Below are 109464 nucleotides of genomic sequence, written 5' to 3' on the forward strand. Positions count from 1 at the left end.
ATAAAAATAATAAAAAAATATATCTTTGTTCAATTGCCATTTAAAATACTACCACGCAAAGCTATTACAAAAATCGAGTCATAGAATGTACAACATTTCAACAATAATCCATTTTGCTTATCGTTTGTGGATTGACCTTGACAACAATGCATAAAATTTGCAAATTTTTGTGAGACTTTTGAACATGCCTTCGTTCGTGCGTTATTAATTTCCATTATTAATTTGGCGAACTATTTAATAGTCTTATCGATGCTGTTGTAAAAATGGGGTAACCTTTTTAAAAGCTTGATGTCTTCAGATGAGTGATCCACATCAGACCACTGTCATCTGTCAATCTTTAAGCTAGGCAATTGAAGTGCTAATACTGTTCGCAACAATACTGTTGATTCATTAGTTTCCTTCGTACGGTCTGTGGTAACGTGTTGTTGTAAATGTTCGGCTTGATAGGTATTTTTCAACCATGTATATTTCGATACATTGCTACAAAATAACCATGCAGAGTATAACGTAAATGTAATGTGACTAAATGTTGCCATAAGATGTAAAAACTGTAAAGTGATAATTTTGTTATTTTTAATCACAGTCTATTGTGCGCTCACCACTTCACTGATAGCATTATTTTTTTTATCTCTAAATGTGGTGAATCATTATAATTTTAGGTTTTATTTCCTCAAAATCACTTCATGATGAGAGCAATATCACCGATTAAATATATGTGGCATTGAAATTTGGATGTAATAGCTATGATTACCATCCACCCAATGATGTAATTTCATAAATACGTATACATATATATATATATGCTAATGTTGTTAGCAATGCGCAAAGCATTTTTTTAACTTACAGTTCATAAAATTGTGGATTTAAGAGGAATCTGATATAACTCTGTTACTAAGTGCGGAAAATTACGTCTGTTAAATTAGTGTGTCGTTCAAATAATAGCAATAGAATTGCTAACCGAAAAGTTTAGGCAAAACCTCCCAACAACAATCAACCAGAGATGAAACAACCAACTAGCGGCGATAGTGATCGCAACTCTATGGCTGGCAAAGCTAACAGGCACAGCGTACTTTTAAGTAATGAAGAAAATGATCAACTATTTCGTCTGCTTGGGCGCCGTTGTCAGGTATGGCATATATTCTTTTTTTATGACAGTATTCCTTTTTTTAACAGTAACTCTAATTCCCTTTTTGAGTAATATATTGTATTGCAAATGAACGAAACAATATTATTTTACATGTAGCAATGGATATTAGTAAGCCTGGTTCCCTGCTGGTTGGAACTGATAACGAATCCGTTGCAAAGAGTTATCTTTTGCGATACATTATCTTTATACTAGCGTAGTAAGAGTATTAATTTTGAAGCTTACCTTGCAAAAAGATTGTTGATTGCTGCACAATCATATTCAGCAATCTTACTGTTGCCGAGAAAGAACATTCCTTATATAATTCTCCTTTTTTGTTAAATGTATAAATATATTTATTAAGTTAAAGTTGATTCTAAGCAGGCTCTTTCTTTTTCACTGCAACTGTGCTTACAATTTTAGACACTAAACACAGCAGTTGTCCAACTTTACACGACGCAATCGCCAGCACATGCATCCTGGGTAAAACGATGTACTGGGGCATTATGTTTTATAAAAGATAATCTACGAAAATCCTACTATTTTCGGCTTTACTGTCTTAAATCAAATCACATGGTCTGGGAACAGGAGCTCTATGAAAAAATCGAAGTAACGCAACCTAAACCATACCTCATTACCTTCGAGGGCCAGGTAAGAAGGCGTGCCGCGTTTTTGAATCATACTACATAGTTTGGGTTACATTTTACTTTTGACTCAGGATGGTATTGTGGCGTTTAATTTTGCAAGTGACGATGAAGCGGCTGGGGTCATGAACACTACCATTACCACGATTAATAATCGAAATAGACGACGAGATGGTAAGTTACCAGCATACAATTTTTTGTATTAATTTTGTGATATTTTGCAACGCAAATTCGTTTTTAAATTGACTCGTTTGGATGCTAAACGACGAAGTTCACGTCAACCAGTTGAATATATGAGAGTAATGTTTGAACATATCTTAGAAACACAAGTTTCTTAGACTGTTCGCCATGGACGCCATGTGCTTGGACAATAGGGCCTAGCAATTCTTAAAGGTTACTGTCTGAATTTTGTAAACATTTGATACCTTACTTCCCCATTCCAATTTAAAGTCCGATTGTGTGTCAATTCACACCCCTTCAGATAAGAATGTCTACCCAAAAGCACGTATATATTTCCAACATCGCTCTCATTAAGTTCAACCCCCTACACTGTATGCAAAGATACAGGACAGCACTACATACAAAATCGAGCTAACGCAACATCCCACGTACTATTGTTTAAATATATGATTTTTTATTTATTTTGGAGTAGGAAAGCAGCTTTTCCACACTCATTTGAAGCTTTAACTTGGTCAACTTGACAATATAAGTCTTTACATAATCTCATGCGACAGTGGTGTCAAACCTATTTCCTTTCTAATACTTAAATCGATATAAAAAAGCATGAAAGTAAGTTTCATTTAGCACATAATGATCGTATCTATATAGGACGTGTTTAACTTTCAGCAAATGGGTAAATAATCCTTGCTATTGGAAAATATGCTCCTTTTTACTTTTTTATAAACATACCTTTCCATGAATTTTGCAATTCAGTGACAGACATCCCTGTATGTCGGGTCAATGATCGATCGATTTATTATGCTACCATGTGCTACGATTTTGGATCGATGCTATTTTATAATCTTTGCTAGTTAGTTTAGTGACACCACCAATTCATCAACACACAGCCTGCCATAGCCCGCAATGAATTGCTTATGTTGCTGGCATTACAATCCTCGTCATTGGCGAATTCGATCAGTGTCAAGTGAATGCAAACCGGTTACATCTATTTCAGTCTATTAATATTAGTTCGTGTATTTTGCGAATTTTTTATTCTTTATTTTTGTGACTCTCTATCCAGAACGTATCAAGCGAAACAACACCCGTAAGGATCCGCCTCCAGCGAGACCTCCTCCGTTGCAAGCAGCTGGCGGATTTGCATCGAATAACAATTTTACCGATTCAGATATGGGTGTAACCTTACGCACAAAACAATCTTGTAAGTCACGAAACAAGACTCATCCCTGAGACAGCAAACCCTAACATTCGTTAATCATCTTACCTCGGTTGGCTAGTTACAAGCCCATTTTCAGGACCACCTGGAACGCCTGCATTCCACCAATATCCAGGTCAACCTCAAGCGGCTAATGTTGGCAACAATCTACACCAGAAACCTCGTAAGGTGAAGGGCATGGGAAAACTGCAAAAGTCAGATATTGGATCTCCATCGAACTTCAAGCATGTGACCCACGTCGGCTGGGATCCGCATAGCGGCTTCGACCTAATCGGTGGACAAGAATCGCTGAAGCCTTTTCTTGAAAAGGCTGGCGTCAGAGATCAGCATGTAAGCATCACGTAGACATGTAATCCTTCCCCAAAAACTATACTAATATCCTTCTTCTCATTTATACTTTTGAATATTCCTGGGGCGCATAGTTAAAAGATCGCGATACTTGTGCATTTATCTACGACTTTATCCAAACGAACAACGTGCTGGATACAGTGAAATCAGAGCAGAGCAGTGGCAAAAAGCAAAAACCTCCAGCGCCCCCTCCAGTACCGGTTCGTAATCAAACAGACGCACAGTCCGACATGTTCCCACCTCAACAGCAATCACAACATCAACACAATCAACAGCACCCACCAGGCACAGGTGTGCAACATCAACAGCAGCAGCAGCAACAGAACGGACAGAGAAATCCTCCACCGCCGCCGCCACATCGTGTGCTGCCTCCGTTGCCTCCAACGACGCCACCAAAGGTGCCCAGTGCTGGTGGCCCTGCTATAAATCGTCCTCCACCGATGCAACCACCACAACCGGTGCCGATTCCTTCTGCTGCTCCGGCACCGCCTCCCCCGCCACCGCCACCTGTGATGGCTGGGCCCGTGCCGCCCCCTCCTCCACCAATGATGCCCTCGCTCAAACCACCGGCTCCCGCCATTCCTAGTACCGGTTCCAGCGGTGGAGATGATGGAGATGCTCGCTCGGCGCTACTCGACAGTATTCGCAAGGGAACCACCCTCAAGGTAGATGAGGCACCTAATCTCAGCTAGGTTCGGGCTTGAGGAATCACACCGCGGAGTGTTTTTTTTATTTGCAGAAAGTGGAACAAAATCCCCACAACACTAGCGGAGACATGCGGAACGACCTTATGACCGAGATACAGCAAGGATTCCAGCTGCGCCCGGTCGCCAACCGGGAGTTGAATGCTCCGGGCGATCGCAATAGCACCGGCGGAGGCAGTGGTAGTAGCGGAGACGGCGGAACCGACGCCCTTGCTGATGCGTTGCGTCGTGCCCTTGCAGAGCGTGGCCGTGTTATTCGCCCTTCCGACGAGGACGATAGCGATTCTAATTCGAACAACACCGATTGGGAGGATTAAAGCTGGAGCGTTATGGTTTTGTTGCGTTTGGTGATGTATTTGATGTTTTAGTCTCGTGTATAGAAGACTTCGTTGCATTGTTTAATTGTGAACATTTTTAACTACCTTGCGAACATACGTACGGTTTTATATTACTTCTATTTCGTAGCACCACACACACGTTGTGTGGCCTTGTTTACTTTATACTGGTTAACACGCATCAGATAGATGTAATTTTTGTATTACTTTTCTTTTGAGTAAAATACATGCTCTATAAAATAATCTGTAGTTTATTTAAGACTAAAATTCCGTGGAAAACATATAGTATTCTCAACTCAGACAGCATGAAATTCTGGTATCCTTTATTACACTTTCGACTCATATCACGCGACCGACAGGCAATAGTTTTATAGTAGTGTACACACCAAAACGGTTGATTTATTTATCATCATCAAAAGTACATTTACTTCCATCGTATCAACATTTAGTTCTAATGTATTCAAGCCACTAACAATTCGGCACTTTTTTACATCTATAACTGTAATCCTTGCTGCACCGTAACTTGTGATAATAAGGATTGGTAACCTTATCGATAAATAAACGAATAAATATCGAATGTAAAAATAAATGGGTTCGTTATTGATTGACGAAATTAACAGAACATATTTTTGAGTCATTCTAGCATCACCAACAATGCTGAACATAATCAAGGTGTTAAGCTTTTAGCATACTTGTTTAATATTGTGTGATTAGCATGATTTGGATTATCTCGATCCTTCAATGATTTATTCCTACTCTTGTACTGAATAATGTAACACACATACCGCTTTGAATACATCTATCCTACTTCCCATATTCAACCATATTTTTCAATTATTTATGTCATACTATAGAAGCAGCAAATACTGTTTTCGATAAGATCTGGATGTGTTTAAAAGCAAACATCCGTATCCTGGCAATTTCCCACATAAACACAAGTATATGTATATCTTGTTCCAAATAGTCGTTACATTATGTTTCATAACTAATAATTTTATTTATTGATTTATTATTATTATTATTGATAAGCTCAACTACCTAACGTTGCATATGAGGAAGATCGTAATTCAACTCTTTTTCTTGATGATCAAAAATATATGTTTAACCGCAACAGAGGTAAATTGTAACAAAACTGGATGTAGTTATTTGTGGACAGTTGTTTGACAATAAAAAGGACTAGATGTTGTTTTCTGAGCCTATTTTAAGGACAACAGATTTGAGATTGTCATGCTTCTAATGAAATTTGAAATAACAAAACAAATAGGCATAAAACAGTTAACTTTATCTTAAACAATATGACTGATTTCAACATCTTTTAACATACTAGTGAGAGCGTTTTGAAACATAACAACTAAAACAAAATAAATATTTTGCCATTCACAGGCAACGTTCAACGTTTAACTGCAACTTGCAATATATCCCTGTTTTATCAATTGATAATTAAGTACATAATATTTGCTCCAGTGTTTACAGGATCCATGTCAGACTTTTTGCCTATGTTATTCCACAAAACCCAGATGTTTTAGCAAAACTATCAAAATACTTCACATTCCACCTTATTACATACTAAATTCAACACATCCGCTCCAATAAGCTGCGCGTATGTAACCGCAATGCCATAAATGGATTTTGCTATTATTGGTATTACAATAATAACTTTAATCGGTATACTAAAACTAATCATTTTCAAAGGACCCTTGAAAAATCAAATTTGTAAACTCTTACTTCATAAATTATTGACTTCCCGTAAATGTGGATGGAACACGTGGACTACGTAACACAATTGGCGTTACAACTTGCACAGCCTTTTGTGCCCAGCCTTTTTAGCCTAGTTATTCATTATTTTCCACATGTATAAGCATTCTCGGCCTTCGTTATCTTTATTTCCATCAAGTTCGTTTGAATGGAAATAAATGAAAAATTTTGTTACATTTACAACACACAGCCTGAGGCATTGCTTGCAACGTCATTACGAGAAAACACATCTTTTAAATTCTGAAAGGAAAATCAAGCTGGCGCCACTGACGAAATTAAACTGTTGTTTCTCGAAAAATAAGTGTTGAACATGATCCTGAAGCTTCGCCGTAACAGGTAGTAGCTTCATCGCCTTCGGCTAGCAATTTGGTTGGATCGCTACCGGGTTTGTCGTTCGAATCTTCGCCAACCGGCATTATCTTGACATACTGTGAATGCAACATTTTCAAATTAGACGTATCCAACTGCTCCTGTTTCTGGTCGTGGATACGTGTGTTGAGATCAGTGTATTCCTGCAGGCGTTCGAGTAATTCCTGGACAGTAATTTCTTCGACTTTTCCATCTGCTCCTGGAACTTGTTGTTCGTTAGCTGTGAATATATATACACGCAAAATATCGAAGAAAAAGACAAATAACAAATCATGTCTATGGCATCGAACGTTATGTAATGGTTTAATATATGCAATGTGTTTCAACAACACAACAGTTTATTCAGTTTCTATCACAAATTTTCCAGCAAATGCAAAGCACGTGCCAAACTGGGATTGAAACTACAAAATGAACTAATGAACATAACTACTAAAAAACGAACAAACACATCAGGTACATCAGATGAAATATCAGAAAACTTAAAAATATATAAAAAATAAAAATACAGTACAACATATGCTAATGCGAAATGTGAAAAAAATTAATCACACATTTTAAATGTATTTCATATGTTTCGTGATTTAAGAACTCGCATTTTTCACTCCCTGATAATACAATTCAATCGCGCTAACTCTACTCGATAGTGGAATCATGAGTTCGTATTTTAAGCAAAACTGTAACTACTAGTACTAGAATAAATGGAGAGGTATATCTTCTATTCGATGAGATCGAATGTTGGATCCGATCTCGAACAAAACATTAAGTAATTAATAATCATATCATGCTGATAAATGTTTTTTCTCACATTGAATAGAAAAGGTACTATAAACTAGAAATGTGCCTACCTAAGTACGATGAAATTAATGTACGATAATGGAATTCCCATAGAATGACTAATTATTTGGCTCAAATTTACGCCACATTAATTGTGTGCTCAACCCGATATAGTAGCCATGACTAAACAACTGCATTCCTAACTTTGGATACTGACTGTCAGTTTTTATTATAAATTCGCATAAAACTATTTTGAACATTTATCTTACTACTATTAAACAATAAGTACTAACTATCCTTAACTACGACAAATTTAAGAATACATTATATATATATATATATATATATATATATATATATATATATATATATATATATATATATATATATATATATATATATATATATATATATATATATATATATATATATATATATATACATGATTCAAACATGCGAAAAATAATAAAACAAGTAATAAATTAAACACAAATATAACGACTCTTGAGTTAACGAACTAACTCAATAACATACATTTTACATTCTAACAACGTAATTATAACGAAAAAGATTATCAGCTACAGTAGGTTTCCTCAGAGGTTCTCCGGGAGCCATAAATAATGTGCATAGAGTGCAATTAGGCAAATTAAGTAAATAATAATTCATTCAATCAGTAAGAAGCATTAAGACAATCGGATTACTAAAAAATACTACAATACAAATTGTATGGTTTAAACAATAGTAGCAATAAATGGTGAAAGCATCAGTGGTAGTAATAACAGTAACCGTAGTCGTAATAGTAGGTAGTACTAGAAGTGGTAGTAATGGTATATACAAGAGGATAATCTGTTGCCGTTTAGTAGGAAAAGCATGACGATTGTCGATAAGGACGCCTCAACTACAATTCCTAAAAAACTTACTGCTGATCAAATACCGTTGCCGTTGTGTTTAATACGATGGTGTGGTGACGGATCATTCTTCTATAAGTCAATATGATACCATTAAATAAATTAAAACGCGGTCGCGCGTTGGTGCAGTGACATTTTAAAGCAACGTTTTGCAACTTTTGAAGACAGTAGTATGAATTGTAATTTCTTCAAAGGTTACTGTTCATTAGTCAGCATCTTCAAGTATCATGATACAACATAATTTCTCTACTCTAAAACTCAACATAGTAGCCAAAATTGAAACCTGCAGATTTACGAATGATAAAAATAGCTTCTCCAGTTTTGTTAATATTGCGTTGATGGCGCATGTTGTTATAGTATCGCACACATGCCACGGCAACAGCTAACCAAAACAGATTCACGGCTCATCGTAATAGTTGCGGCCACCTGATCGGTCGGCTCCCTGGTGTGTGGCCGCGAGTTGGCAGCTATGGCCATGGTTCCCCTGCTGGTAGTCCCTACAGCCATTTCCCGGGGACCTGCTACATCGCTTTCCCCATTTACCGACAGTATCGGCACAATTAACGTGCCACTACTACTATGAACGCTTTTGCAGGTATCCGATTGTGAAAGACTGCGGGTCCATTCGCCGTACTTCTTACGCCGCTCATCGGCCAACTGCTTCAGCTTCTCCAAGCGGGACTTGAGCTGTTTTGGAGAAACACCACCAACAAAGCCACTGTCTTGGCAGCCGGAATTTTGACGAATACTCGACGAAGACGGTGGCAACAAATTGACACCCGCGGTGGATGCGCCTGGCGTTTCCGCAATGGCGTTCGATAGATCCTTCGATGACGGGGTTACTGACGAATCTGTCTGTTCGACCATCAAACGTTCATTTGAACGATGGACTATGTCCAACTCGAACGGTTCATCTGCGACAACAAACATGGATGCAGCTACATCCTGTCCCAGTTCCACAAGTACCACTTGTCCACTGGCATCTACTTCCTGATTGTTATTGCTGTTTATAGTTTGAATAGTCTTGTTGGGGATGTCATACGATTCGGGGAGGGGCGAGTGAGATTCTGCACTTTCCGGAGTGTAAGGTTCAAAGTGATGCTGGCCAGTTCCGCCGTTGCCACCCTGTCCGGCCAACGATACTGCATAGGTATTGAGGTAGTGTGTGTCAATTCGGTTCACGACCACATCATTGGCTAGCATCATCCGACGTGAGATGAGCGTTTTCCGGTGCTGAACCGGTTGATGTTTAATGATGTTCCGACAGTTCGGACATATCTTTGTCGTTGGAACGTTCGCATCATCGATGAATCCAGTATCGTTTCCTGCAGCAGATTTGTTGTGATTCTTTGTTTCATTGTACAGTGCGCACATGCACACATTGAGATTACTATCGGTATCATACACATTTATACTAACCAGTGGCTGATGATCATTGAAACGTGCTGCAGGTGAACATACCATGCTGGGCAACGACGAACGATCGTTACATTCGACAACATCCTGTTGCATTTGTTGCAAGTTTTGATTCTTTTTCGGTAATGATGGCTTGATTGAATCATTAAGAATCTGTTCAATGTTACCTAAACATCCTAGACATGCGGACGGGTGGTGGAGCTGATGATAGCAGGTGACATTGCCATCTTCATCGATCGAGGGAATCGGTATAATGGTAGCACTAGTGCTTTTATCATTTTCGCGTCTACAATCAACTGCAATCGAAGCTAGCTGACGACCATGTCCTGCTGCCCTTGCCCTTATGCACACCTCAGTTCGTTCGTCACTCTCGCAGCTACCAAAACTACCATCCAGGCTGACTACAATGGTACGATTATTACTACTACTATCACTACTTGTACTGTTATTATGAATAGGGTGGTCAACACGTAGTGTTGTAGGCGCATGCGTATCACAGCAACAGTTGTCTAAAATACCTTGACTCGTCTTGATTTTGATGCTGAGAAAAACCGGCTAATGGCACAGTGTAGTAAAAAGAGAAAAGAAGAAAAACTAAGAATTCGATAACGACATAGGCACACACGCACAAAAGACTGCAGTCTCTGGATGCGTCGTGGATGTTTTGCTTGCGTACCTTATGATCACCCATGCACACGTTTTCTCCAATAATACCATAGTTGACCGCGATGACTGCGCCAGGGTTTTTATCACTTTGGTTGTTGCTTAGGCCAGTGCCAGCAAAAGCTCGTTCGTCACTTATAAGTTTGCGGGCCGCAGGGCTGATCAGTATCCGATCACACCACGCCGGACAGCGGGTCGCCATGTATGCGTCCGGCTGTGAGGGATCTTCCTCGAATGGATAGGAGGGTGGAAAAGTGATGGGATATTCATACAGTATACTTCGAAGTGAATCTAGCTCACGGTCAAACTGGCGTAACTAGAAGGGTAAAACAAATCATTAGAAAAGCATTTAGGTGTTGTTTAAAATGCAGCTTACCCAATTTTCTTTGAACGTGCTTTGATCGCAATGAAAAAATTCTTTTTTCCCCACGGTCAATACGTTACTTCCCGCCGAGTCTCGATATTGCACTTTTGTACTATCGTTTTTTGTATTATGTACCCGATGCATTGTGAGATCTTCGGTAAGTTTCTGAAAAATTCGGTAGATATTTAAATAACCAAAGCCCTAGACATCAAATAACGGAAATCTACAAACCTTAATTACTCCCTCGGTATCACAACGGAAGTTAAAATCACCAAAAACAAAATATGGCACTGGTCGGTTAACTGTATCTTTATGGAATCTACAATTGGACAGATAAAACAAATAAAATAGAAACCAAAGATGAAAATTTGATTTAAAAACAATATCATTTGGTCATAATTCACCGTTCCAGTGTGTGTACAAGAGCTCGACGGCGGCTCTTACAATATACGGATGGGTATTCTTCACAAGCTTCTAAATTAGAAGCATCATGGAAAAGGTGAATGTTGACCAGATCAAACACGGTCCCATTTAGAAACCAACGAGTACGCAGAAACCCCTTTCGAGACCATTTGCACTGCAAAAAAGAATTGTAGCAACAGAATTCGAAATATAACAATAATATAACGGTTACTGCGAGAAAACTAACCTCGGGAAAAAATTGTTGAGGGAATTTCGCCTTTTCTTTAGTGGCTACTGTTTCGATACTACCCGTATGTATATTTTTGCCTTCGACAGAATCCCATTCGTGAGTGAGAAAGTTCCACATCGATACATAGTTGATGGAGCTATGTACGAAATACAAATTTCCCAAGGCCTGTAAATTGATATAAGCTGTTAAAACTAGTTGATAATAAAATAACAAAAACAATTTAGCAAACACGAAAAATTATTCCATATTTAAATCTTTATGGATACAACAATTAGTAAAAGACTAATATTTTTGCAAATGTATCGTTTGCTTTCTGCATAAATCTCAACAAATCGCATTGTTGAGCTATAAATAAATCAAAAACGAACAAATAATACATTTATCGCGATTGGAAAGCTACACAACTTGAAGGGCTTCTAGCAAATATTTGTGAGCACATCACAAACGCTTGCTCTCGCAGTCTGAGCGTCGTAATCGCATGCTTGGCATGGCTCTGTAACTTCTAAACGTATGTGACCAGGAACAACTGTTGCTTATTGTTCAACCATGTGTAGCTTCTTCGTGGACAGAAAAGCAGTGCGCATCTTGGGGCCAATAGGCAAGAAATCAGATAGATGTAGTTACCGAGGGTCACATGTTTGCACTGATCGGGTTTCCCTTATGTCATAAATTGCACTGAGCTTACAGCCTTAAAGGTGATATAACGGTAGCAACAAGGCCGCAAGCAGAGTCAGTTATTACAAATTATTATCTAGATTTTGCATTCGTTTTGCTACAACTCTATCTAAGAAGACTGCAACAAATACATTAGTTAAGAAATCGCGTTTAATTGGACAACGTGCAACATACCGTGAAGTGTTCTGCTGAGTTGTAATCTTCATCCAAATATACACGGATACGATTATAGTTACATAGCTCTTCTGATTCACATAGCTGCTTTATAAACTCTTGTACATATTCCATCGACTTTTCATACGTCTTGCCGCCGACCTCTTGCAGATGGAGCGCGAGGAATGCTGGTTGTCGTTCAGCAACATGATTAAGGAATTCTCTTATCCATAGATGTAGCAAATTGGAGGGCTAAATATTGTTTTAATTTATATTTCATAAAACAAAAAATATAAAAAAAACATTAAATTTCATTCTTTTGGAATTGTCATAACATTATACTAACTACTTTTCACTACATAATATTCACACAGCCCGATAAAATGTCATAATATACATAGCAAAAACATTTCATATTTATAAATCGGATCAAGTAGAAAATCACGCTATAACCGATTGAAGTAGCCTTATTTATATCATTTTTCATGTTCGATACTGTTTTTATTATTGGCATCCGAATATTGATTATTCCATGTGCCTCTATTTTTAGCAACATTAATGGGAAGTCAGTGATTTAACTAACGCTATGTTTTATTGCCACTCACATAGGTCAAGTGACTTTCTCTATTTAATATGCCGGAAAAAATGATAATTTGGGTAGCGGGAGTAATAAATATTACAATTTGTTATAACCAAATACTTACATCTTCGAAAACACTTCCCACGTTAGCGGTGACTAAGAGAATGGGTAAAGATTCATTTTCCATCGTCGTTCAGGTGGAGAATATTATCAGCGTCTGCAGAGGCGGTTAGACCAGCGCTTGTAGTATAAAATTGTTCCTCACACCACCTGTGATCCACGCCCGGTGTTTGTACGCCAGGCGTAAATGTTTCTGTTTTGCGATAAATATTAATTAAATATAAACTTTAATGTTACCGAATATGCCCGGTTTAAGGTACAACGACAGTATATTCATGATGATTATAGGCCTGGTCGGCTCATGAGGAGCCGAAACTGGGACTCTATTGCCGTTCTACTAAGTACAATAATAAACATCGATATAAACGTAACTGGAGTGAATGTTTGGCTCTTTCAACTTTTTCAGATTCCGTTAGATTTTGATTATCTCAGATTAGCATTGAAGCATTTGTTTACATTGTAATTGTGATTTATAAGACTCAAATAAAAGGGTACGCCCATAAAAGAAACGTACACATTTCGCAACTAAACAGTTTTAGTGACATACCGGATTCATTATCGTAAGTTAACAAACAGGATTGGAATCTGCTTGTTTATCAAACCATTGCAAATATGAACTGTCATACTGCTACGAATTAATTACAACTTTGGGAGCATGTATCGTTGAGGTTGCTTAGGCCACTATCTGTTATATATAAAGTAAATACCTTGCCACTCTGGGTCACGGACACAGCAAAATTACGATCGATAAAGATATAGAGCAGCTAAGCGTTTGTTATTAACCGCTAGACATCCAGCGGAAGACTACAAACACATCTCGATTACCGCTACGAGCTGCTACGATGCTCAAGGGAATGCACAAAAACGGTCTGTTTGCACTAATGCTACCAATTTTTAGAATTGATTTAGAATTCGATTTCAATACACATTCTTTCGTGTTACCTTTGTCAGTTGATAGTTGCGATTGGGATTTTTGTGGCTGATGGTCGTTTGTAATAGTGGAAAAATTTGGCAATTGTTTGCTATAGCACGTAACCTTCTCACACCCAGGCTAACGGGTAATAAAGATACACTGACGATGAATGGAAATAGCTGGGTCGTAAACGCCTACTGCCAAGACGCTCGGCATACAAGATCCTGTTCAGGCTATGTGTTGAGCCTTTGAAGCTTGAATTGAATCACTTAGCAAACCACGCTTCTAAACTGTATAATAACGTTTGAGTCTTCTTTTCCTTCTTAGTTTTCCAGAGTGATTACATCTTGCTAGGTTAAGGAATCCGTAAAGTTTTCTTTTCCATAGCCAAAGGCTTACTCTCTCTTTTGCACCGCGATTTTTGCAGTCATATGGTTCGTTCGGTGTTTACCAGCGCCCATCTCTGTCTTTCCATACGTCTGCTCTAATTTTCCAATATCTACTGTTGGTTTATATTAGCTCATTAATTACTTTACAGCTGGTTTCAAAATTTCCGTTAAATCTATGCATTATTTCACAGATTACTTTCTCGTTCTATCACTCTTTCCACTTACATTTTTAAATACTAATTAAAAAATTTGAATAATAAAAATATTATTTTCCTAACCAAACGTTCTGTTCTTTTAGTTTGTTTAGAATGTTTTTATTTATCGTCAAATTTTTATTATCTTCCAAAAATGACATTAGCGAAAAAAAATCTGAAACAGTCACAATTTACTACGATTTAACAAGATTTTCTAGGAATATCGTATTTTTCTTAGCATAATTTGCCTCTACAGACACCATGGTGTACCATATCGTTTCAAACACTTCCCACATCCTTGAAGCAATGTCAAAATTTTGTTCGTTCCTTCTATTTTAACATGACGAAAATACAGTTTGATTCTAGTTCCGTTGTATTTTATACTTGACTATATATGCTTCAGCTATCTATAACATTCATGATAAAATTTTGTAATAATAGGTAAGAAAAAAATGATTTTTGTTCATTCAAAAATTTTTAGGAATATATAGTTTATATGAAAAAAAATCAGCCATAGGCATAGGCAAATTATTCTTGATTCATTTATGTCTATTGATCCACGCCAAGGAGCCTATATTTATTAACGGTTCACATGAGACAAATATGCTATTACATCAACGCTATAATAAAAATTGCAATATTGTTGAGGCTATGACGTAAACGTATTTTACATAATTATTAGCGACACTCATGAAATAGATGTTTCCAGTGAGTTTTTTTAAGATGATTGATTTTCAATCATTTTGCTGTTATTATTGTTAGTACTATTATTGTTATTGCATGCGTAGAAAGTGTTCGAAAACCTTATGACGCAGCGCACATGGTAAAGGCGTGAACACAATTTCAAAGTGACGACTCACAAACGCACGCAACCCGTAGCCAGTGTATTTGGTATCATCTGCGCGGGCAGAAGTGAGAGTTTTGATTTCTCTGTTTTAAAGTATACATATTCCGCAAGTAGGCAATTACATCGTAGATTCGTAACAAATTTTGGTTCATTTTACCCGTTATCTTCGTTTGCTAATGACTTTTAATTAATTTAAGATTAAAATTTCAGAAAAAAAGTTAAATCGAATTTTGAATAAACGAAATCCGCAAAATTGAATCAATATGTTTTTGAACCAAGTATTCAATTCTTTTCCAACTCTGAAATCAATATTTTGGATAATCACTGTGAGTTCGATATTTCAAATAATATGTTTAGTTCCCCATGTGAAATCAACATCAATGTATTACAAAAAAGTGCAAGGTGAAAAATATGAGCCAGGTATGTTTGACGCTGATTTGAATTTCAAATGTTCGCTAATAAATAAATTTGAATCGTGTCATGAAGCATCTAGCAGGATTATTACTTGATTAACTCTAGAATGACTACAACTAAAGCACAAGGACAATAAAATATAACACTTTCTGATGAACTCACACGTGCATCTTGAGTTGAACTCATCTATGGCTAAGCAAAAAATAATGCGTTAACATAAGTTTGTGGGATAGATTCGCGAGTAGGAGTATGAATCACAAGCTCACCTTACTAATAAGGTAGTTGATGCATCTCTTTCGGTTGTCTTGTTTCTTGTTGTTTTTATCTCTTTCAGATTGGATAGCCGTGTCGTCCACAATCATACCTTTGGTGGAGCGCCATACCAACGTGGGAGTAGGATTTCGGGTCGGATCATCGACCGGAAGCGAAAAAAACGATGGTTATGAGGGTGTATCGACAGTGGACAAATATTACAAGCAGGCCTATGTTAAACATATCAGCAAAAAATACACAAAAGTTGGCACTGCAGGAGCATTCGTGCAACCGGGAACTCTCATAACCGGTACTATATGAAATCTTTTTGTATGAAGCTTACAATATATAATGGTAATCGATTTGCTTTTCTTTTTGTATCGCCTTACAGGTAAAACCACGAATTCTAATAAAAAGGATGCTCATTAATGATCGAAAGCATGCTGCTGGCAATATTTCAAGTGTTACTGCTTATGACATGCTTGAGATATCATTACAACATAAGATATATCGTTATATTTTTTACCTCAATCTACAACATCAAGCAGTCTTGGTTGGTGACGTAATATATTTGGAAGGTGATAATGAAATCAAATAATGTATAAAAAAAAATTTCATGTTTTTACTGTGTGTACAAATTAACAATTAACATGCTTTGATGTTGTCATTTCGATTACAATAAAACCGCCTTTCAAACAACGATTGTAATAACTGTAATATTATCGATAATGATTTTATCCGGCAACCTAGCCAATAAGGCATATAGAATACCCGATTCTGCACCCTTGCATCAACAGAAAATCCCTGATTCAGGAATACTTGTTGCCGCTGGGCGAAGGGGGCAATAATTGAGTCGTTATTAGACAAGCCGAACAGGATCGAACCCTTCGTTATGAAACCGTTTCAACACGAACATCTGTAATATCTGGCAGCAGTTAGTTTTGAACTCAACACCAAAGTCATTTGATACGTTGTTTACTTCCTGCGCACATAGCCACGTGGCGGCCAGATATCGAGCGCATGCATGCAATGAACGAAGGTGCCGTTGAAAAATTATGGCTGCCTTTTAATGCGTCGAGGGTGAAAATAGCATTCAATGAAGCACCCCTTCTACTGATTATGGATACGTCCGCATTGGTATCAGCTGAAACATCTATGCTGCAGATATTAATAACAATGTTTTGCTTGATGACATATTTAAATTGCCCTATTGGTTGTTAAGAATCTCAGCTATTATAGCTGCTAAAAATGTTAAGTAACGTTGAAAAATGAAAGAAATTTGCATATTTTTTCTCTCGTTTTATAAAACATCTAGCAGTATGGAATTATCACTTCCCTTGACTAGAAAATTTAAGATAAAACATTTCCATTAATATGCAGCTAAGCTCATTCATAGTTGTCAACGGCCAATATCAGCCACAGCACGCTACAGAGACGACATCTGATGCGATTAGCGAACTCTTTGTATTGCCATCCTATACCCCTTTGAATGTTTGTGGTACTAAAAATAGAATTGCAATTTAAATTCAGTAATCAATAAAAACTGGTAAAAATAACAAGGAGCAGGGAGAAAGTATACGAGAGAGAAAGCAAAATTATCAAGCCATAGCGATATAGAGAAAGAGTGTTTTGTATCGAATCGAAATGGATATTCGCTGCTGTGCTGTGTGGAAGAAAAAAAGCAACGTAAAACCCGATCCAGTGTGCGAGGTTTGCAATTTTCGTTGAAAAGCTGTCCCACATGCACAGCGTGTGTGTGTGTACGAATAGGGACAGATTGGCTCATGAACCAAATGCTAGGATGAGTGTTTTGAAGCAACACACCATCTACAACAAGTTCTTCGCTCATTATTATCGTCCTGGATGTTTGTCCTTAATCCATGTCCTTGTTTTATTGTTGTTTATATGTGACATTGTGTTTGATTTAAAATTAAGAGAATGAAAAGAATTCAAAGACAATGCAATGCTTGCGCTATGGCTATGACGCGTAATATATTAAATCTAAAGTACCAACAACAAGGCACAGAAGCTAATGTGCTGTGCGTAGCACACTCTTCAGGTGTGGTGCGCTTGTGCACTGCCAGTGTCCGACAACCAGGCTGTGTGTGTGGAGAATGGTGTCTGCAAGCAGCTACACTGCCTCGTTCCGACAAACTCCGGTACGAGCACGTTTGTGCGCCACAGTAAAAGAAAGAGAAGCTCAGAGTGAGAGGTATAGCCAAAACCTTCACATACTGTGCTGGTGTTCGTGGCAGAGTACCATACCAGTGTAGGTGTGGCGATCGTCGATCTTCGCTGCCTTCGGGGGTAGAAGCCTTCGCCAGAAAAAGTATGTTGTTCATTGTGACAATGTGTGGCGCTATTTACCTGTTGCCAGTGCGTCGTTCTCGAAAGTAATCCAGCAAAACAATCAAAAACCAGCAGCAATCAAACCAGCATCAGTGTAAAGCAGCAAATACAAGTGGCCAAGAATGGGCTCAGCAGCGTGAGCCAGATTGTCCCCATTGCGATCCGAAAGCTGACAAAGTGAAAAGCCTCGGTAGAAAGCCTACCCTAGAGCCACCCGTCGAGGCAACTGTGTGACACGTCATTATGGTGGTGGAGCGTTGTAGATGAGCGCGAACTTCCCGTGTCCAGGGGCAAAACCTTGAGCAGAAAGGCTTCTTGGATGGACAGATTGTGAATTGCTGACCTTCATCCCCTTTCCCAAACGTGATCGATCGAGCCTTGTGCATAAATTGTGCGACGTTACTCGAACTCGAAGTGTTGAAACCCATCCGCGATGGTCGGCGTCATACACCCAGAACCTGTTCGCGAGATTACCTACTCGCCACATTCTAGCAGTTCGAAACCATTCTAATAGTTCCGCACGAAAGCGTCACCAGCGTCTTCAAACATTCCACGGTAAAGAGAGAAGCAACAGCGAGTGAATCGGCCGAGGAACGAGCGAGAGAGCGTGTGAGATTCGTTCGTAAGCGTTGAAGAGAGTGGGATGGTCCGGATGGATCGGAGGATGATCGGTTCAAGGCATTAATTGAACAGACTCCGTACGTTCATCACCAACGCGGATGTTGCGGGCGTGTGTGCTGGCGTCCTTGGAGTTTTATGGCGATAAAATTTATAGCCATCTTGCCGCAGGATTAGTAGTGCAGGAAGCAGTGCGAGAGCTACCTGCTAGGGCGTGAATGTGGCAGTGTGATTATGAGAAAGTGTATGCTATTATGAAGATGGAATGCGAGGTGCATTGGTGCGAGGCGATGGATGTAAATTAAAACTGCATCTCACTACCGTCAGACGCGTTGTTGAGTGAAATGATAAAAGCTGGGTAAACCCTTCGCGAATAAAGTGAAAATCAACGAACGCCACAGATTGTGCTAAACGTGGTTTTGTGTGTTAATGCAATACAAAAAAAAAACCTTCTCCATGGGATCTTCTGCTAGGACACAATCAATCGACAAAAAAATACCTCATCTATCAAATATCGCTCGACGTGCGAAATAAAGCAAAAACCTCCCAACACGGATTAATACTTGCTGCTGCATTCTCTTGCATGATAAAAGCTGCGCTGCACCTGCTGCAGTACTTGCTAGTCAGGTTGTCGAAGGCAAATGCGTAAGTAAACTGCTAAAAATCATTAAATGTCCCTTACCCAAATGTACTTGCTAGCATTCGATTGTTTTTTTTTTTATTTTAAAATTGCCTTTTGTAATAGCTTTTTAACTAACTTTAAAAACAAACATCTAACGATAAGCTAATTGTGAGAAGTTTTAACACCACTAACGATTGTGTGTATTGGAGGAGATTAGTTAATACGCCGCATAGAAGAAAATTAACAGAAAAAGCTATGAAGATAGCGTGAAAATCTTCAAAAATTACTTAAGCACTCTAGCAACGAAGATATATTATCTTCATTGAACATAATGCTTGGGTTTCGTTTCATTAAGAATTTATTAGAACATGCTCGACATAGTTGAAGAACAGACCGTACCTTTACACATAGTATCACTTAGTACTTTCAGTGGCACTAGAAATGTGAAAGAAGTGCCATGAAATATGAACAGGAAAACCACACTCTTCTTTCCAGCGTTTAGACGTTGGTATTTCGATAGACGCGCTTTAGCAGCAGAAATTTAATATACGAAGCTTCAATCTATATAACAGTGAATGCGTTTTGAAGTGTGAAGGCGACGAGCATGTTGATCTAGTAACAGGCGGAAAGCTGCTAGAGTTTCGCTTCGCTAAAGACGCGGTGCTTCCGGAAACGGGTCGAATTTATTGCACGTTTCGCTACCAAATATGAAGGAAAAAGAATGGCACGTGAACTATGGTAGGAGGTTCTCCATTTTCGTCCAGATTTCCAATGCCACTTGGCAGCGTTTTACCGCTATCGAGCTACTCATTTAACCTTCGACATTATCCGACACTCATCGTACAGTATGGTTGCAGAGAATTGCATGGCGGAGTGGCAACATTTTCCTATCGCATTTACGTAGATCGAGCCTGGCCGGTACGTGTATGCCACAATTTACGTTATCAGCGAGCTAGCACAACAAAAAAAGGTGTCCATTCGTTGCATCGCACATGCATTTGCACATGAAACGGGCCAAAGAAAACACACAAAACTCAACGCTCGAACGGGACGCGAATCCTTGAATCAAGTACCCAAGGGCGACGAGAAAAAGCGCCGCGGGTTTTCCGGGACCGGTCGATGGTGCGACGATTTTCCTGGATTAGTTCCGTACGAGTGGGCACAGGCAGCTGTGCGCAATCGCGAGCGAGACGCACCGAGGCGTGATCAATTTATCGATTTTTCTTGCTTCCCGGCTCCGGGAGAAAAACCAAACCCCCTTTCACGTGCTCGACCCGCCATAGGGGGAACGTTCGATGCACCCGGACCGGTCTAAATTATAATCGTCCTTTCGAATGAATTGATTGCATTAATTCGGGCGCGCCTTTCCAACGTTTGACAAGATCATCTGGTGGCTGTTCAGCTCCCATTTATAGGGACCTTCGGAAGGCTTCAGCTCCTTCGTTGTGCTGCTGTCTGTTTCGTGTGGGGTTTGCGCAATTTTCCTGCAATCACCAACCGGTTAGTGCTTTACAGATGACGTTCAGACATCCGTGGCGTTTATTTGGCGTCAAATACAACGGAAATCCTTCGGTGAAGCTGAAATCAGGCATCGTTACGATCGATTCGCTTGCCGTGTGCATTTCTAGCGGTTTGTGAGATGTTGATTAAAAACCAAGAAACCAATTGCTCCTTAAAGTCCCGTGATACAGGAGCTCGGTTTGGCGATCCTTCGAGCATACCATGGAACAGCGCCAGCCATTTCGGTGATGAGGACCGATTACTTCCGGCTGAGAAGGCTTCAACGTCCGCTTCACTGACCTCCATACCCGCCGACGGTTGCGTTACGCATGAATGGCGGCCATTCGCCTTCGTCCTTTTCCGCGGTCCAACCCCTTCTTTACTATCGGCACAGTCTGTGCAACATCGTGGCCGCGTGCGTGATCCTTGCCCGACCCCCTGTTCAAGGATATTATTCCCATTCCCGTGAGGAACAGTGCAAAATTGTGAATGTGAACTAGCGTACCGAGGTGGTGTGGTACAGCATTTTCGTGAGCTCGCGTGTGCCCTTCCGTTTCCTTCACTCGATGGCTGCGTGAAAGATTCCCTTTTCTCGTGCCGCTTGTCCCATTTGCCGGCGTATTTCTCGCGCTCCCTGCTTCAAGGGTCTCAAGAACAATCCATACTTCCGGCTCAACGAGAGCATCCCCCACCATCGTCCAACAGCGCTGGCCCAGCGTTTGGTCGAGTTTGTAAATTAAAACAAGCGTTTTCCCTCGTGCCATAATCAGCCGACTCGCGTTACTATCTTACATCTCTGGGTTAAGGGATGTGCGTCCGGTTCGAGATGAACTGCCACAAGAGCCCTCTTTTCTTTTTTTTTGCTAGAATGTCCTCTCCGTTTCCCGCCGCGTGTGCGCGTGTGTGTGTGTGTGTAATTGAGATGACGACAGGGCAATTGTGGGAACAATCAAAACGCCCTAAACTCGCACAACGCCAATTTGCCCGATCGAGGGCACAACGCGGCACAACGAAGGGGAAACATTGGCGAAACCTTCGAAAGGGCGTCTCGGGGAATGGGAATGAAGCGAAGGGTGCTTGGATGTCCGGTTCTAAAGGGTGCCAGCGGAAGGATGAATGTGCGAATGGGATAATCTGTTTCTTCTTTTGTTGGGACATTTAATTTCGCTTGCTGCACAGTGCGACCGACACACGAAGAATTGCATGTACTTTTCGTAATTGTTTTGGAAACAAAATAAGAGCCTAATTTTGAATGATGCATTTAATCGAAGTTCAGCTTATTACATGTAGAATCGGTCAGAAATGTACACAAAATGTTTTGCCGTCAAATTGACTCACGAACAAGTGTATGAGAACTGCATTTCCATCATCTGCAAGTTGTTTTTTTCCAAGCTACTACAATTTGTTTGCATTTTTGTGCTCCTTCTCCGTTGTATAATGCACATTTTCTCCCGAAACTAAGCCAGGAGGGTGCTGACACGATTGGTGGATGGCCCGCGCGGCCTAGGAAGGATGATGGCCCCCTTGATTTTCTATTTTCACGCTTCACTACGATTGGATAATACGCGAAAGGGCGCCGGGAGGGCTTGTGTGATCCCTTCGCCGAGTGAGATGTACGGCCACTTCCTTGCGACAACAGGAGAAAAAGAAAAAAAACCCAAGCAGCAATAGGCATGGAAGGATAAAACGAGAGCGAATGCACATACCGACAGAAATTTCCATCTGAATGGGCATCACTCATTTAGCGAGTTTGCGCAGAGCAACGTTACGGGGGGAAATGTGTGTGGATGAAGGACCGAGAGTGTGGGTGGGTGAAGCGAGGGAACGCCGAAATCAAAAGGGGGTTGAAATTTGGGCCGGGAAATGCGCTAGGGATCGAATCTTTTTTTTTAAGTATTCTGTCGTTGATTGCGAATAGTTTTTCCTGCCCGTCGGATGTTGAAATGCGCATTTGAGCCCTTTAAATCAATATTTTGTTTTTGTAAGGATCTCGAATACCAAAAAGTTATTCCAACAACATTGTCAAAAACATTTGAAATCTTAATTTCAATCCTCAATGCAAGCGTGAGCCTTTATATAACCCGCAGCCTTATTTAAAGGTGCATTTTTAAGTTGTTTTTTTTATAACTGCATTTATATGCATGCATGCATCCTAATTAGCAAAATGTCCATGGCATCCTTATAAAGTTGGCTAAGAAATGCTCTTCTCTTGTGTGTTCTATTTCTCCTCTCGAACCAGCTCCTATTCGAAAAGGAACGGACAATCCTGCCTGAGAAACTGGAAACTGACGTTCTAACACTATCCTTGAGACAAACCGTTCTTTATCTCTTGCTCCAGATCATCACTAACCAACACACACTTGATAGGTCAACGAAGCATAACTGCAACTTCATCAACAGCGAGCGCCACCGAACTTTTATGCTCAGTTTTTATTTTCTTGCATTTACGTATGTCTCTAAATCAAACAACAGCCAAACCACGATGTTTTCGTCTCTTTTCTTTGTTCTTGTAGACTTTTCTTGCAGCCAAACTAATCGTAACGTTTTTTACTGTATTTTTTTTTTTGCAACAGCTAACCTCATTAACTGATCTAATATCCTTGTACTTGTATGCTATCGGTTATCAATGGGCAATCAATAATTACGGAATTCATGGGTTCAAGGGGTTGTAATTTGCGTAGCTTCCACCCACCTGGTGATGGACCTTCCGGGATACTAACACTCTGTTCTCTTCTCATTTCTTCGCACCCTTGCGACCCTCCTGCGTTCTCCCGCCACCTCCCTGCCATAGGTGTGGTTCTCGAACCGTCGTGCGAAGTGGCGTCGCGAGGAAAAGCTGCGCTCACAAAAGCGCCTCATCAACCACGTGGGTGTAGGTGGAGGTGGTGGCGGTGGCGGTCTAGGTAGTGGAGGGCTCGGTTCCGGCGGGCTTGGCGGTCAGTCAGGTGGTGGTGGAGGCGGCGGTGGTGGCCCAAATGCGAGCGTCATCGGAAGCATCGGTTCGACGGCACTTTGTTCGCCTTCAGCCGCCGCCGCCGCCAAAATCTACCAATCTGAGTACGACAACCCGTACGGGGCGGCAGCGGCGGCGGCAGTAGCCGCCGGCCAACCCACACCCTCCGACTGCTACAGCAACGCGATCAGCAACTCAGCAGCCGCCGTCGGCCTAATGTCCTCACAGCCGCCACGTGACAACTACCAGTACTTGCTGTCGGACTCGCTGCATTCGCTCAGCATGCCTTACTCCTTCCACCACCGGCTTCCATGCAGCTCACCTTCCGCCGTTCAGCCGATGGACCTCAACACACACTCAGCTGCTTCAGCAGCGGCAGCGGCTGCTGCAGCCGCCTCAGCAGCCGCCTACAGCCAATCCATCAGCATGACGGATCTGTCACAGATGACACCGCCTAGTGCGGCGGCTGCGGCGGCTGCTGCTGCCGCTGGGTTACCCCCCGTACCCCCGCGCCACCTGCCCATCATCACCAGCGCCATCTCGTCCAATCTGGCGGGTGGTGGCGGAGGTCCAGCGGGTAGCTCCGGGGCGGCTGGCAACAACACGTCAGCGAACGAGCTGGAGACGGGCGGTGGCGTGGTATCGGGGGCTGGAAGTGGTGGAGCAGGCGGTGGAAGTGGTGGCGATGGAAGTGGCAGTGGAGCTGGCAACAACACCAGCCAGCAGCAGCAACAACAGCAGCAGCAACAGCAGCCGCCTCAGCAGACCAGCGGCCATTACATTACGAGGCTGGAATAATCTTCAATCCCTTCGGCGGCGGCAGCGGCGGCCGCGGCAGCTGCGGCGGCGGCGGCAGCAGCGGCAGCGGCGGCCATGTTACCCATGCTGCATCCCCCTCACCCATCCTCCTCATCTACTCCTCCGTCCTGCTCCACCAGCTCCTCTTCGCATCAGCCGCCGCTGCTTTCTCATTCGCAACAAGGACATCAACAACAGCAGCAACAGCAACAGCAGCAGCAACACCATCTCCTTCATGGTGGGCTTGCTGTTTCTGGCGGATCCCTCTCCTCCCCTCCACCCCCCGCCACCTCGAAGATGTCGGGGGATCTGGTGTCAGGACTATCCCACCATCTTTCGCTGTTGTCGTCGTCCTCGACGTCCTCTTCGACGTCCTGCATGTCGTCGCCTTTAGGAGCGCTGGTGCAGTCCTCCCATCGTCACCAGACCCACCATCACCTTCATCATCACAGCTCCCACCCTCTCCACGACCACCTCCACCATTACCACCAACAGCAACACCAACAACACCAGCAACATCAGCAACATCAGCAACAACATCGACAGCTCCCGGTTTCGCTAAGATCTCCGAGTCACTCGCCCCTTCTGGTGGGTGCTCTTCTACCCGTTCCACCCACCACCTCCCTAGATCCTGCCTCGTGTTCCTCTGTCCCTGGTGCCCACCTCTCCTCCCACTCCTCGCTCGCACATTCCCCGCAGGACTCCCCACAGCTAGACTTCCAGCATGGCACTTCGCCCCATGGGCATCTCTTCCGTTCCGCTAATCGAGCCCTTTTCCGTCATCCCGACTCCCCGCCACCCTCCATCCCCGCTCCACCATCCCTTGGCATCGAGCAGGGTGGGGACACCGAAAGGCCGTGCCGAGACTGAGCACCTTCCCTGTGACCTTCCCCGTGACCTTGCCGCCATGCCTGTTGCCTTCGAAATCGACTCTCTCAGCGACTCCTGTGTTGGGGCTCTAGTTTTCTCCCCTCCCCTCCCCCCCCCCCCCCCCCCCCCGACACACACACACACACCTCCACCTTCCCCCACGTGTTGGGACACTGCGCGGACAGGATAAGAAAGGACATGAGCAATTTAGGTAAATGTGTCAGCAACGATGCAAAACGATAATGTGGCGATGAAAAACGAGAGCGTGGAACTCAAAATGTTCTACGAATTAGAGCAGCATAGAGGAGTAGGAGTTTACGCTGGCGGCTGATTTAAAATATGGTAGTTCTGAACGCATTGTGATAATACCGTAATACGTGTTAATTAACGAAATGAAGAAACCATTTGCAAATACCATTGAAGCACATGTATGTAATGTATGTATGAATGTAACGTATGGATGTACGCCTGTACATGATTCACATTATACCTTGATCTGGAAGGTTTTAGTTCGACGCCCACCCGTAAATATATGTGAACTGAACGGAGGATGGATGACTTTTAACCCGCAACTGGTTATGTTTCGTTGTTTGTTTTAAGCTTCCGTGACTTCCGTTGAGTTTTTATGCAGACCATTCCCAATGGTTTTTATTCTTTAAGAAGCGCATGAGCTGAAGTCCGATGGCATCTCTCGCACGCATTTTAACGAGCCCATTTCGGTGTTCAATTCTTTCCTTTCCCCCAAGTCTAAGTCGAGAATAAAGCAACATACAAACGATCTAAATGAATCCTCCGTATCGGACGGAACCGCGCGCGCATAGGCGGCGTCTTTTTAGAGCTTTTTTAGCGATTATATTACACGTTTCTACAACAAAATAATAAATACTGATGGCCTGAACGTAATCGATAGGAATGTTTGTTTCAATCTTTTATTCAGCAGCTCGATCGGGACATTGCGGCCCAGGAGGATAAGTGAACGTTCGAGATTTGCGCGCTCGCTCGCCGTGCTCATAGAGTGCGGTGTTTGTGCGCCGTTTGTTGAGTGCTATACGTGGACGGCTATAAATATTGATGTAACTTGTTATGCTATTTGTTCAATATGCCGGCTTCGTGAGCGAAACCGAAACGAAAAACGAACGAGTGCGTAGGGTTTATGTAGGCAACGAGCATAGTGCATCACTTTCATAATTAAGTTTCTACACGCCGCGAGGACGAACTGTCAACTCGTGTTTCCATGTACTCTCCTGTAAGCCCTAAGGGCACCATAAATCATTCGTTCCAAACTGAAACTAGATTTACACGGAGCCCCAAAAGCTCTGCCAGCCCGCAATGGCGGACAACTTTTCACTAGCTGTCACATGAAATAGAACCAATAATGCTAACATTAAGAATTGTACTGCAGAACAGCAACAAAAATCATGGTTGGTTTCTTACGGTTTATTTGTATATCTTGCAAACATAGTTGTGATTCACAATGCAACGTTTATGTGAAAACGAAAACAGTATTATGGTGAAAAAATAGCCAGAGAAGCAATATGATCCAAGATTAAGAATACCTGGAGTGAATAGAAAGAAGCAGTGTTGGGGAAATATCATTAAAGAGAAATTGATTGATCCGGCAATAGATATGCGCGCGCAGGAAGAAACAAAATTGTGAGAAATTTAAATAATGTGGATGAAAAGAGAGAAGAGAGAAAATATCATGCTATAAAAAGACTTCAAAAGACTTGTGTATGTGTACTTTTCTTACTTATCTTTTTTTTTACTCTAGTTAAATGGTTTCGGGTAAACTTGGTTGTGGAAATCTAATCTAATCCCATTTTGCTTCTCTTAGATGAGCTTACGCTAGGTAGGTTTTTTTCTCCCTCATTTAAATGGCCTAGGTAAGGACGATTTAGCGCAGAATTGTGGCATATGTAAGGTAGTCTAACTAAAGTGTACGTTAGTAGTACAATTCGGGAGTCATATGCGGTGGGATAACACCTTCCAGAATACCTTTAAACTTCACGTACAATAACGACTGTTTTTTCTCTCTTTTTTCCCACCCCTTGTGTCTCGTCATAATTTTCAAAAACATGTCTACAGCAATCGCTTTACGACAGCGCGTGACAAAGAAAACGCCACGATAATGGCCTGCGGATGCGCTCGTCGAGCGAGTGTAGAATTTCGCTGACGTCCTCTGGAAACAGCCAATTACATCGCCATAATTCGAGCGTCGTCAGCAAACGCAAGGTGGTGGCGATGATTTCCTTACCATCAGCGTCGTCGTCTTCGGCGCTATCATCCGCAAACGATGCACCTGCTGCACCGGCGATCTTCAACGTCGTGGATGTGACCGGTCTCGGGCCACCTGTACATGGGGAAAAATCTCGCAACACCGCCACTACCGGGGCACGTGCCATGGGCGCGTATCAACATGCTGCAAAACAGCCGATGAACTCCACCTCCAGCTATTGGCCGCTGCCGCACTCCAAGGGACTGCTGAATGGGCCGGGACAGAACAACTGCTTTCTCAACTGCGCCGTACAGGTAAGCGAGAAACGTTTTTCTTTCCACATTTTCCGTGTGGCATTTTCTTATGGCAAACCTCCGCCGAGAAGAACGCTGATTTTAGAATTCATTACACCGCCGCGTGTAGGCTGGAAAGTGAGCTCGAAAAACCCCCAAAGGAGTAGCTTCTCGCGAGGGTGGCTTAACCACGGACCTCGGAAGCATATTTAATCTGGTTTCTTTTTGTTTTTACCACAATCGCCATCGAATCGAAACCCCCTTCCTCACAAAAGAGCCAACACTCGAGTACGAAAGTGAAACATAAATTATCTACGCTTGGTTGAGCATTCCCACACAAACCATCCACTGCGACGACCCTTCGCGGTCTCACGACGAGCCGTTCGAAGCATCTGCGTCGTCTTCCACACTCGTTCCGGGCTCGTTTGAGCTCAATGAGAAGCCCCCGTTTGACCCCACCCATTGGGCTTTCTTTTCGTCCTGACTGGGGTACACACACACACACACACAGAGATGTGGCTGGGAAAATGCTAGGGTTGACGCGCGCAGATGCACCACCTGCAGCAGTAGCACCTGTTGATGTTGCGCACGCCCTGAAGATTCTACAAAGTTACCGCGGTGTTGCGAAATATAATTTTGGCGCATCGCATTTTCATTTCATTTTTCTCTTCTCAACCCCCCCCCCCCCCTTGCCTTCCCGTCCCCCACCACTCGCCTCTGTCGGGTGCTGCGTTTGCTTTGGGCTTCGGAAATGCATATGCATGAGCGTTTGTCCGGTTTGCTGGCAACCTAGCGGGCGCAATCTAAGCGTTCCTTCGTTCTCTTTCCCTGTCGACTTCCGCTCGACATTAGCGCTCCCATTCTAAGCGCGGAAGGATGTCCTGCCCTAATGCACCGCTGCGGGCTCCCATCGACCGTTATCGTGCACTTCCTTGGGCGTCGACAAAACAGGTGCTAAAGCCTGTCCGCGAGAAAATCGCCGAGCCACCCCGTAATGAACGGAAATGAAGTTTGTAAAGTAGGCGAACTGGGCGGCGCAAAACCGGAATGAACCGGGCGCGGTCGGTAGCCCCTCTAGAGGGGGATGGGGGAGGGAGGGGGGGGGATGCGTTTTAATAACCACCGCAACCATAATTACACATCTCCGGTGGTAACATCCTGCGACAAACAACGGCAGCATCCGCGTGCGCACGTGGCCGCAGTAAATATGCAACATCCGTTCTAGCGTGCGCATTTTGTTTCGCAAATAAAGTGGCACGCTTGGGGCTTTACATCATGATCCCGGAACGGGGATCGAGGGAGCGGTTGTCGTGGAAAATCGGCGCGTATCGTTTTCTCGAGCCAATTTTTACAATTCGGACCACACCAAAAAGCCTCCGCCAAAAACACCCGCCGTCAAAACAGATGAAGGAAATAATGCACGAAAACATTAAAACAAAGCAACGAGAAATGAAGCCACCAGGCGCAATTACAAACCTTTCACAATTTCTTTTCATTTGCGACTGGTGAGGCACACGTGTGTGTCTGTGTGTGTGTGTGTGTGTGTGTGGGTAGGGTGGATTATTTTGGGGCAAAGCATGACCATGGCACTTCTCGAGCCTCATATCGTGCTTTCTGCTGCAAAACCCGCTGGCTGGCTGGCTGGCAAACGAGGGCTCTCTCGACATTATGGGAAACTGGGGTGGTTTGATTTGCATCTTCCGTGGCGGAGAAGGCTCGGAAACAATACCGCCGATTGCCGGCTTGCAAGGAAAGGCGAGCGAGTCGCGAGAAGGTGGTGGAGCAAAAATCTATTTTCACTTAAGATGGCGGTGGACTTTTGCGACCTTCTTTTCCTCGCGGTGGTACAATTTCTGCGCGTGCTCTAGTTGCGTTCCGCGGTCTATCGCACTATTGTGTTCTGACCTCTCAACCCGCGATGGTGTGTTTTTTCACGCGCGAGAGTGGGACAATGTGTGCCTGAATCGCTGAATGTGGCTTTTGCCTGATATTACGCGTGCTGTAAATTATTAAACATCAGCCATCAACGCCACGAAAAGTAAGCAGCATCTTACGGCCAGCGAAAATGTTCCAACGCCAATTTTAGTGCCCATTCTCGGGAGGGTGGCTTATAAAAATCATCCCCTGTGATACACGGGGTTGTTCCCCTCTATCGTTAAGCTGCAGGAAGCTTTTGCTTGTCTGCATTTCTGCATCTCGCGCTCGTTTTAGGGGCGCTAAGCTTCTGACCATCCACGGCGCTGTAGGCTCTTCTAAAGGGACCGCCCGCCCGTGTCTAGGCATCTTAAAGGGCCACAGAACTAGCCGACGAAACTCACCACAACCGAACCGGTTGACCAACAGGGATTCGAGCCGTGACCAGCGTAGTAGCATTTTTATTTCTCGTTTTGGCCCGTGTTTCTGCTCGCCTGCTTGAGGACTGCGATTTAATACACAGGTCAGAAGGAACACGAGGAGGGAGGAGGGGGGGAGGAGGGAGGCAGGACGAAAGCCACCAGCTCCCTCTGTCTCGCTGCTTCTCTGTCTCAAACGCGCGCGCCCAGAGTGGGGCTTTGTTAGTGCTGGAGGCGATCATTTTATTCAACCCACCAAACGCTCGTATGCTGCGCACCTTTGCTAATGCCAATGCCCTTCGTTGCAAAGTAAAGCAAGTTTTTGGGAGGAGGGAGGAGGGGGGGGGGGGAGGTCAATTTATGGGCCAGAGAGGGTTTGGTGGGTTCTTTAAACAAATTACACAAATCTGCAGGAGCGCGCGCTGGGCGCCTTTGTACGATTTTCTTCCCGTGGCAAGCAGCGACGCATGGATTTGGTTTGCGGTCACATAAAAAGCCCCAGCCCCATTTACGGTCCGAGCAAAATGACGGCAATAAAGTTTCAATTTTCCATCATAAACAAGAATTTGTGCTGCAATACCGATGGTGAAATGGCGTAAGTGTAGTTGCGACTCTAAATATGTAGAAAAAACAAACAAAAAAAGCTTGCGGGAAAAAAAGCTCATGCTAAGAAAAGACTTTAATTTTTGAGCGGACCAACATCGACGAACATGTTCGATTTGGACTATGCTGCTATGTTAGGTTTTGCGTGTGTTTGTTAGAAGACAGCCAGCTTTCCAGTGTCCAGTTTTCACGACCTGCCCGGTGATGAAACGGATAAATCCAAAAATTCGTCAAGCATATCGGAAAAGGCCAACCAATCCAAGTGTCTAAGGTGGAAGAGGGAAATAAGATTATGTAGCTCACGGTTGCGGTATGCTGAGGGAAGGGACAGGGTGCGGTGGATGCGCGCATGAACGAGCGCACAAAACATCGAAATAGAAGAGCGAGAGCGAGAAAGAGAGATAGAGTGAACCCTTCACATTTTAAAACCTCCTGGAGGCTTAGTAGGAGTAACGCGCTCTACGCCAAGGAAACACGTACAGTTGCACACACACACACACGCACAACAACAGGGGTGGTTTCTACCAACCGACATCGTTGTATGTTGGCTCGTGCTCTTCTCGTTTTAACCTTTCCTCTCATGCATGCTCCCAACTCACCTGCCCTTCCCTGTTGAGTTTTCTTCCTCCTCCCGTGGGCTTCCGTTATGCTGCGCTATGCTACGTGCCGCAGCACACCATCGAACCGGGTTACATGGCTTAAGTTTCACGTATTGTTAGAGAGCTTTCCTTCGCTCTCGATCGTTTGCGCTCGCCGTCTCAAGTCAAGCCACCAACACGACCCATTTGCAGCCACATCTAACGCGGACGCCTTCTAGCCGGGCGAGCATATTTCTTCTTCTCCATGCTTGTTTGCTTCTTGCTTTTTTTCTTCTCTTTGGTCTGTTGTTGCTTCTCTCCCCCTTCGAGACATGGCGCGGGTCGTATAAGGGTGGGTTTTTTGTTCGCCCGTTTTCTCGCTTCTTCTCTCGATCGTTGATCGCTCTCTTCTGGTGCGGAGGGTTCACCTGGTTTCACCTGCACCCATTCGTCCCCCTGCCCATCCTCCCTTTCCCTCTCGCCCCTCCAGCGGTCCGCGTCGGTGTGCTCGATCGCGCGCCGTCTTCAGACCCCCAGCATGATCAGTCTTCAGGTGGCCAACATGATCTTAAGACGTGTTTCGTGTCAGCAGCGTTACTTTTATGCGTCCGTTTTATAGCGCTCGGCGTACGTGAGCGTATCGTTGTGGTGTGAGTGGCAAGTGGCAGAGTGTTTGTGAACAATTTCGAGATTGGCCTTTCGCCTGCCGTTGGTTTGTGATCTCGCGAGATTCACAGCATGATCGAAGAGGCAGAGTGCCAAAGCTGCTTGATCGTTGGAAGGAAACGATCGTCGAGGGAAACGAGTGCGGCGGAGTGGTGTGAGATCGAAGCCACACATACATGCTTGGGATTTAAATGATGATCGAAGTGGCTCAACCCAAGCCTTCGCAGACTCCTGAGCGGTGAATACGCCTGAATGTAGATAATGAACGGTTCATGTGCAAACTTCTAATCTCTCAAAAGCCCACGATCGTGTGTTGGCAATACTTCGTTTACTTACCAATGCGTTGTTTAGCATCTCATGCTATGGTGTTTCACTGGCAATAACTGAACTTTAAATGCAACTCAAGTAATTGGTGTGTTCTTGTGTGCGTTACGTAGTAATCTTCTTCTTCTTTACTGGCTCGCTCACAATTGAGCACGTCGTTCTAACATGGCCTACCTTGCGAAGCTTAGTAAAGGCTTTCATGACTCTTTAATTACTCGTAGCTGGAGTAGCTGGAGGGCTCAGGCGATATCGTGATAATATCGTGTGATTCTGTCGCACGCTACCGCTTCGGGTATCGAGCTCCCCATCGAGTCAACGTGGTAATAAAGAAACGTAAAAAGCATCGATGCATGGCAGAATTATGCTGTCGATGCTCGAAGACACAAACTTCTAAGCAACGCTATGATCTGGCGTAGCATCAATCAAACGTTTCTACATTCAATACACTTTTGAAAGCACGAGATAAAGCCAGCAAATGCCAGCTCTCAAGTAACGCAGCATCGTCAAGAAACAGAACAACGAACCAGCAGCGTCTTTCAAGCGTTTGTAGCTGTATAGCTCTGTGCAGTGACCAGAACGGTTGAAGCAAGTGCATCCGTCCTCCCTTTCGTTTTCTATACCTTTATGTGGCCCTCGTAGTTTGATGAAGAACGTACTCAAATTACACGAAATGTGCGTGCCGCTGGTGTAGGGGAATGCTCTGAGCGATAAATTGCCGTATTGTCTCTGCTAGTAGAGCAGGCTAGTTTTGTGCTGTGTTTAACGATGAAGATGCGACTGGTAACAAAAAATTCAAGACAAACTAACCGCACAGTGCAGTTTAATTGAGACTTTATATATATTGAATTATACCGTTTCTAAAATGAGTACGATAATTGTGAATTTCATCAAGAACATTGCCGGTATCGATGAGCGCATGGAATAATAACACATCCACACGTGCGCGAATACAAACGACATATCAAGCAACGGGATCAACACATCGACTGCTCACCAAATAAGCATCAAATGAATCGAGTAATACAAAACCAAAGCTAATCGATCGACATGATGCTTCAGCAACAGATCAACCCCATAGGCGCTTTTTTCCAAACCTGCAAGGTAAAACAGTAATCAGTATGCGTTATTTCAGTTGGATGGAAATACGCTTTACAAAGCACCGTAAAACAAGCATTCACATATATATCCAAGGGTGTAAATTGCTTACATATTACATGGATTCAGTGCTCGCGATTAAATTACATCTAAAAGAGCAGGGTATAGTGGAAGCATTACAGATGACTTGTCCAGCGTTCTATGGCTTTCTCGGGTCGATTCTCCTTCTCCTTTTGATTATCTTTCACTGCATTAATATCGAAATAACGGCAGGTGGTCGTTGGAGGAATTAAAACCATGCACCGGCAACACCTGTCATCCTCGTCAGCTTATTTCCTCGTGTACTCTCAATAATACAGATAAATACGTGTAAATTATACGAAAGACTTCATCGCTATATACAAGCGACGAACCCTATGTTTTGTTTTATATCGGTAGAATATTGATACGAAATAACTATCTGTTTATTAAGTATTCAATCTTGAATCACACTTTTTGGAGGATAAACGATTCAGCGTTGCGTTGGATACCTTAGATTGGCACTTCTTGTAAGAGTTATGTCTTTTAGCTAGAAATCTTGAAGTAAATATTGTTTCGATTTCTGAAGTTATAAAGAATATATGTTATAATTCATCCCGAACATTTCACAATGTATCCAATGTCCAATTGTACTTTATTGTACGTCTCGTTAAATGGACGCCAATTGTTCTCGTTTAATGATTTTGCACTCATAAATCGAAAACTCATACGTTACGTTTACGTTACAGGTGCTTTGGCATTTAGACGCCTTCCGTCGCTCCTTTCGGCAGCTGCAGAATCATGATTGCGGAGGACCAGATTGCATCTTCTGTGCGCTCAAGGTAAGTTTTGTAAACCATGTTATGTTCTTTGTCAACTTAAGTTACAACATATGCTTGGCACCATGGTACAATAACGTTTCGCTGATTCAAGATGAAATTCAATCATGAGCGTTATGATATTGCATAGTATAACTTCAGGCGGATAAACTAAACCGTTACGTTGTGTTACCAGGTATTTCCTTCTCGATCGTTTTTCCTCTCACTTGCGTTGTTGCCATAGTATGGCGTTGAATATGATTCGTCAGGTTTTTTGTTAGACATACACAACCATTGTATACTGTCCTCCTTCCTAGATGCGGATTATTGTAATAGCTTAGCTTTACCTGCGATGGAATTTCGTGATATCTCTTGTGGACTTCACGCGTTATCATGCGCGTCGCATGTAATCGTCCACTTTAGGCATTTTCTCCATAGCCCCGAACTAACACATGTACAAAGGCGTTTAAAAATCCACCCTGAGGGCATACCCGGGAAAAGAAGTTCAACTTGCCGCAATCTCATCTCCACCGTTGTTGGCGCTGGTGCATGTGTATGTGTGAGCAATCTCGGTCAAATGAAATTGGGAGTTTCCGAAAGTCAATTGGCATTATTTGGCATGGTCGTTATATTTTCAGCCTTGCAGCAATTTCGACACTCATTGCTTGGTAGAGAGAAATTGCTTTCCACCATTACGATGTAATGCGTGTGAATGTGATAAATGAGAAAATGGTAAATGCTTGTAAGAAGTTACAGACTACCGTTTGTTATATTGTAAGTGAAAATACTTCTTGTTACAATGCATCGAAAACGTGTAACATGTGGCAGTAACTGAATTGCTACGTGAGTTTTATAAAAATTAACACATTTTTGTAATTAAATAAATCACTACTCTGCAGTGCACTTTGTGGCAATTTCTTCGGGCGAATTGGAAACATGAAAATCCGTTCTCACAACATTATTGGAAAGAATGACCGAAAGGACACGCAAGGAGGTGTAATGAAAAGATACACGAAAGCGGATGGAAGGATAGAGCGAAAAAGTGGGCAATGAATTTGCCTGCTTCAGAGGAAGTGCGTGACAGTGAATACTAAATGACGATATCCGTTCGGTGGAGGATCAATACCAGGTTGTAAATATAGACAAGTTTTGTTTGAAATGACCGTTCCTTAGGACATCAGTGAGAGGGAGGTCGACGAAGCACATAAATTGTTTTATTGATGGGTAAAATGCACGAATTCAATGCCTAAGCTGAGCCTTGAATTCCAGAATATGGCCTGGGAATTTTGGAATGCAAAGTTTTATCCCTTTATAAATGAAAAATAATTTGAATAGGATATACTAAGTGAATCATATAGTTTTCCACGTAATGTAGCTTCGCATATTTTAATTATATTATATTGCATTTTATTTTAAATTACATCTAATATTCGGGACTCAGTAATCGAATAAGATAAATCCAAACAGCTCAACCCCTTATTATATTCTATAGCTCATCAACTGTGAAAGTAAAATCTGTAGGCTTCTCTGGCGTTTATGGTCTTCCTTATAAACTGATTCGATTTCATACCACATCTGGCAACCTTAAGCGAGACTGTTGAAGACAGCATGGCAAGTGAAATGCCAGCAGGTTGTGGAAATTAGCTTCCAATAATTCGGCAACAGATGGAACGTTGTCATGGATCGTCTGGGCGCGATTTAGAGAGAGAAAAAAATTGAAATATGGCCGTTTTTCATGGCGCACACAACGGCCAGCGTGCTAGGATACGGCAGCTGCTGCCTAAATCTCGCTCATGAAACTTGTTTCTGCTAAATCGAGACAAAAAACTGAGCAACAAGCCCGCGCAAAGCCCCCCAACACCACGTGTGGGTCCGCCATTTTTAGCAGCTCTTTAAAGTTTTCCACCATGGTGTCCCGCTTTGTGGTAACGGTGCGCGTATAGTGGTGAATTTGAGCCGGGCGCAGCAAGAAATCCACCACGCGACAGCTTGCCATAAGATTATACCAGAAAACAAAGGCCTTCAAGCTTCGAACTTTTCTCTTTAATTATGTTTAGCGGAAAAGCGAGACCAAAAAAACGCAGGTTTCGGGTTTGATTGCAATTTGAAGTGTAATTTGCCTCAAGACCATACTCATTCTGGCTTCAACAAGCCACTGATCGTCGTTTTGCTGTATCTGCAAACCATGTGCAGTGGCTGGCGAAGGAAATGGGATATTTGAACGGACGTGCGGACGTGGTCGGTTTCGATCTTCGTCATCATCTTGGCGCATGACGAAAACAAATATACCTGACGCTGAAAAAAAAACACACACACACAAACCCATGGACTTTGGACGGTGGGTGGTTGTGTGTAGCTGGCAAGGAATAAAAACCCAAAGCCACTTTAGCTCAAAGGGGCTCGGTAAGCAGAAAACCCAGCGCTCCTTGGGCTGGGGGAGATTCATAGAAAGTCTGATTGATGTGTTACACGAACGAGAGACCGGCAGGGGTCGGGGAAAAAGGTACGCAAGAAACGCAGGAACAGGTATGACAACGAACGAAGGGAAAATAAAAACCCTGTAAAGCAAAGAACACAAAGAACGAGAACGTCACGGCGGTGGTGGCTAAGAACAAGGCGACGGCGACGAAGAAGAACCCGAGAATAAACGTTCTTTGCTCCGATTCCAAAGAAGCCTGTAAGAATTGTTAAGCAATCCCGCTCGCCAGAACCTGGCGCGGTAGAAATTCTGCTTAAGGGAATTACATCGGACAAAACACGATGCATCTTTATTAGGCGCGCGTTCTCTCGGTGGCACAAACCCCACAAACACACGCTTACAGCCAAATCCCGCGAAAGAGCACAGATCGGGAAAAAAGAAAAGCCCTCCACCCCCCGGTCCAACACCCACGGCCTCCCAACAAACGCTAGTCCCCACGGCGCGAAGTAATAAGTTGTAAAGCTAGCCACCCCTTGCCGCATGAGCTGGAGATCACCCGTGGGATGGGAGTGAAGGGGAGAGGGATGGGGACAAGACGATAATGGGGTTGATCCGAGAACGGTAAGAAGCCCAAGAGGGGAACACGCTAAGAAGTTGAAAAAACAGAAAGCTCCAGTCCCAAGCGGTTTTGGAGGGGCGACTGGAAGTTGTTCAACTTGAAGCAAACGAGTTTTTTTGTCGTTTCTCTTTTCTTACGAGCCCGCTCCTTCCCTTCTCGCCTCTTTCTCCTTCCCCGACCGTTCAACGAGCCGTTCCGCTGCACCACACCACCGCCGCCACGATCCACCATGCCCTGGTCGTAGGTGCGCCGTGCCAAGCTTTTTACCGTCTCAGGAGGGCACAAAGAGCGTTCGGTTGCGGGGGGTTGTTGGTCAGGGGTCGATGGGTGAAGAAGGGACAGGTGTGGAGGAGAACGCAAGAAAGGTTGGCAGCATCGAGCGATCGTGGATTTGGATCATAAAACATCGCATACGCACACCGGCATCGAGCTGTATTTAAATGGCACAAGCAGCGATCGCGCGCGCATTGGTGTGGGTTTGTGGTGAATTCAAATTCGAGCAGGTACGCGACTGCACGAAAATGAAAAGAAGCAGGACATGCTGGATCCCAGGTGCCAGAAGTGCAGGAAAGAGAGGAGGGAGCATGTGCGAGGGAGTGAGAGAGAAGCAAAAAAAAGCAAACTGGCGCGTAACTCTCAGCAACAGCGATCGCACACAGGTAGCGTGCGTTGGTGTGCGTTAGCAAACCGTAAGCGGCTCGATCTTTGGACCGATCACGGACAGCAAAGGAAGGTGTAGACGCGAAGGAGCGAAAGAGAGCCCGATTCTCTCGCGGTTTCGCTCTCATGCTTGTGGTAGATTGGGCGATGAATTTTGCAGAGCCTGAGTCCGGTTTCGTTCCGTCGTTCGGAGTCAGTGCTGTCTAATTCGTTCAGCAGCAAGTTTCTTTTAGTGGTGCACCTGCGACGGCTAGTTGCGCGACGTTTCAGCGATCCGCAAGAGCTAGGCGAAATTAAATGTAAAGCCTTAAATCACGGCTCCTAGAGACCATCTTATTTAGAGGAAAAACGTGCGTTCAGGAAAGGACCCTTGGAGGGTGAATAACGTGCAGGATGTGAAGTGATTGTGCGCTTCGGCGGTGTCCTTTTTGTCGCGTCATTCTGGCGACCCTATCTAATCGAACGAGACAGTTTCTGGGCGTAATGGTCCCAGGACAAGGTGCCAGTGCCAAACAAGTCCTCTGTTACCGTCTGCGATTGCTAATTGACAGTCGGGAAAAAGGAGAAAAGGCCTGCGAGATATGGTTTTGAATGTGCTCGTGTATGTGTGCGTGATCCTTATCGTTTAACATAGTGAGAAGCTTTTCACTGGGGTGCACTTCCAGGGAAAGATGCCTTCTCGCTGGCAACTCGAGGTGGTGAGAAACGACACCACCTGTTGCTGGGGCAAGAGATTGGTTCTGGTTCCTCAGACAATTGTGTTCTTCGCGTATCGCGCGTGTGTCTTGCCGGAATCGGAGCAGAGCAAAGTTGGCGATGGCGTGAGCTGTCTTTCTCTCTCTCTCTCTCTTTCTCGCTCTTTCGCGATCAAGAAGAAAAGCCATTCCGGGAAACACACCTCTCGGAAGGGTGGCTCGATTTCGTAACGGGCTTGTGTGAAGGCGCGCTCGCGTGCATTGCACCGTTCCACGATGGTGTTGGTGACGCTATACAGCGCTCTAGCCTATGTTGGCCCTTTGGGTGTTTCGTCGCGGGGGAGTGCTGACGCTTGAGCCCTTTTTCAACCCCCCATGAGACTGCTGCTGGCGTTCACCGCCTCTCAATGCGCTAGGAAATCATCGCAAAGCGCTTTCTCACGTCGATGTGTGTGATGTGCAGTTGGCGAGCCACCAACACGGGGCTGGCGCGTTTTTTTTATCTCCGCGCACACAAATCCCCGAATCGGGGTCATACACGAGTCCGCCGCGAAAGTGCCTGCGCCGAGTAGAAGCAAAAAAAAGAGTGGAGTTTTGCGGCCTCCATGACCGCGCGCTGATTTGCCGTCCATCAACCAGCGAGTCAATCGAATCAGGCTGCACAACAACCAACAACAGCAGCACGGGGCCAACACCTAGCCACATGAGCCATGGTGACATGAGCCTGCTTGGCCCGGTGGCTTTTAATGCCCCATGGAACCGCACCTTCTCGAGCCGCGCAATATGTGGGGCGAGGCTACAATCAACTACTGCTGACGGTTGCATTTTGTAGCTGTATCTTTTTTTTAATCGAATCGCAGCAACTGCACCCAATGGAGTTCGTTGTTGTTCGCGATTCCTTTGCTTCAGCTCGATTGGCACTATCGAGGAACTGTTCTGCTTTCATTATCTCTATCATTGGTCATATTTCTTTTGCTTAGGCAAAACATACAGTGATTGGAACATAAAATTGAAGATGACATGCTCACGATCGCTCGCTTTGACGCAAGGGGCGTGGAAAGTCTGGGCAAAAAGCAAACACATTAAAACGCCAAACTTGTTTGTGGTACGCCGATATCTTTCTTAACGATTCGGCTTATTGGCCTACTCCGTTAGCTCGTATTCTAACGAGCCCGTTAGGATTCGCTCTAATCACTTGAAGCCGGTTTGAGCGTCATTCAATGATAATTCATACGGGTATCGAAGCAGGTTTAGGAAACCCGTGCTCATGTAGATGAGTATTTAAGATCAGCTGGTTCCCAACCCGATCCACCGGGTCGCATTATGCGTTTGATAAAACGTCGCGTGCGGCGAAAAGCAAACAGACCAAGTGCTAATTGCTTCCTTTATGACGAAAGACTTGCGCGCCCAAACAGGCGACGAACCGGTAAAAGCGTGCAGCTCTCGTGCGGGTGATGACGTCTTTTTTTTTCTCGCATCTCTCGCATGCACCACGATGTGGAATGTCTGGGATTTCCGATGGCATGATTCACTCGCTCAAGGATCACCCCATGAAAGACATTCCAGAGGGCGCATTCCACGAACCCAAGGCACAGTCGTCTTGCGGATGTCGTAGAGAGTGGTATGGGTCTCTGGTTGCAGGTAGCAAAAAATCCTTTGTTAGTAACCGCTTGTTCGTTGCGTTTTCCTCCTTCTTTAGTTAGTGCTGCGTATGTGTGTGAAATTGTGATGTAAATATCGAATAATTCGTTAGTGAAGTACAGACTATGATAAAGTTCCGCTACAAAAGAAAAGATCCTGCACCGTCGAAGAAAACCGACGCGTGTGGGGAAGATGGCACGAATACCGTCAGCTCCCCATCCCCATCGGTCACATCCTTCTCCTCACCGACGACGGCACCAACGTCCCCAACCCCTGGCTTCTCAGACTCTCGCGCTTCTACGAGTCCTTCGCAGCAAGCGTTGATGAGTGGCGAGAGCATCGTTACGTTCGTCCCAAACTCGATCCTACCGGCTAGCTACATTCGACCGAATAGCGCCACGCTACCAAAGCCCAGTCGCAACATCAGCAGCTTCATCTCGAACTCTATAGACCAGCAACAACAACCGGCAGCATCACCACAGGATGATGCCATGGTGGGTCGAGACATGTGGGGGATGTATCAACAACAGACGGCCCAGTTCCGGCAGGAGTTGTTACGGCGTGCCTGGCAGAAACATGACCTGCAGCAGGTGGAATTACAGCAGCACTACGAGTATCAGTCCTGCATCGATGCGGTCGTTGTGAGTTCTTTGCTTCCAAACCAAGCCCAGCCAAGAAAGAGCCATCTGTTGGTGCCCCAAAACCACATCCATTTGTCTTTCCCGAATCTGATGATTTATTTGCGGATTTTTTTTTTCATTTTGTTCTCCACCATGCATTAATTAAAGCCAGCGCAAATTCGCCACACTAAAGTCCCGCATTGTTTCTCTGTTCTCGTTTCTCCCACAGGAACTGTTTTCCCAGCTTCAGAGTAGCTCCGAGCCGGCGCTATGTCCGGAACCGCTGCGACGTGCCCTGGCCAGTGGACCGCTTGCTGGGCGCCGATTCCCGCTCGGTTGCCTGGGAGATGCGGCCGAATGCTTCGAGTTGCTGTTGCACCGGGTTCATCAACATCTCTCCACAACAGACAGCGATAGTTGCGAGGCGGCTCAATGCGTTGCTCACCAGCGGTTCGCGATGCGAGTCGTCGAACAGAGCGTGTGTGAGTGCGGTGCCAACTCGGAAAAGCTGCCCTTCACTCAGGTACGGGGAAAGTACGAGAGCAGCAATCCCTTGGGGGTAGGGTTGATGCCACTCGAAGAGTTGCAAAATCACCGAGGGGACGTCGGTGCATTATAATTCTGTGGCCCCAATTAAGCGTGTTGCGCGCCAGGGAAGCAGCACAAACGGAACCGCCAATTGTTTCCGGTCTGGCGAGGTGGATTCGCACGAGTCTTTTACCGCTTCAATCGTTGAAATCGGTCTGAGCGGGTTCTCTGGGATGGTTTATCTTGATCGCACCCGTTGAGCCGGTCGGAACCGGGTGCTAATGGGAATGGTAGCGTAAGAACTCGTTTTTAATTAATGCAACCGAGGCGAAAGCTTTTCCCGCGGAAGCAACAGGCCCGGCCAGCCCATCGAAATCGGCTTGGGGTGGCAAAATCTAGTCTACATGTGGAGCATATGTATGCTGGCGATAATGCTTGAATCGTTAAAAAAATAAAAGAGCCTATCAAGTCTATCGTGCCCTCATCACGAACCACCTTATTTCCGTTGGCTTATGTGGCTCTTCTTCTCTTTCGTTCTTTCATTTCAGATGGTGCATTACGTGTCCGCCTCGGCACTGACGTCTCAGAATTCGCTCTCAATTCAACACCAGCAAACGATCACCTTCGGTCAGCTTCTGAGGAACGCAGGCAACATGGGTGACATCCGCGACTGTCCGGTAAGTGGCTGCAATATAAAACTCTTCAATTCACGCTAAAACAGCTCATAACCCCTTCAAACGGCCTGATATGAGCGGCGGATCCCTCCATCCGGTGGGAAGGGGCCTTTATGCTGATCATGCGTTTTAATGTTGTGGCTACACAACTCCCTAAGGTGGAGAGGTCCGTTAGCATGTGTTTTTCTTTTTCCCAATGTCAGCTAAATGCCCAATGAAACCGTGTCAGGCTATCTCGAGTCTCCCCAACCGTCGAATCGAAATACACACAACCCTTTTCTACTCGCCGGAGTCGGCAACTTTGACCAAAACTGCGCACTCTTGCAGTATTGTACGCCCGGTGGCAATTAAACACACCTTCAACAGCAATCCCCATTAAAGCCGGTGTTGAATGTGCAACTCGCCACGATATGTTGGTGAGTCGTGCTTTTAGTAAACACCAGAATTGGTTGGTTTGATTCCAACAGCAAAATCGATGTAGAGTCGTCCGTGATGCGGTTCGGACTCCCTCGAGCTCTGTTGGAGCGATAATTTTGCAACCTTGCAAATGAAAAAGAGAGGGAAGCTAGAAGAGAAAGCATTATTTGACCCATTGAGAATACATCCATCTACTCTGCACAGGAGAAGAGCCCGCGATCTGTAAGATGAGCCAGTCGTGAATTGCACCATTCCACATTACGCACGGTGGCCATGAGCTGGCTCGCTTGATGATGGCTCTTAGTGGATGGCCTTTATGTGGCTCTTCATCATGATTCTGCTCATCCGTTCGTCTCCTTGTGTCTTGTTATTGAGCTCCTTCTGCTTTCATATCGAGAGACCATGATCCGGGCGCCACATTTGTATGCAGGCGAGAACCCCAGCGCCATTATAGAATATAAACCTCGTTTTAGAAGCGCGCTTTTTTTATGTAATTCGTGGCGCCAGTGCCGCTTAAACAGACGCAAAAAAAAGAAAAGAATCCGAACAAAGCAACGCGTGGTTATGCCACGAGCCGAAGGTGGAAGGCTTCAGCAGAGCTTGGTAGCTGAGATAATGACTCAAACAGCAATTCGCGGGCGGCGTGGAGGTATTCAACATGGCGCTGGTAGGCCTTATGCAAATTCAATACAAATCCCTCTCCAATCCCTCTCGAATCCTTCGCCAGTCTCGCCACACGCACCCGTTCGCCATTAAGTTGTTATATTTATATGCCGTTGTCTCGGTTGCCTCTCTGTGCAATTGACACTCGGTATATGGCGCTAGTGCCTACGACAGGAGTCACGGGGTTACGATCAATCAGTTGAAATGGAAATGTGGGTAAAAGGGAGTCGCGTGGTAGCAAGACCGTGTAGTTTAATAGAAAAATACTGCACCCTACTGTTGCTTCAAGGCCAGTCACTTTCAGCCCATGCCGTTCTCCGACGTTAGACCAAACACCGCTCGTTGTTGGGGTAGAGAATGGGTCCATGAATGCATGCGCCATACCCGAGCAACATGGTGACCTAGAATAACTCTAGTTTGCCAATTTTTGGTGTTATTCTTATTCTTTTTTAAACAATAAATGCCCCCAAATCATGGAATCAAACTTTTTAGATTCAAAACCCTCTGGACATCCGTCTCGATGTCATGTCTTTAATGTCTGCGTTTGTTTCTGTTTCGTTTGCAGAGTGCCTGTGGCGCTAAAATTGGCATCCGACGGGCTCTCCTCAACCGGCCGGATGTGGTCTCGATCGGAGTAGTGTGGGATTCGGAACGTCCTCCAGCAGACCAGGTCCATGCGGTGTTAAAGGCAATCGGTACCACGCTACGCCTGTGCGACGTGTTCCAGCAGGTCTCGGACCATCGGTGGGCGCAAACGGTCCATCATGAGCTAGTGGGTGTTGTGTCGTACTACGGCAAACACTACACCACCTTCTTTTTCCACACGAAACTGCGCGTCTGGGTGTATTTTGATGATGCCAACGTGAAGGAGGTTGGTCCAAGCTGGGAAGGTGTCGTGGATAAGTGCTCCCGAGGACGATATCAACCGTTGCTGCTCTTGTATGCGTTGCCTCAACCGCAACAGCAGCAACAGTTATCCCAACCCCAGCATCAACTGTTGCAGCAGCAACAGCAGCAGGAGTTGACGACAATGACTCAGCATCGACGAGCTGTTACGCCAAGCCCGGAGAAGGCCACGATGGGATCGAACGTGCGACGTGCCATCACACCAACCCCGAATCGCGCGCTTCCAATCTGCGACTATCAGAACCTAACCGTCATCCAGAGCAAGATCTTCCCCACAGCAAACACCGGCAGCGGTGTTAATGACGATTCCAATGAGAAGGAACATTACATCAGTCGTAAGGCGGTACAGAATGTGCTGAACGCTCAGTACCAAAATCTGTCCGTAATTCAGGACAAGATCTTCCCATCCGTTCATGATCAACAGCAGCAACAACAACAACAGCACAGAATGCTTACGCACAACGGTACTAAACCGCAGCAACAGCAAGGACCGCAACAGCAACAACATTCGAGTCTAAACTTCAACCGTAATCTGATGAATGGCGGCGAAAATGGCGGCGTTGTCGGTATCAGCATGCCAAATGTGTCACCTTCTTCGTCCAGTGGCACGGCTTCTTCTCCGGATGGATTGTCCATGCCGGATCACCTCAATCAACCACGTCGTCGTGACTCGGGTAACTGGAGTGGAGACCGAAATTCAGCCTCGTCGTCTTCCTCCACAACACTCGACAACCCGTACCTCTATCTGGTGGGCAAACGGCAAGTGAACGGAAGTGTTCCGGCCAGCCCAACACGCAGTAGCAACGGTGGCCCGGGAATCGGAGCGATGGGCAATGGGACCGGTGCGGGTCAGTTCTATGACGCCGGATATGACTCCTATTCGTTGTCGTCAACCGATTCATTTCCCTCGAAGCACCAACCGACGGGTTCGAACGGTGTTGGCTCGATGTTGATGTCCTCGTCGTCGTCTTCCTCGAGTGGAAACGGAATGACCAAGATTCCGGAATCGGTGGTGCTGTCCGGTGATTGTGAAAAGCTGTGCATGGAGGCGGATCAGTTGCTGGAGAAGTCACGTTTGCTGGAAGATGCCCATGACCTCGAGACAGCTCTTGTGCTATGTCATGCAGCGGCCAGCAAAGCCCGGGCTGCAATGGACGCTCCTTACAGCAATCCTCATACGATGACGTTTGCTCGTATGAAGCACAACACGTGTGTGATGCGAGCCCGATCGCTCAATCGACGCATCCTCATCGAGAAGGGTGGCGAAATGATCAAGGAGCAACAGCATCAGCAACAACAACTGCAACTTCAGCAGCAGGCGCAAATGCATCTGCACCACCAGAGCTTGCAGCAATATCATGCGCTGATCGGAGGAGGATTGCAACATCGTCGACAAAATAGCAAGGACAAACTGCTATCGGGAGGAAGCGGTCAGGTCGGTCACCATGGCCTCTCGGGGTCTACAACAGCCGGCACAACTTCAGCCGTTGGTGGGAGTTTGCTGCGTAACTCACCCTCGAAGAACATCGAAATCTACGCCACACTGCCGAAGAAGAAGGTTACACTGAAGTTGATTGAGGCAGAAAATATCGAGCCAGAGCCAGCAGTCGATCTAAAGGCACCGTCAGAGCGCGAAAGTCGTAGCCTGTTTTCGCGAGTCAGCGGCGATAAAGACTGCGTTGGAAAAGATAGCAAGGAAAAGCGCAGTCGCAGCGAGGATCGCAACAAGGCGCTTGTTTCCTCGTCGTCATACGCCGATCCGGGACTCGTAAATGCGAAGGACACGCTCCGTAAGCACAAAGAAGAGAAGGATGCAAATGATCGTAAGGAAAAGGAGGCCAAGGCTGGCAAGAAGCAGCACAAAATTCGCCGGAAGCTGCTTATGGGAGGTTTGATTCGTCGCAAGAATCGCTCCATGCCCGATCTTACAGAGGCCGTGACCGGTGGAACAGGGTCGGAAGGTTCGGGACCTGTTGGCGGCATTTCCGGTGGAGGTGATCAGATGTTGCTAGATGGTGGAGTCGGTGGAAGTATTGTGGGACCGCATGGAACATCGCTCGATGACAGTGCGGTTGGATTGAGCATGAGCGCGAAGGATAACCCCAACAGTGGCTACCTGTCAGAGGGCCATTTCGATTACCATCCCATTTCGAACACGAATCCCAATCTCGAACGCAGCAAGCTGATGCGCAAGAGCTTCCATGGCAGTGGTCGGTCATTGTCGATCCCGAAAGTGCCACCACCACCGCCAGTGCGGCTTGGATCAGCGCTTTCTGCCGTTTCGTCGGCGTCATCCCCGATTCAACAGCACCAACAGACGAACGCCTCCTCTTCTCCGTCACTGCTGCAGATGCAGAAACTTCCGCTGAACGGTGTAAACTTGCGGCATTTGGAGTTTGTCACTGAGGCTGCTGCTGCGGCTGCGGTCAACAACGGGTTGCCAGCACATCCTTCCAGCGGAATCAAGCCCTTCCACGAGGCCAACGTATCGAACCTTTCGACCATGAGCTCAAACACCAGTATGAGCGAGGATTCGTGCCAAACCATCATCACCACCTGCGCCGTGGTACATCAGGAGCAGTCTCCGGCCAAACCACTGGAGCAACCGACCGCACCGTCTCCATCTGCCGGCCCAGGAGGCTTCCAGCAAGTCGATTCCATCGTGCGCTACCAACAGCAGCAGCAGCAACAGCAACAGCAACAGGTATCATCAATCCAAACAACTGGTCTGTTGGAGCTACCGCCATACCCGAGTCCTCCATCGACCACGTGCCATTCGCGACAGGCTAGCGAGGACTTTCCACCGCCACCGCCTGCCATTGATTTTGAGCCATTGCATGAGCAGCTGAACGAAATTCAGAGCCTGCAAGGGGTCACCAATTCCAGTGGGTCGTTCAACAAACAGCAGCCATCTAGCGGGATTCAAAATACAACCAGCATCTTGGCTCAGTTGCAGGCGAAGCAGTTGCAGCAGCAACAACAGCAACAGCAGCAACCTGACCGGTCACATTATAAGTATCAGCAACAACATTATCACGAACATGATTATGACCTTATGCAACATTTGCAACTGTCATCGAGCAGCAGCGCGAACAGCGGCAATCCCAACAACCCCATTAGTGTAAGTGAAATTCTAAATGAAACCAATCGTTCCGAGATCTGGTTGAAGGAGCTACAAATGAAGCAACTCGCGTTGAAACAGCAGCAGCAGTGTCGCGAAGCTGCTACAATGCAGCAGTATCAAGGGCAACATCTGCAGCAGCAGCAGCAGCAAGACCAACAGACCAATGGAGCTGTTAACGCGTTAACTAACGGAAATGACCAGCGAAGTGTGCGGGATCTTGCATCACGCTTTGAGCAAATTAAGCTTCCTGACGGGTCACAGCTACTTCAACAGCAGCAACATCCATCCAACGTACGCACTGGCATGAGCGGGCTACTTCTCATGGATCAGCTTCAGCAACAACAGCAGCAAGAACAACAGCAGCAGCAACAGCAGGAGCAACAAAAGCAAAAGAGTGCATTATCACCAGTTCCACGTGCCACTCCACCACCTGCTGAAACGTTGAGTGACACGATCGGTACCGATTTATCTGGCAGTTGCGTGGACGTTGTCGATTGTCCACGGGATATGGGAGTCGCGTACCGTATACAGTTGCCAAAGCCACGGTACGATATTGCCCAAAGCCAGATACAGGAAGAAATCCGCGAAGTGGAGATGCTGAACCAGGTCGTGCAGCAGACACTCAACAATGGTGCAGCTGCTAACACAGGCTCTTCGAAGTCTCAGCTGCTGAATGGCAATGGCATGCCGCCTTCATCGGCAGCCTCAGGTCGCACGAAGAAGAAGAGCGTTTCTTTCTGCGATCAAGTCATTCTGGTAGCCACGGCAGACGAAGATGAAGATGACGGTTTCATTCCGAATCCGATTCTCGAGCGTGTGCTGCGAACTGCTAACGGAGCACCCGGTGGTGGTTTGACCGGTGAAGGAGAAGCCACAACTGGAATGATGCCTACAGCTTCTGGCGAAAGTTTGAATAACGCCCAATCGCCAACTCCGATCATGCCACAGGCGATGCCAGATCGCATGCCAATGCTCTCGACGAGCATCACGTACCATCCAATCAAGGCTGCCTCTCCAACGCAACAGTTGAAGCAATCACCTTCGCCTTCTGCCACTGGACCAATGTATTCTCTGGCTGCTGACATGCATAAGCAAAATATGGAAATCCAACGTCAGCTCCAGCAACAGCAGCAGCAGTACTATGGAGCCGTTAATAGTAGCTCGGACGTAGAGAGCTACAAGCAACATTCGCAACAGCAACAACAGCAGTACACGACCATTCCAGCCAATGCCACCGTATTCAAGACGCATCAATTCAATGCAACGTTGCCAGCGAAGAGTGCCACCTCTCTGTACGGTGTTGGACCTGTCGGTATGTCTGCCCAGCTTTATCAGCAGCAGCAGCAGAAACAACGCCTGTACGGCAGCGATTCAGGCAGTGAGCTTAGTTTTGATGGCCGTAGTTCTGGCTCCTCCATGCAATTGTCAAGCGGCTCTCCATACATGGCGCTTCCACATTCCATTGAAGGAGCAACAACACAACATCAACAGCAGCAACAGTCGCAGCAACCGCATCATCAGGTCGTAAGCGGATATCAGACGGTATCCGCGTCTCCAACAACTATCACCACCAACTCGAGTGCGGCTTCCAACTCCCTCGGGCTGCGCCAGAATCTAGCCTCTCTACTTCAACATCAGCAGCAAACGTTGGGTGGAGTTGCAACAGCCGCCCCCTCAACCATGCGTGTTGCGCCTCCAAATGGTGTAGGAATGCCAGGACTTTCAAACATCAGTGTGTACCAGAAGCCTCCAATGCCTTTGAATGCATATCAGCAGCAACAGCAGCAGCAGCAGCACCAAATACTGCCACTCCCAACGTATAACGGTAATACTCTGTCTTACTCTCAGCAACAGCAACCTCTGCAGCAACAGCAGCCGCAACCTAACCAACCGTCTTCTGGAGCCGTCGTAGTCCCCTCTCCTTACCAACGCGTGCCACTTCCCCTTGGCTACGACAACCTTTCCTCTCCCACCATGTACCACGAGCAAACCCCAGGGGGCTTCGTCCATCAGCAACAGCAGCAACAGCAACACGTCGGGTATAGTGCTGCGGCCGTCCTGCAACCGAAACCAACTCAGAAAAAGGTAAGCTTCGAACCAGGCACGAAAGGCGGCGGTTCGGAGCCAAACGCATCACCTTCACCGACATCCAGCAACACCCAGCAGCAACAACCTCCATTCCAGCACCAGCAGGACACTCAGCAACAACAGAACGTGGTCGGTGTTCCAACACGTGTTGTCCCGATCGCAACATACAACGGAAACGCCATCGTAAAGCCATCCGCCAAGGCCGTGCAGTGCAACTTGTGCCGCAAAAAGCACTGCATTCTACCCGCGATCTATTGCGCCGATTGCGAAACGTATCTGGCACGTTTCCAGATGCCCGTACGACGGTGATCCTTCCATCCAACCTGCTATATCTCTAACGCGTCCCTGCTTGTACATACTAGATCCGAGTTCCATTTGCGTGTCGGTTTTGAACCGGCATGAATTTACAATTTATTTTAAATCACGCGAAACGCAAACGCTCCCAATTCCCTGGTGGTGCTCTTTCCTGTTGTCTTAATACTGTAATCACTTGTAGTTTAACGTGCAAGTCTGTCTGTCGAATTACAATTGACCACTAGTGCTAGTTTCGTAGGGTTACAGATTTATTCGCGCACTTAATCATCTGGCTAACTTAAATGACATCGTCTTCTACTGGTATCTGCAGCATTATGTGGCAAGCGCATGAGCTACCCTTATGATTTGGGTTAGAGAGCAGCATTGGCTTGGCAAGCCTAGGCCCTTGACCAGGCTGTTTATATGACTTTATTCTAATGACTCCCTCCGATACTTTCCGTCCACCGATATTCCGATCCGGTGAGGAATTTGATATATTTCGCTGTATTTAGTCGGTGCTGCAATAAGCATTACACCGTAACATAATGTTAGTTGAGTAGCTCGAAATTGACATGTTTAAGCTATAGAAATTCTCTCAATGGCAGTTAATTGCTAGAACGGGTTCTTGGCACCCGATATTCTATCAAAAGTTGTTGTATTTGAATTCCAAACAACGTCAGCTTATGGAGTTGAGGGTTGTGTCATGAAATTCTTATTTTCTAATTATACAAGTTATTATGAACTATTTTTTAGCGTCAAGAATTTACGTAATCTAAGATGAACTGTAGCTCACGCTCAGCGATTGTACGTAAATGACCAGATTTGGACTTGGAAGATTTAAAAAGGTCCGAATTAAAATCTGTCTAAATGCGAGAGGTTTGTACACAAGGGATTAAGCATGCTTAAACATGGAATAAGGATTAAGCATGCTTTTATTAACATAAGATAGATAAGATATAACCCCTAATTAATTTTCTCCCTTGCGTTGACGATTCTGAGGGAATAGAACGAATCGCTAGGTTAGTTGGTGCCATGGTCCCGTCTGACGCTGGTAGCGAGACGAGGTGACAAGACAAAGGAAACGATGTAGAGGAACTATCTTAAAACTTTCGCAACGAGAGAATTACATGCTGTTCATATCCTAAAGATAGGTTCAATGTGGTGACCGTATTTTCTCGCATATAAGAAATTGAGGAATTTTTAGGAATCCATTCTCATCAAAAAGAATTGAATAGGAAGATGACTTTAGAACAGAAAAAATCCAAATTTGTACATAAAGATCGCACAATGGTAATTAATTCGAAGTAATCGATTTTGTGAGAAAATATTGTGAAATGTTAATGAAACTGCGAGCCCTTTTGCGAATTAAACGTGGTGTTCACGATTTGAGGGCATTCTTATATGCGAGAAAATATGATACACGTACTTTTTTATCTTTAACATTAATAGATGTAAATTTGGCCAAGGCTCTGAATGAGAGTTAGCGTCTTGATGCTCTCTAGCAGAAGCGTCCACTTGACTCAATCATGGAAAGGAAAACCGGCTGTTCAGTTATTGCGAGGTTGCAGGCTGATTAAAAGTGGGAATATCTAATTTACACGACACAGAATTTAACCAACTCCCTTTTTTGACGCTCATTATCGTCAAGCATTAGCCGTTAGCATTTTTTTTAACTTTAACACATATTGATTCCATTTTCTACTAGGTAACGAAAGAAGAATTACAAAAGGCAACATCGGGCATCGTTTCGTTGACGGTGTGACGGTTTGGTGCTTAACCATCTGTAAGAATTATAACGTTTAAACCGAAAAAAAAAAACAATTTTGCAAATAATGTACCGCAAAAGAGTATAAACTGAATAAATCAAATAATTTTTTTACTATTTTCAGAAAAAAAACTCGTTTTTAATTTATTTTTGAGTTGAGAATCCGAAACGGTTGCATGAAAAAAAAATCGTTGATCCGAAGAGTCACAAAATCCGAAAAATGAAAGAAATATGCACGTACCTAAGAAAGGAACCTACATTAAAATGCATTAGGGTGCATTAGCGCATTGTATACAACTCCTTTACGAAAGCATTCCTCTAAAAATGCTAATAACTACCAGTTGATAAAATTATTATCCTCAAAAGACAAAGAAAATAAAAACTTACTCGAATCGCAAATACAGAACCAGCCTTGGTATTATTACTTTCTTCGGGGCGCAAAATATCTAAATGAACCCCCAAACACCCGAGAAAAACCATGCTACAACCCTTGACCTCCCAAAACCCTCGAATCAATAGCACACACCACCATCCGAACGGTTCATTTCATTCACGAAAGCATTTTTTTTCTCCCGAGTCAGAACAGAAAAATCTTGTGGCGCACCTCCGAAACGAAGATTTTCGATGTCAAATTTTGCTATCCAAATAACAGCTATAATACCAGGAGAGCATGGCTCAAAGAGGTTACCTCTAGCTTCGCTGGTAGTGCGTTATCGGTGATCTCGCTTCAACGTATTGCTAGCTCTCTCTAGCGTTATCAATCCATGTGTTCGATCTTTCTGGGGCGTGATTATCAGCACATATCGATTGCCATTGTTATTCTCAGCACACTAAGGGATCTCGGCGGCCAAAAGTCATGAGATCATAATCGAGTTTAAACTATTATTTGGATTTGTAAAATTAATTTTAAATGCAAAACATACAGCAACGTTGTATGGGAGAAATTTCTGTGCCATATATAAATATTCCCCAAAGCATTGAGTATGTTTATTCCACGAAACCATATAAAATTGAAGCGATGAATAAAAACAGTGTCCGTTCAGTACTATGCGCTCCATAGTGCAGCGATGATGGATTAGCCCAATCACGCCATTCGTCTGTAATAAGAGAAAACATCTTACTCCATGTTTTGGGACAAATCTTATTCTCTCCACGCCCACGCCGTGTTCTTTCGTATCATGGTGCCAGCCGCCATATCTAAAATAATCATTTTTACACCTGAAATCCAATTTTTTAAGCACTTTCGGACGGGGTGATTTCGGATAAATCATCTAATGTTAAATAAAAGGCAGAGAATTAGTACTAACTATACTTTATTTTTCGTAGATCAATTTTACTTCTTTGCTTCCTTCGTATTATAACATTTTCTCACTTGCATGAACATTTCCTATGGCTTCTAGGCTACTGGAAACGGCTTCTCTCGCTACTTTCAAATGATCCCGAATCAAATTGTTGCGTTTGAACATTTCATCTTCAATCAACGACAGTCGTATCTTATCGTTGATCGAACTGTTTGCGTCAACCTGCTTTTTCTATAAACCTGATCATAATTTTACACCGTTTTTTTGTTTATTTCGCACAAATTTTTATCGCGGGTTTCGTAACATATAAAAGATATAGGATTCGTTTTTTATACACTGATCCTTCCACTTTCTTGTTCTGCATTTCCTTGCCTCCGTCATGCACTGTGCTAAACATATTGTAATCGTTTCTCTTCGTTTCTCGTGTAGAAAGGCAACGCTTTTACATTCCAAGTATAGCAAAGAAGTGTCATTCTGTTTCCATTTGTTTATACACGTTAAGTTTGTAATCTGGGCTCTGTTTGTTCATGATTCTGGTGTTGCATTGTTGCGCTTTTATCGATCTTATTGGACTTGAATTGCAACTATATCTATATATCATGAGTTGCGTATTTGATTACATCATTAGATCTCGCGCTCTCTCTATATTTAAATATAACGTTTCACAGTGGCGAGCCCACTGCTGCCTTACTATTTGATTATTTGTTCTATCTTCTGCTATTGTTTCATTTTCTATTCGTTATTTTCGCGTTTGTATCAATGCCTAAAAAGCGCCCCCTAACATCTCTTTCACGCGTATGCTTATGCTCCCTTCCCCTTCCAGTTCTTCGCCTGGTGGTTTCATCCACCCAACAGCTATACTATGTAAACACACTATAGAACATATACACGTAAAACAAACGGGAAAATCAAACTATACATGTGTACTAATCAATAAATTAAAACCGATAAGCCCAGCAGGACACTGGTAAAATAGTTCAAAAACTGTCAAATGTCACCTGTATTACTACCATTTTCATTCTGGCAGCATTATTGCGCCGTTTATTCATTTTCTTCTTATCAGAGCTGCTTCTATTCTGGCGTGTTACATCAAATAAATAAGGACTTAAAAAATCGTTACTCCATGAAAATGAAAGAGGCTTCCCATGCACGAAATTGGTACGCAATTTCGTTAGTTTCAGTCGTCGATGAAAATCCGCACCATCGTGTCACAGTCAAACACAATTTAATGGAAGCGCAAGTGTTAAAATATGTAGTATTTGATTAAGAATCGTCATAAGTGCACCATAAAAAATATTGATAAAAAAATAAATATAGTTTCACTAAATAATAGAGTATATCTTAAGGATTCGCACTTGCATCATGATTTCTTGTAAAATGAATACAAATTTTGAATTAAACTAGTAAAACCGTAAATATCGAATTAAACCAGAAAATATTGAATAAAGAAAAACAAGGTAATTAGGATAACATGCCAGTGAAACTCCTCGAATATAAGGTTTGATGGTAAGCTACAGCTGCAATAGCTCACAATCTAGCACTGCTTGTTTTAATACTCGTTGCCTAAACATGGAAGAAGAAAGAAAGGAGGGAGCATAGCCAAATTCGCCTTTACCCTAAGTTCACTTCTACTATCTTTGCCGTTCCGCTACATATATGATCTATTACACATTAACGCAGCCGTAATTGCGTTACCATCGCCTGATGTCTTCGTCGCAAAATCTCATTCACAAAACCAGCGCTGGTAAGTAACTCTATGCCATATTGGAATAGACTGAAGCGTTTCCCATGAAATAAGAATTATACTTCTTTCCGCGTGCTGACGACCTAATAACTGTGAAACTCGATCTTTGCAGGAACGGGTAGTTGGCTTATTTTAAAGGAAAACAATAATAAAAAACATATCCTATTCCTTGCTGAAAGCTTACGGAACGGTACACGTTTTGCAACGAAGCGACGCAACTTTTGATTTTACATGATTTTTACAATGATTAAAAGTAGCTTAGCATTTGGTTTGCGTAGGAAAATTGAAGCATTGCTAAACCAAAACATGCAATAAAATTAACCAACATATCTAACCACATTGAGGGTCCACATTAGGCGAACCGAGGCCAAAGGATAGAGCTTGCGGAGGTTTCCGTGCTATGCGCGGTTTGTGGGTCGATAACTTTGACACAAGCGGACTGTTGCGATATCTGCGCCTCCTGACACTAGCTCAATCATGATCTTAAGTTCATCTTAACGAGCCCTTCGCATAGTGCGATTTTTCATCCTTTCACTTTTTTGTTTCTTAACCCTTTACATTTTCATATTTCACTCCGTTCCGCTAGACGGCATTAATCGAATGTATAATGTACATATTAGCATCTATATGTGCGGCTCCGTACGCAAACTGGTGCGTATCAGATATCCTGAACAATATAGGACGCAATTCATCGTTTAAAGAGGACTGAGAAACGAACACTAGTCGACATTGGAATGCTTGTTGCAGTCCAGATGCCGAGAGGTTGGAAAGTCACCTAAAATAGATCGATGCCGGCGATGGCGGTTGGCGGATGCGTTTACTTACCTAAGATTGTTTGTGCGCCTCTTGTGCACGTCGACTGCTCCGGAAGGACGTAACTGGAGTTTAATCGCATATGTCCTATGAAATATCTTTGAGCATGTTGCTCTTGCTCTTCAGCTTGTCCAGTCGTTTTAGGAGATGATTGTTGGATGTTTCTAGCTCCTCCAGGCGATCCATTGCTTCGCGGTTCTTTGGATGTAAATAAAAAAAGTAGCTCATTAAGAATGAATTTATTGAATTAGATTGTCGCTGGGATTAGTAGCTTTAAAAACAAATTCGCTGCTTTTCTGCAACAGTTCAAAACTTCAAATCGGTTCAACACCAAAACAATCAACAAAATATCGTATGCAAAAATGTATGTCACTTTTTACTAGAAGATAAAAAATGAACAAAAATGCCGAATGGCACACACGTGGACGATGGAAGGCACACATGGAAAACGCATGGACGATTGCAATGAATGAAATGAGAATAAAGACCATTAACATGATAATGACACTATGTTGTTGCAAAATTGTGGACAACAAATACGTAAAAGCACAAAAGGTGAAACATGAATGAAATAAACTGACAACGATGAGGAAAAAACAAAACAAACCGAACTCGCAACCAGAGCAACAATAAACGGTTGTTATTTACACCAAAACGATGGCACTCTCCTCGATTGTGGAGGGGGAATGCTGTTTTTGCAAACGCACGATGCTTCATTACCTTTAAAGGCAGTGGGTTTATTAGGCGTCAAACATGAGGAAATATATGTAAGGAAAATCGGAAACCTCAAACCACTGCAACGCTCGAAACGCACATACCGTAACATTCGTGGACTTTACAACAAATCGACTTAGATCTTAGCCGGTTGTTAGAGACTGACGGTATAAAGCTTACTTAGTTTAATATAGCCATTAAAGGCACTGTCGCAGAAAGGGAACCTCGTTTTGCGGTCACATTTAACGTTGCTGTGCATGGCGAAGTTTTTGCGAAGAAGCTACATACGGTAGCGTACTCACTGGCAGTGACACTCGTCCCAGAATTGAGTAATAATGGGCTACATAGTGTGTTTGCCACGAGTAGATGAAAGGGAACGAAAGAAAAATAAAGTAATCATAAACACAATTGGAAACTTTTTAATCGATTAAACCTATTTTTCTTTCGCTTCATAGCGTCACCACGTAAACTCGCATTTAAAGGTGTTCCAAACCCAACCCCAGAACAATAACCGTATTGTTAGGCTGCATCAGAAGGGCGTGCTTACCTCTCGTTGAAGTTTTCTTCGTTCTATCTTGAGATCGCTTTCCGCCTTTTCCGCCGCTTCAGCTGTGCTCTTGTATCGTATCACCTGCGTTTCGGAGCGTGCCAGACTGGCTTGCAGGTTTGCAATTTCCTGTTCCGCTTTCTGCAGCTTGTATTTGTATTCCGTTATCAGCTTATTGGCTTCTCCTGAAGGGTACAAACAAGCAAAAAATTGACGATCTGGTGTTGGTTCTGCAACAAATGTACTTACGCTGCGCATCCTCGAAATCGTCATCGGTAAGCGAACCATTGATCGAAGTGTACCGCCGGCCCTTGCTCTTGAAGTCATTTAACTGCTGCTGCAGCGATTGCAGCTCAGTCTGCAGTTCCTGCTTTTCTGCGGCAAACTTTTTCAGTCTTACGTCTGCAAAATCGAACAACGCCACAAATCAGAAATTGCAGGTATTGTAACAGGCGCATTACAACTTACCAAGAGAACCGGGAACGGATTTGAGCAGTTGCGCATTATCCGCGGTGACTAGAGCACGGTGCGCGTCTGTACCGTCTTCATTCTCAACCGTGACTATAACCATCCCGTGTTGCTCTATCAGAGCGTCTCGTTCCTGTAGCTGACCTTGGACGAGCTTCAGTTCTTCGCTTAGCTTGTCGTTGTTGCGCTTGAGAGCCTCCCGATCGCGGCATTTCTCTCGATACTCTCGCTGCAGCTGTGCGTGCGACTCCTCCACCTCTTCCAGCTTGTCTTTTAGCAGCTGAATCTGATAGTTGAGCGAGGATCGTTCGTTGTCCAGCTGCGCGTTCGCAATCATCGCCTTGCGGAATCGCTCCTCCACGTCCTGTATATGATGTGCCAAAAGGATAGTACGAGATAGAATGCATAGTTCTAGCCTCACTGACGATCTGTCTGTCGGCTAAACACCTATGTCACCTACCTTCAACTCATGTCGAAGATCGCGCAAACTGCGAGCCTCTTCCTCGAGCGAATCTTCGCTATTGCGTCGTGACGAAAGGGCACTTCCTCGAGCTGCTGCATTATGTGCCAGCATGCGACTTGAACGCGGAGTCGCAACAAGGCTGGCTGGTTCGGACAGACCGATCGATTGTTGTTGCAGATCGAACACTCGATCTGCATTCTGTTCGAGTTCTTTCTGTTGGCGCTCCAGCTCTCGCATGCGTATCTCACGCGCCTCTGCTCGTGCCTGACGTCTTGCTGCTAATCGAGCCTCGGCCTAACAGGACAGAAGATAGTTAATGCAGTAGAAAAGAAAGAGAAAGAGAGGCAGAGAAAAAATGCATTAGTACAGGGTCGGTAATGGTGCGGAAGCGACACGAAAGCACATATAATGATTGAATGGAACAACGTTTATACATTTATGCTCCTATCAACTAACAGCTCGTGGTGAGCAGAGACAGACACATCAACATACACGTAACCGCAGACTGCAGATAGTTGTTACCTCTCCGATAAGGTCGGTGTTGTGGAGTTTTAGCAACGAGAATGTCTAATTCGCACCATCTACTGACGAGCCATCGAACGCACCGTCGATGGCTTGGTGATGGTCTCAAAAACCGTGGTCTTGAAATCGAACTCCAACGTCTCGTTTGAATGCGTTTTCGAACGTTCACGTAAGTATGTCACGCCGATCAAACGTTGGTGGGACGAGAAATGCTAGTTATCTACCCTTTTAACGGGCGCGGATACAACATCTGATACAACATTGGTATCATTTGAATGGGACACTTGATATGTGGCTTTATTTGTTGCCTATTTTGTGATGCAACCCAACGCCAACGTTGGTCGCCTATCGCCACTGTAGGGACTGGACAGTATTATTCGTTCGTTAAACAACACTGTGCGTCAACTAGCATCCCTAAACTCTCGCGAACTAAATCACATACCCAGTGCAACACGATTCAATCGCAGTTGAGTGCAAATCGAAAGTGTGCCCGCAAAATCGCGGAAGACAAAAGCATCATTATTTAGCAAAGGTGCAGCGTAATAGCTGCCTGCTGCATTAGTCGCGTGAAAAAATGCCTGAAGCTTGTCTGTAATTCAACCAGTCATTGAAGCTACATCTTTTCGTCTGAAATACAGCACATAAGAATCAATTACACGACAGATATTAGACACAAAGAGGGTAAGCAACAGATGAATGTGTAAAGAATGATACCACGAACTATCACCTTCGAGCAGACGTGTAGCACAAGAACGGGACCACTAAGCACTACAAAAGAAGAGATAGATAGAGAAGAGAAGAATAGAAGGGTTCCCAACACCTGTGACGTAGACAGAAACATGGCCGACAGATGTGTCACAGCCACACAGATGGCAACGAAAGGCATTTAATAAAAGATGGTTGATGGAGCCGTTATCCTAGGGTCACCTACAATGTCACTCGCGCGCTCGAGCAGCTCTACGAACGCTTCATCCTCTTCTGAGCTGAACTCGTCTCCTGTGTGTGAAACCGAGAGTCGGTGGAACTGTCGATGCGCCTCATGGCCATTGTGGTGCTCCGGATCCTGCAGGGAGGATGAGTCGTGGTAGCTTTCACTCTTGAGGCTGCTGCTGTTCCGGCTCGAATCTCGAAGGTGCTGCTCGGGTGAAGACGAACCGCTCGCGTTAATGGTGGGAAATAGGGTGATAGAACCGATCATCGATCGATCTGATCGGTTGTTTGCTGCTGCTGTTGCTGTGCAAACTCCGTCGATCGTGAGTGGAACGGCATTGCGGTTGACATCGATGACATTAGGGCTGTGGATCTTCTCGATGGTACCACAATCATCAACCGGAAGTTCACTGTTGGCTAGCTCGTAAACATCCCCCACACTACTGTTGTTACTGTCGTACCCCTCATGCCAATTGGCAACAATGTCTTCAACACACGAGTCGTCTTTAATGTCCGACATCGTGCTGATGACACTCTAAACTACAGGCTACAGGTAAGTACGTTCAGTAGAGGCAAACGAACACCGCATAAACTACGGCCACCATACGCTCAATTCACAAACTATTTGAACAGCTCGTCAGTGTGCACTGCGAAAGCCAGGCTTCAGTTGACTTGATGACACACCGGAGGTGATGAAGTTGACTTGCGAAACCACTCAAATCAGCATCACCCATCCACCTACTCTCAAACGAGTCATAGGTCATGGAGCTTCTTGAAATGGCAGCTGCTGTGTGCACTCGCTCAACACCTTCTAAACGATATCTGAACGGTCTCACAACGCAATCAAAGCACCACGAACAGCGCAGCCACTGCACCGGGTAATCACTTCACGCTGAACTGACTCAACACGACTACTGCCGTTGGTCACTCCACTGCGCTAGGGCGTGGTGGAAAATTCTCCCCCATCCGAAGGTCTCCCGGCTCTAGTTCCCGAGTTTTGCAAAGTGGAAACTGCGAACAACGAGCGCTCGGCGAGTTATCGCGGCACGATCACCTGGTGGAGCTAAATTGTGAGCTCAAACACGACTGAGAGGAGATCGCCACTGGACCACGCACGAACTGACAGGGAGGGAGCGTGCGCTCGTGTGCTTTGGAATCTGCTGTTGAGGCTTCTTTGGAAAGCCTCTCGATTGGAACCGAAAACCACATCCGATGACGAGCCTTCCTTTCGAGAGGGAGTTGATTCCCTTCACGGGGAGTCATTCTCGTGGGCTGCGTCAGCTCGATGCACGTCGGAAGTAGGTGTTGGCAGCTGTGTTTCGTTTTTTTTTACCCTCCGTCCATCTCACCTTCCAAGCCGGAGTTTGGCATCTCCGGCTGTAGTGGCGGATTATTACAACGCCCCCCAAAAAAATAACATTTCCATTGTTTCCCTTACGGGGATTCCTATTATCCAACTAGACGACTCATTTTCAAGCTGAACAGCTTTATTATAATTGTGCTGCCCCCAAAATGCGACACCCCAATCTTGCCACCAGGAATGAAGCCTAGTTTACACAAGCCCTCGTTCGATCGTGGGAAGAACATTAGAAGGATGGGAAAGAAAGAGAGAGAGAGAGCGAGAGAGGGATTGTGTGACGCCGCGGGTGGTGGGAAACAAGAAGAAAAACTTGAATTTGCCTCGAAACCGCGGTGGAGAGGTTAGAAGCGATTACGTCAGTCGCGAAATAAGTCACACAAAATGGGAGGAAAAAAAAAGAAGTCAAGATGACAGCGTCCACGCGCTGAAAACAGGTTCAAAGCATGGGACGAATGGTCGGCACTTTTTTTGGCCCTTTTCTGCAACATACTCATACACCAAAAGGCCACATAAGCGATCGTCGGACGAACAAATCCAGCCTTTGGGCAGACCATGCTGTTACTTTGATGGTGAAATTGTTTAGTTTTCAGCTGCTGCAATTTGAATCTCACCACAGATTGCCCCTTTTATACAAAGGGTGTCCGCTTTACATCGGCCATAAAAAAAAGACAAACGGGAATGTGTAACGATGCGCAAACAATGGGCATTTATAGCGCGCGTCAGAATTGATGCACACCCTGTCCCCAGGCGTATGCAGCCGGTCAGAAATAATGACGCAGGAAATGAGCAGTCGCAGTGCTACCCTTCTATGTTAAGGGGGAGGAAGAGTTTGAGAATTCCTTGCGGAGGGCAGATAGGTCCCGCCGGGCTAGAACAAAGCCAATCAAAGCTACTTGCCGTAAGGGTGTGAACAAATGAATGCAAATCCCTTTGGTGAATAAAAGCCAGCGATTTTCCATTTTTTCCCCCGAGCCGTCCGTTAGGTTTGTGCAAAGTTTAAGCCTATTAGAGCGTGTGGATTAGTCTAGCTAACAACGAAAGCGTTCATTTTTGCTAAATGCATATTTAGGAATAAAAACATGCTCTTTTTAATTTCAAATTCCCCAATTTCATCCACGGAAATGCACTATTAAAGGTAAAGGGAAAACAAATGTAACTAAAATTCGATTTAAATCGCTTAGATCTCCTCTCCTAGCTCGAATGAGGTTAAATTGCTCAAGTGCACAATTCCATCGCCGTAGGAGTTGTGCAAAACTATGCCACCTAGTTTCCGTTGAGCCTTAGTCAGACGAGTCGCTCCGATCGGCCATTCGTTTCCAGCGCAATAAACGACCCTTTTGAAACGGAAGGCATATTTCGCCCTTCTCTTGGGCTTCTCTTTCTCTTTACTTTCAGCTCCCGCGTGCGATCTCTGCGAAAGGGAGATCGGGTTGGTGCTTTAAATGCTCTATTTCCTCTCCACAAGTGCCCTTTTGAAGATGAAAAAAAAACGAAAGCGTGCACATCTTCTTCCATCGGTCCTTGAAAGTGCCTGTAGGCTCTTTCTTCACAAAGTTAGCAGAAGTTAGGCCGAACGCTAATCGGACCACGGGGTTTTATCAACCATCGAACAACAGACGCATGCCCTTCGGCATACCTCGGCAGGGTTTTTTAGGAATGGGCAGATGTCCACCATAAACCGAGCACACGCGAACACAAACGACTGTTTGTAAGAAAAGAAGAAAAAAAAACCCGCCACACTTATGCGCGACACGATGGGGCGTCTATTTTTAGCAAACGCAGCGTCAACCAGACGAGTGTTTCGCAAGTTCCGCGATCGCTTGTTGGGAAGCAATCGCAAATTAAAACTCACTCAAAAAAACAAAAAAAAAACACGAACAACGTGAAACGGTCTACTCACGTAGCGCCATGTGCCCTTGATGGCGAGTCCTTTCTGCTGGCTGGCGGCTTCCAACTCCAGACAATCGCTAAGCGATGGTCCACACTGATGCTGCACCAGTTTACTGGCGAGCGAACTTTGCTGCGGTTTTAACTGCACCATAATGCCACGGGGACGTGTTGCGTCTGATTGCCACCGGCGAATTGATTGTAGATGGCGCTGTCAAACCGCAGCACGATAAAGGTTCACAAAATCGAATGCAAACCGATGCAACGCACGCCTGGTTGGAACTCTAATCCTGCCGGGATGCAGCCCCGAAAAAGGCACAGCAGCTGACGAGACACGCGTGCACGATGTTCGGTCAACCACGAGTGACTGTTGCCCTGTGTGGCGGTTCGCGTTCGCCGATTGACTTTTCCCGACTCCGACATCCTATCCGGCGGTTGCCACGCGAGATGCATTTCCGTTACGCCCTACGTGTGCCAGGGGGCAGAGGAGGTTTGCGGGGGAGGAGGGGTGGGGGGGCTGCATAAGGGCGAGAAGTGAACCGTCTGGCGGCAGATTCGCTATTTTTAGACATCCGTCTGAATGGGTACCGCTTGACGGATGACGGAGTAGGCTTGTTGGCTCAAGGGGCGTGGGGCGTAGAACGAGAGGGGGAAGAGGGAGGGAGGGTAAGGGGGCTAATTTCGGCTGGCGCAACGGGAGTGCAGCCGTGAGTCTTTGCAAGGGTTCATCGAGGCGGCCAGGGTGGTGTCGACCTTGCGTGGACTGGAGTCGAGGTAACAAAAAAAAAACGCCCTTAGGCCCTTGGGTGAAGGAACCGAAATCGGCATGGTTTCCCCCCCCAATTACCAACCAGCATTCGCTGGATTCGTCTGGCAAGGCGTGAAGAAAGGCATTTTGCACGAATTGCCAAAATATGTGCGACTTTTTTTGGCAATCGATATCGGAAGGGAATCGAGAAAAATCAGCACACGAATGTCCTGGAAAATTCGCTCCTATTGCTGATTTAGCTTGAACTCGCAAGGAAGTCCTTTTTCTCGAGGCTTAGCTTGCTCGTAGCTACCACAATACCATTTGTCAGTGTCCTTCTTTTCCTCCTCCTCCTCCTCCTCATCTTCCTCCACCCCCCACGTTAGTATGAGCGAACCTCCGCGTGTATTGTCACACAACGTTCAATCAAGAAAGGGACCCCATTTTTGTACGGCTTTGATGGACCTAATTTTTTGTCTACTCTCCCTCCGGAAAAGAAAGAAAAAACCACCAGCGGGAAGTGACAGACAGATTCCACCGAGACTGGATTGATGTTCTTCCGCCCAGCACACACCCAGTCTATCTTTAGCGCGCCAAGCGCTGGCGAATCCCGCGATCGTTCCTGCGGCGTGTCAGCACCACGTGCGAGGTCCGCATCGGTTACAAAAGATCGGTCTCATCGTGGGCTGTTTCGCGGCCACCGGAACACCGGAATCTGTCGTGGGCTGGAATCTTTGCTAAGGATGCATGTCGTACGCTTTATATCGGTGTATTATAACCCGATAAAATGCCCCTAATGGTCCACTAAGGACGGCTTTAAACACATCACCCCGCGAATGGCTCAGCTGGAGCATTTGGCCCTCGGATCGAGCGAATGTATGGGCGCGTTGTTTTTTTCCCCTCTCGAAAACGATTTGTGGCACGAGCGCTTTTCCCCCTGGAGAGCGCGGCTGGATGGTTGTTCATCTTCTTGTGTACAAAAAATAGAATTACCGACAATTGTAGCCAGCCAGCAATGTGGGGTGGCATCGAGTGGATGAGAGGAATGGCAAGAAAGCGCAACATCGCTTCCGACACCGGGGGAAAACTGTGCGAACGAATTCTTTCCCCACCGTGGAAGGGCCGGCCGGGTCGAAGGTTTAAATTTAGTCCGTTTTAGCTAACATACATGTAGCCCTTGGTAACAGCCGGGCGGGAGATGCTGCGATGACGATTGGGGTTCGTGTTTCTCCTTTTCATGGGGACGGAATTTTCCGGCGCTGTTCCGACTGCATACAGGACGCCGTTCTACAGCGCATGGCACCGTAACATTATCGCGGGGCTATCTTGTTCGACGGATTGTTGCATTGACGGATTTTTCCAATAAGGGGGGATTGTCCTGCAACCGGTAGCAAGCAGCAGTACATTGACCTATCAGGCTCGGTTGGAAGTGAGATGTCTTCTGCTAATATTGACCGTACACCTACCGGAGCATATGGTCGTTTAGCGGCATCGGTTCGGTTCATGGGTACTGCATTTATATTATACCAAGCCGCTAGTAAAAACAAACACTGTGCTAACACAGTTAGCGCTTTATGAGCGGTGGATCGGAAATCTCGTCTTTTCGCTTCCGGCAAACGTACGCATGGGGGATTAAACGACGTTAATGCGATCACTAGAGCATGGCCGAACAATTAACGATTTTCCCGGCATGCTCCGTGCTTTCTCGCCGCCAGGAGGAAAGCCCTTTCCGGGCCTTTTCTTTTCCTTTTCGAAGGGTCGCCAGTGGCTGTCAGTCAATCGTTTACACTCACCGAACGTTTAGCATCTGCCGTGTTCCGGGTGTGTGACCCAACTTGCTCATTTTCCAACAAAATGTGACATAGATCGATTGATCGTTTGCGAGGCTTGCCAACGGGGAAAAAGGGGGACGGCGTAAGCCGAATCTGATGCGGCTTTTCCGCTTCCGTTCTGTACGCGCCGTTGTTTGCATCGTGGTGTTAGCAGCTCTTACCCATTTGTTTCAAGACAAATGAGCAACGCACAAATATTTCTAAGATTATCTTGCAACGCAGCAACGCAATCACCCCCTCAATCACCCCCGATACGATACTCGAGGTTGATGTCTTGTGAGGCATTGTATTCAAATTTATCTGTTCTAATACTCAGCCCTGGTTAACTTTCAAAATTATGCATGCCAACAAATAAAAAGCTAGATAAAAATTGTACAAAAAGCGTAGCTTAAACCTATGGAATGGATTCAAATCATCGAAACCCTCCATCGGACCTTTTTATTTTATATTTAAAAAATTTAGATAGTTAGTAGTGGTATCGGCAGTTAGGCAAATCAGATAAAAACAAACCTATTACTGATAAATACCAGTCAACGTTTCAGTTAATAGCAGGTATATAAATTCAAAAATCAAGCAAGGAATAATAAAATATACTTTTCCATGTAACATTAGAAATTGCGAGAATATACTTCATTTAAACTGAAAAATGTAGACTGGAGGGCTAACTACGATAGAAAGTCGAATTGAGGTATTGAGTCACAGCTAAAATAGTGCAATAATTCGCTACGCTTGCAAATACCATAGAGCACCAGGACCTAACCCGACAATGAACTCCCCACTTACCTCTTTTGCAATCTGGTCCAATGCCTGGTCTTCGGCATTGATCCGCGAATTGCCACGACGTCGCCCGCCGGCACTAGGACTCTCCATTATGTGGTTGTCTAATTGTTATTCGGGACGGATGACAACTCGTTATGTTGCTGATTGTGGTTAATGATGGCGACGGTAATGACGGCACTCTGGCGTGTGGGCAAGTGTTGTGTATATTGAAGCGTGTCCGAGATGATGTGATGCAGCTTCGACGATTCGCTATTTCTTTCCACTAGAACACTTGAGGGTCGTACAGGCCACGACGCTTTTGCTAATGGATGAGGCCTGATATTTTGTGATGTATCGTATTTCGTGGCGTTTAATAGCAGACGTTTAGCAAATATACACGGAGCAGCACAAAAGCAATTAGCGGCTGAATCGAATTGATACTTTGACCAAGTTCATTTACGTAACATTTCAATTGAAACAGCGCCACTTATGACGATAAAAAGGCTATTCTCTATTCCTACTGCGATTATGGATAGTGTTGTTTAGTGCAGTTGAGCCAGGCCATTGTTGTCCAGTGCAGTTGGGGCAGATTAGTTCAGGGTTCAGGGTAACAGAAAGGAGTTTGAGTGGTGATCAACAAATAGCTGCTTTCTTCTATCTAGGTATATGCCTTCAGCGAAACAGATTAAATCACAAACAAATCTTTTAAAAGTGGTACTTCTAAGTAGAAATTGATTACGGTTCTCATCGATTTATCAAATTTCGCGACCGTAGCTAACTAGTTCAACATAGATTGCATTATCACTGATATCACAACAAACAATATACACTTTTTCACAGTCGTTCACTGACACAGTATCACGTAAATTAACCCTTGAGCTTTTTTCAACATCTAATTGAATGGCTAGTCACAAGTCAAAAGAATAAAACTTCACATTACATTTAATTTCGATGACATTGAAGTTACGAAAATATTTTCATGATGAATATTATCAGTCAATTTTGCACAAATTTAATAACAAAACGTATTATTGCATATACAGAAATAAAAAAAAAACGTTTCCAATTTAACTGTACAAGCGAAAGTATGACTTTAGTTTGTATGGTAAATTTTCCCAAATGTGTTGATAGTTCCCAGGGTTGCAGTGCGTATTGAATTCGTTTCGATGAATATACATCCAGTCCAATGAGGTGAAGGTGTGGTATGATGCACAGGAGAATGCATGTATGAAAATAAAAAGGAAAACTAATTAAAAATCACGTTGAACTTGTACATAGAAAACATGGGACGAAAAAAAATATTTCAATCGCTAGTAAAATTTCCGCATCAACTTCATTAGATCAATTTGTTTTAGGATCTGATTCATGCTGATTCAACAAATATTGAAGTTTGTTCTTCATAAAATATACATAAACGGTGACGTTTTTGTTGGAGAGCTGTACACTGTTTTTGCACATGGCTTTCACACGCAAATACAAACTAATGATTTGTTGTTCAAAGATAGCAATATATATATCATATGTAAAACTTTTGGTTAAATGTATTGCCCCGTTCAACAAAAAAAGGTTAAAAGTCAATAACAAGGTCCATCACTATCATATTCCTGTGAACAAAAAGGTAACCAAATAGGAACCGGTCCAACTGTTGATGAACATTCGTTTGCGTGAAATATTGTAATGCATAGTAATTATAGTATGCACAATTATACAGCTTGTAGTCATTAATCAAGAATATAACAATAATTAAATATGAACCATTAAAATCAATTTTCTTTTTGCCTCTCAGTGGATACAAAACAAGAATTATTATGATAAAATGATGTAGCAATCATGAAAACTTACATATATTACGTCAATATTCGTAAATACCTACATTTCGTTGTTTTCGCCCACAGTTCCGATGACCCATAGCCTTTGTCTAAGCAAATTTAATGAGACAATTTTATGACGTTGTTCTACGGAACTAAAAGGTTCATAAAAACATACAATCAGCAATACAAGCTGTTACATACCGTTTATGGAGTATGGATATCGCATTCCATCGTTAAGATGAATTTGTCAGCATGTTCCATGATTTATCCAATGCCAACGTATCGTGTAAAGTGAATGGAATCGCCAGTCGATCAGTTTGTCGATGGTTTTTGTCAATATCAAAAATTAGTACCAATATAGAACCGCATACGATGTGAATAACATGGAATAAAATGAGTAAAATAAAATGTTAATGTTGAAGTAATAACCTAAGAAGATTATCAATAATTGAAAGTAATATATTTAACACAACCAATCGTTAATTATGATGTATCCAAATTACCAATCATGAAAAAACTCTGTTATCCACTCTTCTGTTCTCTATTATTTATCATCAAATATATAAATGTTTGTTTTTCTCCTATAAAACGTACCTTATTCAGTTGGTTATTGCACTGTCGAATTTATTGCATTTATTAAACATTCAAATCTGTTTGAACAATGGTTCTGCTGCAGCAATGTTCATCCAATCTACTCATTCATCAATAAACCCCTTTTTATTCTGTTATCCTAAAAAAAGAAAAACAAAATCGTTACTTCGAGCAAGGTGTAATTCAATGTAATGATGATTTGCCAATGGGTGGCGTGGTAGTATTTTCATTTTTTTCCCTCAAATTTATCAGCACCTTTTTTAATGGACAAATGGGTGATGACTCATCGCAAATACATGATTTCGTTAAAAAAAATGTTTAGTGCAAAGGTATACTAACTTAATTGGTTTTAAAATAATATCTCAGAATTTAAACAAGAAGGAAATAGCAAAAATATGTGCTTTTACGATTGAGAAAGCTACATGGATCTGCTGTTTTGTCCATTTGTGACATCCGCATATCAGTAAAACGAAACAAATAACACGCTCGCCTGAAGCGCGTTTATCAGAGAATGTGCACCTTTAACCATATGTTTTCTATTCGTGCTTGCTTCTAGACGCTCTATACCGGAAATCTAGAGCTAGAATCCGTAACATGAAACCGGGGGATAATCAGATGTTCAACTGCGGACGCAATTCTCAGATTTGGCCAACTGTCCCTGTGACAGCAGTAGCAACGGGCGCATTTGTTCCTTCTCTGTCTTCCTGGCACCGTTTGCGCAAGCAGTGGTGTAATGCTGTTGGTTCATTCATACACAGCTGCGACCACAATAACAATAGGTATGTATGGGTGCAGGGCGCTAGTGCGCTGCACCACGGCAGTATGCGTGAGTGCATATAGTGAACATTTCATCATTAATGTATTTTGTAATTATTAGATCTCGACCCAGCGCCTTTCGAGTCGAAACAGCCGGGATGAAATCTAATTGCCATTCTTCTTCCCAACATGATCTGGTCCGCACGAACACACAAGAGGGTGGATAAATTTTTATCGATTCATCACATGCGGCAAGCACCGAACTACGCACACCACCAAAGCACTGTGCCTCGAGATTCCAAAAAAACGATGATTCTATGCTCCCGGAACACGGTGCCGTAAACTAGCTAAACCGAAACACGTAAACCATTGACATATGGAGACAGAATCCACCCGATGCAGTAGATCCTCTAATCCTTGATGGCGAGTTTTCATCCCCGAATTACCTTAATTACAGCTTCACGAATTTTCGCCGTTTAATGTGGCTGCCCTGTGAAGTTCGCAGTTCGGAACCACAATGGCTAGTGTGGGTTTATTGGGGGGGTTGATTGATCGAAAACGGCCAGCAATGGCGGTACGTTCGGACATGAAATGATTCTCGATTTCGACCCGAACTCACATCACACACTAAACACTACAAGCACTTATGGTCAATCGTGCCTGGTGCTTTCACGCAGTCCGCAAACGCAATCGTTCCCACGAACCCGTCAGCGATTTTTTCGTCGCACTTTTGAGCTAGCTTTCAGTCGCGATCCTATGCTGCTGCTTCTGCCTCAGGCCACCCCGCATGACATAAACGCACTCACACTCGCGCTCTCGCACGCACGCATACACGAGCACGCGCAAACGCACCCGTCACAAGCGATATACAGTGGCTCACGCGAAAATTTAGGACATTTACAGCATACTTTTAGTTTTTCCAGTATTTATGGAATAAAAATAAGTAAAAACTATATACACATAAGTAGAAATAAGTCGAAAGAATATACGACCATGCATTCCTTGATTTGGGAATGTAAGGAAATAGAAAGATTTCAAAAAAATGAACCCTGCAACTTGTGGTAGCTACTGTTTTGTTAAATGTACATATAAAAATAGCAAATTTAAGTCTCACTGTGCAGCACAGCTTCCTAACAAATAAAGCTCGAGCTCAAATACTTTATAAAAATAATTAACATCACACGGGTAGCAAACAATGTCTTCAGACAAATTTAACATGCTCTATCACCACCAGTTTCGTATTGGCAACAACAGCTTCGTTTTATTTCCTGTTGCGAATAAAATATATTACGTATAAAAAAAGTCTGATTAATTGTTTGAAATCATATTGCAAGTTGTCCGTGCATTATGGTGACATCCTGTGATATGTTTCGTTAAGCAGGGTTCATAGATTAGAGCATACTATTGTGGACCAGCACAAACAAAACTTTTGTAAGCCATTAACACCAGTTTTTATAAATGTTACACCACAAGAAAGTGATCTAATGTTTAATTTAAAGAGCTTGCGAAAAAAATAAGCTCATAACGATTTTTCTGACCCCGGATGCATTTAAATGCATCCTTTGAAAGATTTGACTTGACAGATGCGGGTGCATACTTGCTATGCGTAGCTGCACACATGCCTAGCTAGCAATAAAAAGATGCGAAGAAGATTTGCACATTTGTAGGTTGTGCGTTTGAATTGATCGTTTTAAAATTCCTAAAATTTTCTAACTACTATAAAACAGATTTACGTTGGTACTGTATGTAGATGCAATCACGCTTCAGGTAGACGATTTTTAAATTTCCTCCAACAGGTGGCAAACGCCTACATCCCAATCATTTCTTGTAACAGGTGGTTTTTATGTAATTGATTGCCGAGAGGTTATCATGAGTTCGATATCTTTTGAATGTTATCAAAAATATAGGACACATTATGAGCAAAATTTTACATAACTCGTGTCCATAGTAAAAGTTTCTTCGGAGTCGTAAACTTTATAATATACACAATCCTGTTACCGGTTGACAGAAAGTGCAAGTGTAAAAGGCGTCAAGGAAATTTTATTAAGAACATTATCATTAGTTTAATTGCAGTGTACATTAAGTTTCCTTTTAACTTCGAATGACGAAGCGGAAGGAGTCTTGAAAACACAGTACAAGGAAACAGCCGGTATACAAAGCGGTGAGTAATTGTTCATATCAACTTGAAATCGATGTTCAAAATATAACCATTTCATTTATGATAACAGCCACAAATCCATGCTTTGCTTGGAATCTTGACGGCATGATACGTTCACTTTCATTTTTACCGTACATTATCCACAGACGACCGTTGCCAAGGGTGACCAACATCAATATGTCTACTGATAACGTCTCAACTAGTGCGAAGCAGGCTAACGAATTCTCAGTGGCTTTCGTTACAACTCCAGATCATAACGTAGCCAAGAGTCTTGGACGCAGATTGGTAGAACAGAAATTAGTGGCTTGCGTCAACATCATTCCTGGCCTGACTTCCATTTATGAATGGGAAGGCAAAGTAAATGAAGACCCAGAAGTCCTGATGATGATCAAAACACGCACCAGTCGCATCGATGAAGTTACTCGATTCGTGCGGGAGAATCATCCTTACAGCGTGGCGGAGGTGATAACACTCCCCATAGCAAATGGAAATCCACCGTATCTGGAGTGGATCGGAAAGACTGTCCCTGAAGGCAGCAAGCCAACGTAACTGCTATTTTTCGACTTATGATTGTAGGGTTTGGGTTGGGATATGTTGTTTGTTGAAACGTAATACATAAATCATTTTTAAAAACATATGTGTAAACTTATTTAAGCGAACGGAAGAAACGCAAAAAAAATCAACGGATATGGACAAATTAAGTTACATGAACCGATAGGTACTTCACTTTTGAAATAAAAAAAAATTGAGTTATTGTGGAGGCGTTTTAAACTCAACATGAGATGTAGAGATGAGATGGCGTCGAGGCATTCACCAAAAAGGCTGAAATTCACAGGCGACGGTTCTATAAATCTTGCGTGGTTTTGTTTTCTCTTGCAACGCGCCAAAGCCGCGGATGTAACAACTAATAAGTAAAATATCTAGACTTGATTTTAAACTCGTCGGTTCCTTGTTGTAGTAACAATTTCCGTCTAATCGTTTCACTTTGTAGTTTAGTTTCGGATATTTTCGTAACAGAACGAGTAACTTTGCTCAAACCATATACACTATCTGATACGCAACGTGGTGCGATGATTTACATTCAGGAAAAGTAGTAGCAGTTTAACACATATGTTAGTGATAGATAAAACATGTTTCGCAGCCATTCATTTTCATTTCATTCGTAGCTTGCATGTTGGTCATTGGACCTACGTTTCACTCCTCCCATCCCTCTCCTCCACTCTTATGCTTCACCTTTCTGTTCTACTACACCAACTGGCATCGACATTCCCGGATCGATCTTTCCAGGTGCAAATGGTTTCTATAAACCGCCAATTGCCGGACTTTTTTTCGTGATTTTCTATGCTTGATAAATACACCTAGCGTTCGTCATATTCCATGCTGCTTAATTGTTCTTTGAATAACATCCATTGCCATATCGTTTGGATCATCTCTTCCAACCATTGCCTGCTACTTTTTCTCATACTCATCACATCAACATGAATTAAGCGGGTTGCTTGGCTTAAAGCTTATGCTTTTGATTCCTTTTGTAAATAAGTTTTCCTTCCCACAATCGATTACTCATGGTGCTCGAATTATTTTCCATTGCAATTTCCTTAATTTGGCGATAATTTAATGCAAAAGTTGAGTTATTGCATTCTTCTAACAAAAGACTTTCCGCAATAATTCCCAATATTTCCAAATTATAGTATTTAATATATTTTACTAAACATGTTGCTACATGGATAAGCGTCTAATGGTTAGATGAAATGTAATGTTGCTTGATTAAAACGTAAAAAATCATAAAATAATCTAAAAACAAACAATAAAACTGCCGCGACAACGGTAGCATCTTCATATTCCGCACTCTAAATAAAAACATGATTCTTTCGTTCAGCATGGTATGTACGTCTGCTAAAGGACCCTTTATTCTAACCCTCAATTGTACCGTTTCGCTACCAGTGTCAATAAAATAAAACGTGCACAACCAGCACGAACGAGCCGTATGCTAGAGTTAATGAAATCGCTATGCTCGCTTACACTACCACCCTTTCGGGACGCTTAGATTTCGTTATGTCGTTTTACACCGTCTACAGCTATGTATACTATCATTTATCAACTCTCGACAACGTGTCGAACAGTTGCTTTTGTGTGATTGTAAGCGATACTAGTGGCTTATTTTCATGCGGTTCAAACCGTAATGCGTTTTGATGCGTAATTCACTCCTAATGTATGGATAACAGAATTGTTTCTCGGTGATATCATCGTGAATAGATTATCCTTTGCTTGAATATAATTTTTCGGTCTTACATGGTTCATGTGAAACGTGATAGTTGACATGCTTGCGTAAGTTAGAGCTAATTTACTGAGTGTCATTCCCTTATGAACATAGTTGACTAACCACATTATCTGCTACTAATTTCATCATTGATGCCTAGAGGCCTAAGTCACAGACCCTAAGCGAAATGTGCACCACGCTCGATGGTTTCTACGATTACTACTCGAAACAAGTCTTAGCCAAATCCTAATAAACTCAAAGCTAAAGCACGGCACCAAAACGCGATAAAATATCACGAGCTTAGGGTAAGCTGAATAAAAGTACAAAAGACGATAAAAACGAAATCGAGGTACCACATTTTCTGTGGTTAGTAGTCAGCAAGCTATCTATCCCATGTTGTTGGTCGCGAGCAATGTTCGCCGCGGCATTAATGGGACAAACAGGCACACCCTAGGGCGGCGGTTCGCCAGTGGTAAATTCATGGGACGATTGTAAACACACTACGTACAGCAGGCCTTGTAAGCGGGTAATCGCTCTCCGGTGCCTCGATTGACAACTACTCTATCTGGGTTATCAGTCGTTTCCTTGCCAGCTGTCTTATCCAAAATAGCTTCTGCCAGCTCACGGAAAGCTAGTTCAATGTTGGTGTTAGCTTTCGCAGACGTTTCCATGAAGCGAATGTCATGTTCGCGGGCAATCTGTAAAAAAGGAAGAAATTGTAAAAAGGGAAACTATGCAAACGTTTTTGTTTCCTTGTGGCATAGGTAATTGAATAAAACTAACATTGTATGCATGCATTGTGGTTATAGTTTCAAAACATTACTCACATTTTCTCCCCTTTCCTTACGAACCGCTCGCTTGTCTGCCATGTCGCATTTGTTACCAAGAATCATCTTTTCCACATCTTCGTTGGCATGCTGGGGATTGTAAATAGTGAGTTGTAATCGATGTAATACATCTATTTGTAGCACTCTCTTAAACAAACAATGAAGTGTAAAATACATACCTCGTCTATATTTCGTAGCCATTTAACTATATTGTCAAAACTTTTTTCATTTGTTATATCATACACTAGCATGATGCCCATGGCACCACGATAGTAGGACGTAGTGATCGTGTGAAACCGTTCCTGTCCGGCAGTGTCCCAAATTTGAAGCTTTATTTTTTTTCCTCGCAATTCGATCGTTTTGATTTTGAAGTCGATACCTTTCAAATAAACAAAAGAAAACAGCTCCAGAAATGATGATTTGATGCATCAGATAATTTGAAAGCTAAATTCTGTTACCAAAGAGATTATCGACAAATAATTTCAGTTATCAGATTAGCTGACAAGTGCTAATAGCTGATACACGATCGATTGTTGATTTCAGAAATTTTCCCAAAACTTTGATTAAGCTATAACGAGGTTTTTACGAGGTATCCAATAACATAGAAATATAAACATCCCACATTAGCTTTAGGACTAGAAGCTATGACAAGATAAAGTAGATTTTTAAATCAATTAATAAATAGAGGGTCCATTGAAACCAGTGAAATATTCTTATCTGAAACGATTCTGTTGATCACAGCTAAGATCAAATTAATTATACAAACATCTCTTATCTTTATGTATCTAAGATGTTCGTTTGGGGGCCAATACGGAAGAGTAGAAGATTAGCACTGAATGAAAGAAAAAAAACTTACCAATCGTAGAGATAAAGGTGGATGTGAAAGCGTCGTCGGAGAAGCGGAAAAGTATGCAGGTTTTGCCTACACCAGAATCGCCGATCAGGAGTAGCTTGAACAGGAGGTCGTAAGTTTTTTTGGCCATGTTACTATCGACTTGTTGCTTGTGCTAAGTAGTTGGGGTGTTTCGGTAGGATTTGATTTTTGTGTTTGATTGATGTGGTGTTGGTCTCCTTGACTTGAGTAAAATTGTTTGGTTCGATGTGCGATCAATTAGCAGCTCACAACATGCTCAAGTGTCTTTCGCTCCCAAAAACGCTGTTTTGATCACAGCAGCCAATAAATGTTCCTATTGTTAATAATTGAGTGTTGTTCAATTTTAAGTCCTTCACCAAGTGTTGAACAATGAACTTCAAAGTCAAAAATACCGATTTAGAGTACACTAACAGGTTACTAATGCTTTTCAAAAACACTTTTTAGCCACTGTGAAATAAAGTAAAAATGTATATATTAATGAAACCGAATAAACTAAAATAATACTGGAAGCCATGATTCATGAGTGATAAATAGATGCAACACGTAAGATTTTTTCAAACTTTCGTAGCTCGGGCTAATAGACTGATCCTTAGTTAGTTATTTTACTGGTCCAAATTGTGAAGCATTTTTATTCCGTCATTTTGCTGTAAGTTCAACTAAATTGCACACAACACATCGATGTTTTACGTGCACATACGCGTACGGAGGTAATCAACGTGACTGATGGATCGGAAAAGCTACTAGAATAAGCGATTGAATAATATTCTTCTCTCAGATTGCTAATATTTCGCAGCATCATATGGTTTAGAGGAATGACGAAATGATTTTGTTACTATATTTGTCTACATCTTCTTGATCTCCGTTTCCTTGCACTCCGCGCGAACTCTACTGTCAATTAACTGTTGAAAAATCATGAATCACACGACACTTTGACAGGGAACAGGGTGGTGGCTGCTTAAAGTTTTCTTTTGGTGTTCTTGGATAATGAGTTATATTCCTCACGGTTTCTCCGTTATCGCAATATGATTAAATTTACTTGGTAGAAGAAAAAACACAAACAACCTAACAATTTGCAAGTAAATCAATATCTCTGTTTCTTCTTCTTTTAAAAACAATTTTTAGCAACAGATATGATTTATATAGAAAAAATTGGTAATTTCTGCATTTTTCTACTAGAATATCTCTTGTTTTAATCTGAAGCTACTGAATTTAACTCCTGTGAACAAAATAGACCTAAGTTTAGCCACGCTGTGCAAGGTACTGAATGAATGACCTAACCTAGAAACAGCACCAGTGTTACACACTACAAGCCTTGGGTGTATGATCGCTGGGTGACTTAATTATCAATATTTTATGGTGAACTTTGATACTCGATGAGATCACTTGCTAATGATAGAAAGAAAGGTTATGTTACGAAGGAGGTTGCAAAGGCTTGACGGCTTAACTATTTTGAATGATGAAATCGACTTTCTTGGTCTTAGAAACAATGAGAAAACAGTAATTATTTGATGCAGAAACGCTTGTGACCAGTACCAAACCAGTCTCGAGCAGCGGCACCAAATTGCACGTTGAATAACACTGGGACACACCTTACTTAATATATACCATTGATAAGTGTCATTAATTACTTGGAAATCGAAACGTAAAAAGAGTTTTATATCTATTTTATGTTGAAAAATATCAAAAATCTTTGCTAACAACACACCGACCAAAACAATCACACACGCACGCCTACACTTTTCAAATGTCAATTATGACATCTTTGTTGAACCAAAAAACATCGCAAATTTATCATATTGAAAAATGTCGTTAAATAGTTCAATGGAAATATGAATTTTTGTTTGTTATGAATGTCCGTTGCAGGGTAAATTTATGAAACTAGGTAAAAATGTTCTGTTTCCTGTTTTTCTGAAAATAAAAAACCATGAAGTTGACATTCGTTGACAGCATATTGTCAAAAAAAATTTAGTCATCGTGGTAATATTGGTAATTTTGTAGAAATCAGCTGAGTTTTATACATATTTACAAATAGTTTGATTCATAGTGATTCTACATAATTATTTTAAAATGCTTTGAAGGAAGCATTTTTGCAGTACAAATCATTATTACAAAAAATTAATCCATTCATATTGTCGTGCTAGCAAATTACATCGTAGAACGTGATGAATAGGATGAATTCATTCATCGACAATGTAGGAAATTCATTCCTTTCGGTTTCGATATTTCATGTTCATTGCTTGTATGAATCATTTCGCTATTCGCTAGTAGATGTCGCTAAATGCAATTTAAATTATAACTATTGTTTGCCAATGACACTATAGTGAGAGCTCTTTAAACTAAAAAGAGCACATCAAATAATATTTGGTTTCATGTATATGTTTAATTTGAGCCATTTATTATGTTATTATGTAAAGCATCAATTCAATTACAAATGTACTTGCAAGCAGCACGTGTACTAGTCACTTTTTTATGTCGAGAATGGTATTAGAAGAAACGAAGCTTATGATCAATAAAGCCCTATTCTTCATTGGCGCACGACCATCAGTATGCATATATATCGTTACTGGAAAAGATTCAGTCATAGCATATCTTTCGCGCACAATTTTATTCCATAGATAATGTTTAAAGATGTTTTACAAAGTATGTTGAATAGTAGCTGAATTATCGTTTAACAAAATATGAACGAAACTCGTTCAGAATCTCAAATACCAATTTATCATATCAGATTTAGTGATTCATCTTAAACGTAAAGTAATGTAAAGAAGAAATTTCTGGAGCAGTTAAAAAAATTTGAGTGAAGAGAAAGTAATTTGTTAGGCTGTGATTTCGTATCAATTGCATTTTTTCTCTATTGAAATTTTGCATTTAATAATTTGTTTAGTTAACACCGCCATATAGAATTTCAAACTACCCTCTGAGCACACTTTAGCTAAGTTGAGGAAGAAAGCTGTGCGCATAAAGTATCATGTTGATGTATAGGAGGGCGACGATGATTGTGGTGGCAACCTGGTAGTATCACTTCTTTTTTGCATCCTTCAAACCAGCACCGGCGTTAAATTTGAAGAAAATGATATCACCATCTTCAACCACGTAGTTACGACCCTGCTGGCGGTACTTGCCGGCGGCCTTAGCACCAGACTCGCTGCCTTCCTCTTTAAAGTCACCAAAGTGCATCACTTCCGCCATGATGAAACCTTTCTCAAAATCGGTGTGAATGCGTCCAGCAGCCTGCGGGGCTTTCGTGCCTTTTTGAATCGTCCAAGCCTTCACCTCGTCCGGTCCGGCGGTGAAGAAGTACTCGAGCTGCAGCGCCTTATAGCCCGTGGTGATGATTTTGTCTAGAACCGAGACACATTTGTGTTCCTCCTCGTAAGCTTTCCGGTCCGCATCCGTTTCCAGCTCGGCCAGCTGATGCTCAAACGCTCCCGAAAAAGGGATGATCGGAGCGCCAGGATCGTTCTTGTCGATCCACTCCTTGATCTTCGGTAACCACTTGTTCTTTTTGCGAATGAAATCTTTGTCCGAAAGATTCACCAGATAAATGCATGGTTTAGACGTAAGGAAAAGATACTTGTTGAGCACCTCGATGTCATGTGCGCTCCAATCGGCAAACCGGATATGTTTCTTCTCCTCAGTCAGCACCTCCTTGATTTTCAATAGCGTTTCCTATGCCGGACAAAACAATCACAAACGTTGTATGTACAGAGGAGTTATGAATATCCAATACACATCAAAAACGCTAGCAAGCAAACAATCAGTTTGCTAGCATGATACTGTTGATCAACGATGATTGTATGATAAATGAAGTATTTTTAGAATTGAACCACCCAGTGAGTTTTTTTAAGAAAAGCATTAATGAGATGAATGATATATGCTCTCGGGTTCAAAAGTACGATTCCCCAAGACTAGCTGTGCAACGATTCCATTGATTTGTTAATAAATATTCCTAGACTATCAAACCTCTAACAAAGCAAAGAAAATTAAGCGAATGTCTACACTTTAAACGCAATGAAAGGCTTCGAAAGCCTTGCACGTGATGTCAACAGCTTGTAAATCAGTAAATAACCTAACGAAGCAAATCAATAGATCAAACGCAAGGACCATTATTCATCTAATGGACCCACTTTACCGCTATAGTTCGGTATCTAAGCAGGTGGTCTAACGTACCGAAAGAGGATGCATTGTGTGAGATACACCGCACGAGTCACGGATAGATAGTACCATAATGCAATGAACACCGATCGACCGACGGATAGCAAAGGAAAAGGACGAGGGCGTTGGAGAAAAGCTAATAGATTAAACAATTCATTCAAAAGAAAGTATTGCTGTTTGCTGACGAAATGATTAATGTTATTTACGAGCTCATTCATCCGCACGCGTCAATGTAGCTATGTGAATGTGTTTATTTTACTTCTTCTAGCAAAGCATAAAGCGCATTATTATACACGATCCTATCTATCACGTGCCATCGCGACATTTCGATTCAAATTTGAGTGGTTTCCAATTTTTCACATCACAACATGTCCGCCCACGTGACGGCGAGCGTGTCAAAGGGGGAAAACTAGGATGGTGCGACGGAAGCGGATTGGGAAAACTGACGACTTTCTTGTCATTATTATGCCACGGTTCGGGAGAGACCAACCGACGGAGTTTGTATCAATTATATATAAACATGTTGCCACAGAACATTTCAAGCCCAGAGAAACTCTGACACGGTTACTTGAATGGAATATGTAGAAAGATGATTAATTATTCAGCAATGATAGAATTTGGTGATACCCTCTGCAACGAATACAATTGCAGCGAATGAAAGCTTATCGGTCATAGGAAAAACTTCGAATTTGGAATACAATGCTTAATGTTAATGTTTTAAATGACTGGATTAAAAATTGCTTAGTGTTTAATCCAACATAAATTTTATGTCAATACAAGATTTATACAATCGAATAATCAATAACTCGAATTTGACAGTATATAGGCTATAATAGTATCGGTTAAGTTTTAAATTATATTTTCTTTGCATCCGCAAAACTATCATGTAATTGACTTAATGTATCTTAATATCTATGTTGAAAAAATAATACGCAATGTCACGGAGTTTATATTGTTCAAAAAATGAATCAGACAAGCATATGCATTACTTCTATTCCATTCGATTTGAGTGATAAATATCTTTTATCGTTATCAGTATTACCGATAAACGTGAAAAAGTTTAACAATCAGCAAATCAAATCTATATGACTTATGTATGGGTAATTTATCCAGATTAGATTTCACTGTAATTCGCAGTAAAAGTATCGTATACACGTATTTATGAATGACTATAAAAATAAACCATTTAGCGTATTTTGCTCCTCCTTTTTTTCAGAGGGTTGGAAGTACACCAGAGCCCAATGGCTCGTACATGAATATCTTAACTGATTGATAATAGAATGGGCACTTCTTTACACCATCCTATTATTACATGTTTTGTGGGTGCGCCAGCAAGTCTCCCGCCGGGGACTTATGGGTTTCCGATCGGTGTATCATTCGGGTATTAGAAGATGGGGACCATGATAAATGGTTTTGAATGGGTTGAAATTTAATTTGAGCGTTTCTTTCTTCCGTCGAATCTCGTGGTTCCGCCTCACAGACTACACCGGATCATGACACCGTCTATTTAGTTGCGAGAGACCGCCAGAATCAATTATGCGATGGAGAGTTCATCTATTCTATAACTCGAGCGAAGGAGGTAACTTGGGTGTGACCCTCAAATTAATCCTTACAGGTGGTCCCATTGTGATCTTTGACCCAGCATGATCGTACAGCTTGCATTGTAGCTCGGATCGGGCCCAGTGTCAATCACGATTGACGATTCATCGTCGAGAAGGCACATATTGCACCCATCCAGGGCAATATTCGGACAAACGTGAGGAAATGATGAATGGAAGTTTTCTATGGAACAAACGAAGCATTTCTAACGTTGACATAGAGATTATGCCTTTCAAAGCATACTAGTATGCGGAGCAATATCAAACAGTTTTAGATACAATGCGTGGCAAAATATTGTTGATTAAATTTAAGAAAAAAATTAATTGGATTTGTTCTGCTTTTAAAATGTGCTCTTAAAAACATGCTTAAGCTCAAGAGTTTCCAATCAAAATCAAGCTACGCTAAGGACAAATTATAACAATGTTGATTACTTATGAACTGATAATGTAGACAAGCTAAGTAGCATTTCGGAAGTTTCAATTTAAAAATGGAAATTTTAATCATTTGTGGCTATTTGTGTTTAATACTTACATATTCCGGCTTGCTCTTCTTGTCACCGCCACGTGTGACCAGCTTCTCAAGCTTGTCGAGATTAGTCAACAGCTTCTCTTCATCTTTCAGTCGCAGCTCCTCGCTGATGATGGATAAATCACGCACTGGATCAACCTCACCCTCAACATGTGTCACATCCGAATCCTCAAATGCACCTAAGCACATATATACAACAACATTTCATTAGTTCAGAGCTGTTGTTAACATTTTTCTATGATATTGCTGATACTACTTTCGAAACTGATGAATAGCAATAGTTGTTTTAAAAGAATAGTAGTAATGAAACACTTACGGCACAGATGGAAAATTGCATCGCATGCACTGATGTGAGATAAGAAGGCGTTGCCAAGACCTTGTCCTTCGGCAGCTCCCTTTACTAGCCCAGCAATATCGACCACATTCAGATAAGCGGGCACCTTGCTGGAAATTGAAATCGAGAACCAATGCTCCTTTTAATCAAAAGGTCATATTTTACGAAAGCAGTTCCAAATATTCAAACTTAATCTAGTTCGCTCTCTTCTACATCTGCAAACAGTTACGACGGTAAATAGTGCCGCCTGTTACCTGCCTAGGATTGCTGTTGTTTTCCGAAATAAAGCAAGATTTATATCAACAATTGTAGTCCAATTTCAAATGGCGTTTATCATCTTCTCGCAAATGGACTGTTGCCCTCGCAACCATGAATTTGTGCTTTAGATAAATCAATAAGATGAAGTAGACAGATTGGAGGCACTCTGCGCCATGCGCCCTTCGCCCATTCTCGCGTATTGAAGCAGCACACCGAAGCAAAGGATAATGTACCGCAATTTAATGCATTTCACGCACAATGTATTAAGCAGCGCGATGTATGATTGCGCAATTTTGCCCCATAAAGCTTACTGCCAGCGCTCGTTTCGCCGGTTCTCGCTGCCGGTGCTAGTTGAGCTGATCGATCTGCATATCTCACACATCGTGGCCCCTTGTTAGCGTCCTCCTCTCCCATGCCCAGTGGACCTTGGAAAACCCAAGTGGGCCAGGATTTTAGCGGTGAAACCTGATCGCGGCTATTAATGCCACAAGGTCCGCCGCCAATTCCAGTTGCCGCCGACGAGGGCCGACCGATCGATCGCAGAAAATCGATTTGTCCTTCCTGGGAACAACATCCTCGAGCGAAGGTTGAGCCGTACCGGAGGATGTTGTTTTGTTTTCGATTCCTTCGGCTGCCGGACGGTCCTGGGGTGGGGTAGCAGATTGCGCCCCCACCCCCAAGACACAGGGTAGCAATTATAGCGGGCTCCCCCGTCTAGAGGTACATTTTGATATGCTAATGCCGTGCTTTTCATGGCGACCGGCACGGAAATTCTGGAACACGTGTGTGTGAGTGAGTAGCGGTTCGCGTTAAGCACATCACATTTAGAGGAACCTGCGAGCCATCAGGGAGAGGGGCAAAGCGGAACGGTAAGCATCCGCCCGACAGTTCGCAAAGGATATTCTTAAAAAGTATAATCAACTAGGGCCCCCTTTGCAGCGGCAAAATATAACTATTTCCATTCACTCGCTTTACTAAATTGGGAATGAATGCAAATAACGCTAGGGCTAGGGCACAGGAGGTAGAATTAGAGCAACGATTTAGCGGATTCTCTACGCGGAATGTCCCGGAATGTGCCTGGTAGCAGGACGGGCAAAACCTCTCACCCTTTCTGGCGGCCATTTTTTGCGGCTATTCTTCCCTTGCAAAAACAACATCATGAACTTTTGCAAGCGCCAGCTTCTGACTTAGCTTAGCACTTTTGGAGTTTCCCAAAAAAAATACACACACACACACACGCATACTCCTTGATAGTAGATCCACTAGGGAAACACTCATATGCGAAAGAAACTGAAATGTTGCCCTCTTCCCTCCCTTTCCTTCGCCAGCCTCCTCGCTCCCCCCCACATCCCCTCACCATCTCCACCATCACACCCACCCCTCCGGCACATGATTGGGATCAGAAAGGACGATGCACGAATGGTGTGGGAATATGATTTGGTAGAACCCCCGTACACAAAATTTGTGCAATTTTACGTAATTTTGGCCAATTTTGTATAATTACGCCCCTCTTTCTCTTGTTCCCGAAATCTATAACAGTCGCCCGTTGGGTCCACCCCTCCCACTCTACACTCGCTTCCTCCGGTACCCACGGGTGCTGCGTCCTGCTGCGGATCATTTTACACACTTGACGGTCGCCATTATCTTTCGTTTTGCTTCCAGCGGACCCTTGAGAGATGCCTTTTGCATTGCTTTATGGAGATACAGCGTCGGTTTGAGAATTGAACATTTCATTTCTTTGGCAATGCGTTTGGCAACTCGCGATCCTTGACGGACACTTGCCCACGGACCGAAGCAAAAGACCTAGACTCGACCGTCTGTTCTTTCTGCCAAGGCAAAACACCATCCACACATTGGAGCCGGCTGCCGACGAGACGCCCAAAAGCGCCGTTTCGCTCAGGCCGGATGGATTGCGGGATACTCAAAAAAAAAAGGATGAATCAATTCATCGGCAAAAAGTCAAAACGACAGCACAAACGAACACATGAAGTGCGCAATGATGGCAATGATTATAGGGTGTGTAACGGCATAATGAGGTCTTGGCATGCATTTCCGTTGCCGTGGCATGTGCAGCCGGAGCCTACTAGCTGGTTATTGGATTGTTCTGCGCTTACCGAGCGCGACTGCCATTCCTGGAAGATTTCGTCAAAATAAAATGCTGCTAAAAGTCTCGTCTTGGGCCAATAAAATGGCTCCGCAGTTGGGTGGTGGCACGTAAATAAAAAAAAAACAAGCAAGAAAGGGAAAAAAGGGCGCAACCGCAACCCCAACGTGCAGCCGACCATCCTGTCGGCCCCAAAAAAAGAACCCCTAAAAAACCCCCCACACACACACAGAATTGTGGCTTCGGCCGTCGAGGAGAACCGGCAGCAAGGGTTTGGTCGCGAGAAATTCTAAGAATTTCCCTTAACCACCGGCGGATGATTGGTGGTGATTTGAATAATATTGTTCCTTTATTTTCTCGCGACTACGGCTATTTGACGTGCTGTCGCCGTGCTCGCCGGCAATTTGCTTCGCCAAAGAACTTGATAAAGGGTTTAAGTTGTTCCGCCAGGCATTCTTAGGGTTTCGCGCTCGCGTCTCGTCCGGAGGAGCTGGAAATATCTTTCCACTATATTTGCATAATGACCGACTTGCCGGTGCATGTGTATCTCTCGCGATAGTAACCATTCTCCAACCGGCTGGTCAGTGGTCCGCATTCTGGTGCGTCGAAACCGGTCTTTGCGTTTCAAACCAACGCAGTATAAAGCAAGTAGGCTGGATCGTCGAGCAGGATGTCAACTTTCGGTACGTGATATATTCAAACGAAGTTTTAAAACACCCATAGGAGGCGCAGACTATTGTCATCAGTGCATAACGCATCGCAGGAGCATATGGAAATTGATTTCGATGAAGGTTATTCACGATTTTCGTATTTCCAATGTGCTTTTCTGAATTGCTTCGCAACAGAATTTAAATTGAACCATAAACATCACAATGATTTTCCGAATTAATAAACATCACACGCGCAAAACAGGATGCAGGTGTCCTCGGAGAGTTCACTTCCAAACTTTGGCATAGAGCGTAAATTCGCCATTTGGAATTCCAGCACCAATAGAAAGGAGCAAATGCAAACATAAAAGAGTTTCTTCTCCACAATTTCTAACCTCCCCTTCGGCACAGTTACGGGCGCCATCTTTGTTTTCTCGTACCATGCACCCCAAGACCAGCCGCCAAGGACCCGAGCAGGACAAGGATAGGCTTTTTTGTCAGCTTTGCTCCCGTATTTTTGAGTCGATCCCCCCTACTCGTTCTCCTCTTCCTACTCAGCTGTCTCGCTCAACGGACAATTTTTCAACATTTGCGCACCATTGGCGATTGCCCCCCTTTTTTTCACTCCGCAGTTGATTCTCTGTGTCCGTCTCTGTCCGTTTCTGTTGCGTGTTCACTGGTCGACACAGTTGCCCATTGCCCTGTGTTCCCGAGTCCTTGATGGAGTCCCGCCAGCCCGGTGAAACGAGCGCGAGAAGGGCAACATGCTAAAAAGGGCATTGGCAAGGGCCCAAGCCCTACACACGCGCACGCTACATTAAAAGCTGCCGTTGCTTCTCGTTCCCCATTATTCGGCGCTATATATCGCCATGGAGGAGATTGCACAGCACGGAAGCACGGGAGGCCTGTTTCGTTTGATGGTAGCTTCCGTTTGCTCGGTTGGATCGCTGTCTGGGCTGACGAATGCGTGCGATAGGGGAGCAAAGGGCTCAGGTGTTCGCGAGAGCGACCATTCCAATTGGTCGAATCCTTCTGCTGGTCGCAACGGAGCTGGAATTAACGAGTCCGTCCGCTAGAGCTCTTTCATTTTCCCTTCATTAGTTACTTTTCTTTTGCGCTCTGTTCTCGCAACGGTTTAGTGTCAGGTTTCAATTGCCTTACTCTAACGTAAGATCGCATCTAGCTGGTCAACAGGATTGATGTAGAAAGATCGGAGAAGCGTAGAGTTTGTTTATAACAAACATAAAACACAACTTTTGCTTTACAAAAATTACATATGTCCCGTTATTAATTCTTTTCCATCGATTAATAGGGCCCAACTTGAATCGCTAATTCGATTCTTTAAATAAAATAAACAATAGTACAGAGGCTAGAGCAATCAGATCGCAGATACGTGATAGTGGAGTTCGCGATCCAGTTGCCCTGCGCGTGAATAGGGTCCGTAAAACCATCGTGTGGTGTTCCGAGCCCCAATCATCCTGCAAATAAAAAAAAGAGGCAACACAGTAGTTGGGAAAGGCTGCGAAATGATTGATGAACAAAACACGCCACGCCTCCTTTCAGCTGCGACTTCTCTTTCTATGTGAAAATTTCAGTAGCCTTGCAGTGGCTGCAAGCAGGCGCAACCCGCGGAAATTGCTGCTGAACGAGTCGAACATCCTGCACGTTACTCTCATTACGGTATTTTCTACTCCAATCCACGTCTCGTTATTGTTTAAATTGGTACGTGTGTGTGTGAGTGTTTTTTTGCCTTCAACCCGCTATGCAACTCCACCCAGAACTGTTGCTCACAGTGAGGTACAAAATACCGCGGTATAATTTCCGCTATCACGTTCGCGAAAGGGCCAACCCAGCCGAGCTCCTTCCCTCGAGCTGTGGGACGTTCGATTGCACCGATGACTGGCCCGAAGTTCGATACGGTCGGTATACGCATTTAGTAGAATTACTATAATTGCTAAATCGCATTAAACTACACCCGACATCGCACTGCGCCTGGCTTCTGGGCACTAAACTGCATAAACAGGTTCACCTCACATTATACGTCGAGTATCGCAGATCTTGTGATTTTGTATCGAACTGGCAGCTTCCTTTCTTGTACCATCATACGACTCAACCATATTTTACCATAATATCGCGCAATAGACACCCTATAAGGCCAATGGGCGATTGAACACCAGGTGCAATTCGTGATGTAGACAGGAAAATAAAAAAGGTCAACCCATTTCCGGTTCTTACAGTGTGTAGCGTCCAGGCTTATGTACTACAGTATGTAACGGTGACCCTTCATCCATTTAAACATACGATTTAATACATTTTACGTAACATTTTATAACATTGTTTTAAAATAAAGCTACGAAAGGCGGAACATTATACATTAAACTTAAATAATTTGAATGGGCTGCTGTGAATGCATTTTATGACCCATTTCCATTAATAAACTTTAGATAACCTGATTAATCACAATTAAATAATAAATTTTATATATATATATATATATATATATATATATATATATATATATATATATATATATATATATATATATATATATATATATATATATATATATATATATATATATATATATATATACTCATCATCAGATCCTGAATAACATGTTAAAATAACTGCTAATTTATTGTATAGTATAATCTAGGATATCTTCGAACAGCGGCATGAAATTATCTTTCATGCTTCCTACGAAAAGTTTTCAAAAACAATAACATATATAAAAATTCAACATATGATTCATAATTTTTTGTGCAATTGTACCATGTAGTAAACTCGTGGTATTGTAGAACAGAGGTTGATGTTTCAATTCAAATGGATAATATACCTGAGGCAGCATACGACTGCTCCAAACTTTAGATATTTTTTTAATGAATAATACTGTTTTTTTTGCACACAAAACACTCGTTGCATTTAGTACTATATCATCACATTTTCGCAGAGGAAATGTTAATATCATACGGAATAACGTTTCTTGTGCGAGGATTACATTCATAGTTGTATCTATTATTTTTAATTTAATATGAAATGTACGTTTTGTTGATATTTAGTTACTACTATATTACCATATTGAGCTTTGTTTGCATATAAACCAATGTTATATTTAGAAATAGGACCAGAAACAGATAAATAAAGTCAAGATATAGATCATTTAATAAAACAATTTCTTTAAAACTCACCTTGCAGGCTTATGGTACTCACAAAGATAGTCATACCGGCTATCGGGCACTGGAACTCTGCGAATGACATTAAACAGAGAAGCATCCTAAAATATCTTGCAACATTTACAGTAACACTTAAACAACTATATTCAACATTCGAATATTACAATAATAAATTCAAGTGATTCGCTGAAATAAAACGTTCGATATTGTAAGTGATTCTAAAATAAACCTATCTCCAATTATCTTAGTAAAATTTCTGTCAGCAGTTTCGCTGCCGTATTCAAAGTATCAATTTTAAACATTTAACGAGTCAAGTTCGGCAGACGCCGTCACAAATCATCATAACGTCGCCCATTTTATCCTGATGCGGTCATTTCGTAATCATACGAAGAAAGCCCGATGGCATAATTTCGAGCTCGGAAGCTTCTGTTTTTACACCCTACTCGGGAACGCAATGAAGTTGAATGTAACCAGTATAGTAGAGTCCAAGGGCAAAGGGGATCGACGGCATGGACATTTCGGCTCCACTGGAACGATGCCTTTTTTGGGATATTCGTCCTGTTTCATTCTGCCTCCTGCATTCTCGAAGGAGTGCCACCTCCTTTTCGGCATGGCTGCATTTAATTTCGGTTTCATTATTATCTTTTATCACGCCACCGAAATTCGAACCAAGCCATGCACTGGACTGGTGGGTTAACATCAGTGGTGATGGCTGTTGATTCCGCTTTCGCGTCAACTGACCAATGCTTTCGTCCTTCAAAAGTCAACGCTACAGGACAATTGTATATCACCAACTAGCAGTGAGACAAAAACCAAACACGACATGAACCGGCAGAAGAAATTATAGATCGGTCAGGTGTGCCTGGTCGTGCTGACCGTGCGGCAAATAATTATCGGCGCGCGCAAAGTTTGCCTGGTAACGTTTGATGAAATGATAATAGTTTCCCCTGGCGCGAGGTGTAGCGAAACGGACGGTCTGCTCGATATGCAAACTTCGCCGCATACTGTTAGAAGCGGGCCGAAGGCAAACGGCTCCTTGCAGTGGAGTTCGAGAATTATAGCAAAGCTGGAGGTGTTATCGGAGTGCAAGAAGAGCCGGAACGCCTCCTGGTGTGCTCTGCAGAGGGGATACCGGGTGAATAATTGTAGGATTTTTAATTAATTCCAACGCGCGCGCATACACCGACCCATAGCAAATACGGGAACACGCGGACAAGGAGCAACGGCATGATCGGTGATGCCATTCTCGCCTCAGACGAAGAATATCGAGGTAGTCTATGTAGAGTCTCATTTACTGGATCATTCGGGTGTGTCGAATCGAATCAATGGTGATGGTTTGTAGCCGCCGATGATTTGCCAAGGGCATGGAATGGACTGGTCTTTAATTATCGAATCAACGGTACCTCCATCCATAGCTGAATAGTGTGTCATTTCACTACATCATTTGACTGCTGTTCCGAAGGTAGTTTCATCGTGCCCACGGTTCGACTATCTTCGGGACAATTGAAATTCGGATGCTCATTGGCAGCATTGTCGTTGCCGCACGTTGCTCGACTTTGGCTATCGTTTGATATGCAAATGACTGTTACGCCAGAGTGGAACCACGTTGTGTACTTTAACTGTGCTGGTTTCATCTGCCACCCTTACCTGTTTTCATTAGGATCGATGGTGCAGAAGGGGAAATTTTCTGCTGGTGCCGCACTTTTAGTAAGCACGTTGAAGAACGTAGATTTGCCCACATTCGGCACACCGACGATGCCAATACGAAGGTTAGTTCCGATACGGCCGATCAAAGGCTTAATTTCTGGTTCAGCGAGTTTTTTTGGCGGCATGTTGAAAAGATATGCGGTTACGAAGATGAAAAAAGAAACGCTAGAATAAAAAAAGACAAAAAAAAACAAAAAGAAATTGAATATTACAGAGCCACTAACAATATTCATCATACTTGGATTGCCGTATTCTAAAGGGGATAAAATAGAATTGAGCAACTATTTTTGTACAATATATCGCACGAAAAAAAAAATACCGGCACAAAAATAAAACTATTGACAGCTGATGCGTGAACTGACATATGCAGAACATGCATGTGGCATTCATTCCGGACTAATAAAGCTATCGGAACTAGCCGAATTAAGCGGAAATAAGGCTAGCTATTAGACATCTCTTATTATATAGCTTAAATACAAGAGTTAAATGCAATATTTCATCATAAAACCTTCACTTTTATGAAAATCTAAGCTATTTTCGACCCATTCATGAATGTCAACAATTTTCACTCGGTGTACGTTGATTGATTGAAGATTGCATGTTGCTGAGTGTAGTTTTGTAATAGAGCTTTATACATAATTTGATTGGTGCTCTAGGGTGGGTACATCGCGAATTTTATCGTCATTAAACCAACTTATTATAGAGGATGGCGAGCTTAGGAGTATTTTGTTTCCCTAACCTAACTTTTGCAGAGGGACGTAAACAGCCGGGTGTTGTTAGAGCTGTGTGATTTAATTTTCTACGAACAAACCCAGCCAGTACGATTCAAACACAAATACTATTCTAACCTAGCACTAGCAACTTCTAATTGAAAAATTATCTAAAAACACTTCGAGATATACCTTTAACGCAGAGATTGAGTTAAATAAAAATCTGCTGCACGCACAAACACTCAACAAACGTGGAAGTCAGTGAGTTCATGAGAGTTCATTATTTGACGTTTGAAAATTTGAAGATTTTGTATTGACATAAGAATTGATTATTTCTGTATTCATGCAAAAAAATACATTGTGAAAACGTGAAAGCATTAAAACGGCTTAAATTACATACCAAATAGAACAGAGTGGCGATTAATGTTAATAAATCATGTTCGATTAACATGTGATAGTAAGCCATCGACATTATGCTCTGTTTCGTGTGTGCAAAGTGTGACGAGCGCCATCTGTTGTAGAGTAGAAACCATGCTTCTCACATGCTTGGTTAGAATTTTTGAAAAAAAAATGTGATGTGTATGAGAATTCTGCTGGATTTACGATTGCATGGAAACCACACGAGATCGAGTAATCAAATTCTTATAAGAAAATTGTTCCACAAATTAAAATTATTATTTTAAAGCAAAGGGTGCCAAATCTCGAAACTAACAAACATGATTTGGTAGACATTAAATGACCGTTTATTTGCCGGCAAACCATTTCTTTTGAAAATTGTTTTTCAAAGTATGGCTGGCTTGGATTTTGTTCATGGCTGGTATATGTAGTGCACACTGGATCAAGAGAAATTTATAGGACAGCCGGAAACTTCCTAGAACGGAATTATGGAAATTCTCCAAAACTTTACGTTCCTGCGGGTTTGAGGAGCATTTTTCATTTTTAATGTACTAATACTCTATGATTATTAATATAGGACATGTAATTAACAGAGTGACAGAGCGAGCGAGAGGTACTGCTTACATTAAAAATAAAAATTATATATAATTATACCCACTGTGCCCGGTCATGCCGTGCTGCCTGTGCTAGACAGGGAGAGGGGGCAACTTAGCGACATGGAGTCGATTTGTCACCCTGGACGAAAAGGATACGCCCTTTCCAGGGACGAATGGGCAATATATTCTTTGTTACTGTACCGTTGCTAGAATTAGTACTAAGGGATGCCAAATGAATCACGACGGTAGCACCCTTTCGTGTTTTTGTTGCGTCCTATTCATTGCACGCACCAACCAGCCCGCGCTGTAACGACGACGAATGAAACGATCAATGATGATACAGTGTGCGATGCAGATGAAACGATAACGCTAGCCCTTAAAGCCCCTTTTTGCAGACGAATCGAGAAACCAGAAACGCACCGTCGTAATGTTGGTCGTAAAAGTAACGCAGAAATCGTACGCCGCGCTTCCGGTGCAAGATTTTCCAGAATCCCTTTTGAATTGTTTCATTTCAAACATGTTTGGAGCTACGGCCATTGTATTTTCCTACGAAGGGTTACATTTTGAAGCTTTACTCTTTTAAACTTTGAAAATGTATACCTTATGAAGGCATATTAGCTAACCAATCATAATAGTGCTTAATTAAAGAAGAAAAACTTCTATTAGTAGCAATGATATATTGTAACGACTTAATGCGAGATAACACTCAAATTCATCACAAGCAGAGAGGTAAAATTAAAATAGAAAATGGAAAAAAGGTTTCCAAAATGGAATGGAGAGAAAGTGCCTTTTTTGGTTCATTCAAAATAGCTGGCTAGCAAAAAGGACGCAGGTAGCGGCAATTGTTTAACGCGCTGACAAATCAATCACGGCCAAACAATGCGTAAACGATCTGTCAATTCTGACAACAATGCATTAAAAAATATCACAAAATTACGTTAAATGCACACCGTCGCTGGTAGCGCATATTAGCTACGTTTTTTGGGCATGCAATCCACAAACCGGAAAGCATCTGTTCGCATCCTAGAAACAAACGGCTACTCGTCATCGGCCACGATCGGCCACTTATCGTTCATCTTTAGGTGTCCTGGAAGATCCTTACTGACTGCTTGGATGGCTCTGACTTAGCTGGCCAATAGAGACAAAAAGATGTGATTACAAGCAAACCAGCGTATGCCGTCAATCAGGTCCTGATCGCCAGCAGCATCGTCAACTGGTCGACATTATCATGAAGTACAAATTTACCTCACCATAAATCGCGTCCTGGGAACGAGCCTGGCATAGGGCGACAAATAAGGCTTTTCCAATCGGCCAACATGGGGTTGTTGTAACGCCCAGGGTGCTTCGTAGGGTGACCCAAGCGAGAAGGAGATGGCAAGAACGAGTTGCTGCGTGGAGTGGAATAGACAAGTCACAAAAATGGGTGCACCCATTCATTCCACAGACTCCCAAACCGTTAGCTAACGGCTGCAACGCGTGAAACCATATAATTAAGTGACAGATGTGATAATGTATTACTGGTGCGCGTTCTGTGCCATGTTGTTCCGATGCAGGGTGTATATATTTTTTTTTCTTTTTTTGCGGAAGTCTATTAATAAAGCGCCTAAACGGGATCGGGTGCTTGGGTGCGATGGCAAAACGGAAAATATGTATATAAATACATACGTACCGGCGGGAGAATGGAACAAAAAAAAGCTAGTAAAATGAAATGAAAATGCCGCCCGAGGGCAACCGTTTTCGGGACGGCTGCACCACGTCGTACGTCGCCAAAGGATCATCGGCGAGCGCCCTAGCGTTGATCTTCCGGACCCTGGCCAGGACGAGGCAGGAGCTGCGGCAAATAATGGTATGCAATTGTAAAAGCAGAACGCAACATAATCGACCGGCCGCCGGTTTTCGATGTGCAACCCCCGTAGGCCCAGGGCTAGGGCCCTTGCCTGGCCGAAAAATGGGTCGATCCGTTTCGAATAGGAGGAGTAGAAGGCGGGAACTCGAGGCGGACCCGGCGCGCCGGTTCGAAGGACCAAATTATCCTGCCCCTGCGTGGTGCGATGGTGAAGGTGGCGGTGGTGGTGTCGGCAGAATCTCGGTCTCGGTGTTATTCAATGAATGTCGGAGATCGGAGCTCTGCGATACACCGAACATTGCTATATTGTAAGAGTCCAGGCATTGTTGGGTCCGCACGGTGCTTCCGGAATGGGTCGGAATTGAATGTGACGTGCAGTTGGCCCAAGCAACCCTGAGTGCATTATTCGCGAAGCGTTGCTCGAGGTCTCCTTCCGGAAGGAATCGAAATCCGAATAGCTCTGTTACTCGCGAGGATCGTGAGGTCCTTGCTTGTGTTCAAATGCCGCCAGTCGGCAGCCGCCTGCCGCCAAGAAAGACCATGTTGGCACCTGCTCAGGCGACGAGAACAAGCCCGAGATTCTCGCCTTCACGAAATCGACCGTGAAACCCACGGTCCTGGCACGAGATAAATCATTCACGCCGTCGAACCCGAAGGAGTCGGCGTAGCCTTCTTCGAAACGCCAGCCTTTTGTGCTCCGTCGCCGGCTCGCCGATGGCCGGTAATTTTCCTTTCCTTTTTTCTTGTTGTCTGTTTTTTTTTGCGACACCCCAAAGATCGGTTGGTTCCGGTCAATTAAAAATTTGTCCGTGACCCGGGACCGGTGCGGGTGAAACCAGATCAGGGACAGGATGCGGTCACGTTCTGGCGCCGGGTTGCTCCGGAACGGGGTTTCCAGCCGTGGTCCAGACTGATTTATCGCCTTCGAGAGCGCAAGATCAGGTTGCGGCGTTTCTACGTCCAGTTAATGGGTGCAATGGGTCGCAAGCTGATGAGTCCTTTTTCTCGCCGATTTGCCATCCCTGCGAAGCCCTTAGAGACCCCTGGCGTCACCGGTGCCATGCAAATCGAGCTGCACAAAGCGCCACGCCGCAAGATGGCGGCCCAAGGAACCCTTTTCCAGCAGCAGGATGTGCCTCCTGCCGATGCCCGAGCACCCTACGGACTAGCTAGCTTTTCCTGCCGTTGGTGGAAAATGCGATTAGACGGCCTCCGGGCAGCTTCCGGCGAAAGCGTGCTGGCGCGCTTGGCAGCCGCGCCAAAATGGCCGCTACAAAGGCACCGCCGGGCGGTAATTATGATCCCTGGGTGGTAGGGCTCAATCAGGGGGCGAACGAGCACAGCTTGACAGCTCCGGACGCGCCATCAGGGGGTCTCTGCCTTCGATGGGTGCCACGACGCACGTGCGCCCTGAGTCACGCCCTCTGCTGGCCGTTTGTGTGTTTTTTTATGTCGCAGCTCGTTCCAGTTTAATGTTTATTTTTGTCCCGACCCAGTTGACGGTTGACGGTTGACGTCTTGACGCCTCACGGGCTGTACGGCTACAAAGCTACAAAGTCGGGCGGCGCTCGTAAAATCGCCCTTTTCACGCCAAAGGGACCGCCGATGTCATCGTCTTCAGTGTCGCGAGAAACCGCGGGCCACAACAATCTCGCTAACGACCGCTAACGCTGCCACCGACGACGGTTTGCTTTTTTTGTTGTCTCCAATTCGACATAGCCCACCGGAATGAGCGTAGCAATTTGTCGTTCGGTTCCGGATGAGCCCCCAAGCACGCTTTACGCGATGCCGCAATTCCAAACCGTAGTCTCGAGGCTCGTTAACCGCGACACGAGCGCTTCCTTTGAGCCCGCGTGATGATGCGTGCGAATGTGCTGCAAAAAATCCACTTCCAAAGGAAGCCGCAGCTTCTCGGAATGTGCCGCTTTCGCTTGGGGCTCAGCTCGATTGCGTTTCATGCCACATCAATATCAAATAAAACAAGCCGTGGCTTCCGTTAGGTACGCATGTCGACTTGCAATGGCGATTGATTCGTACCACACTGTAACGGCGGGGCGCGTTTTTTTTTTAACTGAACCCAACGGATAAACGGAAACGATCGCCTCGAAGCGGCCCGGCTGACCGATCGCGCTTGGGAAAGGGAAAAATGGTAGCCACCCCCGGTCACGGTCGGAAAACACCGAGGGAAAATGCACCCCAGCCGTGGGCCTCCCGAGACCGGGGCTTCGTTGGCTCCGCCTACATTATTTGCGCGAGTACCGACGTCGCATGTTTACGACGTTTAATTGGTGCACCGGGAAATGTTTGATATCGAGCCCTGGGTCGCCCTTTTCCTTCGCGAGGGTGAGTGCATTTTCCGCGAAGAGTGTGTTTTCCACCCCACAACCCAGCTCGCGGATGATCATCCTCCCAGGAATTTGGGAGCATTTGGCGGGAGACACCAAACAAACAAAAAATGCACAAATTAAACGCTCCAATTACGCCGCCGTTAATGATGGTTCGATTTCGAAGATGCCCTAGCCGAAACCTTAAAAAAGCCATCATTAAGGCTGCGAATTTCCGCTGCCGAGATCTAACGGGACTCCCTTGGGGGATGCCGCCAGGATGCCGCCAACGGCGCCAATCGATATCCTTGCCCCGACGTGCGCCTGATTAGGCATTCCGAGTCCCTGTCCGTTGTAAATTAATTAGACGGCGCATATTCATGATCAAAGGTACCCTGCGTGATCCGGAGGGCCGCAGTCGGTGAAAGAGGGAGTGAAGGTGGACATTGAGGCGAGGGGATGGCGGGGGGGCATCATTAAGGGCCGCTTGGAGTCAATTATTTCGCGTTATCGACGCCGAAATGCTCGCTAGCCCAAAATGTCCATCGGCTTTGGAGCCTTTTCACCTCCAACAACAAACGCAATTCCTACTGGAGGTCCACACACACACGCACACACCTCCACCATGAGTCGGCAAGAATGGGGTGGGTGCTAGGGCGAGTCGGCAACAAAACATAACCAAAAAAAAAAAGGCACACCATCGAACGGGGTTCGATTTTAGATAGGCATAGACCATCGGCGAAAGGGCCAAAGGAAGCTTTACCTGGGCTCCGGGCGCGCATAATGAATGCCTTGGAGCCGCCGGATGAAAGTCTCCAACCTCATCATCACCCGCCACCCTTTGGCTCCCCAGTCTCCCCTCCCTATTGCCCCACAGGCTGGGGGGGAGGAAGCAGGGGCTCCCGCGGGCGGCGATCGAACAAAATCGATCGCAAAACGCAAATCACGGCCTGCGTGGTCTTTTCGGGCACCAACCGCGGGCCCACCGATAGCAATGATTTGAAGGAATACGCGCCCCCCTTCCCATCGGCTTCTCCCCACCACTCTCACATTCCCCCCCTAAGGGACGCCGTGGGATGAGGCCTTCTTCGCCTTTTCGCCGAGGCGTCGGGTGAAATCGAGAAAATGTTGATGAGTGAAAATTAGAGTCCGGGAGCAAGGGTGTGTGTGTGTGTGTGTGTATGGTGGATTAGGCGAAGATGGGGGAGGGCGGGGGGGGAGGGTGGGTTTCTATTTTCCCTTCGTCCCCAGTGCTGACCCCAGTGTGGAGGTCCGTTAGGTCGGAGCTTTCCGCAGGCTTTTCCGCGTCCACCCGTCAAGGGCTCCCGTACAATTTGGAGCGCTCCCATTTGGCCGACATTTGGGGCGCCAGTCCGGGGAGGGCCCGTGGGACGTCAGGGACGGTCAGTCAGAACCTTTGGCTGTGGAGAATAATTTGCTCCCGGGAATCAGCGGCCACGGACGGGTAAATAATAATTGCGTGGGATCTTGCTACCCCCGAAATGACGATATACATGAATGCGCGGGAAAAAAAAGAGCGTAGTCCGGTAAACACGCGCATGTATGTGTGTGCGCTTTTTGTTGTGAAAATGCCGCCGAATCATCGCTGGCGCCACCGCCCGGTTCAGCATTCCCAATTTGGTTGGGTCCGCCTGATGGAAGGCATGACGGTCTGATGGCGGCGGTTAGTCGAGGGCTATTATGCCGCCATTGGTCGCCAACACCGCCAAGGGTCTAGTGGGGCGGCTTTTGGGCGCCTAAACCCTCCGGTGGGAACGAGCGTTAGCTGGGAAAACTGCCGCTACCGAGAGCTACCGATCGAATCCGCCCCAATTGAAACACACCTCAACTCACCGAGACATGATGGGAGTTGAACACCTTCATCGGTTGAGACGCGGGAAACGCATTAAGTACATTTCGCAACACGTGACAGGAGCCGAAAATGGCGAACGCACCGCTATGTCGACTATGTCGACTGTCTAAACCAAGGTGGTAGACTCCGGATGCTAATTTCGTGGCAACTGAACACCTCCCAGATGACGTCGGTACGATGTCTACTTACCGATGATGCATAGCCCTGCGATGTCTGGCTCGATGGCGTGTGTTTTCCGCTCATTTATCAAATTAGTTCTGGGCCCGGCCGGGGTGTGGTAGCAAAACACTGCCACTGCCCATTTCTTGGAACTCCCCGTTCGCGTGGCGAAAAGACGGTGGAAATGCAAACGCAATCAGGAACGTGGGTTTATGAGCATTCATGATTGCCCTTCCTTCAAATCAATCTAATCGATGTTCCGGAGTGGCCGTGGAGAGGTCCTTTGAATCGGCAGCCGGGTTCGAGCCCGAAAGAGAACATTCTACGCGCAGTTAGGTCGGAAAATTCACGACCCAAACTCACCTAGAACCCCTCAGCATCACGCAGATGGAGCGGTTTATCCCGCTGCGGTACTTTGTTACAGTTTCCCGCCCAGCAACAGGCCGTCAAACCCCTCTGGGATCTCGTGAAAGGAATAAAAAAACACGCACACCCAACCTTTAGGCGCGTGCCACCCTTGAAACTGGCATCCCAGAGCCCCCGAGCAGGGGTAGTGGAAAAACTGCATCCGAAGCTGGGGCTGAAAGCCGACTCCGGGAGGAAAAGTGCACCCGGCTGGTGGATGGTTCTAAAATGTTATTAAAAGCCATAAAACATGCATTAGTTACAAACATGCAGGCGAGTCGTTTTCATTTGAAATAACCATTAATTAGAACCCGCGCGCGCGAGAGAACCCGCCGTTTGGCTGAGGGTAGGTCGAAAAGCACCCAAAGCACACAACATCTTGGCGCGGAGCGAGCGTAATAAGGCGCTGCATATTAACCGGGCGGCTAGATCTACACCCGCGATAGTTCCGGCGGGCCGTGTTTGGAATGGAGAGAAATAAAAGGGGCAATCGTAATAACAGCTTTAATCGGATTCGCATGAGCCTCCCGAAAGCCGGAGCCCGTTGGTGCGTTGTTTTAGCATAAAACGTAAGGGCGGATTACCTCCTGAGAGAGAGAGAGAGAGAGAGAGAGAGAGAGAGAGATAGAGAGAGCGCGTGCGAATGCGAACGGGACAGTATGGGCCGCAATAAAACTCGACGAGTCGATGACAAAAGTTTTTCCCTCGGCCTAGGTCGTACGGGGGAATTTAAAAAAAAGCTACCCCTCACCGACCGTCAGCCGACCAGCCGAGGAGGCGTGCCCCGGGGGAGCTGTTAATCGCCAGCTTTCCCACGTTCCATTATTTTTCCGCCACACCGAACCCAACAGGGCCGCCGTTCAGCTGCTCGGATTGGGTGGTGCGGTTCGCACAATGCGATTCAGGGTGAAAAATGCGCCGTTGCACCCCTTAGCGTCCGTCAGATGTCACCGAGGCTTGGTTGCGGGACAGGCGAGGCAGCCGAATATGACAAATGACAGGATAATAAATGTACTCGACAGGCGGTACAACGCTTGCAAGCCCTCGGGAGAAACTCGGCCCGGTCCGTCGGCCCGGTGGCGTTTCGGAGGATTACTCGCTGGTAATCCGCTAATTTGGCCTGGGCGAACTTAAACCGTCCCTGCAATTAGTGCGTCCGAGTGTTTGATGTGTCCACCCGAGCGCCATGTTCGATCGTTTGAAGTTCGTCAGAGCTCGGCAGCTTTCGGCGCGCGCTCCGTGTGTCGAAATGCAAATCCTCCAAAGAGCCTTCTATTCGAGCCGTTAAGCGAGATGCTTCTTTCGAGCCGGTCGGCGTAATTGGCCGTAATCTAGCGATGACATTTCAGACCGCAATTCGATAGGAAAATTGCGCTCGTCCGCCGAAAAGGGATGATATTTTATCGGCTTCCCGGAAGCGTGTATGTGTTCTTTTCCGATGGCGAGAAAATCCACCACCAAAGGGGCAGAATATTTCCACTGGCCACCCCGAAAGGACTCCACCGTTCATTCGCTTTGTTTCACGAAATTTGCGACCAACCTTTTGTTTTCCATTTCGCCCAGGGTTCGAGTTCCAATCCGACCGTTTTCGGTTGGGTTTCGTCTGTTCTCTTATAATTTTTTTTTCGCTCTCGGGGGGGCAGCCAACAACAAATTAATGCTGTGTTTGATCTCGAACCGAGCGACCAAAAACCGGACCCTGGCCGAAATAGGGCTCCTTATCCCGCGCCCGGAAATCGATGCCATCGGAACGGGGCGCAGTTGAACCCGAAAGTCTAGCTCATTTTACGTATAATTAAAGTAATAAATCTTTATCTCTTATTTTTCGAGCGGCGCAGGTTTCGGGTTCGCTCCTTGCCAAGGCCCGCGGGGGTCGTGGGCCGTGAGCTGAGGGCTCGAGGGGTGCCGGCCGATTGTCTTGCCGACTTCCGCCCCGTTTTGGTTGCCGAGTCGCCGGTTTAGCCGGGAAGTATGGGAAGTACTACCGATTCGGACTCATTTGGTTCGCGTTTTGTTCCGCGGTCCGGTTTCCGACGATAAATTTCAATATTTTACAAATTAAGATAATTACACCGGGGTGGGGGGATGCAGAGACACAGAACAGAGAAGAAAACAAAAAAAAAGCGTAGCAACCCCTAGCGAGGGGCGTGTTTTGTGGCGGTCGAACAATAGATTTCCCGGAGGCCCGTTGTTGGCCGTTGCACCGCGTCCTGGGAATGGCACAATCGAGCCTACGGTGCCTTGCATCGCGGCCATCGCGCCCAGCGTCCACTTGTTACGCTCGACTTGTCCAGGGGTTGAGGGTGAGGGTGTGAGGGGGTGGTTGAGAAAAAGAGAGACACGGTCCGTTTGAGACACTCGCGGTCGACTTATGCGAACTGTCACTGTTGCGCACGAGTTGGCCAGTTCCATCACTGGGATGTAATTCCACGTAGTCGTCCAATTCGAGAAGCTAGGGGAGGTGGGTTGGGAGAGTCAAAGAGAAGGGTACATACTTCTTCAGACACCAACCCACACACCCACATGTTCACAAGCATCTGTGCATTCTCGTACATACGTTTGATTCGAAATGTCCATCAAAAAACCCTTCGCTTGGTCCTGAAGAACTCATTTTCTGAGACGCACAGAATCGTGAAAATGATCACAATGTCCTGGTTGCGTACGCTTGCTTGCCATATGCTTGCTCCCGAAACGCGCCGTTGTAACTGGAGCACTTCTGTGGCCCTTCCGAGATGGCTCTCCCGATGATCCCATTAATTAGCTTTTAATTAGGACTCCTTCAACCGGCGGCTTCCGTGCTGGTGTTTGATTACGTCTAAGTCATCATTAGCTGCTGGCCATCAAAAGAAAAAAAGAAAAACCCTTTCAACCTTTCAGGGGTTGACAGAGCACTGCGTAACGTAACAGTTGGCACCGGAACCGTGAACCCAACGCCCAAAACCATCGCAACCAACCGGCTCGAGCAAACGCGTAATAACAATATTTGTCCGCGGCAACATCCTTCTTCCTGTTTCCGTGCGGTCGAAGGGGCCTGCGTGCTTTTCTTTTTTTTCTCTCTCTCTCTCCTGTATTGTTCTCGTCCCCCAACGTAGAGGGTGGGAAAAGGGGCGCGTGATTCCATCGGGGGCCACTGATACGGGAATGCGCCCGTTAATAGCGTTACAACGTTTTGTAAACGAATTGCGCTGACGAGCGGCACTTAGCACATGACAGTTTTCGTTCCGTTTTGCGGAAAGATTGCAGTTCGATCGGCCTGGTGTGGGTGAGCCAGGGGTGGGGGAGCGAAGTACACTAGTCATTCATTAAAATGTCGTTAGCCCGTAGGCCCACCGGTAGGGGGTTCAGGGAGCAAAGGGCACCCCCCATTTCGCGGCCGGAAGCTCTCACCGTTCGAAGACGCACCGTTCCGGTTGTTGCGTTTTTTGTTGCTTTTTTCGTTGTCCTTGTTGTTGTTGTTGTTGTTGTTGGTGTGCCTTCCGAAGGGCTCAACCACAACCGGCTGGCAAAGACCAGAAGTCTTCTCTCTCTCCAGCGTCACATGGTGGGCTATATTGGCCACAAGAGAGTGGTCGACGACACGGCTGTCGTTCGATTTGATCGAAAGAGGACGTTCGTCCTTGCGCCAGTCCTTTTGGAGGGTCCCTTTTCCAACGGGGGAAAGCCCTGGGTGTGCAACTGCAACCGTGGAAGCTGGCACGCTCGATTGTGCTCGCCAATCGACCGTACGCTTGTTGATTCCCTGACCGGAGCAATTTATCTTTATCCTGCCAACCGAGCGGACAATTTCCAGCAGCACAATCGTCGACCATTTTTCATTTTCCACCCGGCGGGATGGTTCATAAAGGACCGAATCGTCGAACAACGCTGCTAGATGTTTATGGTAATTTGTGGTCCCTGCCATCAGCCAACATCAAACGGAATGTCAGCATCGTGTGAGAGAGAGAGAGAGAGAGAGAGAGAGAGAGAGAGAGCGTGGATGCTCGAGCGAACAACCAGGACATCGAGCGCACAATGTCCTGACCGTCGTCCTGGATGGGGGAGGCTGATTTGAATAAGAGCAATTTGCACCGTGCTGCCCATTGTCGAAGCGAATCTCCACTGTGAAGGGCCGAATCTGGGCCCAGTTAGCTGCCGATTGTTGTCCTGATGATTATCACCATTCCGCCCCGACCGGTGGGTCCTGTTGATTGGGGAGTGCGCGCGAAAATGGCGCCTAAAGCTTGGGCTTGGGTGGAAAAATGGCATCAAACCGACTTCCTTCCGCCTCGGTGGAGTGCAATTACACCCAGCCCTGGTACTGCTGATTGACTGCAACCCGACGGGGGTCAATTTGGGGATGAATGCAACCGAAAGTGGATCGTCACCACATTGTGAAGGGAGGACTCCTTTTTGTGCCAGTGAAACGCTTTCATTATTTTTTTCCTTCATGACGCTCCTTCACCAGCTGCTGACTCGCAGCTCTACTGCTGTTTGCAGGGCGGTGTCTATACTGTCATTAGATTGATCGTATGATTGCACCCAATCGCACCCAATGACCGGTGAAACGGATACGAATAGTTCGTAGCCATTTCTTTTCGCCTTTTTTTTTTGGCACGTCGTTTGCGATGATTTGCATAACTTCGGGCGTGGGGCTTCTTGACGAGTGTCGCGCGCAACGACCGGGCGCCATTTTTTTTTTCTCTCCATCCCGCGAAAAGTGTGGGAATGGAATGTTGCTTGGGCCTCGCAGATGATCGAAAGCGCTGCTAAAACGGTCCAGGTTGCAAATCAACCGCACGGAGTGATAATAGAGCCATCCAGTTAGGTTGCCAGGTTGCCAGGCGTAGCGTCCCCGTTAACTGATCCAATTAGCCAAAAGCAGGAGCTGGGCCGTGTGAAGCGTTCGCACGAAGGAACCTTCGCGCAGATGGTGTGAGCCTGATCGATTACACGCAGCTGATGTGTTCGATTAGAGACCCCGTGGGGGTTTTTTTGGCCTCGAACAGGGCTGGCTGGAGCTGCCCGCTCAGTGAGCCCCAGGGATTAGGCTGCAATCTGAGCGTTTCTTCCCGAATCAACCCAGGCGCGCTTCAAGACGCTACCCTAATAAGTGTTTTCATCGAGGGCCAAACTTTTGACCGCCGGTCTTGGCATATGTGAGGAAAACTCGCTGCCCCGAAGGGCAGGATCGTGTATAATTAAAAAGTTTTCGTTGCCTTCATTATCGAGTTAGCCAGCTTGTGGCGAGTCAGCCGCTCGATAGCAGCTTCTATGGAGCACATTATCGGGCGTAATTGGCTAGCTAGCGAAGGCTAGCTGTTCCTGGATGGATCGATGTGCCCCAGGCGTGTGTCACCAGAGCTTGGGGTGGGTCGACTCCACCTATCCACCAGCGAGAAACAAAGAAACAGCTGGACAGAGCGCGAGGGTGTAGTTCTGCTTCGCCGGGTAAGGCGAGTGTGCTCTGGACGACCTCGGGTTTGGTTTCCGGTGCCGGTCATTAGCCCAGGGGTATGTGATTACAGGTTGCGAATCGATGCCACCGGTCGCTGGACATCGCACGGAGAGAGAGAGAGTGAGTGCAGTGATGCGCCGCGTCTTCATTTGTGGCGAGGTTACTTTGTCGGCGTTGTCGGGTTGGTTTCCATCCGCCAGCGGTCATTACGGACGTCAGAGTATGATTAGGCCCCTTCTTCGGTTGGTGAACGGTTGGCTAAATGCAAATACCGTGGGTTGTGTAAAATTTATCAGACTGCCAGGAACTCGTCGTGGGTGCTCGTGGAATGTGCTTGAAAAACCGCTTGGAATGGGAGGCACGCGAACTGAGTTTGTCGGAAAAACCGCAACAAAAAAAAACCCCATCCAGGATGACAACCGCCGCTATTCTGCTCGCTGTTGCGCCGATCACTGGCTAGTGTGATTTATTGATTTGGGTCCTTTTTGCTCGGGTCTGTTCGGTGACAATTACAACCGATACCGGACTAGTCCGGCCAGCTTGGGCGTGATTTATCGTCCGGATCGATCCAGCCAGGGCTCAGGTACACGATCCCTTTGCCGTTTAACGTCGCCACAAGGATCTCGATCTCGACAATGAGCGTGTTCCTTTTTTTCCCGAGTCACTCGGTGGTGGTGGTGGCGGCGGCGGCGGCGTGAGAGAACAAATAACGAAGCCTCCCTTCGAAGGTCCGAAGGGCCGGTTTGGTGATGCCACGCGCTGGAAACCCACCTCGGCACACCACACAATGGCAGACCCGGACCAGCGAAGGGCTGGGTGCGTTTGAACTTGTTCTCGGTGCCCAAAAGTTGATAGTCATGCCTTTAACTTAGTCGAGAACAACCTCCTGCCGGTCTCCACCACCATTTCACGCCCATTCTGGCGCATTTTCATGCCGCTTTACCGAAGACCGGGACGGGTCTGCGTGTGTGATTATTAATTTACGACACAATTTTGCTTTCATCTTTTATAACCGTTGGCTTTTTCCTGTTTTTTCCCCCGGACCGCATCGATGATAGATGAGTTTTGTGTGTTTTACCTACTCTTTCTCTCTCTCTCTCTCTCTCTCTCTCTCTCTCTCTCTTGTCCGTGGTTTGGGTAGGGCACAAAAGGGCGCCGCTTTTGTGCCGGCTGGGAATGTCTCTTGGGCCCGGAAACGCCATCCAAGCCGATCCTCGAACGCAAGCTCACCGATTTGTGTAATGCGATTTAGATGCACTTTTATTTGTTTGCTCCATCACTTGAATTGCGCAAAAATTCCCTGCGCGTGTGTTAGCCCTCCGGCAGAGGGCTCTAAAGGATGGTGATCTGTCAATCGTCAGCATAGGCACACCGAAACCGATCGTTCGAAGGATCGCTCGCAGGACACCTTTTTCACCGGACCGGGTAGGGTCGAACACGGCTCGAGGGTGCCATTGTGACTCCCGGAAGGTGTGTGCGAGCCAACAATGCGGCGGCATTGTATCACTTCTAACGCCCTCCAGCAAAAGGGCTCCTTCTGCTGCTGAACCGCCAAGGAAAGGATTCAATTAGGCTGCGGCTACGGTGAAGGGACCACGCGTGCGTGCCGATGCCGTTTGTTTCAATCGACTTTCCGTGTTCCGGCGGTGATAATTAAATGAAATTACGTGCAGTTCTCGCTTGGCGGGTGTGTGTGTGTGGGTTTTATTGTTGTTTCCCTGTGTTTCTCGCTTTTCGAACGCTCGAATGCCCTTTGCCCTTTGGTGTCGATTCCTCGGCTCTTGTTTATCCAACAGGCCAGCACGCCAGCAACCCCTTCTGTCTTTCACGCCGATTGTGTCAAGACAATGGTACGGCCACTTGACGAGGTTTGGACCCACCGGTAGCCCTTTTTTACCGAGCGGTGAATTGGAGACAGTTGGCCGAGGCAACAATGATGATATTTCCAAATGATTGCCCTCGGTTTGTGGGTCCTCCGTTCTCGGCGGCTCTTTGGCCCTGTTTTTTTTCTTGTTTTGTTTGCACCATTCCATTTCAAACGGGTCCTGGATTTTCGAGCGCGTATTTTACGTACCACAGGGACTCGGAAAACCGCAACCGCTGCCCGGCAGATGGAAGCCAGCGGCAATTACACACGTTGGATCGCCGTATCATCTGCCGGATTGGGCCGCGTGTTTGCGTTAGGTTCGCACGTTCGCCGCAAGATGGCTAATTTCCGACCAAATGGGGAGCCTTCGTAAGGAGCTCGTTTTGCGGTCGATCGTTTCGCGGCCTTTCGAAGGCATCCGCTAGATGGCGCTAGACCCCGTGTGTAGGCTAGCCTTTGCCGATAGCTTTATTAGTGAAGGCTCACCTTCCCCAAATTACACCGATTTGCACTTAATTCGGCAGCTAGCGCCACGGAAGCCACCGTTTCGTTCCGTTTGACGCCGGTATTTTTCCACCGTGTGGGGCAGGAATGCGGTGGTGGTGAGAAAAAGGGCGGTTGAAGGGTGCTCCCGGGTGTTGTAAAAGTCGAACCGTAAATCAATACCGCGGGCCTAAACCGGTCGCGATCATTCGGTGTGATTTACGAGTGGGGTTTTTTTTGTGGTTCTCACTCTCTCATCTCGCATTCCGTTAACGAGTTGAGGTGGCCCTTTTTCCATGCGCATCTCGGCCAATTAGGGTGGCATGACGTGGGCCAACGTGGGTCGTAAAAGTGTTGGGCCCAATAAATCTTCTCCGAAATTGGACAGACACGAGAAGCAAACATCGATGTAATGAACTCCCGAAAAAAAGGGGGCTCTTTTGCTAGGCTGATTGATTTCAACGCTTCATTCCTGCGTGAGGGGCTTGTGTGGGGTGTGTTTTTCCTCCCCACGAAAAAAAACGAGGTGAAGGAAAATCCCCCCCCTCCCTCTCCCCCACCCACCCACCCACGAGGTGGAAACTCCGCCCGCAACACTTGACTGAACAGGCGAGCTTTGGGCAGGCGAAATGGGGCATATTTGCATGCTCGCCAGGGTGTACTTTGCGCTTTCCGTGCCAATTCTGCTTACTTCGCATTATTCAACATTAATAATCAGACCCGGTTTGGTTTCGTTCATGCCCTCACCTTCCTTTCCACAGCAGGCCCGCGGGGCCAAAGGAAAACCAGCCGAGATTGCGCGTCCAGCCGGGTGAATTAATTAATGCATGTTTTAATTCGCTGCGATCGCTGCTTTCACGGGCGAAAGAAACCGTATTTGCGGAGTAAAACATTCCCATATATGATTTTTTAAATAGGCGGCGGTTGGAAAATCCATTATCTTCGATCCAATGCGTTTATCATCGCCCCCGACCGGCACGCGATTCGGTGAAACGCGCATTCTGACGGAACGCAATAATACGCCAGCTCAGCCGGCGAAATCTCGAACCCCGGCGTCGTCTGTATTCATTTATATTTAAATTTATTTGCAGCGCTTTTAATACGGCCTTCGCATGCGATGCGTGCCCCTGGTGCTTGCTTTTCCCGCCCTGATGGTGGTCGTGGTGGAGGAAAAATGGAGCACACAGCTCCCGAGCGGTGCGTAATTTGCACGACGGTGGCTCATTTTCGTTACCATTGTTAGCGTTGTTCGGGGTCGAACAAAAAAAAAATAGCGCTCGTTCACGTAAAACAACCACCGAGGCTACGGCGCAAAGACGTCAAATCGAACTGTAAATAAACACCACCCTCGGACCTGATTACCGCCAACGCCGAAGGGCTCGAAGATCAAAGGGCACGCTGGGTGGCTCGGTTTTACAGTGCGTCCCGAGTTTACAACCGTGTCCGCACGTGCCGGCGGTGGGAGGCCGGTTACAATATCACTTTAAATAGCAAATCACAACCGCCCGATCGAATCATTTGAATGCTGCCAATTTGGGTGGAAAGCGGAGCTGTTTAAATTAGCCGCTCTATTATTCGAGCTGGCGTCGTCTGACGCGTGGCGTGGCTCTGGTTGGGTATTGTTTGTTCGTTTTTTTTAACGACTTCTAGCACTCCTCCGCTGTCCAGCAGGGACAAGGACGATGCTCGAGACTGGGAATGGGAATAAATGAAACATCGAAAACAAATAGATCCTCCGCTTTGACAGATGAAGACACGACACACAGAGCTGATTGCACGCGGACGAGCGCGCGTTTCGTGTCAAATAGTGTCACTTGGCAACCGTGTCAGCTCAACGCCTACTTTTCCGTCTAATCCCGACAGATATCAAATGTGAGTCCGGGCAGTCTTTGGGTTTTTTCTCTCTCATCCCTGACACGAACATGAACCTGAGATGAAGAATCTGAGACGAAGAACCTTGTGAAGAAGTTGCCCCTGGGGTTGGAGGCCGTTCCATAAATATTTATCGCGCTTTCGCCTCGAAGATGTCGCCCCGGAAGTGCGCCAAGTAACTGCAAAACCATTACCGGGCACCCGCATTGAATGTAAAAGCCAAAATGGCCCGATTTGGAGGTAACGAACAATGGCATCTCGCCGACTAGAAGCGACATTACATCGCGATGGTAATGTGCGCTAGCGAATTTGGGGGCGTTTTGGAGCCCCCCCACGAACGAAACACGAACGTGCCTCGCAATCGGTATCGACTAATGGAGACAAATTGTGTGGCGTTGCGTACCGCGTAAACGAACCGTGCGTCATCGAGGTCTGTCAAACGCAGCGAAACACCAGCGAACGTCAAAGATCGGCATTGAGCGTCGCAGAAAATTTGCATAATTCCCCAATCGGCTCCAGATCGCTGGCTTTGACGAGCGTGTTAGGGAAAAAAATTAAATTTCCACCCTCCGGGAGCCACAACGAGGATGCGGAACTCTTAATGTGCCACCCTGAGCGTGGGTGACAGTTTGAAGCATAAAAAAAGGGCCATAAAAAAACCACCAACCTACCCACAAGAACAGGATGGAAATCATCGCTAGCATATGACAGCCGTCGGTTGGTTGAAATACTTCAAGCACGACGAGTACTTGCCGAGAAATCGCACGTAATGCGATGCCTTCTCGGGTGATTAGGAGATTCGAGACGATACACAAACCCTGGCAGTTCATCACTGCATTAGCGACATTATTGGATAATCTTCGGCATTATGCGACCCTCGAATGTGGCGGCTAATGAAATCAACCCGAGGGTCGAGGTTGCCCTAAGGGCTGGCGACTTTCCACACCCCAACCGAGTAGGTTGTGGCGTTATCTGGCACAGATTTTTCAATCAAAAACCCTCCCCCATCGAGGGTGCCGCAGGTGCCCTACTCCTTGGACTTTTCGAAAAATCCCACGTGGCCAATGAAAGCGCTCGCGTACCCGTTTAGCGCGGCTCGTTACGCAAAGCCGTGAAGAGTGTTTGATTTTCCGCCTTCCCTGAAGACGCTCGCTTGGTCGTGGTGAAAAAAAGGGGGAAAAATCCCGGCCCGGCGCTGCTAGCGAGCAAAACGGGCTGGAAAAGCGGCGACATGAGCGAAACGACACATAAAAGCGACGATTTGCACTAAATGGCACGCTAATGAATGCGAACCGTACGGTGCGAAGGAAGCGCACGCAATATAAACTAGGAGTAAAAATTCAACCTTCTGCCTGTGCCCAGCCGCGGGCCCATCAACATCAGTGGCTCGGGGCGGCTTGATTGATTAATGATGCCGACCGGTCGTTTGTCGTACATGTGCGCGCGCGGCAACCCCTTTTTAGGGAATCCTCCTCCCAAACGTGCGCCGAATTGTTTCGGGGTGCTACGGTACCGGGATCCCTATCTCATGAGCGTGCGTGTGCCGCCTGGCTGTAGGTCTTCCAGCCGCACTGTTGAGGCATCATCTGCAGTTGTTGGTTCGATAAAAGGGCTGCGAGCGAAGGGCACGCAGCGGGTTTTCCCACCACGACGGCGAGATGCGCGCCGATGATGATTATAATGTTGCCTTATTCACACCACGCTGCACTTAATTTATTAGTTTTTGACACATCGCCACACGGGCTGGGTGAAGGTGGAGGAGTTGTTGGGTGGCCTGCGACGCCCTGCCGGGGTTGCGGCACCGTGGAATGCAACAATGTGCAGCATTCTGTGGTCTCGGTTTACGCGCTCAGTTCCGCCAGTACGCTGGAAACAATGTCGAGC

The 109464-nt window shown here is 44.9% G+C and overlaps 9 protein-coding genes across 9 annotated transcripts; 5 read left to right on the forward strand and 4 right to left on the reverse strand.

The window, feature by feature from the left end:
• The first annotated feature begins 907 nt into the window (after positions 1 to 907).
• On the forward strand, positions 908 to 5065 carry LOC128728352 (actin nucleation-promoting factor WASL). The gene is made up of 7 exons (XM_053821975.1): positions 908 to 1126; positions 1547 to 1774; positions 1842 to 1941; positions 3008 to 3145; positions 3222 to 3490; positions 3583 to 4173; positions 4248 to 5065. Exons 1-7 carry the CDS (start codon positions 1001 to 1003, stop codon positions 4527 to 4529), a joined length of 1734 nt encoding a protein of 577 aa, XP_053677950.1. The 5' UTR covers positions 908 to 1000; the 3' UTR covers positions 4530 to 5065.
• Positions 5066 to 8704: 3639 nt separating this feature from the next.
• Positions 8705 to 13043, reverse strand: LOC128728387 (uncharacterized). The gene is made up of 8 exons (XM_053822008.1): positions 12981 to 13043; positions 12298 to 12528; positions 11446 to 11613; positions 11201 to 11373; positions 11028 to 11115; positions 10809 to 10961; positions 10446 to 10748; positions 8705 to 10324 (listed from the first exon to the last, which is right to left on the reverse strand). Exons 1-8 carry the CDS (start codon positions 13041 to 13043, stop codon positions 8705 to 8707), a joined length of 2799 nt encoding a protein of 932 aa, XP_053677983.1.
• A 175-nt stretch (positions 13044 to 13218) lies between these two features.
• LOC128728388 (uncharacterized) lies at positions 13219 to 16509 on the forward strand. The gene is made up of 4 exons (XM_053822009.1): positions 13219 to 13243; positions 15677 to 15739; positions 16068 to 16295; positions 16377 to 16509. The coding sequence occupies exons 1-4, from the start codon at positions 13219 to 13221 to the stop codon at positions 16412 to 16414; spliced, it is 354 nt and encodes a 117-aa protein (XP_053677984.1). The 3' UTR covers positions 16415 to 16509.
• A 7734-nt stretch (positions 16510 to 24243) lies between these two features.
• Positions 24244 to 24825, forward strand: LOC128729240 (homeobox even-skipped homolog protein 2-like). The gene has a single exon (XM_053822902.1). It carries the CDS (start codon positions 24244 to 24246, stop codon positions 24823 to 24825), a length of 582 nt encoding a protein of 193 aa, XP_053678877.1.
• A 75-nt stretch (positions 24826 to 24900) lies between these two features.
• Positions 24901 to 25695, forward strand: LOC128728389 (mastermind-like domain-containing protein 1). Its single transcript, XM_053822011.1, has one exon. The coding sequence runs from the start codon at positions 24901 to 24903 to the stop codon at positions 25693 to 25695; it is 795 nt and encodes a 264-aa protein (XP_053677986.1).
• A 2241-nt stretch (positions 25696 to 27936) lies between these two features.
• On the forward strand, positions 27937 to 50052 carry LOC128728720 (uncharacterized). The gene is made up of 5 exons (XM_053822357.1): positions 27937 to 28224; positions 34570 to 34662; positions 41522 to 41815; positions 42369 to 42497; positions 44140 to 50052. The coding sequence occupies exons 1-5, from the start codon at positions 27937 to 27939 to the stop codon at positions 49999 to 50001; spliced, it is 6666 nt and encodes a 2221-aa protein (XP_053678332.1). The 3' UTR covers positions 50002 to 50052.
• A 3003-nt stretch (positions 50053 to 53055) lies between these two features.
• LOC128729329 (leucine-rich repeat flightless-interacting protein 2) lies at positions 53056 to 65950 on the reverse strand. Its single transcript, XM_053823001.1, has 6 exons — positions 65864 to 65950; positions 57799 to 58095; positions 57339 to 57702; positions 57120 to 57272; positions 56871 to 57055; positions 53056 to 55807 (listed from the first exon to the last, which is right to left on the reverse strand). Exons 1-6 carry the CDS (start codon positions 65948 to 65950, stop codon positions 55697 to 55699), a joined length of 1197 nt encoding a protein of 398 aa, XP_053678976.1. The 3' UTR covers positions 53056 to 55696.
• Positions 65951 to 72203: 6253 nt separating this feature from the next.
• Positions 72204 to 75489, reverse strand: LOC128729201 (ras-related protein Rab-10). The gene is made up of 4 exons (XM_053822858.1): positions 75096 to 75489; positions 74419 to 74618; positions 74240 to 74329; positions 72204 to 74110 (listed from the first exon to the last, which is right to left on the reverse strand). Exons 1-4 carry the CDS (start codon positions 75220 to 75222, stop codon positions 73913 to 73915), a joined length of 615 nt encoding a protein of 204 aa, XP_053678833.1. The 5' UTR covers positions 75223 to 75489; the 3' UTR covers positions 72204 to 73912.
• Positions 75490 to 77491: 2002 nt separating this feature from the next.
• On the reverse strand, positions 77492 to 90565 carry LOC128728270 (obg-like ATPase 1). Its single transcript, XM_053821889.1, has 6 exons — positions 90518 to 90565; positions 89556 to 89780; positions 87924 to 87980; positions 81709 to 81836; positions 81396 to 81571; positions 77492 to 78779 (listed from the first exon to the last, which is right to left on the reverse strand). Exons 2-6 carry the CDS (start codon positions 89738 to 89740, stop codon positions 78129 to 78131), a joined length of 1197 nt encoding a protein of 398 aa, XP_053677864.1. The 5' UTR covers positions 89741 to 89780; positions 90518 to 90565; the 3' UTR covers positions 77492 to 78128.
• Positions 90566 to 109464: the final 18899 nt, after the last annotated feature.

The sequence above is a fragment of the Anopheles nili genome, chromosome X (genome assembly GCF_943737925.1).
Source record: "Anopheles nili chromosome X, idAnoNiliSN_F5_01, whole genome shotgun sequence".
NCBI classification, from domain to species: domain Eukaryota; kingdom Metazoa; phylum Arthropoda; class Insecta; order Diptera; family Culicidae; genus Anopheles; species Anopheles nili.

Excerpts from the sequence above, each read along its gene's own strand:
- LOC128728352 (XM_053821975.1), top strand. The coding sequence starts at position 1,001 with ATGAAACAACCAACTAGCGGCGATAGTGATCGCAACTCTATGGCTGGC. Across the intron at positions 1,127-1,546 it reads TGCTTGGGCGCCGTTGTCAG|ACACTAAACACAGCAGTTGT; the intron begins GTATGGCATATA and ends TTACAATTTTAG. Across the intron at positions 3,146-3,221 it reads CTTACGCACAAAACAATCTT|TTACAAGCCCATTTTCAGGA; the intron begins GTAAGTCACGAA and ends TCGGTTGGCTAG.
- LOC128728387 (XM_053822008.1), bottom strand. The coding sequence starts at position 13,043 with ATGGAAAATGAATCTTTACCCATTCTCTTAGTCACCGCTAACGTGGGA. Across the intron at positions 11,374-11,445 it reads CTCAACAATTTTTTCCCGAG|TGCAAATGGTCTCGAAAGGG; the intron begins GTTAGTTTTCTC and ends TCTTTTTTGCAG. Across the intron at positions 10,749-10,808 it reads GCACGTTCAAAGAAAATTGG|TTACGCCAGTTTGACCGTGA; the intron begins GTAAGCTGCATT and ends TTACCCTTCTAG.
- LOC128728388 (XM_053822009.1), top strand. The coding sequence starts at position 13,219 with ATGCCCGGTTTAAGGTACAACGACA. Across the intron at positions 13,244-15,676 it reads CGGTTTAAGGTACAACGACA|TTCCCCATGTGAAATCAACA; the intron begins GTATATTCATGA and ends TAATATGTTTAG. Across the intron at positions 16,296-16,376 it reads ACCGGGAACTCTCATAACCG|GTAAAACCACGAATTCTAAT; the intron begins GTACTATATGAA and ends ATCGCCTTACAG.
- LOC128729240 (XM_053822902.1), top strand. The coding sequence starts at position 24,244 with ATGTCCTCACAGCCGCCACGTGACAACTACCAGTACTTGCTGTCGGAC.
- LOC128728389 (XM_053822011.1), top strand. The coding sequence starts at position 24,901 with ATGTTACCCATGCTGCATCCCCCTCACCCATCCTCCTCATCTACTCCT.
- LOC128728720 (XM_053822357.1), top strand. The coding sequence starts at position 27,937 with ATGATTTCCTTACCATCAGCGTCGTCGTCTTCGGCGCTATCATCCGCA. Across the intron at positions 28,225-34,569 it reads TTCTCAACTGCGCCGTACAG|GTGCTTTGGCATTTAGACGC; the intron begins GTAAGCGAGAAA and ends TTTACGTTACAG. Across the intron at positions 34,663-41,521 it reads GCATCTTCTGTGCGCTCAAG|GAACTGTTTTCCCAGCTTCA; the intron begins GTAAGTTTTGTA and ends TTTCTCCCACAG.
- LOC128729329 (XM_053823001.1), bottom strand. The coding sequence starts at position 65,950 with ATGGAGAGTCCTAGTGCCGGCGGGCGACGTCGTGGCAATTCGCGGATC. Across the intron at positions 58,096-65,863 it reads TGGACCAGATTGCAAAAGAG|GCCGAGGCTCGATTAGCAGC; the intron begins GTAAGTGGGGAG and ends CTGTCCTGTTAG. Across the intron at positions 57,703-57,798 it reads ATCTTCGACATGAGTTGAAG|GACGTGGAGGAGCGATTCCG; the intron begins GTAGGTGACATA and ends CATCATATACAG.
- LOC128729201 (XM_053822858.1), bottom strand. The coding sequence starts at position 75,222 with ATGGCCAAAAAAACTTACGACCTCCTGTTCAAGCTACTCCTGATCGGC. Across the intron at positions 74,619-75,095 it reads CACCTTTATCTCTACGATTG|GTATCGACTTCAAAATCAAA; the intron begins GTAAGTTTTTTT and ends TTTATTTGAAAG. Across the intron at positions 74,330-74,418 it reads GGCTACGAAATATAGACGAG|CATGCCAACGAAGATGTGGA; the intron begins GTATGTATTTTA and ends TACAATCCCCAG.
- LOC128728270 (XM_053821889.1), bottom strand. The coding sequence starts at position 89,740 with ATGCCGCCAAAAAAACTCGCTGAACCAGAAATTAAGCCTTTGATCGGC. Across the intron at positions 81,572-81,708 it reads TGCAATTTTCCATCTGTGCC|GTGCATTTGAGGATTCGGAT; the intron begins GTAAGTGTTTCA and ends ATATGTGCTTAG. Across the intron at positions 78,780-81,395 it reads AGAAGAGCAAGCCGGAATAT|GAAACGCTATTGAAAATCAA; the intron begins GTAAGTATTAAA and ends TGTCCGGCATAG.